Source organism: Aythya fuligula, chromosome 9 (assembly GCF_009819795.1).
Source record: "Aythya fuligula isolate bAytFul2 chromosome 9, bAytFul2.pri, whole genome shotgun sequence".
NCBI classification, from domain to species: domain Eukaryota; kingdom Metazoa; phylum Chordata; class Aves; order Anseriformes; family Anatidae; genus Aythya; species Aythya fuligula.
The window spans coordinates 6,653,207-6,797,385 of NC_045567.1; the positions used below are offsets into that span (position 1 = coordinate 6,653,207).

A 144,179-nucleotide genomic window follows, 5' to 3' on the forward strand; every position below is an offset into this window, starting at 1 on the left:
GGCTTTGATCAGAATAAGTTATTTGCAGCTTTATTGTCTGGCTGCCAGGGTGGGGCTTGCATTGAACCCCCTTGCGCAGAAGGGAAGGGGAGGAAGGGGGCTTGCTGATCCCAGATAAGTTCGTGGGAGAGTTTTCCCATTCTTAGTTTATTTTTGCAGATGAAAATAAAGACTTGCAAAGAAGCAGTAAGGTACACGGTATTGGGCTACTCTAACGTGTAAGTTGGTTTTGTAGGAATATGTTGGCATGTTTCTTTTAATTACGGTATGGGAAGAGGGGGCACGGCGAATGCTGAGCACAGCTGGCTGCGTATTTTTCCAAGGTTGGTTCTGCCTAAAGTATATGAGGAAAAACTTGCACTAATATACACTTTTATTGGCACCTCTCATACTGTTTGTGACAGACAAAAGCTTAGCAGCGTTTCAGGACTGAGGTACTTTCTGCATATCCAGTGTTGTAAACTGGCCAACTTACAAAACCATCAGGACAGCAGGATCGGCGCAAGTGAGAGAGCAGGCAGGAGAAGGGACAGCAACGTGTAGAAAATAGCATTAGGTAGCATTCCTAGGATGACCTTTGATTAAGGCCATTTAGACCTTAAGAATTTAACAGCGTTTATTGATGCAAAAACTAATTTCCAACATAGAGTGGAGAAGGTAGGTAACAGTATCTGGTTCTGTGCGGATCTGAGGTGAAAAATCTGTATAGATGGGATATACCAAAGAATAGAAGTAGAAACAGCTACTATAAAACAGCACTAGCCTGAAATAACTTCTTTTCTGTTTTTTAATTATGTGGTCTCAGACTTTTATTCCAATGAAAGTGAACCTCAAAAAGTGAGAATCAATAATTGTTTCTGTGATCTTGTTGGTCAAAAAAGGCTAGCTATGAACATGGTCTTATTTTGACCTGTACCCTAACTGTCTACATTTGGGCATTGAAGCTTTCTCAGGCATAGGAGGTCTTTCACATGCAAAGATGGGAAGGAGAGAGGGGAAACAAAAGTCAACCCCAAATCTGGTAGCACTGTACTTCTTCAGGGTTGCACTACAAATACTGTGGCAGAACAGTTTTAATTCCAGACAAATAAAATTGGGAATATTTGGAGGCTACTTCAGAATTGTTTTTTCTTTCTCTTCCCCTCCCAGATGACAGTCCTGTTTGTGGGCATGTTAGTACATGCTGGTGCTCCAGCAGTTGAAGTGGATTGGAAATGTGTCTTTAGACTTACTGAGACTGAATTTTATTTTCACTTACTAAATACAGATAAATAAATCACCCCACCCACACACTCCCAACTAATCTTCCCGATATATTTTGCATTTTGGTTTCATTTTCTTAAAGCACTTTCTCATTCCTCTATGATATCTCTTCTTGTCATCTCTCTGGGAAAAAAATAAAATAAAATCTCCCTGGTGCTTTATACATCAGAGGGTTTCAAAAGAAAGCCAGCAATCTAGTCTTTGTATCAGACTATCTTAACAAAAGCATGGTAAAGTTTAAATGCAAAGGCTAGTTCTTAGCACTTGGAAGTTTTAATGATGTTTTGTAAGTCAAACTTTGCTTTAGAAGCACTGCAACGCAGGTGTCTTTGTTCTAAGTAAATTGAGTGCTCCTCCTAAAATAAATGAATGAAAACAGTTTTTGTAATAAAAAGAAACGCAGATTTGAATTGCTGAGTTCAGCTGAGCTGGTTTCAGGTGCAAATTTCTAAACTCAGTCCAGAAGACTTACTTCCCTTGTCTCCCAGATGAAACCATAACTGAGAATGTGTATCAATATCTTATGCAGTAGCCTTATCATTAGCAATCTGCTTTTCTAAGCACAGTGAATGTGGAGTTAAAGGAAATTCGAAGAATGTCCCACTGTCATAAGTAGTAGGGCAGTATGTGAATGAGACACCCAACAAACCTCCAGCTCTTCTGCAGAGGTGACATACAACAAATATGCACGTATCAGTAAGGCATTCAAATATGCGGTCCAAGATTGTATTCTTCAGATTTCCTGAAAGATCTTAGAGGATTTTGGAACCTCTCAAATTATGAGAGGAAAATGTATGGAAAGTCTGTGAAACAGTAGGACAGTTTTTTTGTTTGTTTGTTTTTGTTTTGTTTTGTTTTTCCTCTGCAAGAGTGGTAGAGCGGCTGAGGGAGCTGGGCTTGTTCAGCCTGGAGAAAAGGAGGCTCAGGGGCGACCTTATTGCTCTCTACAGATACCTTAAAGGAGGCTGTAGCGAGGTGGGGGTTGGCCTGTTCTCCCACGTGCCTGGTGACAGGACAAGGGGGAATGGGCTTAAGTTGCGCCAGGGGAGTTTTAGGTTAGATGTTAGGAAGAACTTCTTTACCGAAAGGGTTGTGAGGCATTGGGACGGGCTGCCCAGGGAAGTGGTGGAGTCACCATCCCTGGAGGTCTTTAAAAGACGTTTAGATGTAGAGCTCAGTGATATGGTTTAGCGGAGGACTGGTTAGTGTTAGGTCAGAGGTTGGACTAGGTGATCTTGGAAGTCTCTTCCAACCTCAGTGATTCTGTGATTCTGTGGATAAGCAAAAACATTTTGTCATATTTTTTTGGCAGTAATGTAACTTTTTTAAACGAGAGAAAAATCCTTTAAAAATCTACTTAGAAGGCATCAGTGGTGATGGAGAGAGAAAGCATTGGTAGCAGGCAAAGAGCAGAGATTTTGAGGGGGTTTAGATTTCACTCACCTGTACCGTTTGGTCTGACAAGAAGTTATGGGTTAAAGGCTTGTGTTTTGATCGTACACAACTCAAATTCAGCGTCCTGCCAGCATAACGAAAGAGCTTTGTCATGCTGCACTTGAGACACATATGGTGCAGTATGTGGATCAGCAGGCTCTGCTGAGCACTGCGGCTCAGGGGCAGATAGATGTGCTTGAGTTGTTCCAGGAGAGGAGCCTGCTGCTTCCCACTCTGTTACTGCCTCATGCCAGTGAAGTAATGCATGTGGATTGGGGTATATGCACAAGATCTCACCTGTTGGCTCTTGTGGATTTCGTCACAACATCAGAGAGCGTTTCTTTGCTCAGTGAAAACTTTTCATCAGTAAAATACCCTAGATGCTGTCCTGGTTCCACTGATCCTGTGCATGAACCTAAGGATGGACATTGCACTTTATTAGCTTGACAACACCATGAAAGTTGCACCCATTACACGTTTGCAGTTTTAGGACTTAACAGGTGAAGCGATTAAGGAGGTGATAAAGATCATAATCTGCATAGGGTAAAAAGGACCAGGACAGAGTTACCACATTTCATTGGATCCAAAAAAGGCATTTGTTTGGCATGGTTCTCATACTTCAAATGAGCTGAAACAAATGCAGAACGTCTGGGAAAAGCATGTTAATAAACAGAGAGTGTTTACCATAGATGTGCACTTACCACCAAGCTATGTTATCGATATATGTGCTATAGACAAAGGTATATCTTTTTGCTACCTTGTATCTTTTTCTGTTTGGATATTTTTACAAGAATAAAGTAAAAAAAGGATTAGCTAAAAAGCACCATACTTATATATAGCTTGTTTTCCTTTTGTTTTCTTTTTTGAAAGTTCAAGGTATTTTGTGAACCACTGTTGCAATGGCCTTTTGATTCACAAGTTTCTGTTCTTATTAGCGGATAATTTAGAAATATAAGGTGACAGCTGTGTGGTTGCTATAGTGATGGTTTGAAAATAAGAAGCGTGGAGTTTTTTTAACCAGCAAGTAGTAAAAAGCAAACCAAATTCCTGATCATGTGTAAATAATCTAAAACTGGCAGCAGTTCGGACAAGAACTTCCCAAATTGTTAGGCGTGGATTACAGCCATTTGGCATGTTCTGTTCAGTTGTGCAGTGTCATGTAGTACAGTAGCTGGATGACTTTCCCATATTGGGAGGCTATGTAAATACTTGAAAGCTTTCATGTAGTCACTTCAGTCTTTTCAGCTTCTCAGGAAATAGTTCTATTTTTGAGTATTCCAGTGTAACCTGTCTGTGAAAACCATTACGGAGCAGTGAGCTCTCTGGGTTATGGATTTCTGTTCCTCAGTATCTGCAAAGGAGTTGGTGCATTTTGGGATGGTTTCTGAGGACTGATTTATTTGGGGAAATGAATGTTCCATAGGTTGAGGGAGAAATTACGCTGTATTCATGCTGTTGTGCACAGTTTCTATCTTTAGCCTTCTACTTTGGGCTCTAAGGTTTCCTGTGTAACTAAAAGACAGACACAGCTAACCCCAGCAGGTGGTTTTTAGCTGTAATTATAAAAGAACTCGGTTCTCTGGGGTAGTGTGCCTGTGTCCGTATCGGAGGCACCCTACATATGTCTTGGGGTGGGGCAGTAAGGAGAGGAGACTCCTAACTTAGGTACGTAAAGTTAAATGTCTGGAATAAATACTGCAAATATTGTGCTTTGTGCAGGGCATGTTAAATGACATCATATCATATTTAAAGAACAGTCTCTGTCAGTAAAAATGTTCCTCATTGCAAACTTGTCACTCGTTTCAAAGTGAGCCTGCTTATAAAACAAGTACAGGTGTCATTAAGGAAACGGTTTTAAAAATGCCTTGCCTGACAGATAGCATTAATTGTATCAAGTTTTATTAAAATTTGAGAAAACTTTACAGGGGAAACTTCATTGGGCATCAATGTAGGGTTGTGTGACAGATTCATGAAAATTCATGGGAGTCTAATCTTCTAATTTTAGAAACAAAACTTAAACCTCCTTGGATTAGGATCTGTTATTTTTCCTTTGTATTACTAAAAATAACTTGTTTCAAAGTGTGTTTCCAGGTGGGTTCACTAGAGAACCAAATAGTTGTAACTGGTCCTTTTTGCTCTGCTCTAAGGAAGTGTACGTGGTTAAAGAATTGCAGTTAACTGATACATTAAGAATTGCTTTATTACAGAGAGAACCTAATTGTGCGCTTGAACAATTTCCTTATTTAGAGCAGAACTTCACTTTTGCAGAAGTTATAGAAGAGGCTGGAGGGACAGGCTATAAAAGAAAGTGGGAGAGCTTCCTCTTAGTTGTTTGGTAAGATGGTTTTTCCCTTATAAGACTTATTCATCTCTGTTGGCTTGAGGTCAGCCAGTGACTTTCCTGGCTCACTTGAAGCACAGCAGAAACGAGAACACATTTCTTGAAATGTCTTTGTTGTCTGTTGCCCTTGGAACTGGTCCTTAAAAAGGTTTTTGTCCTTGAAAGTGTGGAGGAGCAGCATTCCACCTCAGCTCAATTTTCACTAGATTCATAGTTTCTAGACCGGGGGACTGCACAAGTTCCCTATGCTCCCCAAAGATTTCTGCCTCATCTCTCCACTCCTTTGCTGACCTTGCAGAGGTATTTTGGCTGGAGCTAGAGCTGCAGTAGTGATGGCTGACACACGTTAATGGAAGGGAGAGAGATAGAAGCCTGAACTGCACATCTATTAAAGCTGTCCTTCAGTATTTGCCAACCTTATCTCTACTGGAGTTTTGCATTAAATAAGACTTCAGTACATTGTCTTGAAGATTAGATAATCCCGACATTGTATTATTGCTGTTTACTAATGCAATTTGCAGGTATTAATTGCTTTTTTTATATATATTTTTAAAAAGTACATTGTCTTGAAGATTAGATAATCCTATCATTGCATTATTGCTGTTTACTAATGCAATTTGCAGGTATTAATCACTTTAAAAAAAAAAAAAAAAAAAAAAAAACCAGTAATAGAATTTCCATACTAGCTCACTTTCAAAAGTGTCTGTCCTGAGCTATACCTTTATAGCAAGGTCATGCTGAATGTAGCTGTCTGTATAGTTCTGCTAGGTTTGAAAAGTCCACCATTGAACTGAAAAGGCTTAAAGGGACCTAAAAATTGATATGAAAATCATCTTTGTAACATCTTCTAGGTATCTGGAGTGAATCTTGCTTTTAAATTTTTGTGTTCTCAAAGTAACACTACTTCAAATTTTTAGTTCATTTGTTGGCAACATGAATTAATGTTATCAATCAATCTTCCTCTAGATAGTAATTTTCTAGAGACTGCATTTTGCTGTGATGTAATGAAAATAAAGTTGATGACTTACTTGGTTAAATGATGGTGAAGATTTTATATATGTAGTTTAGCTTTTTTTCTATTTTTCATGTCTGAAATTGGTTATGAGTTATACATAATTACGTTACTTAATTATTTTCCATCAGCATTGCAAGCTACATGTCTCATGGTCTCAATGTTATATAATTCAGATCTTATTAATAAATAGGCTCTTAAAATTGTTTAATTTAAATTTGGATAGCTATGTTTAACATCTTCGTTTTAGTAACTTCATAAGGAGATTGTCTTTTACTGAGGAACCAAAAAGTATCTGTTACTTTTTTGGCAAACAGTCTGTTTGAATTTGGCATCATTCTTTAGCTAGAATTTTACAGGGTGTTATTTTTTGTTCTGAGGACATATATATATATTTTTGTATGAGGACAAATGTCAGCAATTTTCTTTGTTTATTTTTCTTCCTGTAGTGAAAATCTGTAAATACATGTATTTTTTCTTAACATTTAGAAACATTGGTTGAACTGTATTTAACTTCTTCGATCATTTGGATCCTCTATCAGAAAAGAACTGAGAACATTCTCAAAGTTCTTTATTCAAAGTTGAGTGAAACTACCTAGCAGTTCAGAGAGAAAAGCATTCACACAGAACTGTGTCTCAATAGCAAGATTTCAATGTTTCAAAAGCAAAGAAAAAAAAAAGCCATCAACCCACAATTATATAAATAATAAAGCAGACACCTGCTCCTTAAAAATCCAAAGCAAAGAAAATCCAAGAAAACCCTGCAAAAAAAAAAAAAATAAATAAATAAAAAAAAAAAATCCAGAAACCTGCTGTTTGGAATTAAATTAATTACTGCTTTATAAGTTTGCTTCAGTAAAAGCTCACCAGTTGAAAAAACAGAGTTATGTTTATAGTGTTTGCTTTAAATAGAAGTCCTTTGGTGAGTACCTTTTTTACTGAACATGTTTTTTGCTGTTTCTAGTTTTTTCTGTAGCATCCTTTCATCTTCTAGATTTTGAATACATTTTGACAATATGATATAGGTTTTGACCAAAAAAAAACCAACACACCACCACCAACAAAACACCTCTATGCATCTTGTATGTGAGACTCTTTTTTAACCTATGAAAATTGTAAAGGATCTTGTCAAAGTTGACTTCTTTGTGTTGATCTAAAGGGCTTGAGTTAAAAGCTTTCTGAAGCGTGTTAGTAATTTATATGGATGGCAGATCAGAGCTATATAATAAATAGCCAGCTGAATGTATATAGCTTCTAAAAGCCTGTTATCTTGTCCATTAAGTAACTAAAAAAAAAAAAAAAAAAAAAATCTTCTTATAAACCTTATAGTAATACTGTGGTATGATTAAGGGAAGTTCAAATTAAACTTCATTTATTTGCCAATGCGAGTGTTATTTTGGCAACATACTCTGAATCGAGCTTTCTGCATTGTAGTAATATTATTAGTTTAATGATATAGCTGCTGACTTGCAAGTTAACTAACATGCAATTACAAAGCTTCCTGAGCAGCCTGCTCCTCATCCCACCTCCCTGGTGAGAGGCTTCCATGGCCGATCGCCCCGCTCTGTGCTCGTGGTTCACCTCAGCATCCCGAGGGAGAAGGAAGCCTGTGTACCTCACCTATTTCTGGAGGGAAGGATTGAATATTCTGCTCCTTCTCTATTATATTGGGTTGTAACAGGGAATACTGACGTGCTAAAACTAACAGCAACAGAGGAGTCTTCCTCCATCCCCACCTGCCCTGTGCCACTGCCTCCTTTGCATGCTGAAGACCCAGCTTACCCTTTCTCTGTGTTATGCAGGTGGAAAGCAATCACGTTAATCACTCCTTGTCTGTAGGAGAAGGTGCTGGTGAGTGCAGCCCCATGCTCCTCTCACCTGCCTGACTCGCAGCGCTCTGACAGGGCTGGCTCTCCTTCCTGCCCTGCTGTGGCTGGGCCAGTGGAGCTGAGGGGCTGCGCTGAGCTGCTGAAGCCCTGCAGGGGTTAGTGTCTCGCTGGGTGTCTGCATCCAGCTGTGCCAGCTCCTGCTGGAGGTATCTCGAGGTTCTGGTGAGCTCGTGCCCAGCCAGTACTGAGGGTTTCCAGGGTGTGCTACTGGGACAATCCCCCAAGCTGTCTCAATGCTACGCTGCTGAGCATGGCTATTTCAAGCCATACTGAAACATGAGCTTTTTTTTTTTTTTTTTTTTGATAAAGTAGCTATGGAGTAGATCACTGAATATCACCTGAACTTTAGAATTTACAGAGAATCTCTAATTTTGTGTTTTGGGATTGGACTGATTGCTACAGGATATGAGAGGGAACAAAATTGGTTTGAACCCTCCTTTCAGAGGTTGCATTCAGAATGGGCTTCCTCCCTCAGAAGAGGATTTCTCTTAATTTAAGGGGTTCTGGCTCCCTCAGTATGTCAGTCTCAAAGCTACACGTTGCCATTAACAGAATATAAATGCTTAACACAAAGATTTGGAAGAAGTTTTACATAGGATAGATTCCTGACCCTTGCCTTTAAATGAAAGAAAGCTCTTGCAGTAGAAGATGTCAGAAGTTAAGTGCTAATTTAAGGCTAAGATTTAGTTTCCTAACCCACTAATGAAATAGTTGTCTTTAATGCTCTCTGCTCGGAGAAAAATCTGACAAAAGTAGTTAAGCATATGATCTCCAGTAACATACTGGATGTGTAATTTTGATTTGGCTGATGCTGACGGTGTTCTATCTACTGAGAAGACAAGGAGAGGTGACAAGGTGACAATCTTTCTTTCCATTTACCTGGATGAAGAGGATATTTTTAACATGTGTTTCATAAAAGCCTTTTAGGTCCCTTGTCTTTTCTCATCAAATGTTCAGTCGTGCTTTTTTATGTCTGAAATAGTTTGCATCTTTAGTTTGCAAGGAAAGCAACTGCCTGTACAGAGGAGATATGAATACATCCTTCTGGCAAAAATGTTCTAGAAATTGGGCTTAACACAGGAAAGTGCATTTTTGTGAGTGTGTGCTGGGATATATTTAAATACACACACACACATATATATATATTTAAAGACCATCAATGATGTACATATGTGCTTTGAAAGGTCTGCTGGTTTGTTTTACAGCCATACAGCTGTTTTACAGCTTGATGTGTAGCTACTGTGAGAGACGAGCGTAGCCTTGGTGGCTGAGAGGGGCCTGTCGGACCTGGGCAGCACTGGACAGAACCAGGTAGCACTGAACTGTAACTTGCTCTGCTTAGATGGAATGAAATGAACCTTTGGGAGTATAGTAGCACTTTTGTGCTGAGTTTTTTTTTGTATATGGTACCATACAGGTTTCTAATAAAACAGAAAGGGAGCCTGTAAGTAGTGTCAATTATCTCAATTATCCACAAATATGTTGCTAAGTGAGCTTGTTTGCTTTTTTGTTTGTTTGTTTTTAGAGGGAGATTCTGATGAGTTTTAGTGTTCTGCATGTCTTCAAGAAAGGTTTTATTGTTCTGGCAAGCTACAGTCATGGGTGATGGCTTGAATAAGCTATTATTATCGGTTAGCTTTCTGAACTCAGACAATGAAAACCACAAGTTTTCTCTTACATCTTCTTTTTTCTTTCTTGGCTGAAGCCCAATTCTGTCATGTGATAGAATTGGGAAGAAGTTTCTGTTCAAACATAACCATTTTTCTTAACAGAACAGCCTGCAAATGAAGATATTAAATGTTGCGTCTCATAATATATGGAATGCATAAGGTTAAAAAGTAAAAAACAAACAAACAAACAAAAAAAAAAACATTTCATAATGTATTTTGGAATATATGCTTGGGGTATAGTTCACTTACAAAGTTCAACAGTGATTGATTTGTTTCCATTAAAGTATTTTCATAAGTGAAGAAGATGTGGCTTCCTCCAAAAACAAACAAACAAAACAGCTGGAAGGTACCAACTACCAGAATGCCATTCAGTTATAATTTTATACATGAGATAGATAATCTTCCGAAGGAAAGGAGGTCATGGTGTTTCCAACTGCATGTCCTGGCTATGCTTCCCGGTGTCACTGACCTTGGTGTGTGACAGCACTTTTTCCAAACAAGCAGTTCTTGTGTTAAAATGTTTGGATCGTTGCATCCAGGAAGAAATCAATTACAGGTGAAATCACATGGAGGTAGGAATGCTGTGTTACCATGTGTTGATCCAATTAACTGGCAAAAATTAAGAAAACGAGAGCTTATGAAGTCGTCATTAAATGTCCAGCACAGAAAAATGTTATTTTTTCCTCTCTCCTTAGTCTCCATTAAATGTCCTTAGCTCTATTGAATTCAAGGAAACTCAGGCTACTGATCAGCTTCTAGAATGGTGCTTGAAGCACGATGGTGTTTCTCTCAAGCTAAATATCTGCTAAAATTTGGGAAGTGAGCTCACCTGAGAGACAACGTATACACTAGCAATAACTCCTAAGAAAAATAGATTGAGAGGAGATCCTGCCTGGCTCTCATCTACATCCGTATGAACAGTAATGTGTAGCTTATGACTTCATGTTATCCAAAATTGGAGAAAGGAAACGGGAGGAGAAAAAATAAAAAGAGCACACCTCCAGCTGTGTGCACACTTTCGTTTTCAATTTTGAGGACTGGAGTACTGTGTTAGATATATAAAAGAAATGCTGGGTCTCAAGGTATAGGTTTTTTACGTCAAAATGGCTTTGTTTGTTTTAACAAAGGAGGCTGTATACTAGTCCTGAACAGCTTGTCCCTCTTTTCCTAAATAAAATTACATAGGTTAGATTGATTACATTTTTACATCTCTAAGTATGCATTGTGTCTTCTCTGCACTGATACAGCAGTGGGACGTTTCTAGGTTTGCTCATCTCAATCTAACTGCGAATAATTCACATGCTTTCTCGATATTAGCTCTCCTGGCTTTATCCTTCCTCCTTATTTTTCTGTGACCTGCTGTACTTGTCTGAGCAGCTGTTACTACTGCACTACCTTTTCCCCCATCTGGAAGGCAGATGGACTAATCCTCAAAGAGCCAGTATTTGTTCATGGATCAATTTTCAGAGAGTCTGAAGTGAACAACTGACAGCCTTCCCAAAGATGCTGAACATGTCCATGCCTGGGCAATGTTCTGCAAAACCAGAGAAGTCGTTCAAGAATGTAAATATATTTAAGTGTGTGCATGCACATTTGTGTGCCTGTATACACATAGGAACAGGACGACAGACCATGGAATTTTTTTTTTTAAATTAGAAGACTATTTTGTACACACCTTTATGCAAGTCTCTGCATTTTAAAATTTCATTCTATTTTAAAGAGAAAATATTAGAAACAGAAAAATGAAGGACTGTTTTCTTAGACAACAGCAACTTCAATAGTGAAAGTATTTTACAAATTCAGCAAGGATGTGTCCATATCAGAAGACTGAAGCTTGTGTGTATTAACCTGTAATTTGCCATTTTCCAGTTTTCCTACTGACATCCTGCTTTTTATTTAAATATTTGGGCTTTGTTGCCAGGAGAGTCACTACATCCTTGCTGTTTAAATACAATATAAAACTATCTTATCTCCTCTTTTCAGAAACTTTAGAAAAGTGCAAGATGAGCTAAAAGTACATTTAATCTTTCAGAGTTTTGTTAGCAGCGGGATGTATGCTGCAGTATAGCTGATATCATGTAAACTGTGTATACATTGCCATACGGAAAACCTCTGTCCAAGAGTAACTTGTTTCTTTATGCATCCTATTTTTAAAGCAATTGTAACTTATTAGATGGACAAATGAGTGAATAATGGTTTTCAGGTAGATCTTGTGTGAGTGAAATGATGAGGTCGTTTTCTTTGTCTGCTCAGCCCTTGAGTTTCTGTTCTGAAAGGCAGTCAGTGGGATGTGCTCCCCCCACCGACGATTGCTCCGTGCTGGTATCTCCATGGCAGTAGGTGTTGATTGCCTACGCAGGGACCCGTGCGTGGTCCCAGTTAGTGCAGGTAATGCTTCAGGGGGGAGATCAGTGGTGAGTCTGTGTGTACCGTGGGTTACTGGACGGTGGCCTGTAGTTGTGAGAGTGCCCTAAAGAAAAGGACACGCTCTCACTTCATGCTATGCGCTGCCACAGGAGCTGTACCACGTTGTCGCTGCGGCGTGGAACTGCTCGCTTGTATGAAGCGGCCCGTGCACATTGTGTGCTTCTCACCTTTGTTCGCCATCTGTCCTTGCTGGAGTTGACGTCCGCCATCTGAGGGCTGCCTCCCTGATGCTTAATTCTCTGATTAGATGCTTATGGCACCCTCAAAAAAGCACGAAACCAAAGACAACTGGGTGTCTTTGTGTGGTACACACTTCCATATCCCCATGGCGCTTTTGTGCGTGCACCCTTACGAACAGCCTTTTGTGTGTCCAGACCCCAGATGGTTGCCTGCAGTCACAGCCTTTAGTAGAAGAATCATATTCAAATTGTCTAATGGATAATAAACTGTACTGACTTTGCTTTTGATGTGAATGGATGTTTTCAAGTTGAAGAAACAAAAGATCTCCTGGGGAAAACTGCCAAAGATATGTATCATTGTAAATCTCGAAGGGGGTGGGGGACAAGCTGAATAAATTGCAACTGCTTAGTGGGTTTGCTGAGAAAACAAGCAGTGCAAAGTTAAAAACCAAAACCCAGAAAGTAAGGTATAATTAGCAGAATCTCTCTTAAATCCTGTTGTCTAAATTATTGCACCTAAGCAATTAACACAGACTTTTTGCCTGTGTGTTTTGAATTCACACAGGCCATATGTGATGCCTGGAATACTTAGCGGTGTAATTTTACTGAAACGAAATGCTTTCAAGACAAAGACTTCACAGTTGCAAGAGCATTCCCAGAAATTTGCAATAGCTGAAAACCTTTGAGGCTCTCTCCCCTCCCCTCTGCCCTTCAAGTCAGGGAACTGAAATATGTGACATATTCTAAGAGTTTCAGATGGAGCTTCCTGGAGTTTCAGATGTTGGTAATCAGTCTGAGCAGAAAGAGTCCAAATGGATATTAATCAAGCTTAAGTGATATCTTTGAATAAGTATTCCAGGCCTGGGAAGACAAAGGGCTCAGTGGCCTATTTAAAAAAAAAAAAATAATAATAATAATAATAAAAATATATATTTATACAGAAATGTTAATATTTTCTAGCTCTGAGGCACATTGCTAAAACATGATACTTTCCTAACAAGAAAACTGTTGTTTTTATGGAAGTAGCAATTGACACAGTTTTGTTTTTTTCAACTTAGAAACAGTTAAACTTGTAGATATATCTAATATTTCACGAATATTAGCAATATATAACAAAGTTGAATGTCTAGAATATACTGGGTAACACTAGTAATGCATTTATATAGGGAGGATGTGAATAAATCTGTCTTTGATATGGTATAGTTTCCAAAAGTTTTAGAAAATGTGGTTACTAAATGTGGAAAATTTTGAGAAAAAGTGGTTGCTGTGTGAGATATAGATTTTCTGACATGCATCATGTGGAAATGAGGGTGACACATCTACCCATGTCAGCTCCTCATGACAGATAAGTGAATATTTGAGATAGTATCTAATATGCTATGGATTTGCACTCTACAGTTCTCTGTGATCCAAAGTATGCATCTTTTGGTTTTCCATAAGTAAGTATTTTGGGATGTTGTATTAACATTAAAAGATGGGAGAGAAAGATCACTGCAGCTACTTCTTGCTAACTGTAAGGTCAAAGCTTTTCCCAAAGGGTACCATAAAGACCTATTTTTTCACTTGACTGGTTCAACGGACAAGTACAGCTATTATCAAAAGCATCAATAACATCTGAGCTGAGTTTCCTTTGCATATGTCGTTGCTGATGCAGCAGAATGTATACACAGTGACCCACTAACTCAGGGAGTTTGGATCAGTCATGATTCAGCTTAAATCAAGCTAAAATGATACTGATGCAGTGAGGAGACTCGACTGAGGAGCCCGTTGGACCTCAGTTCACCCATCTGTAAAAACAAAACCAAACAACACATTATGTACTGCAACATCAGCAGTCTTGTATACTAACTTGGTTTTAGATATTCCTGTGACAGCCGCTGTCCCAGACTCCATATCCATCTCTTCTACTGAAATTTTTGTGCTTCATTTCTCTTTCAAATAGACTTTTTAATAGCTGCATATGTTTGCTGTAATGTACTCTTCAAAGTGCCATACAGTAATGCAATGTGAAAATTAAAACTAGTGCAAAATATGATTGCATGCATTAGTAGATTTCAAAGCCAAGACTACAATGCCAGAGTTCAGTGGTGTGAATGAGCCTCTAGTCAGTTTCAGTTGGGGTTTGTGACATTGCAATGACTTTAAAGGGTTTCATGTAGTTTCAAAGCAAGTTCAAAGAATCCACCTCTTGGTACTGGCCTGTGGCAGCTGGTGGAGGTGGGCTCTCCGTGTCCCAAACAGGAACTGCGTCCTCAGAGATCCTTCTCGGAGGCTTCTTCTGCTTTGGAATTTAACCACTACAGTTTGCCCTTTTGGTCTTGCACAACCTGGAATAAGCAAGTAGAATGAATTTTGGATTGTTCTCGTTATTGTAACGACTGCCATTGTTTATCACTTGATTCTTTTGTGTCTTCTGAGATGTCTCTGTCTTGTTCACAGCTGGCACAGGACAAGTAGTCAGCACTGTTTAAGAAAAAAAAGCCTTCCTTTTGACTGTCTTGCTTCTGTTTTGATGGAAACTTATGGCTGCCTATGTCCAACTAAATTTTGCATGATGTTAAGACTTGAATACCAACTCCACAGAGAAATCAGTTACTTCAGACAGTCCTTGAGACTTGGGGGTGGGGGGGAGGGGAGCTGCTTTCGTATTACATGCAAGTATTATGCTTCTGTAGTCTAAGAGTAGTGCTTTTGTTTTGTTTTGTTTTGTTTTCATTTGATGAGTTTGAGAAAAAGACTTGACTATGTTATAGGCTATGAGGTATACAGTAAGCTATGAAAATACGTTTGAGAGCACGAGTGGCTCTGCTTTTAGATAGACTGACTTTTGACATTTTAAAATAAGCCGCTTTTGCAATGTTAAGTGTTTCTGAATGTCAGCCTTATTTCTCAGATGGGGCATGCAGGATCTTTATCCTCTGTTTAGAATCTTCATCCTCTATTTAGAATCTTTGAACTGAAGATGCATTTTTGTAAGTGTTCGTTTCCTAACCTCTGTGGGCTTTCATTGTTGTGGTTGTATCAGGTTGTACTCTGAGAAGTAAATTCTAACTTCTGCCCAATGACCTAGGACAGCAGATCTCAGTCTAATGTCTTTTTACGTGGATATCTAAAATCTGTGAAAATAGTTATTCATCATCATTCTCAACTTTTGCTCCACTGTAAGAATGATGATTCTAGTATTGCCATACCTAAGGAGCTGTTAGAAATATCACGGGTTGTTTAAGCACCTTAAATGGCAAATGTGATGCACTGTTCTTGGAATTCATAAATCTCAGGTCTGTGCTTTTTGCCATCTTGTGCACTCAGAGAGGGCCTTTGCCCATGCTGTTCCTTCTGCTGATAATGCTGTGTGTGTGGCCTTGCTCATTTCTCCCTTCTTCCCTTCTCTGGAGGTTGCCTAAAATCCTGACCTGCATTTAGGCCTGCATCCAAACAGGAACAACTACTGGGATATTGAAACGTGTGCTACGGAGCAGTGCCTTTGTTGTAGCTCACTCTGCCTATGCTGCGAGGCCACCCTGACCTGCGAGCTGGGCTGTCGGCAGAGCCAGCGCCCAGAGCAGCCACTGCCATCCCGAGTGTAGCAGTGCCCAGAAAATCACAGTAAGTCAGCTTGTTATCTCGGGAGATCGTAGGTTCAGGACTCAGTGGTTATTATATGTGTGTAGGAAATGTTTCCTAATTATTTTCGGGTGAAGTTGAGGGTGGACGAAGGTTCGCCATGCTGTAAGCGTGGAACTCAACGTGAAGGTTAAGTGTGTATGGGAAGAGTGAAGTTGGGGCAGTTCCCTCTTCGTGGCCTGTATGCCAAGCTCCAGTGATACACCTGGTATAAGAAAAGGTGTATAAGGGGTATTTGAAGATACACCTTCAAATTGTGATTCTTGTGTATGATGTAAATAGAAAGCAAAACGTTGCTTTCTCTCATCTAAATGGACTTTATTTACTTTTTTTATTAACTGCACCTACTCCTTCCTGGGCAGCAGCGGGCAGTTTTTGTTCTGAAATGCCTGCCCAGCAATTCCGAGCAGACAGGAGAGGCAAAAGGTTCCTCACCTGCACCTCACCACCTCACAGCACTGTTCCCTGACATTCTGGGAAATCATGTATATTATTCTTAAGCTTTATTCAGCCTTGTATATTATTTTTAAGCTTTTCTTTCTGACTGGTTTTTATTTTGTGAGGTAAATCAAACAAGTGGAAGGTGTGGGTAGTGTCAGTAAGGCACGATGTTTATGGCACAGTCTGGGTCCTGTCCTTTGTGCCGTGCGGCTCCAGGAACTGCACCAAAGGGTTGATTTTGTTGATTTTATGCTTCACAGAGTTTATCTTGAAAGGTTCATAATGCTGTTATACAAACCCGTGCCTCCTCTTCTCCTCCCCATTACTGTATGAGATCAGCTCAAAAGAACCTGCCATGCCTATAGTGTGTTCTAACTCTTTTAAAATCGTGTTAGTATTTTTAAAATGTGATTATTTCCTATTGTTTTAATGAACCTTGTGGAGAGGTGTATATATACATTCTTGTCTACATACGAGTAGCACATTTGAGCCTTCATTAATCAAAATGACACTTTCTCCACCCTCAATTGTTTTCACATTTGCACATGAAGTGTGTTCCCAAACTCGGTTCTGCCCGATTGATCTTTTCATTGTTCAATTTTCAGCCCTAGGTGTCTAAAGCTAGCTGGAAAGATACAAAAGTCGACTTCTAATGTGATTTCTTTAATCTCCTGTTGTAGAATTAGTATTCCAAACTATGTAGAAAGACTTTCCAAGTTTGCTTTCTGCATTGAGCTTGGCACAGACACGAAGGACTGCATCCCATCTTACGCTGAAAAACTTACTGCTAACTGCCAAAAAAAGTGTTAGGAGACACTACTGCACTGAGAAAGTGTTTGAGAAGTAAGTCTGTAAAAAATCTGAGGAGAAGAAACCAAAACATTCGTCAAGGCACAGGCTTGCCCCCCTTACAAACATAGCCCGTTCTCGGGCTTCTCTCCCACGTGATAGCCACGGAGTAGCTGTTAGCTGCTGCTCAAATCCAGGAGAAGCGTGGGATTTAAATTCAGTAACTTGACCACTAGGAAAGAAGAGCGAAGACGACATGTTCCAAGATTTCCAGTCATGTGCATGTAAACCAGAGCAAGACTGCCTGAGGGTATGTGCAGCCGCAGAAAGCCCTTCTTAGGCTTAAGGAACTTCAGAACACGCGGAAAAGTCCCGTTCATCCTCTCTTTTCTGTTTAACGTACCGGATGTGTCCCTGGAGGTCTTTAAAAGACGTTTAGAGGTAGAGCTCAGTGATATGGTTTAGTGGAGGACTGGTTAGTGTTAGGTCAGAGGTTGGACTCGATGATCTTGAGGTCTCTTCCAACCTAGATGATTCTGTCTTATCCCACAGGCTCAGGGACAGGTGTGAATGCCAGGCCAGGAGGGGGAACTTGAGTTTGGTCCTGTTCCCTCAGTCGGGTCGGCAGCTGTGTGTGTGAGCCCCAGAGGCATCTCCGTGTCCCCCAGGAGGGGCACTGCCATTTTCTGACGCTTCTCCTGCCCGCGTGGCTTGTGTGAAGCACCTGCTCGTTTTACCCACAGCCTGCACCGAGGGTATCTTGACTGAAGGCTCACAGAATCTGCAGCTCTAAGGACTGAGAGCATCTCCTCAGCATTTTTTATGGGGTAGACATGGGCGTTTCTCCTGCCCAGTTTCTTGAACTTGTTAAAGTCTGAAGACTTCAGTAAATGAAAAATAGTGTAGAAGTAAGTATCACCGTGAAAGGTGAGGTAAAATATTCTTGTCCTCTCCATCCCTAGAAGTATAGTGCGTAGACAGAGCACTAGAACTCGAGGGAAAAATACTACGGGGAAAAAAAGTAAGTTTTTCACCTCTGTAAGCTTTTACTGCCTCATCCCACGCGAGGCAGCTGTTTTATGCCACCTTTACGGAGCGCTGTAAGGTCTCTGTGAGGTCCATCTGCGCTGCTTCCCTCCCCGGGATTGATCTCAGTTTGGGGCAGGAGGAGAGGCAGCGGCTGCGAGGAGAGCGCCGGGAACGGGCAGCGTCCGTGTGAGGTGAGGGAAGGGAAGGGAAAGGAAGGGAAGAGGCGTCGCCTCCCCCGGCGGCTCCCCCGGCCCTTTGGAGTCGCGGCCCGGCGCCGCCATGAGCCCGGTGGCGTCGCCTGTGGCGGGGGGGGGGGAGCCCGGCGCGCCCCGGCTGCGCCGCCTCAGGCAGCCGCCGGCCGGGCGGGCGGCGCTCGGGGGCCGGTAGCGGGCGGCCGCCGCCTCCCCGGGCACCGCGCACCGGGCGGGGCTCCCGGGCGGCCCGGCCCGGCCCCGCCGAGCAGCGCCGAGCCCCGGCTCCCAGCCCCGGGGCGCCTCCGTGCCGGGGCCGCGGCTCCGGCAGCGCCCGGCCCGGCTGTCCCCGCTCCCCCTCCCCGCCTCCCGGCGGCGCTTCCCCTTTCAGCGCTGCGCCCCGGCGGAGCGGTGCCGGGCTCGCCCTGCCCTGCCCTGCCCTGCCCGGCCGTGCCCCCGCGGTGCCTGGCGGTAAGTTCGGGGCCTCCCGGGGCGGGGATCCGCGGGGATCGGGGCTGCTCCCGGCCGGGCTGCCGGGCGGGGAGGCGCCCTTCAGAAGTGTTCGCCCAGCGCAGCGTTTAGAGAAGGAGATCGCTTCCCCGAGCCGTGGCGGGGATTGCTGCTGGGTGTCGGCAGGGCTCGCTCGGGGCTGTGTGGGCAGCGCAGCGCTCGGACCGATCCCAGACCCGGAGCAGAGCCAGGAGCCAGCCCCGGGTCCGGGCGTGAGGCTGGAGCTGCAACAAAGCCCGGCGCTGCCCGGCGCGCCCCCGCCTCACTCCTGCGAAGTCCCCTCGGTGCCCCGGGGAGGCTGCGGGGCCGCTCCGTGCTGCCGCCGGGTCCCTGCCCCGCTCTGTGCCCGGGGCTCGCGGCTCGCAGCGCTGCGGGACAAAGCGCCCTGCGGCCAGCGGCACCATCCCCTCCGTGCCGGAGCCGGGGCTGGGGTTGTCACGGCGCTCCGCTCGCCTGCGGTGACAGAAGCGCTCCCTGAAAGCCGTCTCCTCCTCGGAGAGCCCTTGTCCCCCAGGGAGAAACCAGCCCCGCAGAGGGGCTCTTGGCGCTTGCGGCTGAGCCCTGCCTGGCTGGCGGAGCTGCTCCGAGGGATGCTGCGTTGTTAGTGTTGGCTCTGTAAGTAAAACAGCCCGTCAGGGCCGCGGGTATCTCACTGCTATTACATTGTTCGGGGCTGCTGACAGAATAACGCCAGATGCCGTGCGTTCTCGTTACAACAAGTGGGAAGTTTTATAACTGGCATTGGGAAGAGAAGCGTGGGTTTCTTGCTAGCTAACGTGCCTCGGTGTCCCGCTGCCGGCTGGGGATGACCTTGAGCGACCATCCTGTGCCTCGGTGTCTGCCGGGGCTCTGCCACATCACGAGAGGACACAACTTCACCGCTCTGGGTCCTGCCGGGGCCCTGCTGTGGCTCTGTGAGCATGGAGTGGCACCACGGGGCTGGAGAGCCCTGGGCTCACAGCGATCCCACCTCTGGCCCCAGCGTGCTCACTGCGCTTCTGTTTGACTTTGCAAGTGCCACCTAAGCCAGCTTAGAAACGCCGGGCTTTATATTCAACAGGCTTTGAATATGTAAAGCCTTGGGGCTTTGGTATAATCAAGCGATGCTGCCTTTTTGCAAGTAGCCCTTCAGAGTTGTGAGGGTTTTGCCCGTTTGGTTGTGGTGTTTTTTTTGTTGTTGCACAGAGGCATCAAAAGGCAACCAAACAAGAAAACTGCAAAGTACTGTTGAAATATCTTGCTTCTTAAAAGAAACGGAGCTGGTGATTTTTGGTTTGGCCAAATTACAGTCACCTTTACGACTTGTGCTTTGTGCAGCACAGGAATTTCTGAGCGATGGGCCGTCTCTCCTGTGACTCCCCATGCAGCAGCTCATTAACTTGTCAGGCTTCGTTGTTGCTGTGTAAACTTCTGTAATGGATTTTCCATGTACCAAGAAAAATCGAGCAAGCTATTTTTGTCTCGTTTTCCTTTACAATCACCATTTGCCCCTTGTTTGTGGATAGGTCACTGTCCTCTTTCTGGGGGGAGGGAAAATACTTTTCCCAGTGGAACTCAGTGCTGTGCTCCAGAGCCATGTGCGATGGTTACTTTGTGTGTGGGGGGTGGTTGCTGTTTTCATTCAGATGTTCAGAGACTTTTCCTCTGGGGAGCCTTTTTGCTTATGCGTTTGAGGCATAATGGCAGCAATTGAAGAGGAAAGCAGAATGTGGTTTTCTAAGACGTTGTTTATTAAAACTACTTGATTAAAGTGATGAGCAGCAGTGTGTTACATACCCAGCTGTCCTACCCTTGTAATTCTTCCTGGCCAAGAACAGAGTGGAAAGAAGCTGGAGGGATGCCTCTACTGGGCTAAAGGTCTGTAAGTCAGGTTGCGTTGTGGCTGCTCACTACAGCTCACTGGCATCCTTTACTCGCAGCTTTTTGCACTGTGGCAACATGTCTTCAGTGCAAATTTGAGGCTTTCAGAGTGCTTCTGGGCGCTGTACATCCCAGCTTGAATGATGGTAATGTATAGCAGCGTTGCTAGTCACTTCCATTTCTTCCCTCAGCCAGCGAGGATAAACGCGCTCTTAATAGAATATACATGTAAAGGAAATCTAGATGGGTTTTCTTTTTAGCGTGTTCACCAGGATGGAGGTTTGATGTAAATGTTGCTGGACTTCGTAAGGCTTGGCTGAAGGCCAGAGGTGGTGGGGAGGAGCGCTGGCTGGCATCGCAGCGGTGGGCAGGGCTGGCCTCGTGGCTCGAGCTGCGAAGGGCTCCGTGCTGGAGGAGCTCTGTTCAGATTGCTGTGGCTAATTTTGTTTATTCTCACTGGGCTGTGGTGTAATGCAGTGCACAACTCGGGGCTAATGGAAATGTAGGCCACGCGTGTTGTCCTGGGGTCTTAGAGTATTTGTTAAGCTGGTATAGATCCGTTTTCTGTGATGAAAGCAATGCTTAAGGCTGCCCATTGAATAGCTAACCACATTTTTTTTTTAAGTCAAAACTCAATGTAAAGTTGCTCTGCGTAGCTAAATATTTGCTGATAATTCTGTAAATTACTGTTGTTGGACTTGCTGTTTGAAAATAAACATGTGCTGTGGACTGAAACTTGCCAGACCAGATAGCTACCTCACCCACGTGTATTTTTCATGGGATTGTGTACATGCTGGTGAACCTGCATTGCTCCCTGCAACACGCACATCCTTCAGGGATGGCTTTTCCAAATTGCAGTTTAGGTTACTGACAACTCCGGCTAATGTACAGTATGCTATAGGATAAGGTGTTAATGTATCATGCACTTTGTGGAAGAGTTGTTCATGCCTTTAAGCTTTTTTACTTCACTCAGCTTATGTTTTTGTGGGAGTTGTTTGTTTGGAATGTTTTGCTTATCTGCTTTGCAAAGTTGCCTGTGGTTCACTGCTGTAGTTGGTAGACCAGGTCCTGCAGACACACTAGGGTGCATTCGCCTACGTTCTGCATGAATCCAGAGTTTCGTAATAACTAGCAATCGACTGGTGTCATTTACTGTGAGAAAGCTTTTCCTATTACACTGTTCAAGGTACTGCTGAAAGCAGACAGCTGTGTGCATGCCCTGCACGCTCTCCACCGTACCTGGAGTTGAAATGGTAGGTGCTCTTTGAAGTCTGTTTTGAGCTGATGTCCAGCATGATGCCAGGAAATGCCTTTGTTTTGCTTTAGCTATTTGTACTGCTTCATAGCCCACAGTCCTTTAGATTGCATGGTGATAAAATTGCTTTTCTTTTTTTTTTTTTTTTTTAAATTGAAAGCTGACAGATAATCAGTAGTTTCTACTAGCTACCAAGGAAATATCCTTGCCCTTAGGAGTCTTTATTTTAAAGCAAAGTTTAAAGAAAACAGGGATGTCCCAGCAGCTGGAAAACTCCATTAGACAGGGCAAGAAGAAATGCATTTGATGTGGCAGTGCTGTGTAACACAGCACGTGACTTCGGGCTAAGAGCTGCTGTTGGAATTTGATTGGCAATATTTGCTTTAAAGCTAATGGCTATACTTTAGCTACCTCTGCCCTACTAAAGACTGGGCCTGCCCATCGACAGGGTTGGGAAGAGGTCAGTTCTTTCCTTCCTTTGGCTGCTTTTGGACCAAAGATGGAGAATTGACAGATTTGTGTTTGTATATATTTGTATATGCGCATAGATATCTATTTATATATATGTGTAATATATATGGGTGTATGTGCCTTTTTTTATTATTATTTTTTAAGGGATGTCATCTTTCGCTCAGAGGTGAGCGCAGGGCACCCTGCCTGTTCTCTTCCTTAGTAAGAGGTTGGGTGCCCAGCCTCAGCATGGGTGCTCAGCTTTGACCCAAATCTGCTCACAATGAAGTCACTTGAATTTGAACTAGTGCTGAGCAACATCTTGTGCAGCTGTATTTCCTTCTCTCTGCTTATTTTGCATATCTTTGGGTCGGACACCGCAGGCAAATCCTGCTCGCTATTGGCAGCAGCTGACGGGTATGACTGTCGCACTACAAAGCGAGGGTGACTTCGCAGCTTTATCTTCGAGGATTTGTCAGCGGCTGAAGTGACAAGTTAGCTCTGGTGTACAGCACAGAACGTGGCAGTGTATGAAATCCATCTCGGAGCTGCCTGCAAGTAATTCTTTCAGAGCCATGCAGCAGGTTCTGAAGGTGTTTGCTTTCTTGCACGTTCCCAAAAGCTAGTTCCAGCTAGCTAACGCCAACTTTCCTGTCTATAACCAAAGTCTCGAATGCACTTGTGTGCTCTCAGGCTGGGTGATCCCTTTCCATGTTAACAATTCCCAGCGAAGATCTCCCCAAAGGGATTTTGGGAGATTCCCCACCTTTATGGTAGGTCCATGTCCTGGGATGTAACCAGGGTCCGGACTGCTCTCGCTCTGTCTTCTGAAACTTCTTTGCAGGGTACCTGCTGAGCTTTCTCAGCAGGTAGGTGCACCAGAAAGCCTGAAACTTTTCTGTCTTATGTCTGTGAAAAAGGGTTGTCATGAGGACATTTGACTTGGACTTTGCTATTGCCATTTCCTTGGCTTTCAGTATGACTGGTTTCTGGCGCTGCTGACATCTGGGTAATATTAATTGCAGTAGTCTCGCTTCTAATTCAGAGTGTGCTGATCAGTCACTAAATATTTATATAGTCCTTGTTTTTGAAGTTGCAAGATGAAAAGGGTGTGTTTTCTATCATCTTTCCTATTCAAAAGCAAATAACGCATTGAAGCTGCTGATTATTTAAAATGATCAAAATATCAAAAAAAAAAGAATTTCCTTTGTACTTGGGTCCGTGCTGACATAACTGTTTCCAGTAGTCTAAAAAATCTCGCGTGTAGCTCATTGATGACTTGTGTAGACTGAGATTCAAGGTTGTAAGCGCCGTGATCATCTGCCGAAGATGTGAGAATGTGCTCAGGAAGGATTTGTTACAACATGTGTCCTATCTTATCCGTTGAGGTTTAGATATAACAAGATATATTAAACAAGCACCAGCATGAGACCTGAAATACATACTGGTTATTCCTAAGTTTCTTAACATTCATATTAACAGTATTTGAAGCAAAGCGTGTGGGTGGGGAGAAGGAAGGGGAGAGGAGCTGCCTGTGCAACCAGTCTCTGAGCAGCTTTGTGGTGAAGTGTGGCAGGAGGGCAGGGAGAGGAACCATCGACAGCACACGTGCTTGGATGGGCGCCTGGAGAAAAGGCGAGGAGCTCACCTTCAGTAGGTACTGAGCCCAACTATTCATCAGTATGTAAAGATGAAACGGGGAATGAGAAAAGGTCTCAGGGGCAAGGCACACGTGAAATTATCAGTTGCTGTGGGATATTTGTGCGATGCCTGAGCACCTTCCCGTGAGGCTCAGCAGTGGCGTAGCAGCGTGCCTTCCTTGCCTGCTGGAGCGCTGGGAAGAGAGGAGGTGTCTGAGATTGCTGCCTGGAGTTCATGTCTAGGAGTAGAGTGGTCTTTGATTTTACAGTATTTTTTTTTTTTTTCTAGCAGGCCATCTACACCATTGATAATTGGCTTTTGTGCCCTTAGACTCTGTAACAAGAATTAACAGTTACTTGCTCGTACTCACCTCCTTCTAGCAAAGTTGAATGAAAGTGCAAGAGAAGAAGAAATCCATACATGCCAGGACATCACAGTTTGACCGCTGGAAGAAAACACCAAAGGGAAATTCAAGCTGAAATGTATTGACACTCCAGGGATGTGAGACTGACTGATCTGGCTCTTACTTCTGTACTCCATTCGCGTTCTGCTAATTGAGGAGGCTGGAGCAGGAAGTCCTAATGAAGGCAACCCATTCCCTTTGCTCCATTTATTTTTAATTTTATTTTTTCTCATGGTGAAATAGCTTGGAACTCAGTGGACCTATGCCCAAGGTGGGTAAGAAATGTTACTTAGTAGTGAGTGCAGACTGATGTGTAATTATTCGGGAGAAGAAGAGAGACTATTTCTCTTTCCCTGCAGCTAGAAATTGTTGAGATTGATTGACTGTTGGTGTAGCATCCTACAGTGCGCTCTTCCAGTGCGTGGAGGTCTGTCTACTCCTGCTTCTGCAAATGAAGATAGTGAATTAATGCAGAAGTGTGTGTGTGTGTGTATATATATATATATATATATGCACATATATATTAATGTTGGGTGTTAGAAAGGGTGGGTGGGAAGTCTGCTGCCTAAGTCTGGCATGTAAATGTAGACGTCTGAATTAGTAATGCAGGAGCCATAGTAGTGAGCGTAGCAAGTAGCTCAGTTTGCCAGGAGCACTGATGGCAGTATAGACAACCTGGGTACTTCCTGTGCAGGCATACAAACCGTGCAGAGCAGGCTTCTGTTTACACCCATTATGAAAAATGTGGGAGGGATGCTTCCTCTGGATATCCTTACACCAAGCCATGACTGACATCTAATACTACTTTCTTCACAGAGTTCCCACGTAAGTGGCCCTCACAGGGGATGTTCTGCTTGTTCTTTTTTTAAGCTGAATATTTGTATGTGGTGGTTTTTGCTTCCACAGCTGTTTTCTATTTTGTTTCAAAATGCTGCATTAAGAGATAAAGCAGTTTGGCAGGACCTAAACCCCCTTGCGTTCCCGCTTGTCCTCAGATACCAGAGCGTTTGGGGGTGCCTGGGTTTAGATTCTGAGTGATGCCCAGTTCAGCTGTAAAGTCCAATTGCATTCAATATATTAATTTACCACGCTCATGGCTGCACAGTAGAGCAATGCACCTTTAGTCCAGTAGCTTAACGACTGGTGTAGTTTGTCAAATCAACAGAGTACAGGTTCTTTTGGGTTGTTGATGATAAATACACGTTCTGCAAAGCACGTGCAAATACCATGAATATGACTAACGCAACCAGCTTCGTGTAAGTTAACTCATGAAACAGCTCTATAGAGACAGGTTTCCTGGGGAAGCACTCAGTATAACTGAGGGTTTGGATCTCACCCAAGAGGCATCCCTGTGGGGAAAGCGAGGTTCAGCCCTTCGGCTGATCCCAGAAGTCAGCCGTGTCCTTCTGACTTGTCTGCAGTGCTATCTTCCCTATCATTTTTTCTCTCTTGAGCTGTTTTTATGCTGTTTTCTTACTGCTAGCTGAAGCTTGAGTGACTGTAGTCATATGTATCTTCGTTATTCTTGGTGTAAAATCTTGGTTTTGCTTTAAAGGTATAGGCTCAGAGAAATGCAGAGCGAATGCTCAGCAAGGGTTGGTCGCATACTGGAGGTGGGTAGCCTTTGGGACGGAGGTTTGTTTGGCATCGTAATGAGATTATCATGAGCAAAGTTCACCCAGAGGTCATCTTTTGTTTATCAGTTTGGCTCAGGGCTGGCCAAGCTGCCTATCAGTCCCATAGTACCATCAGGTTCCCCATCCCTGTGGAGATCTCACAGCCTCGCCGTGGGGTCTTTGCTCCACTCCACCCTCCGTGCTATTTCTCTGAGCACACCAAGCTCCCCTGGTGCTGCCAGCACCTAAGGTTGCAGGTTATGTTGCCAAGGGGACTATCATGGAGCACATTCCTTACATATCTGCTGCATCTCACCCTGGAAGTTTCCTCAGCCTTGAACCTTCTCTTCAGATGTGGACATATCGTTAGTCTCAGTAAGTCACCTCCAGCAATTATTCCCCACCAAAGTGGTAAGAAACGTGGTGTGCCAGAATCAAAGCTGAGCCTGATGGTCTATTGCAGAAATATAATTGTAAGGGAAAATTCAAGCAGTCGCTGTATGACAGAAAAGATGTGTGGGTTGATGAGCTTAGTAGAATGCAGTTCTTGCACTTAGGTCTCTTATAGTGCAAGAAGATATTTTTTATTGTATGTAATAATTAGCTTTTGAAATGAAGGGGATTATCTTTCAGTTTAATCACTCTGCCTTAATAGCAGGGGAGAAAAATTACTGTTTTGTAAGACTTTCAGCTCTGTTCTCAGTGTTTTCTAAAATGACATTTTAATTGAATTTGATATTTATGGTACTGATAATTGTTGTTCTTGTGGCTTCCTACCTGTTCTTCACCATATACTAAGCAGCTGTATTTTTAAAGATTGTGTTCTGCTCATCCTCCCAAACAAATATTATTTCTTTTTGTGCGTGTGAGGAAATTATTACTTTCATTTTTAATGTCTAGCTCTAACATTCAGCTACACTTCTCTCGTTAACACAAAGCATTATATAGTTGCTTCATATCCAGTACATGAATAGCTTGTACATAAATAACAAAAGTAGGTTTAAATTTCATGTCTGTACTTAGAAAAACTAATGGATGGTAATCAGCCTAATGGCTGATGATAGATTGTGCTGTGCCAGCAGGGGAGCTTGCGCCCAGGAAGAGTAACACAAGATCAGGAATGGCTAGAGAATAGTTGGTGAATTTGGTGCTTTTTTAATTCCTTCAATTAACCTGATTAAGCAGCTTAGCTTAAATGAGCAGAACGTGGGGGTTGGAAGTTCTCCCATGTAGTATTTTCCCCCTGCTTTAGGAATTAATTCCTTTAATATTTTGTCTGTAGAAAGCAGGCAGCCCTGGTTGCTTTTGTGGCTTGCACAGGCATGAGACACCCTATGCTTAGTATGAGAGGCACACACAGGCTTATTTTCCTCTGCAATTGGATCTAGGCAGAAGTCATAAATCATAGTGATTTCTGCACAGTGCAGTTGAATGGAGACTGACTACCCTATTTTATTAATATTGAAAGTTCACTCTGCTTACATCACTATTAATTCTTCCTCAGAAGGAATATGCTGTTTTTTTCCTTTGCCTTTTGCTCAGCTTCAGAGATGTGTTTTGCAAATGCCATCCTCTGGTACCTGAGGCTGGTTTGTTAGGGTATCTGTGGCAGAGCCTCTCCAGAGCGTTGACTGAGCAGATTTTGGACATGGGCTTCTTTGTTCAAGAACGTTTTGTGCTGTGCTCCAGCTATAGCATTGAAGCTGTGTGTTCTCATTGCTCTTGGATGTCTGTGTTGGCTGCAGCTGTGGCAGACTTCAGCAGATATTTTTCCTCCTACACTTGCCAGCCCCTTGCCTGCCTGCTCTTTTGTTCTTCCGACCCCTGTTTCAGGGCAGCGGTTCCCAAATGAGGGAATTCCAGCAACCATTTTGGGACAATACCTAAGATTTCCAGTTGTGCCACCAGTGTACTTTCCAGGTAACCTGGTGCGTCCTCTTTCCTCCCCAGTCTTTATTTTCTTAGTGTCAGGTAGGGAATTGGGTTGGGGCTGTTAGATGGTAGCACAGGGTTCCACCTCCCTCTGCTTTTCCTGAGGATGTCTTTTCCCTTTCTAGTAAGAGTGGTGGCTATGTCAGAATATGTTGTAGTATCTTCTCAGAGCACAGAGAAGCAGCCTCAGATGGAACCAATTTGTGTATCCTACAGATCCTGAAGATACCAGGGAACCTACCTGTTAGAAACTACTGCAGCATCACTTGGACTAGGACTGACCTGTGGCATCGTGGCAGTTTGGAGCTCAGTGTGGCTAATCTCTCCTCTTTTCAGCTGCTGGCCTAATAAATTGTTGATTTCCTAATTATAGGTCTTTCCATCTACTGCTGGCTCGTCCTCTCAGCAGGAATATGCCCTCAGTTACACTAATATGTGGCCACAGATTATTTTGAACAGTTTTCTAAACGAATTCAAGTATTTTTGCAGTATTAAATGTTGTGATTTCTTACACAGGGTATCATTAAACCCAAGTAGTAGCTTTGGAAATTGGGATCTGTGTTTATATCATGTTTTTCTGAAAAGAATTTCAGAGAAGATATTGACACTATTGTAGCCTTTCTACTCCTCTGTATTATATTGTGCTAACCGAAAGCCTTGACATCGAGTATTGCTAATTACTAGTGAGTCTATATATTTACATCGAACCAGGTCAGGTATCCGATGCCTAAGGAAAGGTTGAGGAGTAAGTGTGGTTCTGTGATCTCTCTTTTCAGTCATGCCAGGTGGGCTGCACTACCTGTAAAAGCCTGTGATTTGGAGTTGGAGGTAAACATCTTAAAATAACACTAAAAAATAGGAAAGATGTCTGGTGGTCTTCATATGCATCAGTGTCTTCCCCTTTCTCTTTGTTGATTATGAGGAGAACATTAAATGAGTCAGTGTGTTGGTTCTGGAGCTGTATGAGATGAATTCCTCTTCTTTCCCTTCTAATTGTGGAGAAGATTGACTTTTTTGTTCATTCAAAAATGGACCTTTACATGCCTTTATTTTATCCCAGTGATGACCTCACCCACATCAGAGAATCCACATTTTGTCAGGGGAATCCCACCTATGGGTCAGGTTAGTACTTACAGCTGGCTTTATCATTTGGAAACAAGTGCTCTTTTAGGAGCTGAAGTGGGCCAGTGCCAGTGGAGAAAAATAGAAGCAGCTTCGTCTGGTCATTGACTGAGATGATGAAGTGTGTGAAGGGAGCTCAAGAAGGCTGCTACAGAGATGTGGGCACAGGGGGCAAAGCTGTAGTTACTAAGAAGGAAAATTCCCGACAGTAAAAACAGTAACACACAGAGCAGGTCTTTCCCTCTGTTACACCACTGGGATGAGTTTGGTGTAGAATCTTGTCTGAGTGGCTAGTGAAAGCTGGTTGTTTTTTATAAACCCTCTTGTGTAGTTGTAATTATTTTGGGGATAATTCAACTTTTTGTGACTAGTTGAGTACTAATACAAGAGCAGATTAAAGTCCATCAGGAAGGCTGTGTGAGTAAGCAAGCCATTTGGGACTTCCCAGAGCCCTCAGGAGAAGGATGAAAAGGAGAGGGGGACTGTGGAAAGACAAGGATTGTCATGGCAGGGCCCTCTGCCATAAATCTGTGACGGAGATGATATGCAGTGGAATCGAAAATACCCGGTTTTTATTCCCTCTGTTGGCATAGGGAAAGATACCTGTTCATGAGAGAAATTCCTTAGGTAATGAGAAGTATTTGTAAACTCCTGGATTTTAACACTGCATTTAACTTTCATACTGGATAAATCATCTTTGTTGTGAACTGTAACAGTTTGAGAGGTAATGATAAATACAAAAATTCCCAACCACTTTTGATCCCGTGATTCTAGCAGCAGTTTCAGTGCCTGCTCGATGTTTTGGGGCAAGGTATATAACAATTTGTCCTTTGAAAGAGTGCTTGAAACCTAAACTCCTCAGATTTCTAGTACCTAAAAAGATAACCCTTTTTTCTTAGCATGTTGGCCAAGGGCTAGCTTTCCTTTACTGTGAAGTAATCTGTACTGTTTGTACGGTATCCGACACAGCTTTACATTCAGCAGCAGGGTGGTTTTAAAGTGACTTCCAAGTCTGTAGGAGTAGTAAACCACAGCTTGCTTGATAAAAGCAAATTTCAGTTCCGCTGGCATGAATACCTGGGCTGCATGTCAAATGATGCTGGAATAAGGTTCATGGTAACAAACTCGGTTCCCTCCTATCTGTGCTGTTCTTGAACGTGATGAAATAAACTGAGTCCAGCTCTGATAAAGTTGAAAGACTAAATTTCTCGGTATTTGTTTGGGAATGTAGGCTGCATTGAGTGTGTTATGGTTCTATAGTTTATTTATTTATTGATTTATTTTTCTGAAGGTAGCCTCATATTTTTAAAGATATTTCTAAATGTCGCTATTATTCTTTGCTATGCTTGAAATCAAGGTGTCTGCATATCGTATTGCAGTCTAGGGTTTCACTGATTTTTCCAAAATTTAAAACTAAAAGTGTGGTGTGGGGTGTTCTATTTAATTAATTAATTAATTAATATATTGCACCTGTTGCTAGAGTTCAGCTTGTATTTACTGTGCTTTCTCCTTGTATATAGTGCTGCTGAACCAAATTTAGACTGAATGTATTCTCTCCAGGGCAAAACAGAGCCCTGCCTGAATTATTGGAGGACTGGTGTCCAGCAAGTTTCGATGATTGCTTGAAGATTCTCTACAATCATATCAAATGTGTGTTTTCATGCAAAGTTACTGGGGCATCCTCATTTTTGTATAACTTTGGCAAGACTTTTGGAATACGATGCTAATTCTTTTACTTCACTGACAGTACACCTAGACACTGAGTACTGATACCTTTTTATTCCTATCAGAAATTGGATCATTGTAGAGCTTTCTTCCAAATAATTTGCATTTTTTTTCTTTCTCTCCTTCCTTTTCCCCCAGTACATTCAAGTATGAAATATAATCAGCAGTAAAATGGTGCTCAAAAGAAAATTCTCTGCAGAAGGCTACTGTGCAGCAGGAACTTAGGTATGAAGGTATTTTGAGAAACGCAGACCTTGCATTTGAGCTTATGGACCAGAGTCTGGTTGGGACTCCTGTAGGTATGCACAAAGCTTATCAAAGCTGATTTATTTCCATCCGTACCTTTATTAGGAAGTCTCGTTTTTAAGTACTTCCCTGTGGTTAGAAATACCTGGAATTGTTGGCACTTGTAGCATGACATTCTTTTAGGATGTGTACTGTTAGGTCAGTAATAAAGCAGTGTAAATGCTACTCAAAGGGACAACTTCTTTCACCATGTCTGTTCCTAGCTGGAGGCCCTCTCTGCTTTTAACACTGGAAACAGTCTGAGTAATGTGGATGTTTTCTCCTCTGAAAAGCATTACTTGTTTGCAAAGGCAGTGTTTCTTCTTCATCTGGCTCTAGTGAAATGAAAGATCCATAAAGAAAATAACACCCTACTAGCCTCTACAACTGTAAGAGGAGTCTGGCTCCACACACAGGTATTCCCATGTGTCTTCAGGAGTAGCCGGATTCTTGTCTTGGGTGCATCACTGGCACTGCATCTTTAACTCTTTAAATCCTCGTGGCCTTTCCCAGTTTCCCCTGCATTACTAAATTCTCCATTTCCTTAATTAATAGCAAACACAAACAAAGTATTAACCTGTAAAATAGGGAAGCTTTTATATATATAAATATATATATATATATATATATATATATTTATATATTTATATGTATAAGGCAAATCAATTTTGTTGCTCAGAGCTCAGGCAGTTTGTTTCTATGTTATTACTTTCTTCTTCATTTCCATTTGTCTGTGCAATTGTTCTTTACTGACAGATGGGCTTTAGCAGAGGCGTGTTTAAAACAAATGAAGTTCACTGCTGTAGCTCAAAGAAATGTGTTGGGATTTTTTGTTTGTTTCTTTGAGAAAATATTTGTTTACGGACTAGGAAGTTGTTTTGTCTCTTTGTTAGAGCTCAAAAGCTCTGTGTAACTGCATTTGTAACCTAACTGGGGAAATACCAAATCAGCATAAATCAGTTCATGTTCTGAACTTCTGATGGTGCTTCCTTAAGATGTGTGAAGTCTGTTTACTTCACTTCTGTTCTTTAAAAGAAGCCACTCTAGAGACTGCAGGACTAATGAAGTGTTGCTTCCTGCTCCCTTCAGGTCTTGTGGCAGACTAGGCTTCAGGTCTGTAGGATGCTTTGCCTGCAATTACAGCTTTTTAGTAAACTAATTTTCTTCTGTATTCCTTATAAGATGTGGGCTTGCAGTCCAACCAGATCTTCCACGTGGTTGCTTCCAAGATGAATGTCCTCTCCCCAGCTGGCACACAGTCATCTCAGAGCCCGCTACTGTTCGTCAGGTCTGGCTGAGGGGAACTGCTGGCTGAAAGAGTTAAGGGGGAAGGGTTAGGAGGGATGCAGATGGTGCAATTGTGTAAGCCTATTTTCCTATTAAACAAAAGAATACGCTTTTGTTTGGGACCAAACTCGTTCTGTGCGCTCATCCCCTCCGTGTCTGTGCGCGCACAATGACTGCTGCCCTGCGGCCACAGCCCGGGCCTGACCGTGTTGTGGCTTCCCGAGGCCTCGCTCCCCACAGCCCGTCCGGCACCGCTGCGGGGGGCAATATCCATGGCTCTCGCCTGTTGTGCTTGGCCAGAGGCACAATATGTTTTTGTCACCAGAGTTTGGCAGCTCTGTTGGAAGCATTAAAGCCATCCAGGTCAGGCCAGGAGCAGCCGCTGACGGGCCGCTTCAGCTGGAGCCTCGGCCACGTTTGCCTCTGGGCCACCAGCATCTGACAGGTGTTGTTCATGTGCTGCTGCTGCAGCTCCTACCAGGATTAAGCAGCAAAAGGCTGCAAAACAAAACAAGCAGACAAAAGTAGTCTGGTCGTTCCAGGAGAATTGCAACTTTTAAGCCATCAGTGAATTTCTTTTAATGAGAGGCACAGAGACTAAGAACTTGGCTTGTCCAGTAACTACAAAACATATGTATAGGCATTGTGAGGCTGGAGAAATCTCTTTTACAGTGCTAAGTCTACAGCAGCATTGGGATTAAAAGAGAAGAGCTGCTGTTAGTGGGTGTTCTTCCTTAGTCCCATCTTTATCGTGGTGCTGCCCCTCAAAAACCAGCTGTAGGCCTCGGCTTCATCCCAATTTACAGAGACTCACCAGGCTTGGGAAACATTGACACACACACTGACTGACTGGCCCTTGAGCTGAGGGGCTGGGTTTTCACTGGAGCACGTTGTTGTGCTTCCTGCAATTGCAATAAAGTTCTGGTGAAAAGTTGTATTGAGCTAGGGGAGCTCTCGTTTGGCTGACTGTCACATTCTGCCATCCTTGGACCTCCCCTCAGTCTGCGTGGGGAGCAGTTTTGGCTCACCCCCTGTGATCTGTAGCCAGCTACACAACTGGGATGATGCTTTCCAGTGGCCTTCTTCTCATCTCTGACTTCCTAACTTTTCTTCCATTTTGAAGGCCAACTGATTGTACTGCACCTTACAGCGGCAGAAATGCAGGGAGTTGGAATGTATTCAGCCACATCCATGGTCATATTTTTTTCTGTTTTGAAACCAGAGCTCATAGGGGCATTGATCCTGTAAAAAGCTGTAGAGGTAACATGTAAAATAAATTGCCAAAAATGTGTTAGGATGGTTAAAAGTAGCAATGACTGGAAAGAAATTGAGATATTAAAACTTAATTATTCTTTGGGCTTTAAATCTCTTGTGTTCTGACACTTAATGGTATTACTTATTTACTTGGTGAAGCACAGCTGAGTAGATATGTAAAGTGGCAAATGATCCTGTATAATGCAAAATGGAGCAGAAAACATAATTCTCAATTTGGTGTTAAGCCTTATTCATGTGTTAATTTGCTTTTTTAATATAAGCCTGACACTTGAACGTTCAGAATGACTACTTCAGCCATTCAGGAGGGAGAGGAAGGTATTTACCATAATGGAAGGGTGGCTGCTGGATGAAAGATGCATGATTTCTTGTCAGGAGGGTGAGGGAGCTGAAAGCTTATGACTTGAATTTAGACGTAAAGTTCAGCTGTGCCCCTTGGGGCAGCTTGAAGTTACTGTGGAAATTCACTCTACTGTTTTGGGCTGCTGCTTAAATAAATGGTTCTGAATTTCAGATTTTTTTTTCCTCCCCCTTTTGCTATGCCAGAGCAAGTGTTTACGTGACTGTCTGATATGCCAGATCAGAGGGCTCATACACCTGAAAATAACCCAGCAATATGAAATAGTAGATTTTACCCACTTAAGCTTTCTGAGGCTGATCTATCTCAAGGGGCATTAGAATGCAGGTGGCTGCAAGACAAAAGGGAAGGAACAAATGGGTAGAAGTGGTGGAAAAGTGGCAGTTTGAACACAAGTGAGTTTATGGTAATCACGGAATCACATGTATTCCTGTTAAATACCCTGAAACAAAAGTACGTTTTCTTTGAGTAATTTTCCAGTGGAATGTTGCAGCTCTAAGTAGGACTTGCATAGCAAAAATAATAATAAAAAATTGCATTGTGTTACTGTATTTGTTTTACAAATTACATTGCTATATTCTGAGAAGTCATTATGCAAAAAACATTTACAGAATAGAACTGTTTTTGTCATCTTTAATGTTTCTTTGGAAAATTAATCTTTGTGTCTAAGACCAGCTTTCAGTACCAGAGAGGCGTGTTCCAGAAACCTGCAGAGATATGGAAGGCTTACAAACAAACCATAACTTCAAAACAGCTCGGCTCCAAAGTACAGTAGATGGAAGTATTTAAAAATATACATTCCACTGTATTCAGAGCTACTCAAGATTCCTTCTGAATTCTTCATGATCTTACTAAACTGCTTCTAACTCTGGCGGTACAGATGGTGTGGTATTTCAGATTATTCTAATTCCAAGCAGCTAAATGCACAGTCTATTTTAACAACAAGCTTATCTTGAGTTTTGAAACAATTACATTTTTGTAACATTACAAAACAAGTCACGCTTTATGGATGAATGTCCTTGGGATTTCCATGATCTGCATTCCTTTTAGGAATTGAAGTTATGACTTACTGCTGCAGTGTTCATCCCACATGTGAAATGTTTGGTAAGTGCGCATGCAGCGCAAAGTTTTATCCGTAGCACACGATTGTATAGGGTATCCAAGCATTTCTGGCTGGCTGCATTCTTGCTGTGTATTCCATTTGACAGAGAAAGCCAACATTGTTCAAGATACACAATAAATCAACAATGTTGGATACCGGGACCTATAGTTGAAACCAAGCTGGCCAATCTTTTTAGGGTGCCAGGAATGTGTTTAGTTCATTGTCGCCCTCAGAACAGTGTTGTCGTGATTTCGTGGCTGTTTGTGCGCTGCAAACATAGGCCCTAGACATTGGGCCTTGTGCCTTTACATTTTCTGTGTGGAGTTGAAAGTCCTTGTTCATAAACGTGTGAAATGCTTTTCACTGACTTGTCCAGCACAACATGGCCTGCATTTCTCTTCTTCCTATCCCTCCAGAAGAGAGGGCAGGACTAGGGTTCGATTCAGAGTGCTCGAACATTTCGGGTGTCTGTTCTGTTCAGGCATCTGGAGAATGAACAATTTTCCTGCCCATTGAGAAGAGGCTTCTGTGGCAACTCCTCCTTGCTGTTCAGGAGTCCTGGCTGGTAGCAAAGCCCATGCCAGCTGGGAAGGTGGCAGCAAGGCCTGGGTGCGTGAGAGGATAAAAAAAACATGACCAGAGTCGATAGCATAAAGCATCAGAACTGTCTGTTTAGATTGCTCATAGACAGAGGGGTCACCTTCTTGGCTTTTTTTGATGGATGGGAATCACCTAGCTTCTTTTCACTTTTTGGTGGTGTCACTTTAGTAGTATTAGCACAAGCCTTAGCATGTTGTTCCTGTAGGTTTGAATTGTTTCTCTGGTATCATTTCTCATCTGTGTTTTTCAAGTTTTCTGCGTGTCTGGTTCCTAGTAATCCACAGGGAGACATAACCATGGATGCTGAAAGCTGACTTTGCAGAAAGCATGTTTCTTTTATCAGCAGTTATGTTCTACTGATGCCAACATACTGAATTGCTAAAAATGCACTGTATTTAATTACAATGAAGTGATATCCCAGCAAGCCTTTCTCTGGTAAGTATAATTTGTGTTTTTATTGTGAATAATTTCCCTAAATATTTTGGCAGTCTGCATGAGAACACAGCTAAGCGACGTTGACGCACTTTTCCTGTTTGGAGTTGGCTTGTTCTTGTACAGTACGCTTAATGTAATCATCATACCCTGACAGAGCATGGCATGAATGTGAAACTGTGAGACAGAAATCATTTAGGTCACACAAATTAGCAGTCTTCTCAGCCAGGGCTTCCCAGTTGCTAAAGGACTGCACTAGTGCTGTTTGTTTTCTCTTTCCATGAAAATAATACTTTTTTTCCACAATATCTTTTGTCACATGGCTGACTGATGAAATTTAGTGAAATTTAGTCTCTAAACAGATATGCTGAGAGGTTGTGTATATTATGCCAAACTGAAATATTTTCCTTTTTCCTAAGTGCTGTGGTGGTTTGAAAATGCTAGAGGAGTGAAGCTCTGGGAAAGCAGTGTTTTCAAAATCAAAATTGACATTTAATTTGCATTCAAAGCAAAACTATGCAATGAAAATGCATCTTCCTCTACTTTGAGAATACTTATGTCTGTGTATGTTGTTCCTGATACTGATTTTTAACTGCAAGAAGATGCAGGCAAGGACCTAAGTTTCTCTCAGTAAGGTAGTATGAGTGCCAGGAGTTGAATGATGGTGCTGTGCTTCAGCAAGATTTTGTCAGTTTGTGGGATGGTGAGAAGGCTTTATTTATTTATTTATTTTGACCAAGCATTTCTGTACATGTGTTGAGTACACCTTAATCTGAAAGGAATAATCTTCCATCCTACTGGTTCACCCACAATTTATACTAATCCTGTGTTGTCTAGCCATTCAGTCCTGCAGAGAAAAAGCCAATTTTGTGCTACCTCTGCCAGAAAAATTGTTAGTAAATCCTCTTCCCCTTTTGAGCTTTGTGCTTGGTTTCCCTAACAAGCTCTGGTGAGCAATAATTGTGTATCTCTGTGGGGAGATGCTGACGGCAGCAGTGAGTAGGGCATTTCCAGGGCTTCTGCACTGGAGGTGTGGAAGGGAAGTAGGGAGGGGATGTTTGTTGCTGGAGGGAGCAGCCAGGCATCCTCCCCGCGCTGGAGCACAGAAGGCTTCACTCCTCTGACAGCAGCTTCTGACAGGGATGAAGGACAAGGGGATGCTTCTGCTGCCGTTCTTGCTTCAGAGCTGGTCTCTGCCATCTGTTTGGTGTTAAACAGGCAGGATGCAGACAAGGAAAGGGATTAGACGGTCTTGGCTTTGAGACAGGATGGTCCTGCAAGCAACCAAAGGGCCCGTTGTGAGCTGCCAGGAGGACTGTCTGCACGAGTCGCTCCCTGCGGGGCTCAGGTTAATGGTGCATGGGTTGTGAGCAGAAGGCATGCACTGCAAGCCCTCGCTGCCACCTCATAGAAAGAAATTTTCCCATCAGCTCCCACTAAACACCAGTGATCAGAGCTGTCAGGGAACAGCTAGAATGGGGTTACACCTGTGCTGCTGTAGTAGTACAAAAGATTAAGTGTTGGCTTTGTTTTTGCGTGTTCTTGCTCAAGTCCTGTGATAGCTGAAGGACACAGCTGTGGTGGTAGTTGGCCTTCTGGCAGAAGCTGCGAGCAGCTACGCAGCATGCACAACTAGAGTGGGACAGAGTGTCATATGTTACAGTGGGCGGGAGAAGGTTTTTGATGAAAGGCAGCTTTTGAGCGCTAAGAAGCTGTCTTAGCTTTAATGCATCAGAAATGGTAAGATTTTACATTATTGTTCAATCCTGTGTCCGTACAAAGCTATTGGGCAAAATGTTGCAGGATGTAATTAAATTGTTTGGTAGTGTCTGTATACAAACAGGCATTCATCTCTCTGGACTAACATTGTAAGATACGGTTTCAAACCAAAATAATTACTGAGCACATCCCAGAGCAAAGACACAATTGTGCTTGTATCAAGGTGCTTATAATGATGCATTTTACTCTTCTGAATTACTGATCTAGTTATTAGCAACCTATTTCTGTTACAGCTTGGGGCATATTAGCAGCAGTGTTTGTCTGTGGCTTGCCAAGTCACTTCCTTTGGTGTTTATTAATCTCTTGGTAGTTTGCCAGGTAAATCTCAGTGCCAAGATCAGTTTCTTATGTGATCAGGAAGTGAAACATGAGGATGCTCTCAGGACTTCCCTGGCCATCTCCCCTCAGCACGCTAACAGGAATGTGGCGATTGTCTTGTACTTTAGAGATGAAATTTTCAGAGGCACATAGAGCTCAATCTTGTACAGGAATCACTGGGGTTCCCTTTGAACATCTGACATTTTTCCTCTTCATATTCTTCCTTCAAGCTCAAACAATCAAACATCTTTTTTACAAGGAACTACCCAGTTACTGATCATTGTCCTCCTAGGAAAATCTGATTATCTGATGGTATTTACTCCCTGTCACTTCCCTGTGTGTTTATTAGTGTCAGTATTTCGTTGCCCCCTGAATAGTTAGCATGGAATAAAGTATTGACCTTGCTTCAGTGGGCCACATTTGCCATCATACCCTGTGAAATGACCTATGAGCGCTTCTACAGTAGCACAGTGTGAATGTCAGGTTAGATGTAGTTATTGTTTGGACTTTCAGATTCTTTTTACTTGGTTTGGAAAGAAGGGAAGGGTCTTCCAAGCTAATTTCAGGTGGGGTAATTTTCAAGTTGTGGCCCTGTTTCAGTGAGAAGAAGCTCCTGGGAGACATCTGGAATCCTCCTGCAAGCAAGATATGAGGGGTTTGGGTGCTTATGTTCCATTTTGATTTCAAATTGTTGAAATAGTTTTTTTGATTACTATGTTAATTTGCTAAGTTCCTGTGTCTTTCAGGTGAGCGAATGAGTATGGCTGTAACACCAGCTTCATGTGTTCTGTGTCCAGTTTTAGTGGGCGGGGGGGAAGAGGCTGTATTTCAGCATGCTTTTCTCAGCGCCACAGCTTAGTTCTTAAGTAAACTTGATGTATGCCTACAAGTTAACACAATGTTACAGAAATGTTTACAGTTTTTGCAAGTTACATTGAAAGACTGTTATTTGTATGCCAGCCATGTATGAGAAGGTGCTTGTAGATATTTGTCAACCTTGAAGACTGTACCTTGGAATTTTTCAGTAAGATAATTTAGGTTTTTAATACATGAAGGAAACACTTTCTTTAGTATTAGCCATAGTAAATAATTAAGAGGCTTTGTTCAATTCTAAAACATGGCAGCATGGATGGTAAATTTTACAGGTGTTCTTTTCATAGGCATGTATTTTGTTTTCCTTCCACTGTGAGTACATGTTTCTTGCTTGTATTCTTTCAGCAATGATCTTCGCAGTGAGACAGTAAATCTGGGGTAGAATTTCTTAAAAGAAAACAAACAAAGCTCTGGACCTGTGGCTTACCAAGTACAGTCTTGCAGAACATTTTTTTGCAAGACACTCATACCCCTGCCTGGTTTTGGTGCTTCATGAAAAGCAGCTGTCACTGAGATTGTTCATGCTTTTGCGAATTTGGTGGGTTTTGCTGCTTCTTAAAACACTTCATCGCTCTGGCAGTGAAAAGCAACAGGGGGGCTGCTCAGCCATAGGTGGGCATCCCAGGGCTAGGCACTTCGAAGGCCTGGCTGCAAAGGGTTGTACACAGCTTCAGAAACATCTTTCCTAGGTGCTTTTGACAACTTCCAGCAGAATTACCATGTTGTCTGTGGAAGCACAGAAATTACACATTGCAAAATTATCTGTTCCCGCTAACGTGTCTTATTGTCTTCCAGTCCTTCTGATCAGCCTAATGCTGCAATATAGAAAATGTGGGTTAGCTTGCTCTCCAGTACTATGAGCAATCTGTGCTCTGGCAGCAGCTGCCCATTAGAAATGTCTGCCAGAGAACTGATATTGCCCTTCTTCATTTGTCCTTCCATGTCTCCTATTCTCTCATTTCCCCTCTTTTTTATCTCTATTATTAAAAAGAAATATATATATTTTAAATTACTTAAGGGCAGCGTACACTAAAATAAACGTTTTAGATGTTGCTGTTTTTGCCATTTGCTGTTGGCTGTGTTTCTTCTGCTGGCAGTGTGGACGCTGAAGCCCCGTGTTGCAAGGGTCTGGGGGAGAGAGCTGCTGGGAACGGAGGGAGACGGCTCCTGAGAGAGTGAAACAAAAGGTGGCAGTGAAAGTGAAGCTACAGCTGAACGTACAGTTTATTGCTGTTGCTGGGGAATACTGTACGCCTGTTTCAAGACTGCTGCAAACCTGGCCAGACAAAATGGGTGGAAGGGCAGAAGGTGGGGAATGTCTGTATCCGATTATGAATTGGAGGAAATGACTGTCTGTGCTCTGCGCGCTGGTGGGCTCGGAGCACGCCGCCGGCAGGCTGCTTAGCGTTGCAGGGTACCGAACAAAAAGCGGTGAATCGTCAGCTTTTGTGTTTAAAATAACTACCAGGCTTACAAGAAGTTGTTCCTTAAAAATATGTTGTGGGTTTTCTGTTGGCTTTCTTAAACTAACTGGAAACTTTCTGCTTTTTTTCAGGAACGTTTTTTCTCTGAAAACATTGCTGCTAAAAAGCTCCAAACAGGAGAAGTAAATCCAGTCAGCTTGTCAGGTCACTGGCTCAGTGTAAAAGCGCTTTCATGAGGTAACGTTGGGCCAAAGTCAACTTTTCTTTCTCCTTTGTAAATCTGCAGCCAAGCAATGGGCCAGAAAATCTCAGGGAGCATAAAGTCTGTGGATGTGAGGGAGCCCCCTTATAGACCTGTTAAACGAGAGCTGAGAGGCCCGGATTTTTGCAAGCCCGCCCGGCTGGACATGTTGTTGGATATGCCCCCTGCCAAGCTGGAGGTCCAGTACAAACACGCTTGGAACAATGAAGATCGCTCTTTAAATATATTTGTAAAGGAGGACGATAAACTGACTTTTCACAGACACCCAGTGGCCCAAAGCACAGATTGCATCCGGGGCAAAGTCGGCTACACGAGAGGCCTCCACGTCTGGCAGATCCACTGGCCCACGAGGCAGCGGGGCACTCACGCTGTGGTGGGCGTCTCCACGGCCGAAGCTCCGCTGCACTCGGTGGGGTACACGTCGTTGGTCGGTAGCAATAGTGAATCGTGGGGCTGGGATTTGGGACGCAACAAACTCTATCACAACTGTAAAAACCAGCCTGGGGTCACGTATCCAGTCTTTTTGGAACCAGACGAGTCTTTTGTACTCCCAGACTCCTTACTGGTGGTGTTGGATATGGACGAAGGGACGCTCAGCTTCATGGTAGATGGACAGTATCTTGGAGTGGCCTTCAGAGGACTAAAAGGGAAAAAACTTTACCCCATAGTCAGTGCAGTTTGGGGGCACTGTGAAATTACAATGAGATACATCAACGGACTTGACCGTAAGTGTTAACGCGTTTCTTCATTGCGTTGTCTCTCAACTCTTCTCATGTAGGATTTATTTTCTTTATCTTTTCATTGTGAACCGAGTGTACTGGAGGAGGACTCTCCACCGTGAGTAAATTGCAACCTGTAGTTACTGCACACAGCTAACAACGGTATGGATTGTATCAAAATATTTTCTGTTGTGAGAATTTTCTGTTTCAGCCAGCAGAGTGGCAGGAAATCTGTGTGCAAAGAAAGTGAACAGACTGAGGGGAAAAAAAAAATCTTGAGAAATTTCCAGGGTATATTTAACAGTAAAACTCTCGTTTACTTGAGGATGTGTTTTAAATCTATGGTTTTCAAATAGGATTTGTGAATCCTATAAAACTTTATGGTGGTATTGGGAACTCTTGCATGGTGTGTGCAAACAGGCTTGAATTCAGACCAGTGGGCTTGCTTGTCTGCAGGACCCTCAGAAGCAGTGGTGGATCCTCAAGAATCTGGGAACTCAGGTCAGATACTGTTTTCAGCAGTTTTTCTGAAATTGAGCCCTTCTCCTTGGTTCATTTCAGAAGGTGCTGTTCTTCAGGAACACGGTTCATTGGATAAGCTTTAGCTATTTTTGTTATAAGGGGACAAATCAAATGCCTTTGGTAGTAAGGAGCAGCATGTTGCTGCTGTGTCCCTAAAGTAGCCCACCAGAAGATGCTCTGTGGAACTGGGTTTTGTGCAGCTCTTCTCAGTGTTTGGGAAGGAGCGTGCTCTGCCAGAGCCACTTCTGCAGCACAGCGCATGTTGGGCTGTGCCCAGCTGCCCACACGCAGCTTCTCTGCTGCTGGGCACTGCGGGCTGCACGGCTGAACGAGGTAGCAGGGAGTGGGACCTTGTTAATGCTGGGTTATCTGATCCACAGGATGAACTGGGAATGGAAATACAGAGATTTAGCAAAAGCACATGGCTGGACTGAACTTTCTTTGGTTTTTGGACTTTATGAATGGAACTTGTTTGTATAAAAAGGGACTAATAGCAAGCGTGCAACACCTCTGCCTTTCAGTTAGTGATATTTAAAGGAATTTACAATTCCTTTCAATTAGGTTGGGATGGTCTATTTTTTTCCCCATCAAATTAATTCTCTGCTCATTAGCCTCGCGTCTGACATACAAAGTAGAAACATAATTAAAGAACTTGACCCTGTTAAAGATTGCTTTTTCATAAGCATCTGTAATAGGCACTGGGGGGAAGAATCTTTATCCACAGAAGCCCCGCAGGTTATTACAGTCAAATGCTAAATAGCTTCTTGAGTGCTTTCATACAAGGGAATATCAGAGGATCGTAAGTATTTTGCAATCACTCAGACGTTGCAGAGTTGTGTGCTGACTGCTTGCCTCAGACTTTTTTTGGAGGCTGGTGGGGGAGGGATGCTTTTGCAAACTGAGTATTTGTGTGCGAAAGCAGTTTTCATAATGCTGGGAATATCTGCCAAGCTAAGCAAAGTACTGCTCGGCTTGCTCCACCACGTCCTCAAAGGGAGGCGTTCTGCCTTCCTGCTGTACCCTCTGCAGGGCTGCTCGAGGGAGCCCCAGAAAGATGAAAAGAAGGGACGAGGATGTGAATGAGTTTGGTAGGAATTATAAAATAAAAGGGGCTGAGTGGGGAAGCATAGCTGTGGTCTGTGAGACGGCTGAGAGAAAAATTCCCATCCGGTCTCTTGTGGGATAGTTTTGCTGGAAAAGGCAGGATGGCTTCCTTAGATGATCCCAGAGGAAGGCAGAACAGTCGTGCTCAGGCATGAACCCATGGCTAGGAGTAAACGTGTAAACTAAGCTTTTATGTCGGCCTGAATGCTGACCTGATCATGTGAAGAGGAAGTGTAAAGGCACTTTGCCGTGAGGCACTTTGACATCCTGGAGTCACGTCATTTGTTATCACATGGTCACTGATCCCTTGCTGTCCTGCAACAAAAACAGCATTCAGGAAAGCAGAGTAGCTTGTCTCGCTGGTGCCCTGAAACAAACACCTTCTCTTCTCCGCCAAAAGCCTTTCTATCCAGCCCAGCATATGTGTGCTTGGAGGTTGTTGGTGGTGCTGCTTGCCCGCTTTTTAACCTTATGGATCCTCAATTTGTCCTGCAAGTATTTTGTGCTGCTGATTGCTGCTTTTGGTAGATCTGGCAGTCGCAAGTGAGCTGTTCCTGAAATTGTGCTGTCCAACAGTGACCGTAGCTGGCTGTTTAATGACTGACTGACACTGCTCAGGGCGCACATGGCAGCGTGCGGTGGCTCTGTGTGGTGTCTCACAGAGCACATGGACACCGCGGCTGCAGGGATTTCGAGCGTTTTCTGTGCTTACTAATTAAACAGAAGACCTCTCAATACTTAAAGGCCTCAAGGTTAATTCTTAAAGGCTTTACAGGGTTGTAAACTTTGCATTTCACCTTGTTTTCAGAAAGCAATTCAGTGAAAATGTAAGAGATGCTCTGTTTATATGTATTTTAGACTACAGAAGTCCAGAATACAGAATTTTGTCTCATACCTATTGTGTAATTTTGAAGATCTTGATGCAGCATATTCTGATGGCTGACTGGTAAATAGAAAACGTACCTGAGATGCTGCTGCTTCTTAATCAGAGTTTTTCAAAATATTTTATCTAAAGTAAAATATTTCTAATGACTCTAAATCACTTTTTTTTTTCCTTTTTAAAAAAAAAATATTATTTATTTATTTTAGAAGCATAGCTGTAAGAAGTCCTTCATAGCATACCGTAGTGGTTATCGTAGGGTCTCTAGAGAGCTGGTGAGGAATTCTGCTTTTCTTTCTGAACAGTTTGCATGTGTCGGGCATAAGAAATTGTTCAGGAGGTGAGCGATATTACTTCTCCTTCAATAAACATGAAGTGAAAAGAGGTGTACCCAAATCTTATTCAGGATCTTCAGTTTTCAATTTGACCTTTATCCTGCTTTTCTGACAAATTTTGGAGGCAGCCTCCCTTTTTTTGTTGGCTGGCAAGAAGCGTTGGTACCTTCTGAGTGGTGTATGTCACAGGTGGAACAATATTTTTGTATCTGTATGCAACCACTTCTGTGGTAACTTAAATGGGTATCAGATAATATTTTTGTTTATTTTGACTGTCAGTACTGCTCCTGTGTGGTAAAACTGCTACTTTCATAAAGAGCATGCCTAACTAAAGAACTGAACATCATTTTTTTTTGTTTATTTGTTTGTTCTAATGAGTGGACAAGTAGAAGTCTTTTATAGCCTGAATGTCTGTAATGTATCTGTTTCTGTGCAGAAACACACTTCCTAAGGAGTCTTACGGGTCTGTGGGGAATCGTCCGAGCCTAAAATAGATTCAGGAGTGGCTTAGTGTTGCAATGAACTCCTTTCTTCAGGCAGTTTTGGGGTGTAGAAGGGAGTGTTGGTTTTGTTTTTAAGATGTTGTGAGCCTGGAGCTGCAGTAAGGAGGCTGCCCCAGAGTAGTCGTCGATGTTGGCAGCGGCCTTGAGGTGGCCCTGGGACAGAGATGGCTGTGATGCACGGGTAGGGAACAGTGAACAGCAGATTGAGAATGGGTTAGGGGGTGGTGGAAAACTAACAGAGCTGCTGTTTGAGCGGCAGGGGTGGTTGGGCGGCTGTAAAACGCAGAAGGGAAAGCAGAGAAGAGGAGAGGGTTAAGTGCTACGGAGCTAAGTGGTAATTTTTGTGTGCTTGGGGATTGTCTCCTTGATAGTTCCAGCAGTGAAGAATGAGGTCCTGCTGTTTTTTTTTTTTTTTAAATCTTCTCAAGGCTGAGGTTCAAGCCAAGAGTTGCACTTGATATGAAACAATAGTATTTGAAAGTCCATCTATATTACTGATGGGTTTGAACAATATGTGTCATTTAAAAAAGCAGCTTTAAAAGTTCTTATTTAAAGCCTCCCACAAGCTTCAGAAGCTACTTTGAGCATCACAAGGAGGCAAGCAGTGACCTTCACGAGACAGTCTTTCACTCCTGTTTGGGAGACCCGGCACTGCAAATGTGTGTCAGGGTTTGGGAGGAAAGGGAGCAGGGCAGGATGGAGAGCTCTCGGTATAACCATGTTCAGTTCTTCCCTGATCTTTTATCCTCTTTTAGCAAATGCTATCAGTATTTATCGTGCTGGTGTTTTCTCAGTATCAATTTTATATCAGATTTCTGACTCATTGCTTATTGCTATAATAAAAAAAGAAGCACAAATGCACAGCAAAGGCAGTCTATGTTGTTTTTCAGATGCTTTTTTCATCAGGGTATGTGTGTGGTTAAAAACCAGCTAGGCTATTTATGTCTGTTGTCTGATGAGGAATCCTGAAGACTATTTATAGCCTGGAACCCAGAAATAGAGAAACGCTTTGTGCACTGCAGATCATGGCCGATACGCTGATACTTGTGTGTTTAATCAGTGGTGGGAGGACAACTGAACAGTGCTGTGCTGGGAAACCTGCTCATTGAGGAAATGAATTGAGCACAGTGGTTTGTTCTGATCCTTAAAACTACCCAACAGAGCAGTGTTTGAGTTCCAGCAGCACATGTTACGGGGCTGGCCCTGCCCTGTTCTGTGCTGGTGCGGAGGAACATGCAGAACGCAGCCCGTCTGCGCTGACAATGCAGGAGCCACACACACGGAATTGAATTATGCGACTAATAGGTACAAAATTGAGAACTGAATGTCTTCCTAGGCAGAGCGGATGCAGAGAGGCTGCAGGAAGGTTTTCCAGCCATAGCTGCACAATGCAGAACTGGTGGGAACAAAACTGTGTGATCCCTGGGGCTGAGAGCTGGCAGGGTGGGTGGGGGAGCAGCTCTGTGTGCCCACGGCAGCACAGCGTGCCCGTGGATGCCGTGGAGAAACAGCTGTGGATGTGCATCAGTGCTGGCCTTCTGGCCACATCTCAAAAGACTTCCTGGTGTCACTTCCAGATTTCTTCCTCCTGCAGAGCGCGCTTCCCCTGGCTGCATGGTGCAGGCTGCTGCGGCTGCTGCTTTGGAGGGTGCTCGCTGCTTGGGATATGCCGTGGGATGTGTCCGAATTAGAGGCAGTTTCTCCACGTGATCCAGACAATTTTAAAGAAAGCTTCAGCATGTTTAAATGAGCTTCAAAAGTCTTGAAATTGCACATGGAAGGAAAGAATCCTGACATGTTTATTACAACATATTGAGTAAACTATAAGAGCTGAAGATCTGAATCCCCCCCCCCTCCCCCCCCCAGTTTGTATATTTCTAATTATAAATCTTTAAACTATTTCTTGTGATTTGGCAAGATTTGGGGCTAATATGCCCAGCCAGCTGTCTGGTCGTAGTGTCTGATGTTCAGCAGAGCCAGGCTTTTGCTCCTAGAATTCTTCTGCCTTTTGAAGTTCCAGAAAGAATAACTCATGTTTAGATTGAAAAGAGACTGTAAGACTTTATAATAGAAACAACAGTATCCTAATAACTTATTTCTTCTCTTCTGTTCAGAATTTAGCCGTCTTGTCTTAAACTGATGTTTTCATAGATCCAAGAATTACATTTATGAGACATTTGGGATACTGGCTGCTTTTTATGCCTAAATCTCTTGCTTCTAAAATTAGGAGTTTTTATTTCAAAACAGTAACTTTGGCTTTCCCTTATATAATAGTATAACTGTTTTGAAATATGTTACAGCAGACAGCTAATTTTCCTTTGTGTGGTATTTACGGTTCGTTGTGCTGTTTCGGCATGGAAGAATGCTTCTGAAGCTTGATGGCCCACTGCAGCTCTTGTGCTAGACCTCATGTAGCCCTTACACAATCCTGAAAACAAGCCTGATTATCTGGAGTTCAGAGAGATGGAAACATTTACAGCTCAGAAGAGAAGACAACTTGCCTATGAGTGTAATGCCAAGTTAAAGAAAACATCAGCGTGTACAAGTGCAGGCGTTGTTAACCTACACGTCCTTGTAGTGATCGGTGCCTGACAAAATGCCAAGGCTTTCTCTAAGCTGTTACTCTCCATTAGCCTGCAGCCTACTGCGTTGCTTTTTAAAAAATATCTCTACCTATTTACATCCCCAGATGAAGCAGAAGTATTATTAAAAGTACGTGCTTCAAACACCTGCATCAAAGAGGTGACTTTCTGGCTGCATTTAGTGTCGGTGCAGCCCCCCCTTGAATATCGTGGGCAGTTCTGGGCTCCACGACATAAAAAGGATGTTGCTGTTGCTGGTGAAGTTGCAGAGGTTTTGGGGCATGGGATTTGTTCAAACCTTGTGCTCCTAGCCTCACAGAAGACCATGACTTAACCCTTGAGTTATTTCCAGACCTTGGCTTGTGTGTTTCCATTGTGCTTTGTGAAACAGGGGACTATGCATCTCAGCTGAAATAACAATTTTGGAGCTCTGGGCTCTTCTTTCCTATTATTTTAACTCACACTGTTTTGTCTGTAACGGATGACAAATGGCAATTATAAATATGGACTCTTTGCCACAGAGGCCCTTTTATTACAAAGAAATCTAAGTCAGAACTGCAGAATTAACTATCAGGAGAAATATATAGTTTCTCATCAGATGTGCTGGGTTTTCCCCCAGATGGTTTTCAATTAAAAATTCTAAATGAATATGTTCTTTTGTTTAGATAAACCTGTTTGTTTTATATGTTATTTAAATAATTTATTACTCTGGAGGTTGCGGTGGAAATAATGCACTCTGAAGATGCAGTATTGCTAGATCTTAGGGAGAATTTTCCCTGCAGATATGCAATCAGAGGATGAAGTGGTAGTAATTAAGCAGCTAATGCTGTGAAGAAGGAATCTTTAGTTTTCAAGATAATTTAACAGGAAAAAGCATTTTCAGTTCCTGCTTTAGGAATCAGGAGCCTCATTGTTGGGGCTTTTTGTTTTCCTTGGCATACCTACCCCTTTCCCGGGGTTAAGCACGTTTCTTGTCCTCTAATCCTAATTTGTTGATGTTTTCTAATTGACTCTTAGCCTTTTCTCAGCAGCTTGAAACCACTGCATTGTCACTCGAATATGCCACTCTGTTAATTGGCTTTCTGCCCTGGTCGCCTCCTGCCCCGTCCATCTCTCTCTGAGCTCTTCTGGTGTTTTTTGGTCTTCCAGCTTCTTTTGTCCTTTCCCCAGATAAATTTGTTTCTTCTGTTGTTATTGTGCTCCTATTAAGAATTAATTCTTACCTAACTTTGCTGTTGTTCATAACTTCAGGCAGGCTGCTTTATTAATAACTGTGGGCAATCAGGTGCAGCATCACTCTTCCAAAGGATGGAAATGCCAGATCTAAGTGCCTGACTTCAGTTGTGATGGTGAATGGTCTGTGAAATGGTCTGTTGGGGTGAATGTTGAATATTTATATATATTTTTTTACTTGTATAAATTAATTGTAATTATGCAGAAAATCCCCAGATTACCTAAAGTTGGTAGTAAATAATTGATCAATGCATGTAGGTGCAAAGACTGTCTCACGCTCCTATTCTTGGAAGATTAGCTACGTCGTGTTTTATGCAGCTTTGGCCTAGTAAGACCTACAGTGATAGAGACTCCCCAGGCAATCTAAGGCACTTATTAGCTTTACAAGTAACAGGGTTTTCTGCTTTGAGGTCTAGTCCAGTCTATTTATTTAGCAGGGAATGCAGTTGTCATTGACCTGAAACATGTGAAGGTGTTGGCATAATTTTAAGTTCAGTAGCTCCCTGACTGCCTGTGCTGTTTCTTCCCATTGTCGCTCATAAATGTAGCATGGCAACTGTCAAATCTTCAAGTTTCAAGGAAAAAAGGAAAATTGTGCTGTATTCACATTTCTGCTGATTTCCCTGTGTATCTGGTTTTTAAGGAATAAGAACCTTGAAGAACAGCAACTGCATCTCTGTTCTCAAAACTGAAGTGAATGTTGTAATCTAAAGATACACTTTGAATATTGTATTTATTACTCTAAAATAGCAATTAAAATTTCAAAGCCTTGCTTAATCCTTTTCTGAATTTGCTGGAGCTGCGATGCTGGAATTGCTCAGCAATGTGAACTGATTCTCACAGGTTTGTACGAGAAGTCGAAAGGATGTTTATTTTCAGATTTGCTCTATCTGTATTGCTGTCAGGCACAGTACAGCATAAATCCAAGCTTCAGTACAAATAATTATGCTGGGCAGCAGATTATCCTTTGATATATTTATTTTGTTGCCAAAAATGTGTGTGCTTTATCAATGGTGACTATGATTTCATATGAATTTCCTCATGAACTATATTTCTCCTTAAAATATTACTTTGTGTATGTCTACAGCCTTGGGAGTTTCTTCCCCTCTCTCCTCACAAGCTCCATGTGCAGATGGCTTTATTTTTCTTCTCCTAAAGGCAGTGTAGATGAGGAGAGGCAGACAGCAACCTGGTTTCCATCCGGGGTGGTGTTTCACTCTGTGAATGGTGGTAAGGTCTGCTGCAAGTCATCGTTTTGTGTTCCATTTCTCCCAGTACTTTGGCCTTGGGTCTGTTCTCCCCAGTGCTCCGGGGCTGCAAGCAGAGGTGCATCTTGTGGTTTCCAGGGGACAGGCACCTGGCAAAGCCCTGGCAGAGCACGGGCCCTGTGTTCGGGTTCAGTTCGCTGTTGTCTTTTGAAGAAAGATGAAAAGCCCTGCTAGTGGTGACAGGACTGGATCAAAGCTCCCCCTTGCCTTGTTTGATTCGTGTATATGCAGAGAATGTAAATAACCTTAGCCTTTCACTTTCAACTGTTTTGGGCCGGGACTGGTTAATCAGATCTGTCTTCAGGCCTGTTACCAAAACAGTGTTCAATTTATTTGAAAAACCTCCAATACAGAAAGTTTGAAATGAGACATTTCAGTCATCAGCACTGAAATTCTGGGTTAAAGCAGGGGAGATGCGACTTCAGAAATTACTGACACAACTGCACTTCATCTACAGAACTGTGAGGGTTCTTTCAGCTTAAACATTATTTTTATATGTTAGTTGGTGGTGAAATAGAGAAGATAAAATGCTGATGCTCGTTCCAGGATTTTATATGATATTCTGAGTATTGGCCAGTATTCTGTAGGGCTGGTTTTGAGTTACAAATCTTCAGCGTTGGTACTGCAGGTTCTCTGTTGCAATGGGAGCATTATTCACTAGGAGCATTGGATAAAATGTTTTTGGTAATTCTCGTTCAGAGTGGATTTAATAACGAAGCAATTAAGTGAGGCGGGTGTGCAGTGTTACTTTATATCAGCTAGTCAAAGCTATACCTATATTTTCATGCAGACATGCCTAAAAAAACCCCACAAATTCCATAAATTTGTCAAACTCCTGTGATGAATAACATAAGAATATTTCCATGCCTTATGTGAATATTACTTTCTAGAAGTAATGAATTTCCAGACCTGGCGTATCTTCAGGGTGTCTCTTTTCTTAAAGAGGAGATTATTTATTAGCTCTGTGTCTGCCAATTTCTTTGCCTCACTGGATGATTTTCTTCATAGTTTTATGTTTGTTTTCTGAACAACACAAGTTGGTTTGATGTCCAAGGCTACAGATGCATTTCCAGTGTCAGCTTCCTGGAAACAGTTGTGCACGTCCTACCAGTGAATGAAAATATAACTGTGTCTCTAAGCAGCAACCTAGGAATGCTGTATGTATGACAACCTTATCTGTTGAGGGAAGTTAGTTTGCACACAGATTTTAATTTGACATTTTTTGTCCGTATCCCAACAGGCACAGCTCCCATTAAGCACATAATACAGCAGATTTTACCGAAGACTCTAATAAGACACTAATCCTATTCAGAAGGACTTGACTTGAGTAGTCCTGCAGCCTGGGCATTGATATTTTCAGGATCTAAATGCTCTGTAAGCAGTGTTACAGAGCAATTTCTCACTTGTTTGGCTGTATCATTGACTGGCAAACCAAATGATCTTGTTCTACAGAAACAATTTGTATGAAACCAAAATGTATTTCGAGCACAGAAATAGGTAACATTAAAAAAAGGATAATTTTTCTTTGAGATTAACAGTTATCTTTTCTCAGAACAGGCAATTTTAGAGAAGAGCACAGTGCATCTCCTATCCGTATGGATGTTTGTCTGCATGTGTAGTGTGGGCATGAAATTTAAAGAGGATAGTTTCTCGTTTGCAATAAAAAACAACTGTAAATACTTAAAAATCATTACTGGGTATGTCACTGATTTTTCTTTAAAGCCTTCATACAGCATCTTGAAGATAAATTTTTTCCCCTCCTCTGGTTTCAGCAAACTTGACAGCTAAAGTGTATTTAACTAAGACAAGTTGATTAGTTTCTTTCAGATCCCGGTGCTTTTCCTTCTTTCTTGTAGTTATTACATTTTACTTCTTTTGGCTTTCCCTTAAGCAGAGAGCACGTAACTGCTCTCAAAAAATACATCCCTCTGTCCACTAAAACAAAACAAAGCATAGAGTTATATTAATACCCAGTTCACGCTTCTAAAATCGAAGGGCTTCATGTCCCTGAATTCCAAACCATGCCTATTATGTGAAATATGCTACTTGAAGAGGCTTTTTAAAAGACCTTTCCCTATAGAGGTTTAAATAATTTGAAAGGCTTGGAAATGAAGGATTATTTAAAACAATTATTTTTTTAATAAATACATTTTAGATTTAAAGCTAGTGCAAATTACCGAGGAAATAATGCATTTTCATCGACCAAAGAACTTCTTTCTCAGTCTGCTGCCTCTGGTGAGATGCCTCATCCAGTCGTGGGCACCACAGCCCTGCCTGGTATTCAAACAAACACAGCCCACGGCGTGCCTGGAGAGCAGAGCGCCTCCCTTCAGCTGCTCCTTCAGCCTCGTTTTGTAAACTTGTATATTCCTTGCAGTATTAACTGTCATAGTGCTGAAGCTGCACTTAAAAATGTATAAAAACTTGACACTGATGATACCAAAGACTCCCAGTTTTTCTGAAAGAGCACCACTATTGTTGGCAAGTGCCTTGGGTTAGGCTGGTTGGAACATGTGTTTTGGCTTCTGAAGAAATGACAATTAATTCCTTGCTTCATCCTGATTTTCTCTGCACTGCAAGGTCTCCTGATCACATATGGACTCGCTGTATGTTTGTTATTTTAACTAAAGTAATTGCTTTAATGTGCTTTGTATGGTTGTAGCCTTGACTGCATTTCTGCTTGATGTGTGCTTGCCATATGTGTAAACAATTTGCTGATTTTAGTGGTATGACCTCTTGGCCTCTGCCTGTATAAACAAATGAAGGCCAAAGTTCAGAGAGATCAGAGGGGGAACTTTAAACATCCTGCAAAACCTGCAGTCCATTAAGTGTACATTAGTATTTGGTTACAGCCGTTCTTTTGTGCTTCCAAGTAATTTGTTCATAGCGCATTTGGGAAAGCAAGATAGCTTCGTCTGATGCATGGGTACTTCTGGGAACGTCTCCCCCTGCTTTGCTTAAAGGAGCTTCGTTGCCCGAGTGCTGTTCAGCAATAGTATTTCTGTTATATTCGGAAATGCTGTTTTGAGTGCAGGGAGCAGTATTTCTGTGGCTCCAGGAGCTGCGAAGTCTGTCCTCAGGCTGAGGATAAGAGGGCCGAAGCCCAAGCCTGGGACTCGCACGTGATTAGAGGCCTCACATAAATTTGCATTTCCATGTACATTTGGTTCTGGCCCTTTGTTTAATTCTGTCTTATTCTAATGATTTCTATACCTCTGAAGCCATGGACAGGCAACAATTAATAAAGCAGAAAAACCAGGGAGGTTAGCTTAGGTGGAGCGCTTGGCACTGCTGGTCTGCTGAGCTTTGTGTTGGTCTTCATCAAGTTGTTTCAGGTGGCAGCCCATCTTCAGGGCTGGTGAAGGCATTTCTAACTTGGTCTGCTCTCTTCAGACACCCAGCATGTAGCTCTGATGGCCTGGCATTTGTTGAACATGGTTGTGAGTATTAGAAGTAGTTGTGCAAAGGGCAAAAATAATCCAAAGCATTAACTATTTGTGAAATTTAGCTGTTCTGACACTCACGTTTTTGCCTGATGATGTTGTAATACACTTTGATTGCCTTTACTAGGAGGTTGCTTTGGATTATCCTTTTAAGGGACAGTAAAGAAGACTGCATTGCTGTGTCAGCATCAAAAGTCTTAAACTTCCCAGCTTGGGAAACTCTCAGATCCTGCTAGCAAATTGAAAATATTTTGCTAATGAGTCACAAAGTTCTTTCAGTTTCTTAATTTCCATTCGGTTTCTCTATCCTGGAGTTCCAAAGGTGGTTTTGGTTGATTTTCTTTCCTGTGCCTAACTTTACACTGTAGGTTTGTAGAATAAATAATGCTGTATGAATAAGTAGAACGGAAAGAGGGCTTTCAAAATCTAGTTTTTTTTTTTTGTTGTTGTTTTTTTTCTGAAGGTACTTTTGGGTACTTCTGTAGCCTCTGGACAGCAGTGCTACCAGCTTAGTTAGAGATGTAAGTACAGATACTCCCTTTGATGTGGGACTTTACCATCTTTAGATTCCTTGAAAGATGTCAACTTTGTCAAGTGATGCAACTTCATTGGTGTTACATTAAGAAACCAGCTTTCAGTGGCTTTTCCTGAGTCAGAAGTAATGCTAACATGCTTTGCTTTTCATTTAGAGGTTTGGATGTTAAAGCTGGGGAGACAGGCAGTTGGAAGAGGGCCTGTAGTGTGCAAAGAGTGAACAATAACACAAGACACAGATGAGCCACGTGCTTCAAAGAAGTGTGTGTCAAGGTAGAGAAAGTGACAAGTGCCAGCAAGATCTAGGAAGAGATACTTGAACGAGGAAACATGAAGCAGGCACTGGTGCTTGAAAGAAAGAGAGAAGATGGAAAAGTACGGTGTGGATAAAAAGAGAAAAAAGGCAAGATTTTGATGGAAGAAGTCAAAATGCAGCCTTGATGCAGCCAAACAGCACCCAGAAAAGAAAGTCAGACTAGGGCTATGCAGGTTCTGAACAGCCCTGCTTTACTTCACTTTCTTCGTCAGTTTTTCTGTCAGGAGCTCATATTGCAACCCCAGCTTTATGGGAGGGAGTGGAAATTCACCTGGGTTCTCCTGGTGTTAGCACAGGCTTGCTGGGCTTTCCTGACCACCGAGAGCTGCTTGGTTTTGTGAGTGGAACTAAGCCTGTAAAAGTCAAAGGACTGGACAAATGTTTGCCGTGGTTTTCAGTACACACTTCTCAGGAATCTCTGTGATGCTGTTGGCATGTAGCTGGGTCTTTTGTCATTCATGTCTTTACAACTCCATTTTTCAGTTAGAGTAGGAATGAATGAACTATTAATATCTCTGGATCTGAGAGGATGAATTAACCCTGCAGATTTTTCTGACTTGAAATATTCTTATTTTATGACAAGCTTTTATTTCTAAAGTTCTTTTTTATTAATTTTCTGAAGACTTACTAAAATTTAAGACCTGTTTTTTTCTGTGTAACACATTTTCTGTCCTCAAAAAGAATTTTATGAGTTTCCGTGTTCACCACGTTCACCAGTAAGGAGTTTAAGAGTTCTTATAATTTCATTGACAGGGAAGAATGCAGAAGCTAAACTGTCCATGACACAAACATTTTCAAAATCCAGCATGTAACTTGATGTACTTCAAACACAGGAGATAAGATGCCTCTTATCATCATCCAGGGCAGCACTTCTGAAATGAAACCCTTCTGAATTGTGATACGAACAATGCCTGCACATATGTGCAAACAGTTCCCTCAGAACACAATTTTTTTCTAAGTCACTTTTGCAAAGGAACGTTCAGGTTTCCTCTGGCCCATTTTTTCCCCAACAGCTTTACATGCTTAATATGGGTAAATATATGTGCTGTAATCGTAAAATGTTAACCAAAACAAGTTTGCTTTTAAAGCAGACTGGCGATGAAACACATGCAAACATTTGGCTTTGTACCAAGTAGGGCTGTGCCCTGTCGGAGTTTCTCTGGTTGGGAAGCAGCAGCAGTTGAGCCTTTCCTTGTCATCCATTTACTGCTTCTCTGGTGTTCGGACACACAGTGCGGTATGGAGATGTGAGATCTGAGAACTCACCTGGTTGTGAGGGTATGTTGGAGATGGTGCTCACATGAGCAGTTAGTGCCTGAATGAAAGCTCACAGCTAAAAGGAGTTGTAGGAGAAATGTCTAGAGACTGCCTGTTTCCAAAACAGCCTAAAAAAGCATGTCTGTTTTTGTTGGGGGGGAGGTTTTCTGCCTAGAGAGACCTCCCCTGCAACGTTTTGCTGCTGTCGCTAGAGCTTTGTTACTGGTGAGTACACAGGTGCATCTGTGGGCCATCATTCTGCGTACAGGGCTGGTTTCTGAGCAGGAGAACCCCGACACTCGTGGAGGAGGAGTTTCTCAGCATCCCGCCTGAACGTGCTGACCATCGAATCCCAGAGCTGCCGGCAGCTTCTCATCGGAGGGGTGGCTGCAACCACTGCTGGTTTCTGTTCCCCAGACTGCCCTGTTCACAGAAACCTACTTCAAACGTCAACATCAGAAAGGAGTGCTTGAGTTATGAAACATGAAGGGACATAAAATCTAAATGTCACTTTTAACGTAGTTTACTAAATGACTTGTTCCCCATAACTCTGAATTACTGCAGTTTTTGTTTAACAGAAATTCATACTAAATGTACCAGTTCTAATTTATAAGTTGTCTTAATAAACTACTATATTAAGCATGTTACATTACGTAGGGAAAAGTTTTGCTTTTCCAGGTAGTAAGTAACAAAATACAGTCTCTGGTAAAGGGGGCAGTTTTCTTTCATACAATCTGAAGAGAACAGGTATTTGCTGGTCTGCCCTGTTGTATGTTTAGTCACCCTTATAAACAGAATAAGCTATAGATTCAATCCCCACTATTTTTTAATGTCTGGATACATTCTCTCTTCAGTACCCAACTGCCTTTTCGGTATTGAATTTTTGCAAAAGAGATCAGGCTTTTAAATTGGAGCTTTTGGGTAACTCTACATGGTTAATATTTGAAGAAATATAAGGACGTGGGTATTTGAGGCGAGCTGACCTGCTCATACAGCAGGTGAAAATGGCAATCAAAGGTTCTCTTTGGGAAGAGACAATACAGCCGATGATGAAGAAAACCATATACATTTCTATAACCAATACGAGAACACACATTAAGTGGATAAAAACTTTTTTTGCAAGCTTTTAGGATTAGGATTTCAAGCCAAAGAAGCAGATGGTACGTGCATTTCCCAATGCTAATCTGACAGTAATGTCCTGATCCTCTGTGGAGCTAGCTCAGTAGTGCTGCATGCTTGTCTGACGTCCACAGGCTGCTGGTAAAGGCTATCTCCCTGTGCAAAAGGGCTATCTCCCTGTGCAAAGGCTTCTCTGTTGTCCTGGCTTGTGCTGCACTAGCAGCCCCGCTAGCAAGCAGGTATGGCTAGTGCTGTCTCCCAGGTTTGTCTGTAGTGAGCATTATAGAGTACAGGGCTTGCTGGAGGAAGGGAGAGAGAGGGCTGTGTTGTCTGTTACTGAGTGGGGGGTTATGAGTCGATATCTGTGCTTTCATTTTTATTTTTATTTTTCTCCTTCGTCTGTGGATGGTACTATCTCTGTTCCTACCGATTTGAAAAATGGTCTCTGTTCAGCTGATTCAGCCAATTGTTTTGCAGAAGCACTGCTGAAAAATAGGCTTTGTGTGTATGTGAAAGAGAGACAGACTTTGAAGAATTTGGGGTAAGCCAAATGAGTCACAAAAATGCAGATATTTTTTGAATGCATTTAATTTTGAATTCATTCTGGGGATGGATAAGCTTTGTAATTTCTGTTTCTTACGAAAAGAGTTTTTTCTTTTTCTGTCAAGAAGTCATTACTTGTGTTTAGTGTTGAAAATCACAATAAAACCAATTTGGTTGTTAAGCACTCACTTAACTGTGCAGATGAAGAAGAAGCCAAAGAGGGAAGGATTTTCAGCCCAAAGGTGGGGGAGGCGCTGACTGAATGCCCTGCTGGACCTTCCTCCTGCCAGCACTGAGAGGTGGCTGTTTGGCTTCCCTCTCGCTGTCAAAGTTGGTCTCAGTCACAGGATTTCTTAAGGGCTCTTTGACTTTGTTTGGCAGAGCCTGCATAGCTTTCTTTTCTTCTGCTTTGCTCAGAGTGCAATAAATCAGCAAGGAAATGGAGCATTTTTATATAAGGCCTGATGTTTGCTGTTACACAATATTTTCAAAGAATGAGATGTTCTGGGTTAAGCAGGATCAGGTTTGTAATTTTTCTAGATCTTTACCTGTTATTTTTTTTTTTTTTTTTGGTTAGGTATTGACTTCCATATTTGGCTACATTATAATTTTACAAATAAACCTCTGCAAACAAAACCAAAGTGTCCATACCCCGTATGGGCCATCCATGACGAATGACTATATATGTATAAAATGAATTTTTACCCATTTTAGGGCTTATCATGAAATTTTCATAAAACACGTTCAACTCTTTGAGAAAGTAAGCAACTGCTTCACGAAGCACACAGCTGTGTGGTGCAGGCAGCAGGCTCTAAAGAGGTTACTATCCTTTTTGCTAGGTAATTGTAGTAGGGAATTCAGGGCCCTCTAGGGCACTTCTGCTATCCGTCTCCTGTTGTTTCCTGCCTCACAGGAAGAGAGACAAACAGTAAATGATTTCTAGTTTTAATTAGCTTGACAAAGATGCGTGCCCTGAAGTGCACTGGAAGGTGCACTCGTTAAGTGTGGTGTCCCTGCAGGCATTTCCTGGGTGTCCCTTACAGCTGCTTGTACCCAGAGATTTGCTGCTCAGCGGGCTGTGAGGGCATGCATGCCTCTTTTTTGACTCAGCCTTGCACTAAAATGACATCTCAGGGGTGGTCGGTGCTGCCTGCTGGAGGCTGTTGCTCTGTTTTTGAGCCGGGGCAGCCCTGCCAAAGCCCCTGGTGTGCTGCTGCAGGGGCTGGGGTCCCCTCGCTGCGCCCCTCGCTGCTCCGAGGCCACCAGCCCGAGCCCCCGACCTTGGTGCAGCTACAGGAAAGCAGCGAGAGTGCGGCCCAGAGCTCTAATCCGCTTTGCAGGGAGACAGCAGCTGGTTGGCCCTGAAAGCGGAGTTACATCGACCTTCTTCTGGCTCTTTGGAGACCCGGGGGTTATTTTTATGGTGTATTTACTGCTAAAATTTGTATTCAAATGATAGTTTTGAGCAAGAATAACTGACGGCCAGTTATTTAGGCTGGTCACACAGAGGGCCTTCTCAGCCACTGCGCATTTGGGAGCCCATAAAACTGGAACTTCATCGTGGAGTGGTGACTGCAGCACTTCTGCTGGGAGCTCTGTGCTTGGAGCACAGACATTTCCATGTTACTAACATTACGTTGAGGCCTCAGACCTACTTCTGCAATGCTTTTCAATTTATCTAGATGTTCCAGTTGAGAAAATAAGTATATTTTCAATTATCTAGTTAGCATTGTGAACAACAGATTCCATTACAGAGGACAGTTTACGTAGTTTTTGTCTCTCATTGAATCAGGCAGGAGATTTAGTGTTCAGATTAAGGTTAAATTAAAAATTTAAGGATTTGTGTTTCTGTTATTAGAAACTGTAATAAAGACTAGAATTATTAGGCAAGAGAATATATATGATGATAATTGCAGTCGTTTCATGGAGGAGAGTTAATGTGATGCTTTTCAGAGCTCTCTGAAGGTGGCGATGTGTGTGGGAATGGTGGCAGCCCTCTAAGGTTTGAACATCCAGATAATTCAGAGAACCTTATGAAAGGTTGCCTTCCAAACGACTTGTACACCATTAAAGTTGGGGAACTTTATTCTTTAGAAAATTGTTAAAAAGACAGGAAACAAAAGATAGAAGCAAATGGTTGGACTTTAAGATGGAAGATTATTAATAGGGTCTCTGCTGTGATCGTTCTGCTCACTACATTAATAATGAACTATAAAAGAATGTGAAGTAATAATTTATATAAAATTTTTCAAGGTAGACTAATCTAAATTTGACTCCAAGAAGACTTGTAAGAGTCCTGCAGCACCTAGCAACTGGATAATAAAGTTATAGGTGAAATTAAGTCAGCGATGTTATGTGCCCAGCAATGCGTAGTGAAGGAAATCAACGTGTTTGTACATCGTATGTACAAGAGCTCAGGAGCATAATGAACCACTGCCACCTGGGAAGAGATCTTGGGGGCACTGCACGTAATATTATGGAAATACCAGTAATGGGGAGTGATCCAAAGAGTGAACATGTTATCGTGAACTGGAACAAACCAGGAAGCTTGGTTATATTATTCTGGCCAGCTTATATCTTGAGTATTACCTGCTCTTGTGGCTCTTCCCTGTCCTTCTCTTCCCCTTCAATGCAACTGTAAAAATATTTAAATAAATTGTAAGCTAAATAAATACTAAAAACTTAATAGGCTGGATAAGAAGGAAAGAATGGCTTCTGCACAGGGAAAGAATAAATAAAAACCTGTAAAAGCATCTGTGTTGGGTCTGATCAAAGGTCTATGCATGCTCAATGTAAAGTAATTGCAATTAACAGTTGGCTAAGGGACAGTGTGAGAACTGGTGAGCATATGGGATATTGCAGCCCATAACCTCTAACCACGCTGATTTCAGTGACTTACTTAGCCACATATATATTTGTTTAGTAACTCTCGATAGTAAATTTCCTAAACTCCCCAGTCTCTTTTAGTGGAGCTGTGTAAGCTTTTTGCATCCAGAGCATGTTGTGGCAGTTCACAAACGTGTTATGTGACAAACCACCTCCTTTGGTTTGTCTTGGCTACACTCTTTAGTCTCTAAAAGAAATTCTTGCAGGGAATATCAAAAAAATAATAATAAAAAAAATCTATGCATTCATAAATGGTATAGGAAGAAAAGACTGTGGAAGATCTTTTGTCGAAATCTGAAAACCGAGGTGTTCAAATGCAATATCAGGTGCCTTATTTAAAAAGTAAATTTAATACATTGAAAAAGTCTGTCATATAAACCACTGCAATAAGATTACGTGAAAACAAAAGGTATAAATGGGTTTAAAAGGGGATTACTGGGGAGCCATTGGTGTTGGATGAGCATGTCTGTCCAGTTGCATCTTTAACAACAGGAAACCTTTACATTGCTGATGGTCAGAAAATGGAAAACAACATAATTTTAAGTGAACTGTAATAAAATTATCTGCTAATAAAAAGTTGAAATTTCATATGGTGCTTTCTTACACCACTTTAAAATAAATATGTGATTTAGCTACATTTACTAAAATTAAAATGCTGGAACGTAACGGAGGGAAGTTGTGGCTCAACACGTAATGATCTCTGATAGCAGCAAGCTCATATTTAGTACTGTACTTGTATTTACTAAAATGTCAAGTAATTTTAAAGAGCACTGAAGCTCTTCTGTGAGTTACAGAGGGGATTACAGGATTGGTTTGTCTGGTCATATAAGGTGAATTCCATTCCTATTTTGCCTCTATGAATAAGATTAAAGCAAAGTATGGGAATACTAATGTTAGAATTATTTGATATTTTGTTACTCACATGTGTTTCCCATTACCAACTAAATGCTTAAAATAGTTCCAGGAGACTAAAAACACATTTTTGTCAGTTTATAAAATACTTTCAGCAACTTGAAATGGAAATAGCTTAAAAATGGATTATTGTAGTTAAGCCTAAAAACTGCCCTCGTTAAAGATTAGACCATGACAAAGTTCCTGCTGTTGCTCGATAGTGGAGTTAATTCCACCTTTTTCTTGAGCTGAATATGGGTATCTATTCAAATGCAGATAACCTTTAAACCTAAAAGTAAGCTGCATGTGTTGTTTGCAGGTATCCTTAGAGCCAGTTAATGCTTCATTCAGAACTGTTCATCACAAATACAAATGTACTGTAAATACAAAACCTCCCTGTTGAGGAAAAACAGCAACTATTTTGCATTCTGTATCTCTACAGAAAGCAGATAGAGCCCAAGCTGAGAAGGAAATGTACCGTTTAGAATGAAGTACCGTACTAGAGCTGACCTAAAATCCAGCTGTTACTCAAACCGACCGCCAGTGCATCAGAAAATACTTCCTCCTGACAGATTTTCTATCTGATTAAAGACAACTTTACAAAAGGTATGTTATCAGGTTAGCACTGATCAAGTAACTATTTGGTGCACTATCAAAAATAGAAGTTACATTCTCAAAATGGGTAAAAAAGTGAGTTTGCTGATATGTGCTCTTGAAATGGTTTCCTTTGTAAGTGGGTTTGTCCAAGCTCCCAGCAAACTTGCCCTTGTATTTATGTTGCCGTGTATTTATATCCTATACATTTGGTAAATGATAGTAGCCCGCTCTGTCATATTTCTTCATATATTTGGAGAACAGTGCTCTGTAATACGTCCTTTTAACACTACGCAGTATGTGACAAAAGCTGCCTCTGACCTTGTGTTGTGCACTATGAGTGTGAGCACCAGTGCAAGTTTGGTGTTGGTGGGCTGGCTGTGGAATACAATTGCTGCAAGCAGGCAGGAAGGGATCAGGATACCTTTCTGGCAGTCAGTGAGGTTGATGCAAATCTGTTGCAAATATTCACTTCCCCCAGAACATCGATAAAAAATACATCACCAAGATAGTGGCCCAGATAAGCTGCCAATGAACAATACTGCTGCTTTATAAAGAGGTGGATTATAAGAAGAAAAAGGCATGCATTTTCTACTTTGTTTTCTTTCTAACCCCAAGGAGTTTATTGGAAAAGATAGTTATTAGAAAAAAAAAAAATTAGTTACAGATACATTGAATCATTGAACAACCTTGGAGTAGTTCAATTGCAGATTGACTCATCTGCCAGCAAACTTAATCTATTTGACATGCATTGATCCAGTCCGTGGAAGAAGGTCACGTTCTCATTATTCCCTGACTTGGAGCGCAACATCACAGACTGCCCGGCTTTGGCAAGGTCTTACGTCAGGTAACCCAAGTTGTCTGCTAGCCCAGAATGCCACCACCACCACCTCCTGCCTTGTTTCTTCCATGGTGTATCCTTCAGTAGTGCCAGGTGGCCAACAAGCTGATGTTTTCTGCAAACCTCATGGGGCTATTTAGTGTAGGGCAATTGCACAGGAGTGGAGGGAAGGTCAGCAGTTGACCTATTTATAGAAAAAAAAGAAAAAAAAAAAAAAAAGGCATTAAGGCATTTAATTTTCCTCTAAAATCGATTTCTTTTAGTGACACATGAAAGTTGTGTGCATTTTTAATGTTTAATTTTCTGTGAGAGAATAAGTGAACCAGGGCTGTTTTGTCGTTGGCAGGTAGCGGTAAGTTCTGAAACAAATCAAATTGGCTCTTAAATTCATTGCGTGGAAAAAACTGCTGTAGCTTCTGTGCAATGCTTTAAAACCATACTGGAAGGTTGCTATTTTTATTTTATTTTATTTTATTTTATTTTATTTTATTTTATTTTATTTTATTTTATTTTATTTTATTTTATTTTATTTTTTAAATACAGTATTCTGTTCACTTTCAGCTCTAGCACTTTTTCTGCTTCCAAGATGCAGATGCAGTGGGCAGCCCTCTTGATTGCTGTAAATCAGTGTGAGGCCTCTGGATCGAGTGTACTAAGCCAGCCTTTATGCTAGGTGAGAATTTGGCCAGCTGTCTGTCTGACTGGTTTTTCTGTTAGCTCACGTTCGTGTAGTGTTGCACAGGCTAGGGCATAAAGATAAATTCTGCTTGGTATCTGGTTCACCCTTGTGGCTTTTCCACTCCTTTAGTTAAGCTCATAAATCTTAGCTTTCACTATTAAGATCTATTTTGGAGCTAACTGTGTTCTTCTAAAGGGAATTACCTGAACTCAGTAGTTCTGTATTTTATTATCTTTGTCTCATAAATGCTCTTTTCTTTCAAGTGTTATTTAAAATACAGGACAGAACTTGACAATGCTGTTTGCACAGTCCTCCCGCTACGCTCCCAGCCCCTGCTTTATTAAGAGAAATCAACGTCTTCAAACTTTGCAGCTTAACAGCACCGTGGTGATGTTCCAGCTTTGAAATGTTTAATGTTCTTTTCTGACATCAAGGTCCCAGTAAGGTGCTAAAAAAACTGAGGAAGGGAATTTGTAACCTGTTGTGCATAGCAAAGGACTTGGATACAGAAAATGTTTTCCTTTTGGATGTTAATGTTTTGCATTTATTGTCTGTCTTTTTAGAAATCATGTCATTAGTAGTCTGGGTTGATTAGCCAAGGATTGATGAGGGTTGAATCTGACCAAGACAGTCACCTGCAGCCAGCCCAGGGCACCTTAGCACAGCAGAGGTGCGGTATGATGATATTGCTCTTTTTTCCTATTTGCCCCCCTTCAGCCCTCATTTGTGCGATGTGTACTTTGGGGTCACTTTTGGTATTCCAGCCATTCTAGTTTATGGTTTTTAGACTTCACGAGAGCATGTGAAACCTCACAGAATAGTTCTTATCTAGAAAGCTCTTGTCCTAAAGTCTGTAGGTCGTGTAATGTGGAATATTTTACTGAACTTGTTGTGAATCCTGGGCTGAAAAGAGAAGAGGGTAGCTTGATAGGATAAGCAGTATTGTGTATAGGATGGTTTGGAGGATAGGCTTATTAAATTTGATTTTATTAAGGAGAGATTATTTGATCTTTAGGTTGGGATTGACTTGTATTCAAATAAACATCAGCACATTTTTAAATGTTTTGTAAGAAAGATGGAAAAGGGCCGTGAGAGTTTGTTGTGTAGGAATTCATTTTATCAGATGTGTACATTCATGTACTTTTAATTTCTGAAACGTTTGTTTGTTGCATAAGCTCTTAGTGCAAAGTTTTATTTGCTGTTAAGTTTTATTACAAAAATCTTTTTACTAGAGTACAACTGTATTAGGAACATACCCTCTATTATTTCACTTCCTCCTTGACATTGCTTTATTACAAAGGAACGTTTTGTGGGGAAAATGGTTCCGTCTGTCTTGCTTCAGGGAGCTGCGATTACTGCGGAGTTAAATGGCCATGTGCTGCTCTAAGGCTTCTAAGGCAAGGGGAAAAAGGTTGGCGCTTTTTTAAGCTGGAGAGCTTGTGTTGGGATGAGGCCAAACCAAACACCAGTACCTCTTTGGTTTATGATTTGCATCTTTTCAGCTGCTGGGTTCCTTGGTTGCAGTGATAGTTGGGCGTCTTGCTGCTCAGGGTCCGCCTGCAAGCAGAACTGCTCCCGTTATTGTGTACAGCAACGACGTGGGGCACATCTGGGGAGAGAAAAAATTTCTGGTCTTTGACTTTTTAAAGAGAAATTTTACTGTGTATTCCTGGAGATGAGTGATTATCGTTTTCCATAAGAGGAAATTTTGTAAATACGTGGGTGTGCTGTCACATTTTCCCAGTACAGTTTAAATGTATGCTTTCAATATAAGATTTTACAACTGTGCTTGAATTCAGTATACCAATGCAATTGGTATACCAAAAGCCTCCTTTGAAACTTACTGAAACTTAGAGAAATGAGTATTTTTCTTAAAACCACTTTTTTATATTTGTTTGCTTGATTTTGTTTAGAAATGTTTAGAAACATTTTTAATCAGAAAATTCCACATCAACTCCTGAATCAGGCTTTCCTGTGTGTGTGTACATCTACCTGTCTGCATTGATTTAAATGAATAAACCAGGAAATTCTGAAGCTTGGAAGAGCGACCTTCTGTCTTGCCTGTCGGAGAGGAGGCTGCATGGTTCACTGCTCCTCGCTCCCTCAGCTAGGAACTGCACCACGGCTGGGAGCTGGTATTCAGGAGAAAGCTGACGATAAAGAGCTCTTTCAGTTAGCATGCACGGGCCCCAGAAGGATCCCCTGGTTAGAAGGAAAATATGAACTGGAGGTAAGTTGCAAGTTTTAATAGTGAGGGTAATTTATAATCCTTTGGAAGGCTTCACCAGGAGACATAAATTCCCTTAGCTGCAGGGCTTTTTTTCATTTGGGTTCAGCTGCTGTAATACAGATGTATTCCATTTATTGGATCTGATGGTGGGATTGCAGGGTGACATGGTATGGCTGTCACTCAGCAGGGTTACTGCTGGCTGGTTTTGATCCTGCTGGCTGAACGTGAGAAGCTGAGATTCATTCAGTCTTAACCAAAATGCTGGTTTAGTTTTGTGCCCCTACAATCAGGGGCTGCTCTGCTCCTGGTTTTCCAAAAGCACCACTGAGTGCCTTTGGAAATGCCACCCGTAGTCCCGTGTCTGGTTCTGTAGCTGGGGCAGCAGAGGGCATCACCGGTTGCCACTGGGAGCAGGCTTGTGGCTTTGACAGGCACCGTGCTCCCTCTCAGGGAAGGAAGAGGCTGGCTTTCCCTCTGCCCTCGGGAGCAGCGAGGCATCCTCTAGTCTTTCCCTTCACGTAAGATCTGGAAGCTGAATGTTTTCAGGAACCTGGATGACACAGTAACCTTTAGTACTTGGAGCTTTACATGGCCAACTGGATAACGCACAGATGTGACAGTTTCTTGGTCTGCATAGCCTCCGAGGCCCTTGAATAATGCATGGCTGGCTGGCTGGCAGCAGCTTAACAGACTCCTTGTCAAGACGAGGGGCTGACTGCTCTGAGCGGGCTCCTCTCCGAGAGAGGCACCGCAGGGTTCTTTTCTTTTGGCCATTACATATCCTGTACTTATCAACATTTCTTTTAGACGGCAGCTAATGGGATTATGGATATTTTATGTCATCTCCACATCAATAATGCAGTATGGGCCACATGAGCAATTGATTCTTTTTGTTTGGGGAGGGAAGTGGAAAGGTATCTTAACTCTAGGCAGTAAGAGATTTCTTTTAGGAACTCCAGCTTTGATGTGAGTTCGAGTCGTGACCTTAAGTTGCACCTGGAAGCAAGGAGGCTAATAGCAAAATTTTGTAACTACTTTGGGTTACTCCTAAATGATAGCCATGCAATGAAATCAGTATTCCCTGGAGCAAAAGCAAGTTGTGCTATGGCGGCAGGTTACTGCATAGGAGCATAGTGGTTGTATTGCTGAGCTCAGTATCAGAATTTTATTGTGTTCAAAAACACAATTTTTGTGTTTGCTTTTTCCTTTGTTGTTGTTTTTTCTCCATGGGGTAGCTTGTGATAAATGTTGATTCTTGCTTGTGCTATTTCTGTGCGTGTTCCCCTTCAGTCAGAGAAAATCAGCACTTTTGTTTGCTGGTGCCAAGTTTGCTGTGTCCTCAGAGAGGATCAGTGGAGTTGTCCCAGCTGCCTTCTGGAGGGAGGAGTCGTGTTCTGCCTGCCTGTGCACTGCAGGTGGCAAGGTAATACCCTGAGTTAGCAGGAGTGATCCAGGTCAGGAGCATCTTAAAGAGCGGCTGGTGGTTCCCCAGCGCTGCAGAAAGCTCTGGGAATATTTGCATGTTGCAGATAAGCAAGAAGAACCTGCTTGGTTTTGTTTACCCTGGGTGTTAAATGTTGAAATAACATTATTGACACGTTTATTTCTGTAATTGGATTTTAAAAAAAAAACACTATAAATGTATATTCAAGTATTTGTAGCAAACTTGTGTTTGGGGAGATGATGTATCAAGAACTATTTTTTTTTTTTTTAAATGTAATTACAATTTTATTTATTTTTTTTAATGAGAAAAGGATCTTTAAATGAAGCTTTTGCTCATCTGTGCGGTACTGGAGGCTTTACGTTTGACATGCAGTATTCCTCTGTAGCAAAATCTTCAAAAGTGTTATTACAGTTTTTGCTAATCCATAGTTTTAACAGAGAGTGCTTTGCGTGTTGATATTCCTAACATAAATTGCATAGTCATCTTTATATAAAGGATAATGATTTATAGGCATGGTCTTCCCCTAAAATTGCTAAAGGGAAGCCTTTGGGCACTTGGTCTCTTCAATTTACGCAATATTAAAAGAAACACACCTTCATTTTCTTAAATCTCTTTTCTTAAGACTCGAGATTAAACCTTTTTTTTTTTTTTCCTTGACACTTCAGTTCCTTACACTCTGAAGGAAAATAATGTTTGTGAAAGCTTCTTTTATTTTATGCTTCCAGGCTGACCCTGGCAATTTTTATTGTTCAGATCTGTACCAATCAGGCTGTAAGGTTCCCACAGCTGATGAGAGTTGAGTGTGGCTGTGCCCAGCAGAACACAAGGCCAAGGGATAATTAGTTGGAAAAAAAAATCAAGCATGTTGTTCCTACCCAGCAGGTCATTGTGGAGCATATAAAAAAGGAAAAGACAGCTAAATTTGTGTAAACTCCTGTTTTGTTGATGCAAGAGATGTTCCAGGTAGCGTTTCCTGATTAAATACTTTGCTTCTCTCTTTGTTGTATAAGGCACGGTGATGAAGTTAGGAGAGAATTCTTTTACATGTTGTTTTCTAGTGGTTTCTGAGTAATTCCTTGAACTGTCAATTGAGGAACTAAGAAATGAGGAAAACCATTCTGGTGCTGAAAAAAACACACGTATATTATTCATTTCAAGAGAGGTTTTTTTGGTAGGCTAAATCTTTTGTCTTGATGGAATAGCTTAGCAGCTCTATTTTGACTTCAGACAAAGGCTTAAACCATAAGCAAGCGAACTTTATGACTGAAGAACAATGTGATCAATACTCATGCAGCGGATGCCTTTTATAGAGCACACAATACTGTATTTTCTTTTATTCCATCCGATAGATTCTAGTTCCATATTGTGCTTCAAACCACTCTGGTGCTTCCTCGTATTGCTCAAGAAGAATCATACAGAAACAGCTTCGGTGTTTACCCAGAAACTATTCATCCAGTTGTTACAGGCACTGGTACAGTACAGAAAACAAACTTCAGTGTCCTTGTGTTCAGTTCGGCTAAGGCAAGTCTGGGTAAGTGAGAAAAGCTGAGAGTGGCGATGCCATGGTTGTGTGTTGAGCACCAGTCCTAGTTTAGTAAATCATTTCTATTTAGCAAATTTCCAAATGTGTGCCTAAGTTCCTTTGAAGTCAATGGCATGTAGGCAAATGCATAAATGCACTTGAGGGCCAGGCACCAGAAAGTCTCAATCTATACAAAAGAGAGCAATTTCCCAGTGGCAGAAATTGGTTATGTGCACATCTTACCAAGGCAGCTGATTCATTAGTACCGACTAAGCTTATGAAAGATTTACTCTTCTGTTAGTACATAGTACATTAAAATAATCAGCTGTGATTATAGAACAGCTCATTTGGTTTAAAAAACAAATAAACAAACAAAAGAAATCCCCCACAGACTCTTTTCAGTCTTTCATCAAATAGTATTTTGCTCATGTTGACAGAAATGAAAGGCAGGCGTGCTATGAATACACTTACTCTTTTAAATTTGTCATTGATAATAAAAGCTCACATCCTTCCCCACTGACACGAAGAGCACTGCAGACTAGCTGAGTTAGCAGTTTGGCTCTGTCACTCTGTCTGTGCTACCAGCCCATCAGTTTTTCACTTCATTCAGCTGGCAAATCTGCAGCATCCAGATAGCTGACGTAAAAAGTCTGGTTTTGATAGTACTTTTGTTCCTACTGACACTTCATCCTGCTATGATATGTATATGTTTCTGATCATTGATTTTCAATTTCTTGTACTCTGTTTAACTTGGCTGACAAGGAGAAGTGTGCTTGTTACATTGGGTTATTTACCTTTTCAAGCACACTGTGGTATTATTACATTTACTTAAATACGTGTTTATTGATGGGCTTGCGTACACTAAAATCTTAAATGATCTGGGATTTTTTTTTTATCATCACATACACTGGTGTAGGGACTTATGTCCCGATGTATTTTAAACGCTGAGCACAGTCCTTGTAGGCTCACCTCTCCTTGTGAGTGGTTTTCTGCTGCAGAAGGGAGCAGGCGCAGGCTGGATGGCTACCCTGCTCCCTCGGACTGTCACCATGGCTCTGTGCTGCTTTTAGTGATTTCAGCTGAAGGGGAAAAAAGGATGAGTCATCCATCAGCTTATTCTAAGACAGTGTAGACAGTTGTAAATATATCCTGTCTGGAGATTTGGTTCCAGTAATCAGCACAAAATAACCATTGACATCACAAAGCGTAACTTGCAGCCCTTCTTGCTGAAAAAAAAACCTTGGGGGGAGAGAAAGGGATTAATGTTGCTGAAAGAGCAAAGCAAAACATTTGTTGTTTACAATGTGCATTTTTTTGTGGTGGTGTTCATTGCCTTCTGCATCAGTGGAAACAATTAACTCGCAGACTATTGCTCTGGGGCTAATATCTTCCAGTTTAATACAGCTTACTTAAAAATAATAATTTAAAAATCCTAAAACAGCACAAAATCTGAACAGAGTACAGACTCTCAGAGTACAGGCGCTTCTGTGCCTGGGGATAAACTTGTGGCATGGGAAACGAGTTTCTCACAACACATTTCATTGCTGTAGACAACTTGAGGTGAAATCTTGCATTTAGCTTGCAGACAAATTCGAGAAGAATGTGGCTGCAATGGATGCGTATTTAATTTTCCTGAGTATGGCCTTTGTATTTCTGTTGATAAATGCTTACAAATTACATGTCTCCATTTAAACTTTGAAATAAATGGAAGTGTGTGAAGTGAAACAGTTTGCCCTGCATATCTTGCGTTTGTTTATTTGTGCTGAAATCTTCAAAGGCGTTAAAGCAGTAAAGTTGCCTCCAAAAGCAGACCAGGAAACGTTACCAAAAGTAAGGAATAGCCTGAAGGTTTGATGTTGTTTTCTGCATGGTTGCACAACAGCCAACAAATGCATGTGGAAGGGTGAATGAGGAAGAGATGATAACACTGTCAGTATACCCATGGCCAGCTGTAGTTTTCCTTCAGAATAGGATTTTAGCACTTTGGGTGTTGACTAAAGCTCTTTTTTCTTTCTAAACCTGTTAGTATGGTTGGCCTCACTCCATAATAACCCTGTCCAAAACAGCAGTTAACAATGATATATTTTCTTTTATCCAATATTTTGAATTTCGTAATCTGTTTAATATGTTCACAGTGTAAATTAGAGATGTTGAATTTGAAAAAGGCTAATTTGTAATGCCTCATGCAAATCAACTCTTTAGCAAAAAGCCCCGGGGAGCACATGTATACTTTGTTTGCACGTCTTTATCAAATGAACCCGTAGGTTGGAAGCTTTCATGGTGCAGAACAGAAGAGGCAGGTTGCCTCTCTGCCTGGCATATGGAAATGAGATTTAAGAAATAATTCAAACAGTGATGTCTAGATTTGCTGCTTTGAAATGGAAATTGGTTGCAAAACAAAGATGTTGCTTTTACATGGGTCTGTGATAGTCTTGCTAGTGCTGCTGCAGGAGGCAGGGATGAAATGTGAGGCATTAAAATAACAAATCCGCCAGCCCCTTGTTTTTTCCTTTCAGCCTACTTGTACCTAGTCCATGCTCAAAGCGTAGTTAAGTCTGTCAAAAACTTCTCAAATAAACATGAAGTCTGCGACTCTGCTAAACAAATGTTTAAAACGTTCACAACAAACGCAGGCACAGCAGGACCCACGCATGCAGGTCCAGAGGTGGGTAGCTTAAAACCCCGCCTGATGTGTGGCTCACAAGGCTGCCATGCCTTTAAAAGCCCCTGAATGTGGTGAAAAGAGACAAATGGTTGGGGACTCTGGCTCAGGCCCCGCGTGCTGAACACGAGTCAAGGCAGGCAGGAAACTGAGGATCCTGGAGTGGGGTTTGGAGATGATGAATGCCACGGGAATAGTGGGTGTCTGTGTGGGAGCACATGTGAGTTAACTGGTGCTGCTGCACATACGGGTATGTGTTCCCATGTTCACTTCTAAATTTTTTGAACCTAGTGTTGTAAAAGGTAATTTTAGGTATTGTAGTGGTGTGGTGGGATGTGTGACACAGCCCTGCGTGAAGCGGGAGCAGCTCTGGAGTGTCCCTGAGGGAAGTGCTGGTGCTGGGGATGCACGAGGGGTGACTGCAGCCAGCAGGACGAGTTACACAAGTAGTGCCATTAATAAAGAGCAGCAGGACTCGAACCTGCCAGAACATCAGTCCTCTGGCATACAGAAAGTGCAGATAATGAAAAGTTTCCTGCTTGGACTCGTAACAGTATTTTTCAGGCATTAAAATAGCAAGAGGAGGGTGCTGGCTGTGTGTGGTCTCAGGAAATAGAGTTGCAAGTTTAATCTTGAAAGATGTGGGTTAATTGCTGAATCATCCTCTCAAGGATCCCTTGCACTTGAATGTAGCTGAAAAGAAGTGAATGTACTCTTTGGTGCAGTATGCCATAAGCACGGTATCTTTCTCTAATAGCTGAGAATTTAACATGAATTTTGCTATTTGCCCCTTACAATTTATTTAGAAGTTTATAAAGAAGCAGCACTGACCAGTTGGTTGTTGGAATTAGCGTGTGAGAAATGAATGCCGTTTCCCAGAGGGGATTCTCGCCTGGCACGTTGAAGTTTATTCTCTCTGCAGCTACCTATTTTTTTTTCTGTCAACCTGAAAGGCTGCCAGCGTCTCTGCTGATTCAGAACAAGCTGACAGTGTTCTCACTCGCTGCTGCAGAGATAGCTGTGTCTTTGGTAACTGTCCTGAATGAATTAATGCAATGTTTATGGGTTGGAGTCAGTGAAGCCAGTGTAGAATAATTTTGGGAGAGCCATAGTCGCTTTTCATGTAAAAGGAGACAAATGAAATGCCCGACCCCTGCCCGAAACAGCCAAGCAAGACTTCAGTGAATCTGTAGGCAACAGAAAGTGTATTTCATGTGCTTGTAATTAGGAAATTTCAGTGGGGCACGTGGCAAATGTTACTGCTGGGAAAGGTCATAACTGGATGGCGATCAAGAGCTCAGTGGTGTGTGTGTTTCCAGTAACCCGTGCATCAGCTGGAGCTGCGGGCACCGTGTTACCGTGGCCTGTGCATTTCGCTTGGCTGCTGACAGCCAGTAGTCCTGTATCAATGCCCACTTCTATTCTGGAAACAGCTTTAATGTGCATGAGAATATGCAACAAGTTATTTCAAACAATTATATGAAATTTGAGATATTCCATTCTTCTTTTTCTGGACTGAGATGAGTGATTTACACTGCTGTGGTCTACTTGTTTTAAAAACCCATGTATGAGTTACAGTCAGAAGCACAGCAAAACATGTGTGGTTTTGTTTCCCGGTGGTTTCATTCGGGAGATAATCCTGCTCTCCTGGATGTCAGCAGGATGCAGAGCAATTGCCATAGATATGTTTCAAAGTTGCTTTCGTTAATTACTCCACCAGCTCTGGGCCTGGCATTTCTTCTTCCTTGGGAACACATTGCCCTTTTGCTTAACATTTGCAACCCCTGGATCTGTTAGGTTCAGCTAATGTGTTGTAGGTCGCCTTGTAGGAGTACCAGGGGCCAGGGATATCCTCTAGCTCCCCGGGGTGTTGCTGTAGCTGTGGATAGCCATCATCCTTCCGAAATCCCAGGAAATGCATTGAGAAACTTGGAATCGTATCACCTGCAAATGTGCAAATTTATCTTTTTTCAATTTATATCAATCCCTTAGAGTTAATGTAAATCTCATATATGGATTTACAAGATATTTCTTGAAACATGTTTCTTTCTGCTTTTTTTTTTTTTTTTCTTCTTTATTAAAAACCAGGCTAGCACTGCAACACTTTTATTGATACCTGTTTGCATTTAATTGTTGTGGGCTTTGAAATTTATGACTAGACAGTCTGTTTTAAACTGGTTGGTATTTAATTTGTGCTATCAGTGTGCAGTCATGTATACAACACAGCTGGTATGTATTTATGTTGGATTTGGATCTTCCAGTGTTGCGAAATGATGTTTGCTTCAGCAGCAGAGCTGTGCCCTACAAAGTGAGTTTGCACAGTCACATGCTATGGAGTGATAGACTTCCTGTAAAATTTGCATCTTGCTTTTTTCTATTCAAATGTATCACACCAGATTTATCAATGTAGTCTGATAGCAATTCAGGATGCCTTTGTGGCAAGTTTGGAGAAACAAGCAAAGGCAGCAACATGCAACAGGTGAAGACGCGGGTGCAGTCTGTGCAGACAAGACTGGTTTGTGGGCAGCGATGTGCTTTGTAACTAGCTCCATCCAGAGTAGTTGCAATCTCAGGTGGTGGACGCCCACTGCTGCATGACTGCTTTTTTTGTCTTAAAGTCCTGGGAATAAGAGAGTGAGCAGCAGGAATCCAATCCAGGTCGCACTTGTATCTGTGGATGAACAGTCCTCAGCGAGATGGGCTCAGAGAATAAATCTGTGGCGTTTTTTTCCGAGTTAGCACCTGTTGCTGTTCCTGGAAGCGATAAGCCTGGGGCAGCTGCTGCTTAGGACCAGTGGTGTCAGCTCTCTGGGCCCTGCTGCTAGTGCCGCGTGTTTCAGACCCGGTGCGTGGACTCGCTGATCTTCTTCCCATGATAAACACAAGTGGCACTTGTGCTGCGTGGACTGACAAATGGCAGGGTACAGAAGGCTCCTTGGGGCAGCTCAGCAGAAGTTCCTGGGCCCCCTTCAAGAGGCAACATCGGCTGTCAGCAAGTGGCACCTACCCTTGGCCCAGGCGGCGTTTTCCTGGTCTGGGCTCTGCCTGCTTCTGCCTTTCCCTTCCGACTTCTCCAGAGGACCACAGATATGTGTTTTGGAGTGAATAAATGTATAGATTTCTTTCTTGAATTTGATTATTAAAACATCACAGAATAGAAAATGGCCAGCATGCAAAAGGCTGCCAGTTTGGCTGGGTTTCTCAGGAGCCAGAACTTTGCCACCTGCAGGAAGCTATACTTAGAGGATGCTACCTTTAAAGCCACAGATGACGTAAGGGGGGGGTCTGTGTTTTGCTTTGTTTTGTTTTGTTGTAAATGATACTTTCTCTGTGTTTTCTTTTTTTTGGGGGGGGGGGGGGAGGGTATTTTTTAAAAAATCTGGATATCCCTATAATATATGAGAAATCACATACTTTATCTACATTTATCAGAGTGTTTCTTGGAAGTTGGGAGGGAGAAAAGAGGAGAACAAACATGGACTGTTACATGATGATGAGCTGCAGCACACAACCGTCTCTTCAGATGAACAAGCATCTACCCATGCCTCTTTTTTTTTTTTTTTTTTTTTTTTTTTTTTTTTCCTGTTTAAAATACAAAAGGCAATTCTTTAAATTCTTTTTGTTTCTGGCTTTTGGGGGGAGGGGAGGATGGATGACACTAAGATATTGTTTGTGAAGCTCAAGCGAGCGTGGAAAATCCCCTGGCAGGTGCTTGTATTGGACTGCAGGGCAGCGCCTGCAGAGCGCTTAGCTGCGGGGCCAGGCACTGAGCATTGCCAGCCCCAATGAGCTGATAAATCCTGGTAGCCCAGTGGAAGGTGGGTCAGCTTTCCGAGTTTGTGAAGACAATGAATATGTTTATGGCATAAAATGTAATTACAGTATTTTCAGGGATTTAATACCAGTTGTATGAGTTTTCTTATTACGCCTCATTTATTTGTTGGGTTTTATTTGGAAGCTGTCAAAAGAAATCTTGCTAGGTTGTGCAGCATGGCAAATTGTTTTTTCGGAGCACAATTTAAAATTGATGCATGTCTAAATTCCCTGCATTGCTTTGAAAATGGGATTATCTGCAATCTGTTCAGTGGTTTGGTTACCAAGTGTCAGGCACCTTAAATAAAAATGCATAAATGCTGTTTAGGTAGATAAGGAATACGCAGCTGCAACAGAAGTAAACACACTTCACCCATGATGTCAACTGTCCTTTTCTCCTGGTTATGTTTCTTGCGACGAGCTTGACGTGCAGATGTTGAAGGGCTCGGAGGAGGATCGTGTGTTTGCCAAGTTGGCCATCGAGGCGCTTTGCGTGCAGCAGAGCTGCCAGCTCGCTGGTGCTGAATCACCAGTTCCTGTACCTGGAGGGGAGCTGGGACATTTTTTGGAATTTTTACCCTGCGCTGAAAAAAACAGCGCAGGGTGAAGTGCCAGAAGCTCTCGGGTACTGTTGTTGCTGAAGCAACCGAGTGCGGGTCTCTTTCTTTCTCGGCTTCCCTTGGTGTGTCTGCGGGGCAGTCGGCGCTCGGGGCACTAGCTGGGGCTCTGTAGGGTCGGGCTCTCCGGATGCTTTGCGCACCAAGTGCTGGGGTTGTTGGTCATTACAGAAGCCAAAGGGGGAAAAATTCTTATTCTTCCCTTGTTGCCTTGACTGTCACAATGTGTGTCTTGTTAAGATGGAGCATGGCATGTGTGTTGATAATGGTATATACAATACTTCTCTTTTTAGCAGTACAAGTGGTTTTCTGCCATTATTTAGCAAAAGCTAATATTTATAACCAGACTTTGGGAATGAATGTTGTGATTATTCCACGCTGAACTATTTTCTTCCACACTGTAACTTCACTGAAGCCAGCTCAGATGACTCCTGTTTTTGTAAAACATGAGCCAAAATGTATCCCCGAAGATGTGTTGTGTCCTAACAGAGCAAAGTGCTCTACAATTTGTAATCATCTCTACCATTAATAATACTTCTTGAAGACTGTTTTCTGTGGGGGTTCTTTCATCCAACATCAGTGATTACTCTGAAGCATAAGCAGGATGTATACTGTTGAAATAAATACATATTTCTTCAGTCTAAATTGGATGGAAATCCTTGCGTGGAAGTTGGGTGAACCTCAGTGTTTCTGTAATTAGGGATGTAACATATTTGTCAGTTTTTCAGGATGAAGCATACATCACAGTGGCATCAGTCCTAAACAGTGATTGAAACAATAAACTTTGGAATGTGCATAGATGAGTAATTATAGGCAATGCTCAGATTACATCAGGAAAAAATAAGATTCATAGTTCAGAAAGTGGAGTACTTCTGGTCAGAACCAATAGGAAAGACTCTGTTGTTTCAGTGTGTGGAAAAAGATCTAGAATCACCTTCATCTTGAGACTTCCAAAAGAAATGGTTGTCTGTGAAAACCCTTTTGATGAGTTGACAATGCTGTGGGAGGAAGGAGAAACCTAATGTCCATTCTTATGTTATCAACATGTATATATATTTTTTAAAAGGAATAAGGGGACATTTCCAGTGTCTGTGTTGCTGTTGAAATTTTATTCAAGATTTCTAAATGCTCATGGAGGTGATACATAGACAAATGTACGAGACTTTCAAAAAACATCTTTGAACAGAAATTCAGTCTCTTGGGAGTGATCTGTGCATCTCACCCTGTGAGACGTGCCCAGCACACCCTGCCTTCAGCGTGGCCTTGACAGAGAGGACTTTTCTTGTTGGAAAGGTTAAGGGGGTGGGTGTACCTCCCCAGCCTGAGAAGCAATGGAAAGATGAGGCCACTTTTCATACAGCTGTTTTGTGGGTATCCTGGGTCTATGTTTGCAGAGGATAAGCCTTTTTCAGTGTCTGCTGTCAGGAAATTCAGGGGAGTTCTGCTGACTTCAGTAGCAGCAGATCGAGCCCCGCTGTGTTCCTAACAGCTGTGGCACCCATTGCTGCCTCGCTTCTCAGTCTGGCAGCATCTGGTGAGCATCTGCGTGCGTTGGGTTGGAGCCACAACAATGAGGCTTTTGTTGCAGTGAGTATTTTGGAAGAGGAGGATGCTGTGTGAAAGTTAGTTTTGGGTAATAGGTCATTACTGTTAGCATGCTTCCCATCATCCTTTGGTTGGTGCTGTTGATGCAGCGGTACGTTGCCTGGTGAGGAAAATGTGAGCAATTTTTTCAAAATGGAAATTTAAAGGTTTCCCGGAGCTGTTTGTGTTATTGAGTTCTCCTCTCTGAATTGGAGAAATACAGGTGATGCAGTGAAACTCTTTCTGCCTTTGATCTCTGGTAGCTTATGATTCAAATAATGGTTTTTGCATTCAGTTAGCTAACTTCGTCTGCTCCTGCAGCCAGGTTTGGAGATATTTGCTGATTAAATTATTTAGTAGTAATAGGTCTGAAGCACTCACATGAATTTACAAGAATAATAAGTCAAATGCTATTCCAGCTGGGAAATAATATGTGGAACTGATGATTTATAGTAACATGAGCTATTACAGCTTTCACAGAACTGGAGGAGGGGAGGTAGTCTGGAAATACAAAGTCTCTGTGCCAGGGTTATTGCTTGTTGTTGTTAATGTTTATATACTGGCGGTATTACCAGGTCCCGTAACTGTGCTGTGCAGTCAGATTCATTCCTTCTGCTTAGCCAGAAGAGTGGAGCATCTGTAGGTATCAGAAGGCAAGACACAAAAGAAATCCATTAGAAGCCTGCATGTGTTTGCTGCCAGCCGGTTGTTGATTGCAGACAGGACCCAAAACTGTGACCTGTGATGGTACCTGCTTTTTTGTTCTGTTAGGTGGGCAATTTATTTATTTATTTATTTCACCCAGATCTTACAGTGGAAGGCACATACACTGTAAGGCATGCAAATAAACCATGAGGGTGATCAGGGAACATCTGCACCAGCAGGTCATGCTGCTGTCCCCTGTCCTCCGTCAGTGGTTCTGTGCCCACCTGATCCCCTAGTCCAGTGCTCAGTTACAGATGTTTTTGCATGCCTGTCAAAACTTACTCGACATGAATTCAGCTGCTAAGCAGTCAGTACAATTTCTCCATCTAAATGTGATTAACAAAGTTGGAAAAGACAAAGAAATAGTGTTTTTATGATGAAGGTTGAGCAAATTCTACCAGAAGTTGAGAAGGTATGATGAGTGATAACACTGCATAATGCATTTATTCACAATTTCCTGAATGTTAACAGATGTTTTTGTTTTGTTTTGCTTTTAAAAAAGGGAGTGACTGGGCAGGCACTGTGAGGACTATTTTGCTTGATCTTGGGGTTGCACCCTGCCATCACATGAGACCCTGGGGAGGAAAGGATTGATGATTCCTTCCTAGAAAGCAGCTCTGTGTGCTTGGCCAAGGGGGATTTTTTGGAAGGATTTTTCTAGGGAGAGACAAGGCCAGAAGCGAGCCTGAGCGCAGCAGGACTTGAACGGCTGTTGGGAGGAGCAGGAAGCTGACACACGGCCAAGGGTCTGCATCCCTGAAGGGGTGGAAGAAAGTTTCTCCATGGATGTGCCGGGCTTAATTCGTCCTGACCCAGAGAATGGCTGAGTTGATGAGCTCAAAGCAAGCCAGAAGGAAAGGACCTGTGCTGCCAGGCCTTGGCAGGAGGGAAAGAAGCTTCTTTACAGGCCTTTTAACTTCAGTTCTGGGGAGTGCCTCACCCTCATAGTAAAGAATTTCTTCCTTTTACCTACTCTAAATCTACCCTCTTTTTAGTTTAAAGCCATTACCCCTCGTCTTATTACTACTCTCCCTGACACAGAGTCCCTCCCCAGCTCTCCTGCAGCCCCCTTTAGGCACTGGCAGGCCTTGGTGTCATTTTACCTATGAGCTGAATTCCTTTATTTATTATCATTTTGTTCCAGTTTGTTGTGATGAAACGAGGCGTTGAGATTTTCTGTGGTATTTTGGGGGTGCTTGCTTTAGGGAAAAGGTTCAGGAAGATTTTTCCCAGCATACTTGCTGAGTTGCACAGCCTCTTCTGGGGATGACAGCCCCTATTTGAATAACTGACCAAGGGTTTTGCCCACTTAGTTTTGCAATTAATGTTTCTAACAAAGCAAGTATTTCTGGGTTCTGTCTGAAAAATGCCTGGATGAAATTCTAATACTGTTAAGCTCCATGGGAGTTAACTTGGGACCACGAATTGTCCCCTTGTTTGGTCATTCATTTGTTTTTATAAAACTTTTTTCTTTTTCACACGCTGACTATTTTATTGTGTTCTCATGCTACCCAGGATTTTGGGTAGTGCAAATGCTTCTTTTTTTTTTTTTTTCTTTTTCCCTGTGATAAATTGAAGAACATTCCAGTATTTCTTTTTTTTCTAAATAGTAGTGTAAGATAAACTTTCTACATGAGCTAGTCCTTTATATTGCCACTCTGTTTAAAATCCACTCCTTTAATACTGCAGTGGTTTGGAGTAGAACAGGTGTCCAAGAGAAGAAAATAAAATCAGATTTCAGCAGGAAAATATGAGAGCCACTAAGTTTTACCCCGAGGTAAAGATGACAGCAGCGGTTGATTTTACCTTCTTCTTTGTCTCCATTATCTACTCTCAAGGACCGTGCTAACACATTATTTATCATGTGATAGCAGTGTCACTTGTTGCAGCAAGGTTGATGGAGCATGCTTACCAGCTGGAGGGTTGCTGGGAGGAATCCCACGCTGCCCCTTTCCAAGCAATTGACACTGTACTTCCAGAAAAAAAAAATATATATATATATAATAAAAAAGGTTTTAAAAGTATTTCGCAATAAGCAACAAACAAAATTTAGGAATGACTAGTGTTCACACTTCTGTTTTTATGACAATAGTGATTTTTTTGGGGAAAGCTGCTAATGAGGAACCAGTTACTGTTTTCAGTCCTCCAAAACTAGATAATTTTTCAAAGTTTCAAAATATTTGGGTATTAGGTATTACTCAGATAATATTCTTTCCTAACTGATCCTTAGTCTCCAAGTATTAAGGAATTTTTTAAAAGCTAGAATCCAATAGGGAAAATAATGGTTTTGTAAGTACCACCCACATCAGCAGCCTTTTGTTTCTTATTTAAACTCAGTTGGTTTCATACATTGAGTAATACATGAGAGATAAAGGATTTACTCCAGATTATGTGAGATCTGCAGAACAGGCGTTGTGTATGTAACAAATTGGTTGGCTTAGCTGGGCTATGGTTGACTATTGCAGAAGAAATTGCAAGTGTGGTGTTTGACTGAGGTCACACTCACTAATGAATTTGAAAGCTCAAAGTAGAGGTTTGTCATCGGATTTAGCATTTGTGTCCTCCAGAGAGGAGGGCAGGGATTTGTGAAGGCAAAGTAGGCTGCACAGGGAAATGGGAAGGAGATCTGAAAGGTCTGTGGCGGTGCCGTAGTGAGGCAGTAATTCATCCGTCTGGCCGTCAGCAACGAGAGGATTTGGGGGGAAAACTCTTGGCTGAAATGATGTATAGCAGCTGTTAAGTGCAGCTTTTCTGAACGTGTACAGAATAATAGAAACATTTTACTTGAGAACTAACTCTTTGCTTTTATATCTTGGTTAAACTTCTGCTCCAGCAGCTCTGTGTGGATCCACTAAGGGCATCAGTGGCGTCCTCTGGCCAGCCGCCGTGCTGTGCAGGCCCTTCACTACCTGCAGCACTGTCAGTTCAGTAAGGGAAAGGCCAGATAGATTGCTTGTGAACGGTGAAACTGCAAATCTCACTGGTTTTGCCATGAGGTTCTGGAGGCTAAAACCATGACCCAGCCTGGGATGCAGCACACTGGGGTGGCTGTGGGCTGCCTTATGCCTTGTTGGCTTGTAAGCGCAGTGTGGGGTGGCTGGTGGGACTGGAGCTGCTGGTACAGGCAGTGCCCTGGCAGCCTTCACAGGAAGGAGGACGGAGATGTTGCATGTAGAAAAACAAACAGGCAGAGGCTTGGGCAGTCTCAGGGAGGCTTAGGTATTTTCCTCATCCGGCTGAAAGGAATTGTGCTCATGGTTTGGAGATTTTAAGGAACGAGAGAAATCAGTCAGAATGTAGTTGCAGAGTACAATAAATACTACTGTTGACTAACAAACCAAGCAAGGGCTGAGAGCAGTTTTTCCCCTGCAACTATGTTGTGTAAATCTCAGAAAGCAGGGAGGTTCCTTTTGTGGTGGACTGTTGTAGGGGCAAGAAATACCCCGGGCTGTAGGATCACACCTATTAGAGGGCAGGAGGGGACAGCAGTGCCAGCATGCAGGAGGTGCTGGGAGGGAGAATCGCATCCTTGGCAATGCTCTTTCCATTGCAGAATACAGATCAGTGCTGTATCCTGTTTTTCTGTCAGGTACCCACCATGGGGACAGACCAGCAGCTGTTTGGGTACAGAAGGGCATGGCTGAACTGGGGAGGAAGGGTGAGCTTGTGCCCTGCCTAAGGCTGTATAGACAGGGGTATTCAGAAAGTGGAGGAGGGGCATGCATAACCAAAGCAGAAAATGGGCACAGAAGGAAAGAATCAATAGTTCATTAGATTGGTAGAGTGGAAGAAGGAGAAAAAGGATCAATAGTTCATCAGATCTGGAGACTCAGCTTGTGAGATGTGGTGGTTTAACACACAAGCATTTTACTGGAGTCATTGTTCATGTTCCGTATTTCAACTAGTGCACATCATGTAACAGCTGATATCAGTATAAGGAATATAGGAATAAAAGTATAGTATAAAAGAATAAAGGAAAAGTAGAAATTGAGGGTAGAAAGCTTGCAAATCCTATTTTAGGGGAAGGCTACCTAGCCCTTAAAGAGATCCTGTGGACAAACATGAAATAATTCAGAGAGGTTCTCCTTCCCTCCCTCACCACTGGTGTCTTCCCCATGAATAGCATTGCTCAAAATTGTGAAGTTTTCAATTAGGATTTTAGTGAATGTGAGTTTTGTCTGCAAGATTTGGCTTTGTGGTTTTAATAGTTTACAACCCAGGTGAAAAGTAAATACTGTATTATAACAGACAGATTTCAGACCTGGGTGTGAAAGTTTCTGCAAAATGAGCTCACTTATTTAACACGTGTGGGCTAGAAGTAGTGCAGTCATGCAGTTTCCGTGATTACGCTGTAGAGAAATAATAGCTATTAGAAATAAATACACCATAAAGGTGTATTTTTAGAAAGAAGGTTGCAAACATGCAATATTAGTTTGGCCTAGCACTTCTTGGTAGACGTAAATAGTTTAATTGAAAGGGTCTACTTTTAATACAAAGTAGCTATTTTCTATGTTCTTATTAATTCAAAAGATCGTGTATTAGCCAACATTAAATGGTAAAGGTTTCATTAGGGTCCATGAAAGCATGCAGTACAGTATCTATAGCCATCTGATAGGAACACAAGAATTCTTTCTTCCATTCAGGAATATCAGTTGGCTTAAGTATTTCTCAGTGTTCCCCTGGGCGTGGGGGAGAGCAGCCCAGTGCTGTGTGTTAGCAGCAGCAGGAGCTCCCACGGTGTCCGCAAGAACTGTAAGCCACCCCTTTGCCTACGTGGGGCTCTGTGAGAAATGCAGCAGTTAACCTGCCAGTTGCTTTCAGATAAAATAGTGCAGCCTTCTTAATGGCTACAGATGGGGAGAGCTTCAGATGGGGAGTTCCCTGTAGCACTGAAAGCTGATGAGCGTGCTCCTGTCCTCCGTGCATGAATAATGCATGACCTTGCCAGCTTCAGCAAGATACCAGTTAATTCTTCTGACCTGCAAGGGTTTTTTTTGTTTTTTTTTTTTTCCTTCTAATTATTACTTATCTGCCATCCTGTTTGAAGGGAAAGAGTTAACTGCAAGTCTACAAATGCCTGTGAATATAGGAGACAATTACATTGTATAGGTAAAGCTGGTGAGTGTAGTAGACAATTACATTATATAGGTAAAGCAGATCCACTTTTGAAATTCTTCTGCAGATTTGTCTTCCTAGACTTAATAGTCTCTCTTGTGCCATGGGCATTGTTGGTGTACTAATATTCCTAATATTTGGATAATTTTATCTTTAGAGCTACTGTGTGCCTCTCACACCCCCTGTATTCCCTGTCTTAGGAAGAGAGTTGCTATTTAGAGTGCTTTTTCTTTTTGTGTCTTTCCATGCCCCTTCTGAGGCTAAAGAAAAAAATAATAATTGCATGTTGTATATATGATATAATTTCTGAGTGGGTCCAAAGCTAGTGTTGAAACACCGATGTACCCTTCCTTGGATGGCAAAGGAACAAAGGCTTGCATTTCTGTCTTTGTTTTTCCTGATTGAATATCCTTTTGAATGTTTTAATTAAAGCTTAAATCTGTTCTTCTCCAGTTTATCCTGCACAGCTGTGGAGAGATTTTTGGCATGCTGTTAATTTTAGCAAGATATTCGCTTGACTTTGAGTAGGTAAGGCAAAATTTGAGAATGGCTGCGATTGACAGTGCACCTGCTTAAACAGACTGCTCTTTATAATCTGTAATTCAAATGTTTGTTTTAAAAGAAAATACTTTGCTTGGCAGGCTATATGAAGTGTGTGATGATAGCTGAGTAAGCCTAAGCCTATCTAGAAAGCAGGAGGTAGAACCGGGTCGTGACACCTTGTGCTTTTTCTCAAGGTGCTATATTCAACAATTTTTCAGCTAGTTAACTTGATTTGCTGACCCCCATAAAGAATAACTGAACCCTAACACAATGATTTTTGATTCATCATGACAAGCTGTCGCTGGACTGGAGAATCGGGAACATTAAAATTCTTTTGTAGTATCTAGTGACATTTACGTACAGTCTTAAAATAGTTGAGAATAGGTGAGATATATTGCTATGATAACATGCTAACAGCTCAGTGCTGGATCTTAGTTTTTATTCATTATATACTATATTGCAGCCATTTATCATTATTACTATTATTGGCAGGCACGAGATGAAGGGCTGGCTTCTCGTCTGGTGTGGAACAGTGTAACTTTGGCTTGATCATGCTGTTGCAACAAAAGCTTAGGCAATAAAACTAAGAATTTCACGCCAAGTAGTCAGACTCTCTCTCTTGCATCTAGTCTGTCTGAATAGTTCTCAGGCTAATAAATTGTTCTACTTGCATTGCTGCTGCCATCCCTTCTGCTGCCACGTTTGCACGTTTGTTACATCCAGGATCAAATCACTCTCTTCCACTGTTTGCTCTCAAGTCGAGAGGTATTTATAGACATTGCTCATGCAGAAAGACCACGTAACATCAGGAGCACACACTGGTTTTTAGTAAGAGCACCGGATGGGATGAATAGACATTAGGGATGCTGTACTAACAAACTGTCCCATGTATTAGATTCTAAATGTGATATTGCAGGTTGGCCATAATTCAGTCACTTTATAATATTCATCACTATTATGCTAAAAGCATGTAAATAGGAATAAATTACGGCATCAACTAATTTAATAGTTCATAGGTGGTCATTTCTTGGAAATTCCACTTTAGTAAGGCAATGTCGTAGGTGAAATCAGAAAGGGGTGCCATTTACGTTATTTTGTACTGCAGGAAGAACATCGGAGACAGACGTTTGGTGGTGGCAGAAGCAATAATTTAGGCTGACAAAATTATGTGTTGTTTGTTGTGCCTATGGTAATCAACATTTTTTCAAGGAAAGTAGTGTTGTTAGAAAAGATTAGAAATCCACAGGTGCTGCGTGCTATATGCTGTATATCTGGTTTAAATTTTTTATAGTTCTACCAATTGTTTAAAATTATTGTGCATAAATTACTTACATTTCTTGTTCTTCTCCCTGACAATGTTCCAATGAATTTTGTAAAGACTAATTACTGTGGTCCCGGCTAGAGATGCTTTTTTACATCAGTGTTCATTCACAACTTGCTAGATGCCTGCAGCTACAAATCAGTCATTTGAGCAACCCTGGGAAGTGTTTTGTCATTTATTTTTCACATTATACATCCCATCTGGTAATAGAAGAAGCTAATAGTTACAAGCACATTATCAACTTGAAATCAAGCCATTTCTGAACCACGGTAATTACCAGTTCCTTCAGCCACTACAGTTGACTCTGAGCATGCACACATGTGTTGCTGTGTGCCTATACAAGACAGGGGCTTTTTCGTCTTCGTTCTTTGCTGCATAAAAGACTTCCAGACGGAGAAAAAGTCTAATAGTGGCCTTCCTACATCTGGGTAGCGCAGTGCCATTTTCTCATCCTGCCAGCTGCAGTCTGTAGATGCAGTCTCGTGTGCACTGCTGATGGTGCTGCTTGGTGGGATGGCAGCGTCACTTTGCAGTCCCAGAGAGCAGGCAAAAATGGTTTAAGCGTCCAGTTATTTAAATGGCCTTTGAGCAGAAGCCAACAAACAGCATACTGCAGAAATGCAGAGCAACTCTTTTCTGTAGGTGGGATAAAGCTTAGGCGGCTCATTCAGTTAATAATATGGCTCAAGCAGTCAAATTTCTATACGCTGATTTGGGAGGTTATTCCACAGCTCGTTTCTGATACTCATCCTAAACTACTTTTATTTCTGAAGTTGTGCGGCTTTCTAAGCAGTTGCTCTTTACACGGTTACTGCCTTTGATTATTGCCTGGCCCATCCTCTCCCCACTACTGCTTTCATTCTAACAAGTCCTGTAGTGTGAGTTCTTCTAATCTGTTCTTCCAAGCTAAATTCAGTCAATCTTAAATCAGGCTTAAATGTTGAATTAGTGCATCAGAGTGTTAGAAACATTAGAATTGCACTAATGCAGTCTGCTCGGTTACTATATAGTCTAATTGAATGATTCTGTAATAGGAAAATTGATTAAGTATTTAAATCGCATCAGATCTGAGAAATTGGGTGCTTTTCGTTAACTTTTGCTACAAACTGGAAGGAGCTGAAGGTGTGATTGAGCATTTGCCTTTGACACGTGCCCCTTAATTCGCTGCTGAAAGACACTTGCTGGGTCCATCCCCTTGTCGCGTTCTGCTGCCCATTTTCAGAATAAGCCATCTGTTGTGTTCTGAGTGTATTTCACAGTCAGTTTTGTTCAAGTGTGCTGAAAGCTGCTGAAGGAAGAGCTTTTTTTCAGGCTCGTAAGTATGACTAAATGGAATGACTGACGTCCAGGTCTCCTTGAGACTGAGGAGTTCAGTCATGGAACCAGGCTGGGCGCATCCTAGCTGGAGCTCCGATACCATTCCTGCCAAGAAGAGCCACTGTGATTCTTTCCAACTTGTCATGATAAACTAAACTGAGAAGAGAGTATTCATCATGAATAATTAATATGACAGGCATTTTTGCTACTAACTTAACACTACAAATTTTGCCAGCAATACTCAGGCTAACTCTTGGTGTTGGCAAGTGAGTAACCTCATCCCTGGGCTTATTTGCAGCAACTGCAGACACTGAGGTGAGCCTTCGTTATTTTAATCTAATCTACTTCAGAAAAATGTTCCCAAGTCCCCTTACTTTTTTCATATTTTTTTTTTTCCCACTTTTGATTCAAAGACAGGGATGCTGACAGAGCGATGAAGAATTGTTGGTATATAATTTAGGACAAGGTTCCACTGGCTCTTTAAAAGGCAAAATGTGAATAGGGTGAGCAGTGACTGGTAAGCAGGGCGAGTTGCCAAATAGTGCCCATACTCCGTCGGTGCATAGCGAGGCCATTCGGCAGCACGGTCACTGCGGTCATTGCACCTGTGGGCAGCAGCGTGTGTCGTATGCCATCCATCTGAGCAGCCTCACAGGGTGAACATCCTAAACTCTGCAGCTCTTCCAGAGGCAATCAGAGGTTCCAGTTCATTTGTCCAGCTTAGATATCCTAGCACATTCCTGTGTATTCTTGAAAAATAAAGAAGCATTTGGGTCTCAATCACTCATTTTTGTCTGTAAAAGAAATAAACAAGCGTGTGGTCTTAATGCATCAAGTGCCTCCCTCCCCTTTCCTCCCGAGTGGCACAGCTGGCTCCTTTTCAGAACTTCTTTCCCTGATGCTGTTTTTTAACTGCACAAACTTTGTTTCATGTTGAAGGCTCTGCAAATGCTCACTCTGTTAATACCTTCAGAGATTTTCTCACTGTGTGAAAGCTGCTGGAATGGAAGCCAGTCTGGCAGAAAGGTCACCTCCTCTTAATGAGTTGCTTTTTGCTTTCCTTTCTCAGTAATAGCAATAGGAAAACCTAAAATTCTTCGGATATTGGACTTTAATGTATGTGCTTTGGAAAGGAAATGATTTTTTTTCTTTTTCCAGTGAGGAAGGCAGATAATGATGATGCATTTTCAAATGTTCCTAGCAGAGGTCTGCTCAGAGCTATACATTCTGCTGTCAGTATCTGTTAGACTATATTGCTGTACCGCAGTATGCATTTTCTGCAAAAATCCCCCTAAAATTGAAAGAACAAGATCTTTTTTTTTTCTTTTTAAATGTGTCTTTGTGAAGCAAAAATTGTATTAAAGCAAAAACATAGTGTGTGCGTGAGGGGGTTGGGGGGTATAAAGACCAGTGAAGCTTTCTTGTTGCCATTTCTCTGTCCTTCACTGTTGCAGTTTGGCACTAGAGGAGCCCTGCAGAGCCCCTGTGAGGCGGAGCAGCCTTGCTTCCTTTGCAAGCTGTGGTGACTTGCCTGTACCACACAGGTTGCCAGTGCCAGAGGGAAACGACGGCTCTGTCTGGACTGGAGTAGCCTCAGGAGCATGTGATGGGCAGATCAGCCAAGGTCCTTGCAGAGCTCTGTGAGGGTGCTGTGTTCAGGACACAACTCTGGACATACTTCCTATCTGTTGAGTTTATTATGGTAATACATAAACGTGGCCTTTCATCCGCATGGGGATTTCCCAGCTAATCAAACCCGTGTCGCAATACTTGGCTGGGGTCTACCAGGTTCTGTTGTGTCATGTCCAGCACTGTCCCTTTGTTCTCAGTGTGGGCCGTAGCAGGACGAACACTGCAGTCGTATCAGCCTTGTGAGATGGATCTCTGCTGCTTTAGCAGTGACGCCTGCATCTAAATAGGTAAAATAAAATCATTTCAATTCCTGGGCCCTCCAAGATTCTCTTACATGAGACATGGCAAAGACATAGCGCAGCTGATGTAGGGCTCCTCCAAAATCCCGAACAGAGTGCCCTGAGGGACTTGTCAAATCTAAGTGCAAAACAAGTGTGCAGTTGAGACGTGGCTGCTTGTTGCCCTGCAGCGGGACGGACACGGGCTGGCTTGGTGTGTGCGTGGTGCTTGCACGGTTACGCTGACCTGAGCGATTTGATCAACATCGTGTAGGAAACACGTCAGAAGCAGCAGCGTGACCTTTGTGATTGGCATGTTTTCACATCTGCTGTGCTTCAGTATTCACAAAGCCTCCAGACTCCCAAAAAACACTGTGGTTCTTTTAATAGTGTTGAATTTTTTTTTTTATTATTTTTTTTAGTGTTTTGTAGGCACTGGCTAACCAATCCTGCTAAGTGTTTACACCAGTTTGTTGACTTTTTACCCCAGTGTTGAATTTATTAGTTAGATGCGTAGTTTTAAGTTGATGACACTTTATTTTGTTCTCCTTACAGATGTGAGCAATAACTTCTCAGTGCTCTTTCATTATCCATGTCATTTCCAAAGATAGGTATCTAAAAGTTTGCTGAAGTGTCAACAAAGCAGTCTCTGGATCAGAGTGAGCATGGCTCTGCCCTGTGCCTTTCATGTTATTTCCCTGATTTCTGTCACCACTTAGAGGAAACTGAAATGCCCCTGGATGTGTAAGTCACCCCTGGGTGGTACTGGAACCAGTCCATTCGTGGCTGTTGGCCGGAGCTGCTCTGTTTGAGTCTCGGCTGTAGTGGTTATGAACTTGGCATTATGAACGGGGCCTGTGTCCTGAGCTCAACCTCTGCAGAAACTTCCGCTAGCGATGCAGCCTTGCCATCGTGCTTAAACTGCTCCTTCGTTTCTATAACGTCTTTCTATAAATACTTCAAAGGCATTTTAATGCATTATTCTTAGCCTACAGTGACCTTCCTGGAACAAAAGGTTTGATTAAGAGTTGTTTATGCGGAAATATTCACAAACCAAAATTGGAGGATGCGTGCATAGGAGAAGCTCTTGAAGGACAATGAGCACACTTGCTGTCTTGTACTGGCGCTCCAGCATTTTTAAAGGCACTGCCTGTTGTATGGCCATAGGTCAGCTCTTCTTATATTCAAATAAAAAAAAATAATTTTGATGTTATTTGACAAGCCATTTTGCAGCCAAGTGAAATAATCCTTGTATAGCATTTTGATGTATCCCACAAAGCTTGGTTCAGTCCTCGTGATATTTATTCTGTTTCAGATACAGCAGTTTTCCAAAATAAGGGCTAATTTAACTTCCTGTTACCATGGCCTTCAACCCCTCTAACAAATAATTAATATAGAAAAAGCAACATGTAATTTGCTTCTGCAGATAACCCACACCATTTAATTTTTAAAAGGCCAGTAATACTTGATGGTTCACCACTTAGGAACATATCTTAAATGTTCAGAGTCCATGGTATTTCCCCAGAGTGATTTATAATGCAGCAAGAAATGGAAAGCTTGAGAAAGGGGAGGAGGGTTTGGATGGGAACACTTAAAATTTCTTGGCAGAAGCTTACTGCTAGGGAAGCTTTGGTGTCTTGTTTTTTTGTTTGATTGTTTTGGTTTGTTTTGGTTTTGATTTGGTTTGTGTTTTTCCCCTTTCCTTTTGGGAATGAGAGATTTCAAGGAGGAAATGGCTGATCCGAGTTCCTGAGAGTGCTTTCTGAAGGCAAGTTGAGAGACCAACCGCATTTACATCACAGACCACATCCCTGTGAAAAATGTAGCGTGCACTCTTAACCTGCTGGACTCAGCTGATGATCCTGGGTGCAGAGCCACAGCTGCTGAACAAAGGCAGCTGGCACCACAGCCCGGCCGCCGCTCCCTCATCCGCACTGCAGAAAGCTCCTAGCTGAGCCGTAATAAATTGCCTTTTTCCGCTGGAGAGAATGGAGTCACATAGGTGCAACCATAAACCTACCTTCTTCGTACTGAAAGCGAAGATTAAAGGCCTACATAAACTATAAAAGTATTCTGGCATGGCATGAACAAAGTGCTGTTTTGTTCTTATTGGATGAAAATTTTAGCAAATGGTAGATGCTAAGGTGGCATCATAGTTGTTACACTTCCCAAAAATGCCAAATTTCCAGCATAATGGGTGTTAGTTTCTTTTGAGGAGAGTTCCCAAAACCTTGTTTAATGCTGTGGCACATAGAGCTTTGCTGAGACTCCGCAGGATTAAGACCACACACTGCACTGTGCCTGCGGGGCGACCTGCACAAAGCAAGGGGTGGCTTTTGGGGATCCCCAAAAGAGTCAGAGGCATCGGAGAGTTTAGGTTTGCTTACTTTTTTGTATTCTGTGTCATTCCTTCAACTTCCCTTCTTTATGGGCTCTAGATTACTTCTTGTGTACACATGTAATTAGATTGGACCTCAATGGTAACATTTTCAGTGATGGCCTGTAAATTTATTACAGATGCTTAATATGTATGGCAATGGATTTAGCTGTAGAGTAGCAGTGTGTTTGTAGCCCTTGTTGTAACTGTTGTGTGCCTTATGTGCCACTTTGCACAAGATGCACGCATAGAAAAATGGGAAAATCAATAGCGTGTCAGACACGGCTGACTTTGAACCCCAAATAAATTTGGTGTTGTTCTTTTGGGACTTTTTACGTGACAATCTTTGGCACTCAGCTTTTTCTAGGAGAGGCAGTGGAAAACAAATGCAGAAAGTGAGAACTTTGGCTTGAAGTGGGGTTTCAGGAATGAGGCAACCAGCAGCTACTGGGAAGGACAGCGCTGGGAGGCAGGGGTCTGTGGGGAGCTGGCTGCACCCACAGGCATTGGGAACTGACTGAGGACAGAAATGTGTGCGGGCTCATTCTCAAGTCCTTTTCTCTGATGGCTTGTTAAATGCCTTACTGCCCCTTTCCTTCCCCCTCCTGTGCATTTGTTTCAGGAGGAACCTTGAGTCCCTGGCTTGGTCGGAACTTCTGTGGGCAGCGGCGGGGTTTGGCTCGGGTAGCCCGGGGAGGAGCTGCGTCACTGCTGGCCGGGGGTACACCCAAACCTGAAACGAGGAAAACGCCCACACAGAGCTGTGTCTTCAGTGTGAACAATTGGGAGCATCCTGCTATTACAGAGCAGAGAACTTTAAAGGAAGATGAAGTGTTAGTCAAATAACTTTTAGAAATGGTACGTGCTGAAACAAATTTTCAGAGCAAGCTTTTAAAGAAGATGTGATAGACACCAGAAGATGGCAACTGTATGTGAAGACAACTTTGGTCTGTTCTATGTTTGTTGTTTCATGACTAACAGACAGCTGAACCTTTTCAATTTCCTGGATTTGTGTGGTGTTTTTTTTTTTTTTTTATTATTATTATTTTTATTATTTGGGAATGTGTTCTCATTTCAGGACTTCTTGGAAGCGGTTTTATAACTAATAAAATTCTGTAACCAGGGTATCTCCATAAAGCACTTCCCAAAAGGAAGCTATTTCATTGAAGAGAGATTTCCTTCAGGAATCCTAAATAGTGTTAATGCAAGGCAATTTTTGTGAGACATCCATCTTTGAATGGACCGAGCTGAATCTTTCATCGGAACTGGACAAAATCCCTGAGGAAAAATGCACATGAAATGAATTGAGCCCTACATATTTGAAAGCAAGGATTCGGTTCTGCTGTGACTGCTGAGCACAGAAGTGGAACAGACGGTTTTGGAACAGGCCAAATTGTGTGACCTTTTCTGTCAATAGTAATTGCTAAATCCATATGGATCATCCCAAGCATGAATGTGATGAAATAAGAAATACTATGCACAACTAGCTTTTTAAAGATGTGATGAATCTAAGAAACAAGTAGATGAAGCCTTTTTTTTTTTGTCTTCACATTGTGCTCTGTTACGAAGGTCTTCAAGCAATTATGCAAATTTCTTTCTGTGAAGTTTGCTTTTGCACAAGTGTACAGCTTCTTCTTCAAGGCTGTACGGCGGAGAGAGTTGTCCAAATGCTTTAAACAGTTGTCACTTGGCTTTGATGTTTTAAAGGGAGGAGTGTCCTGGAAGCCCAGTCTTAATTGGTGTTACCAAACAAGTAAAAGGCAGTGATGAATAATGGATAGTCCTGCTTTTGTCTTTAGAAGCAACATCAATAAGGCAAATCATACGGAAACATTGCCTGTTTTGATTCAGCTGGGAAGTTACCTCAGAGACTGTGACATGCATATTTCAATCCGTACCAGGATCCCAAACAGACAAACCCCAGAATTCTGATCGGGCAACAACACGTATCAGCACTTAGGGAGATGGTTATAAGTGGGTCAGGTTACCCTGTGCTCCTAAGTTGTCTTGCCTCTAGGTTTCTGTGGGCTTAGGGGTTTTGATTGTGGTTGAAAAGGACTGCAAACAAGCACAAAGTCTTGATCTCTCCTCCCGGAGAAGGGAATAGAAGCATAACCAACGTATGGTCACTCACCAGCACGGTGGGTTTAGAGAACAGGTTAAATTGAACACTTCCCAGGAAGTGTGGTCTGGGAGGCTGCACCTACTCCTGAAGAGAATGATTTTGGAAAGCTGTATGTAACTTTTTACTCAGTTTATGTGATTCACTTAATTAGTTTAGAAATATCTGTGACATCACAACGGCAAGGGCATATTCTTATGCCTGAGGGGGTCAGTGTTTATCTCAAAACTGTGAGGACCTAGGGGGAAAAAAGTATATGCATTTCATCTTACGGGAAGACTGACAGCAGAAAGGACTTGGCAACAGGGGAGAAGGCCAAATATCTGTGGATAGGGGACCCCATTTAGCAGTATTTACCCTGGCAAAATTCCCTCTGGCTTTGCTGACAATGCTGATGGAGTGAAAAAGGCTGAGTCGACACAAAGCAGCAGGAATTCAGTGGGAAGCATTCTTTTGGGCTGTGTGTAATTCTGAATGTGTTTTTAATATTTTGGGGTTTTGTACTCTGGATTAAGTACTGAGTTAAAGAATTTGTTTTGAGAATTTAGCATTTCATCTGTTGCACCATCATTGTACAGATTTTAGAACAAAAAAAAAAAGCAAAATATACCACTATGCCTGATGTACCCGGAGGCATAAGGGTATTTCACTATTAAACCCCTGTTTCCTGAATGACACTGTTTGCTATGAGAACAGGAGCACAGAAGAAAGGGAAGGAGACGGCTGATAAGAGGAAAAAATAAGACAGAGTTAAATGGCTTCTTAGGTGAGGAAATTTGGTTGTAAAAACAGTTACGGTGGAATGAACATATACATTAATGAATGTATACCTAACCATATGTATATATGGTTAAACATGCAACAGGTGTAAATGAGACTGACATTTTTCTCACTTTTTTTTTTTAAATCACATGAAGAAAAAGGTGAAAATTAGTGTTCAGAATTTGAGGCTGGTAGTAAAGGGACCTATGTCCAGAACATAATGGGAAGTAAGCATAATAAAACATACCGGAAATTAAGCAGCAAAGTGATATTTCACTAATCAAACACACCCACCCACTCTTCCCATTTAGTTGCATGTGTGAAATTTTAGATCAAGTTGTGATTTTGAAATTTTTCTATCCCAAACTGTAAATAAATATTGAAGAAAAAGATGACCAGAAAACAGCAACAATAAAAGGCCATCCCTTCGTTTGGGCTGGAAATAGCTTTTTTGTCTTCACTAAGGTCTGCTCCTTGCCTGACAGTGTGATGAATGAAATCCTGCACTCAGGTATCCAAGCGTTGGCTTACACAAACAGACTTACTCTTGAAAACCTTAACCTTCACATTTGCCAATTCCCAGATAAGAAAATGTATGCTCTTGTAGCTAAAACCATGGTGAAATTAGTTGATATTTTTGTACTGAGAAATTACAATACCGAATATTAGATTTTTTTTTTCCCCATGCTGTTAATCAAAGCACTTTCCTTAGCATATGTAGCTTAATTCCAGCACATAAAAAATAAATAAACAATATATGTAGGAAGGAGAGGGTTTTTCAGATGTTTCTCTGGTGTTCATCTCTGCTTATGTTCTTGGAAATGTATGTGTATACATGTATATGTCATACATATAAATATATATTGTATATATGCACATGCACACAGAGTGGTAAGCTGAGTGCCTCAAACTACTTCTTAAACCTCTTTTGGAAGCTGTGAAAACACCAACATAGAAATTATTTTAAGAATTCTAGTAGATGCGCTATTTCTTTCCTTCTATTTTTGTATTTGTTAGAGGGATGATGGCATGCTCCTTCCCACAGAAATGAGAGGTGTGCAAGTACATAAAGAGGTGTGTGAATTGCTCACTTGGCTTTGTTGTTCCCAGATGCGAAGCTTTTCTTAATTGCCAGCCTTACAAATTGACTTTGGGATCTGAAAATCTAGATAAATCTTTGTTCATTATAGCTTCTCTGCAGGCCAAATGATGCTCTCACCTGTGCAACTGCATCAGCCAGATGGCAGCGAGAGGTGGAGGGAGCTGGAAAAGGCCATTTGCAGATGAAGCGTATTTGGTGATGAATCAGTAAGAAGCAATAAAGCCAGGCCCTTTGTGCTGGTTTATAGTTGCTTCCAGAGTGCAGCCACGCCGCTCGGTCGGTCAGCAGTACTTGTTTTTCTCCTCATTTTGTCTGACATCAATTATGTCCTGTGCAGATGGTGATCATAAAACCATGGGTGGATAACAAAGCACGGGGACAGAAGGACAGGACCAAATGTGAAGCTGGGAGGTGTGTGTGGAGGAGATGACCCAAACAGAAGTCAGTGTTCACATTTTTGCTGTCCTTCTGTTTGCGTCTTAATTCTCTTGAACAGCAAGTCAACACTACCAGGGGAAGAGGCCTTATGTGGAGTTTGAGAGGTCCAAAGAAACTGTGTGAGCTGGACCTGGTGACCTGGAGGAGGATGGGGAAGGGAAAGGGGCTGTGGCTGGTATGCTGCTCACCCATCCCTTTACCCTCAGCACATTTTGTGCTGGTTCTTAAAAGGCTCCAGGTGTGATAACAACCTAGAGCAGTTGTAGGAATGCATAATATGGAAATCAGCTCTTCACACTCTTATTTCTTACAAAGTGACCATTTTTAATACTAGCGCTGTAGGCAGTGGCACAGCAGTGTGAAATTTCAGGCAGAGCTTTCCCAGGGTTGGAGCATGGTAACAGGACCTTGTCAGGAGGAGAGCTGAGCAACGGTGAGTAAAGGCAGCCCTGTGTGCTCCACCTGGTCTGTGAGAGCATGTTTGTCTTCAGGATGAATGCTTTAGAAATGTCTTCAGAGATCATCAGCTGTGTTTGCATACAAAGAACAATGTCAAATCCTAAATTTGGTATGAAAATCATTCAGATTGTCTCTAGTACCCATTTCGTGCCGAAGAAGATTATCGTACTTAAGGAAAAAAAATCAATTTCAAGAAATGGAAATATAAATGGTATTGAAATAACAGGATCAAATTGATATATTGAGCCTAATTTGCAACTTAATTAATCCAGATTTATTTTAATATAATTCTATTAATATCAAAACTAGTGTAACAAAGTGGCAAATCAGGTCTGTTGTTTGTGGATCTCTCCTAGAGATCATTAGCATGTATACAGCTGCATTAAAATTTAAACGATACACTGCTGATACAAATCCTTTTCACTTGGTTTGAGGAAACCTGCATATGTTCGAGCCTCTGGGTAACTGAAATTGAAGCAGTTGAGAAGATGTCATGTAACAATGGTACAAGGAGTGTAGTCAAATTTCATTGTCTCTGAACAGCTCAGCAGTGTGTGTAAATTTAAGCAGGATAGTCATCCATTCTGTCACCCTGTTAATTATGGCAGAACTGTGAAGAAAGTGGCAATGTAAAACTTAACAGTGTTGAATATTAGAATATTCTAATCAGTGTGATCAGGTTTCTCATCGAGAAATCTTGTCTTCTTCTGTAATACTGTTAGGGCAGGAATGTGCCAGTGAATTGAGGGATAGGCAAAGATTTGCTCAAAAACTGTCATATTTTTCCAAAAGCATTAAAACTTGTTCACAACCATAAAAGTTGCTATAGGAGGGTACTTGTGCAGGGGTATTTTATATGCTCATTTATGAATAACTTTTCATGAAGAGCTAAAAATGCAAGACGTTTTCAGAATGTTTCAGTCATTGCATTGTGTATTATTTGCACTGTGTGAATTCCTGTTGCAGGAGTTGTCTGCAGTGGTTCATCCTTGAAACCTGAACTTTCCTTCAACTTTCTCAGTTATTACTTTGCCTATAAATCTGTCCATAACCCCCTGAACAACATTGTCTTTGAACTCCAGTGCATCTACTCGGTGAAATTCTCATCCAAGCTTTAATCTTCTCGCACCTCGATATGTTTTAAGTTCCATCTTTATGGCCTGGCATACACAAGCTGAATTTAATGGTGATAAATGCGCTTCTTGAGAGTAAAAGCTATAAAGTGTGCATTAGAGATTAATCTAAGCCAAATCCTCATTCCCAATGTGCTAAACTCGTGTGAGCTTGAACTGGGAGGCGCTGAGGAGCCCATGCTTGTAGCTTAGGCTCATCTCTAGTATCAAGTGCTTCTATTTGCTGTTGTTGGTTTTAAAACAGAGCGTATTTATGTTAGATGTCTTCTCTACTAGAAAATATTTAGATCATCACTGGAGTTAACTGTCTCAATTTACTTTCATATTGTGTTTGGGAGCAAAGTGAAGGGTTGTTTTATGGAAGTATTTGAGAGCAGGAGAAGAACAAACAAATCAAGATCAGAAAGCAAATCTTTTCCATCCTTACTATTTATGTTTTCCTGATACCCACAGGGAATGAAATCATAGATGCGCTTCCTCTTTCAGAAGAGAAGTGGCTGTGGTGTTCTCTCTCTTTCTCTTTTTCTCAGAGCATGCAAATCTATCGAGCTGTAACAAAAACAGCTTATTATAGGGCTTTGCTCCATTCATTTGCTAGTAAAATTCATTATTATCTGGATCTATTTTGCAGCTTCTGAATAACAGTGCAGTGCTAATAATCCATAAGTTGGATGAATAGTGTGTTAAAATGTTTTCAAATACAAATCAGAGCTGTGATTTTTATTACTGTAAATGGAATTATTATAATGCACATGGGCATTTAAATTAGCTTCCCTAATTCAGAAAATTGAGCTTTTCAGGAGAGTTTCCACTTTGTTGTGACAGTGCATCTGTTTGTAGATTTGGTCCAGGTTTGGCCCCAGGGCCAGACTTGGTATTGCCCCATGCTGTCAGCGTGCTTCATCTAGAGCTTTTTTAAGGTGGATGGTAGGCCCACCTGGAGGTGAAGAACTGTGCTGAACTGCTGTTCAGACAGACGCTGAAGTCATGACGATGAGCTAAAAAGGCCCTCAAGGCATGGCTGAACACTTGTTTTTGAAGCAGTGTAATAATACTGAAAATTCGGATGAAGATCCAGCAGCTCCATGGATGTGTCTGCTCCAGAAGAGCTCACAGAGCCCAGTGCTGCCAGTCTGGCGTCTCACCAGGTCGCGAGGGAGATGGCAGCAGCCCAGTTCTGCTGGAGCTGCTGTGGCCTGCCCTGGCAGCTAGTGCTGGTAACCCACAGGCTGTCTCGCACCTCTCTCCTTACATCTGCAAGGTGTTTGTGTTGGTGTAGAGTATTTTGGGTTGTCGCAGACCTGCCAGCATTGTTGTGTTGGAGCCGTCATTTTTACATCCACCAAGTGGGCAGCAAGCCTCTTGGGAGCAGTCCCACAGCAAATTGGTTTACCTCAGCTTGCTGTCCTGTCTTTAGCTCCCACTGCTCCCAGTTCAGGCTGAGAAGGAGATCAGTCCCTGGGACAAGGCATTTGTTCTTCTTTGTTGTAGGGGGAGGGAAAGGGAGCACCAGCTCTGATTAGGGAATTCCCTGTGGTGACGGACGGGTACGTGCCTGGGCCCTCTTGGCCTCGCAGGGCTCGCCTCAGGAGCTGCAGTGTAAAGTCCTGCTGCAAACTTCCTGTGGAATCTCTGGACAAGGCATTTACCCACTGTTCATCGCTGTCCTTTCATTAGTAAAATAAATATTGTGTTAACAGACTGCTTTCTACTTGCAGGGACCAACCCTAGGTTAGTTCTTGTAGAGTTCATTGAGCTCCCTAAAAGAGGGGTGCTGCAGAGCGTAGCTGTGCCTCTCAGCACACAGCCCTCCTACAACTGCTGACAGGCAAATTTCTTTCCTAGGGAAAGCACTCCTGTAAACTACATGCTTCAGGCATCTGTTTAAGACTACTGAATTGAAATTGTTACGAATAATTTTTGAGCTTGGATTTAGGCATGTGCTGTGGTGCTTTCTGAGGCGGGACCCATCGTCTCATCTTCCTCAAAGCAGATTACAAATAGCGAAACCTGAAAAAGAAATTGCAAGGAGGTTCACACTTGTGCTCAAATGACACATTCTTCATCAAACCTCGAAAAGCGGCCACTAGTTTGGGGGAATTTTGTTTGGTTCATTTTCATTATGTTCTGCTTTTCAACTCTTTTCCTCTCAAGAAAGCACAGCTGGAGAGGATTAACTGAAAACAAATGATACTGCAGAATATCTGCTTGTTCACTGCTGCTCTTTCAGCTTACTTCTGCTAATTGATGCCTGATTGAAACTCTAAGCAGTGTGCAACTGTGTCTTACGCTTCCATGCCAAAGGTATCTGTAAACCAATTCCCCCACCCCACATAAGACAAGGGGGGCAGAAGTGTAACCGCAAGTCATTTCTCTCTTCATACTTCTATACCTTCCTTGCCCCCTTCAATATACTGAATTTCAAGTGCCAGGTTTTTGGAGGTTAGCTGAGATACAGGGGTTGTTGATGTTATTTTTGTATATTTACTTCTTTTTGCCCAGTCTGCTAAAAGCAAGGTGCTGATATGGTGCTACATAAGGCTTTATTTGTCCTAGAAGACAACTGCTGGAGATGCTGCTTATCAGCCTTGACTGATAACAAAATCTCACCATCTGCTGCCCGTTAGGCTGTCAAAGAAGGAGCGCGATAGCTTGCAGCTGTACGTGGGAGCACTGCGGGGGGCGAGGTGTGGGCGGCGGGGCTCAGGAGGCTGTCACTGTCCCCAGCCGTCTGCTGGACCCCCTGCTCTCGGGCAGGCCCTTGGGGGAACATGAGAAAGGTGACAATGCTCCCTGGTGCTCCCTCTGCACCAGCAGAGCCCCGGGGAGGGGTTGTTGTCCCGGCCCACCTGCGCTGTAAGGAAAAGGCGATGTTCCACGTGCACGGCTCGCAGGGGTAGGCTGCAGAGCTTATAGGCATCTGTGGGAAAAACTGATAAGTGATTTCTTCAATCCTGTTATGCTTTGACTGAATTTTCATTGCTGTTAGGAGATTTATTAGTATTTTTTATGACCGGTCACAGCCTGTGTTCTTTAAAATATTATTTGCAATTTCCTTTCTCTAGAATGTGCCATTTAAGGAACATAAGTCAAATTTTCCATCGGTTGCATCAGGGAAGTTATAAATATGTCAAAGGGGGTGTATTTATGTATCGTATTATGTGGGAGAAAGAATTTGGCCTGTACTGTGTAAAATTAAAACAATAATTAAGCTCTGGCAGGAAGGTTGGAAGGCAAAGTGCTGGCTTATATATATTTGTATGTTTATTGTACGTGATAATTAAAGAGTAGTTATAAATTCTCATATACTCTAATTCCCCCTAATGGAAATACTTAGGTCACGTTACCCCTTGGCAGGTGTTTTCGTATCTGGAGGAAGAGGGAAAAATCAAGAAAAAGATTAAAAAAGAGTGCTTTGTTCTAAAGTATGGTGGGCACGCCAGTGCCCTGATGGGGCAGAGGGTTGTCCCTCAGAACGGGCAGGCAGCAGGAAAGAACTTCAGGGCTGGGACCGGAGCGGTGCTCAATTCCTGGTGGAAAGAAGAGGGCAGGAGTGGGATGCCAGCAGCATCCACCAAGTACGTAAAACAGAATTTACAGAAAACATGATGCCTAAATTAAGGTATGAACGGAGGCATCCTGTATTTCCTCGGTTTCCAAGGTTCTTCTGTGCATCAGGCTTTCGCACAGAGGCTGTTTTCTTTCTCTGTCCGTGAGGTGGTGTGTCTGCACCCGGTTCCTCTTGCAAAGTGACGTGTATTTGGGAACTAGCACGATGATGCAGCGGTTGCCTCATTACTGAGAGTTGTTCACTCATGGCACTACCACTAACACTGCGAAGTTAGGTCTAGGGAGATGCCATCTGCTCATTTCGTGATGTGTGATTGCGTCTGTCTTGTCACACTGCGCTTTTTCTTTCTTCTTAGCCTTTTAAAGCTGCCTATCAGAGTTGGAAACTAACGTGAATTGCTGAGTATAAATGCTTTTTATTAGTATTTTAAAACCAAAAGTATCAAAATATAAGTAATTTAGTGTCATTGGTAGACATCAAAATAAGCTTTAAATAAATTCTTTGTAATTCTTTCTAATTTGTTGTGGCAATGATTCTCAGCAAACCTTACTTCATTTTTCAACCAGCTTTATTTTTGCTTTTCTTAAGGCTATTTTTATTTTATAAAATAAAAGTGTTCTTCACAGATCAATGAAAGCCACGAACGTTACGGGTTGGCTTAGCTTTAAAAATTTGTTTCAAAAATGATTATTGTCATTTGGCAAATAACTGTCCTGTGCTAAAAGCTCCTCTCTTGTACAAGCATTATGTAATGTCACAGTTAATAGCATTTAACATTATTGGATGCGAAATGACTTCAGTATCTCGGCTATAAAAGCCTGTTTACAGAGACGAGGCATTCTTGTTGGAGTGCCAGATTGTTAAGTAGCTACAAGTTGCCAAAACTCAATGAACTTCCAGCCGGTAATGATGTGCGAATTGCTATCAGGGCTGCGGATTTATTGGCAAAATGCTCGGGAGCGCTGCTGGTTCATAGCCCCAGCCGGGGCTTTACCCTTGTCCTTAAACCATCAGCGAGGCCACTGGGACGGTACGGCCAGGAGCAGCTGCACCTCGCGCACGGCTCCTCGCAGCAGAGGGCTCAGGGGGATCGTGGCCCTGCCCGAGCAAATGTCCAGTTATTTATTGATTTATTTGTTTATTTTAGATGGGCCTTCTTTGTAAGCTGGCGGTACAAAACGGGGAGGTACAGGAGCTAACCTCTGCCACGCGAACTGAGTGGTGTTACTTTCTCACCATTCTGTTTACCTGTTAAAAAAACAGTTTTCTGTGATGTCGCAGCCGTGAGAAGCTACCTTTGGGTAAAGAGGTTTCATAATAAACCTTAAAGGAGAAGATTCCTGCAAACCCGTTCAGAGACGTGACGGGAGCCTGGAAGGAGGCCGCGGCCCGGCCGTCCACAGCTGAGCTCTGCTGGAGCCCGAGAGGAAACGTCGGGCTTCCTGTGCACGGCTCACGGCTGCGCTGCAATATCTCACTCCAAATTTCTTAGCCTGGTTGGGCATTCAGTACAAAGAGCCATTCTTGTGAATCCTGTTTTTTTTTTTGTGTTTTATTTTTTTTTTTCTTTGATTTTGTATTTCAGCTTAGTGATTGATTCCTTTTTTTCCTAATGGACAGAGTGTTACTGGAGTCCACATAACTTCAGTGAAATGAATGGGTGTGTGCTTTTCGGGGGATTGAGTCCCTCCGATTCCCTTCTGTTGTGGGCTATTTCAAAAATACAACATTTCTTTAGACAAAGGATGAAATATAATGAAAACTGGGTGTAGTAAATACTGTGATATTCTGATTTATTGTTTTCTGCTCTTGCTATGGACATCAACCAGTTAATATCCCTGTATTAATATATATATATATATCCTAGGTAAAAAGTTAGTGTTGTAGAAGAAATATGTCTTTTCAGTAGCCAAATTTACAGGTGGCAAGGTGGGTGTTCTGAAGCCACATGGCTATCTTTTTCGTGTTACAATATCCTCTTCTCACTTTCTCTGCTGAGTGTTTGGGAGGCACAAGGTTCTCGGGTGTGCCTTAGGCGTGGTGTGCAGCAGGGCATGCTCAAGATGGTTGAATTTTTCCTTTCTAGAAGGATGGAGTTTCTCATGATGGTTTTTGTTCCTGACTGAATTTCCATGAAAACAAAAAGCATTTCTGGTATTTGCATGTGAGTGAAAGAGGCAGTTGCACGCTGGTGTGCCTTTGCCCTGCCAATTTCCAAGGTGGGGGACCTGGTGGCACCCTTCTAGCCCAGGGTGCTGGAGCAGGGTCCCCAGCTGTGAGCGGGCCCTCCCAGTGCCAGGCAGGGCTTCAGACGGAGCTGGAAGGGGTCAAAGACAGCTGTGCACAGTCCTTACACACAGCTTCTCCTGCCCTCTCCCCGTATTAATACAAATGGCACCACCTGGAACTTGCCCAGTTTTCAGAACCTAACTCGTGCTTCTTCAAACCCAAGCTTTCTTCCAAATGATCCTCATTTGTAAAATATGTAATAAAAATGTGAGATGGGAGAGTGCTTGCACTGAGGCACATAGCAAATGTTTAATGATCTTCTGTTGAGATAGGCTGCCTGAAAATTTTCAGTCTTTAATCTTAAAAAGCTTTATGGTTATATAAACTTTTTTAAAACCTAAGATTTCTTTTTCTGAATTTAATTTTTGATCATTTAAGACTATTCACAGCTGCAAGAAGTTTTTTATTTACAGTATGATCGTTACAATTTTTTCTTGAGTTCTTACAGCCAGCACCCCAGAAAATTGAACATCTATTTAATATTGTAGGACAAGCCTGTAATAGTTTTTGTGTGTATGTGTGTGGGTATGTTTTTTATTTTTTTTTCCCAGTTTGGAGTGCTCTTGAATAGAAAGGAGAATAAAAGGAATAGAGTTAAATTTTCAGGCTGCAAAACCACATTCAGTGTTCGCAATTGAGCAGCTGTTGCAAACACTTCGGGACATTTTCTTTAGCATTTGAACATTCCCTGTAGAAGTGAGAAAAGAGACGTTCACTTAGCATTTCAAACATGAAAAATATTTTAACCTTTCCTTAAATTGTGCTTTAAAGTTTAGAATTAACTCTGTCTGGCTGCACAGATGGCTAAGTTTTGCATTTTCCTTTGTCTAGGAGAAAAGGAGACCATGTGATCAGTTAATGGCTTAAAACAGTTAGTCTTTATTTTATACATTCTTTATGAGACCTCAGGGATTCGGGGAAGATACTTGGAAAGTTGTTGTTTATGGTGTAAAACCTGTGATATGTGTTGTACTCTGTGTCCTGGAAATCATGAGCTATTTTTGCTCCTACTTATTAATCCCGGTTAATGAATTTTACAGCTTCATCCCTTAAGAATTAACATTCATCATTCTGGTATGTAAAAATTAAAACTCAGATCACCAGTGTATAGAAGTTTCTACTTTGTTACTGGAACGTGTGGACTCTTCATTTTTTATTTTTTTTTTAACTTCTAGTAACCAAATTCTACATAAACTAGAAGTGGATTTTAAGGAGTGTTTTTAAAGATAAATACGCTTTTTAGTCTTTCAGCATACCACAGAATGCTTTGTAAGCTTTTTCCGTGGACAATTTTGGGAAACAGCTTAATGAACTGTGGACTCTACAAATCAAATGTGGTGCTGGCATAAGTGACAGAAAATCCATGAAGTTAGTGGTGTGTCAATTTTAGTATATAAAACCAAATCTGGTATTTTGTGCCTTGTAATGATTTTTTTTTTTTTCAAGTAGATTTTAAAATTATAACAGCTGAAGGATTGGTAGATTAACATATAGATGTGCAGATCTACATATGTGGCACATACAAGAACTCCTGACAAATCCCATGGGAGCTGAAGAATTTTGAGGGCTTGTTAAAAACAAGTTTATAGAATGCTCTTGCTGTAAATATAGGCACGTGATAGATTTTTTTTTTCCTCCCATTTGGAAGTATTAATATGGTTTTAAAGGCTGCTACTGTTTTTATCCTATAAAGATAAAAAGTTTCCTGTAGTCTTTTCTTTTTAGCTCTTACCCTTGTAAAGCAACACGTGCAACCAGACGCATCTGGTTGAAGTTGCTTTGGAAGAGGGGCATAACTGGGTAGAAACGTTACAGCTTTACTCCCGTTCCTGCTGCAAAATGACTTCCATTGCAACCCCCACAATCAGAGAGGTCATTCACGTTACTGTCAGACGGAAATGCTGCCATGTCCCTGCAGTTCCACGAGATGTGCAGATCAGGAGAGGAGATCGGGGCTAGATGGATCGAGGTGCTGTGATCACTGTTCGGGCCTCCAAGCTGAAGTGCTATCTACCAGGCATTTCTGGCAGATACTTAACTCATTTCTATTAAATAAGAGCAGATACAGATGTTGGGTTTTGTGTTTTGGGAGTGTTTGTTTCTGTCTGAGAACACACACAAAGTGGCTTCCAGTCAGCTGAATCCTCCTCATTTATTCATGGGGTAAAGGTTGCATTTCCTCGAGTTTTTTTGATGGTGTTTCATTTATTTTTTTGCTTCCAATGACCTTCCTAGAAAGGAAGGCTAAGCGAGTGTCACAGGAAACCTAGTGTTTGCTGAGAAGTTTGGTTACCCTTGAGTACCATTGCCAGTTCCTAAGGCACAGAAGGAGCTGGTATGCAAGGTCGGGAGTTGCCAGCTTAGTTCATGTTAACACAACGTGAAGAATGGGCTGTTACTGTGTAGAAGCTCTTTGTCTTGTTACAAATCTGGAAATATAATAACTTGTTAAGCTGCAACCTTAGAAGTCTGAAGCGTGGTTCTGAGTTATTATTTTAAGCCTTACAGATAAGGAAGTTCTGATGGGTGAAACGGGTGAAATCCAAGCACAGAACTCAGTCTTTGCTTCTCCTGAGCATCTTAGTTGCCTCATGATTGTCAGGTTTTCCCAATGCTATTATCTTTTTGACTGCTTAATACAACACAGAATCTATGTTAATAAAACACTGAGTCTAATTGAAGATGCTGAAAAAATATTTTATTTTTTTTTCCTGCAGCGGAACCCCTGCCTTTAATGGACTTGTGCCGAAGATCAATTCGTTTTGCTCTTGGCAGAGACCGCCTGCATGACATAGAAATTCTACCTTTGCCTCTGTCTCTGAAAAATTATTTACAGTATCAATAAGATGTCTAGAACCCTCTGGCCTCACATTGGACTACATCAATGCAAATGGCAGAAAATTGTTTACAGCAAAATATAAATCTTCGTGATGGACACTCAAGTGTTATTTAATTTTTAATATATATATTTTTTCTGAATCAGTGGAAGCAGATCACTGCGGGGGACTACTAAAGAATGTGAAAACATTGATTTGATCAAGATTCATGTATTATCTGTTGCCTGTTATGTTTACAGTCATGAAAGCCATTATCTTCAGCTGTCATGTATTGGTTTTTCATTGATGTCTCTGATAAATGCCAAGAGAAAATCTGACCTGCAAGATCTCCTGTCATGCAGAACAGAGCATTCTTCAATAATATATATTTTTCTTTGTCTCTCCTAAACCCCAGCTATAATAAGGTAGCAAAGAAAAAAACAGTAACTTTTGGAAAATGCTTAAATCATACCTTAAATCCCCAGAGCTGTGAAGAGCTTTGAGTGCTCTGCACTCAATATAATCAGGCCTACAATATCTGAAAGTTCTGACATTCAACAACAAAAAAAAAATCTAGGCAGATTGTCTAGAAGAGTCTGTGATTTAAAAACATGAGAGGAAAAACTGGTATACGTGTCTGAAAGATCAGCTTTTAGACGTGGTAAGTGAAATGAAGTCTGTTGTTTTCAAAACCAAATCTAGTCCCTCCAAAGTTTTGCAGTTTCTAGCAAAGTGCTAACTAGCCCAAGAATTTAGGATATTTGTATTTTAGAAAGCTTGTCACTTTTTTATTTGAATAAATTTATAATTTTTATGTGGTATGAACTCTAAATACTTGGTTCTCTTTTTAATGTATGTGTGGCTATAATGTTTATTTATCTGTTTAGAGTCTGTGGAGTTCTCATTTAACTGTTACCCATCTTGGGGTTACTGATTTTTTTTTTTTTTTTTTCCCCCATCTCCACCTGAAATGTATTAATTTTTCAGGCTCATCCTGTTTTTAAGATGCTGCTTTCTATTTGCATTTCTTACATGTTTCAAGTTATCTGCCCGATCAGTTATCTAGTTTTTAAACTGGAAGTTGTTGTTATGGCAGGATGTCAAATGTTTAGACTGAGCTGCCTTCAGCATATTTTAATGTGAATTTACTGATGAACGAGGAGAAAATTTCTAATAAAGTCTACTGTCCAAAATAAAACTTGTCTCCTTTGATGAAGTGTTAAATAACATAAACTTCAACTCTGTATGCAGTGCTGGTTCCTCCTGCAGCTTTGTAAATGTTTCTGTCCAGCACAATTTTGGAATTGCTGTTTTGGGTTCACATGTGAGTGAAGACCATCACATCGCAGGCAGTGTCGTGTCCCACTCCGAGTACACTTGTACTGAAGACTTGTGCTTTTAACGCTTTTCTGGCCGGATTCCTCTAAGCAGCACCTCCGCTTAGTGCTAAATTGCACTTTGAGACTCCATGATCGAGGTAAGTTGACATTCGACCCGCACGCATGGGTGATGCAGGCACATACGCTGCCAGATGCCGATGGTTGCCCTTCTCTCAGTCACCTCAATGAGCAGAATTAACAGATTCCATCAGAAAAGAGAAACGAGGTTAAAAAGCTAGAGCAACATAAGCAAGAGTGGGAGCAGCAAGGGCAAGGTAATGTAGGGATGTCAAGAAAGAAATAACAAGGATTTGCCTCTCTGGGCTTAATGATGCAAGTCGATGCATGTTTCAGCACCAACTTATTTTTGGAAATGTTTCATGTAGGGTGAGGGGTGCATGCTGTATTCCATACTTTAGTCTTACAAAGGGAAAGAAGTTACAGCTGTGGTCTAGATTTCTTACTTTTGCCATTTGCTTTGTTTAATTTGAACCTTTTGTCTTGCTAGGTACAGAGGAGGAAGGAGGTATAACAACGTACCCAAAATGAAAGGTAGAGCTGTATCAGGTGATCTTTCATAAACCAGGCAAGCAGCTGTTCAGGAATGGCTTCGTAGTCCTGGTATACCTTAATTTTTCTCCTCTGAAATCTATTTTAGGTAAGCATTTCCCAAAATTAGTGTCACGGTGTCTCTACCTAGACTTCATGTTCCTTTGAATAATAGCAGTGACACACACTGCTGTTGAAGTGTTGTCTTCCCCTTTGTTCTTTAATTGACCCAGGCTAACAGCTTTTTAATGTGACAGTGAGGTGGGAACTGATACCACGAGACACCGAATGGTGCCTCTCTATGTTAATTAACCCAGTTATTTTACAGTAGGATTGAAATTGCAGTTGGTGCCTGTGATGGTGACTCCTCTATACCACATGTTCTTATTTCAACTTCCAAATGTTTTTTTCCTAACATAACTGTCACGCAGGAGTACTAGCTTCATTCTTTTCCTGTCCCCTGGACGTGCTGTTATGATTCTGTTGATGGTAGGTACACCCTTTCACATAGGCGTAGGGCCCTGTTTTGAGGGGCCAAAGTCTTTTTGGTTTAGTCTTCTTGGTCAACAGAAAACTTCTGAAGGAGGATATACTATGGAAAATAATAACGATACTTCAGTGTTCGTGCTAAACACCCCTTTGCAAATACATTCTTTTCCAAGAAGGCTGTAGGGAAGCCAGAGTGCCTGTCTGCATTGCTAAGACTGAGCCAAGCAGAGAGGCTAAGCAAGCAGTTGGCATACCTGCCCACAGAAAGCACCAGGGAAGCACGTGCTCTCTGCCTCGCGGAATTAAAGCCTGGGTGGTGTGTTTCCAGGCTCCATTCTTAAGGCTCACATTACTGGAATGCAAACAGTGTTTACTGTCTGCTTCAGGTGTGACCTGAGCAATAATTTATAAGGTGATGATGCATTGGCTTTCACCCTGAACAGAGGTCATACACTAAATTACAATGCAGTTGGAACTTCTGTCTCTCTGTCCTGGAAGGCTGAGTGTGCCTACCGGGAAGTCCACCCTCCGGCATACCGAACAGAGAGGATGATTGCTTATTGTAATGCTGTGCTACTTCCAGATTTGCTGTAAGAGCTCTCTTGTAGCTGTGTATTTGGATTTCCAACTGCTTTTGGCTTCCATTACACAAAGAAACATAGGCAGTAGGTGCATGGTTTTTTAGCTTTTACGTCCTGTCTGTGCAAGAGGAATATAGCTTTCTGAGACATGATCTGGAAGTGTTCCCATGGCTGATATGCCAAGACTAACAGAAACTATTTAGAGCAAAGCACATGAATCTTTATTGTGGAATTTAAAGAAAAAGGGCATGTGTATGGGAGGTGTAACCAAATCGTGTCCTTTGTGATGGGTACGTGATAATTAGTGTGTTGTAATAGGAAGAATTTCACCTGCTGTTGGGCTTTGGGTCTTTTGTAGAGCCCCTTCATAGTTCTGAAGTATCGATAGTGAAGAATTCTTTACCTTAAAGCTGTGGTTGAGATTGTGGATACCTTCGTCAGCTTCTCTTCGTTATTTTCCAAGCATTGCCTTTCTTTATCAGTTTACAACCGTTGTGGGGAAGGGGAATGAAATTATCCACCTTGAGATGTTGCTTTTGTGATCGCAGTTCACAAGGGCTGTAATCTCAGTGATGTTTTGTAGCACTTGACTTTTAGATTTACGAAAGTTGTAACTTCATAATACCTGAATTTGGGGTGCAATTTGAGAAGCTGTTGTCCTTTCGTATAGCAACTGAATGTTGCTACCACTAGCCCGACAACGTCAGGACTGTGAAGGATTTATTTGTACTTCAGATTGGACCAAGCAGAATATACTGAAATGTCTGTGTTCTCATCCAGAGGTAATCTAATACCATCTGTAGAAAAATCATAAAGCTTAATTTAAGACTTTACATGTGGTGTTTCTAGTGTTCCACATTTTTATCTCAACGGATTGACTCAAACTGTTCCCGTTGAGGTAGGATCTGACTTTGCAATAGATTCTCAGTGTTCACTTGAAGCTGGGAAAAACTGTTACAGAAGCAGATTTCTATGAATCATTTGGGTGTTTCTGTTAGTTATAAAAGAGCAGCGCGCCAGAAATGCTATAAAATTCCCTTCTCATCCCCTTTACAGTTGGTATTATTAAACTCTAACCATATGTTCTCACGTCACTCAGCGGCAATCACTGTGCAGCAAGCTCTGTATCAGATCCAGCAGCACTCAGTCAGGTACAGTTCCCACTGACATCGGCGGGGAGATCTGCCTGAGTCAGCACTGCTGATTTCGGTTCCCATGTAAAGATCTCCAAACATTTCCAATACATTGTATTGAGTGATACTTTATTATATGTAAGCAATGTCAAGCCAGATGGTTTCTGCAGAAGTTTTTCTAATTTGGCAAAACATGCTGGCAAGTGCAGTTAGGTGAATGTTGTGAGAAAGTTGAACAAAAAAATGTGTCTTATTGAGGCTGAGAGCGATACTCAAAGGGGAAGCTAGACTGTTTGGCTCCTTGATGGTGACTTTCAAAAGCATGTTAGTTTATAAACCTCACAGTGGTTTTAATTCTGCATGTTTAAAGGAATTTAGGGTCTTTATTCATTCTTGTTTATCTCATGTGGGAATGTCTGGTGATCATGAAGTGGAAATCCTACAAAAAACACAAACAAAACCTTCTTCCTTAGGAAATGTTCTTTATAGATATAGAGTCATGAGAAATATACAACACACATTGGCCAAAATGAACCCCCTCACATTTCCCTTTTTTCTTCAGGTTGCAATTTTCCTTCAGAGAAGTTCTTCAGAGAAGAACTGCAGCATTTTTTTGCAGGAATGTTTAAAATAAGCTGTTTTGAAGCTTCTACAAAGCAGAATGCCATCCAACTGAAGGTACATTAGAGCAAAGTTGAATGTACTATGGTATGCTAACTGCATATCATTCATGGGAATTAATAGGATATGGATCCTGCTGAGCTAAATATTCTATTAGGACTTGCTTAGAAATGGAACAAAGCAAAACCACGCTCCTCCATGTAATCAAGCTACCTGGGTAAAGCACAGCCTGGCATCAGATGCTGTGGCTATTAAAATGTTTGCCAAGTTCTGCTGCCTACTTGCACAAATAAACCCCCATTGGAAAAAGCCCTTTAAAAAAGGAAAGGATGTTTTGAGTATTAAATTGCCTTCCAGAACACCTAAGTTGAAATCCCAGTTCTGCCAGAAACTGTTATGTTGGTGACTTGCTGATTTTTTTTTTCATTGTTTCCTCATGTACATCCAAAACAGTTGTCATTTTTCTTCCAATTTTATAGCTCATGTCTCTGTAGTTACACATAAATACTCAAGGGAACACTACCAGTACAAAATCTGCAATTTACACACCTTTTTACATGCCTGTTCAAGGCCAGGTTGGATGGGGCTTTGGGCAACCTGGTCCGGTGGGAGGTGTCCCTGCTCATGGCAGGCGGGTTGGAACTAGGTGATCTTTAAGGTTCCTTTAAGCCCAAACGATTCTATGATTCTATTAATTTCCTGCATTTTGTTTACCTGTTACATGCAACTTTTATTGGGTCTTTAACTTGGGTCTTCTACTTCACTCTGGGAGAACCATTATGGGTGCTTTCAATTCCAGTGAGCCTAGTTTAATTTGTCTTCTCAGAAGGATCAGCAGTGCTTCAAAAAGAATTTGTTTTAGCTTGAAATTCTTTGCACTGTCACAAGAGTATTTCAGAATAAATATGAATTTTAATAATAATTGCTTATTGTTGTGTTTAAAATGATACTCTTTAGTACCTCTCACATCTTTAACTCTCCCCCATTAATGAATATTATTCAGAGCTTCATTGTCAGTGACCACTCTGACATTTAAAAAAAAAAAAAAAAAAAAAAAAAAAAGGAAAGAAAAGAAAAACCTCCATAGTTGCAATTCAGAAATTTCCTCTTGTGTGAGATCCATGACCTCCAACTTCCTGCTGGAAAACAGAGGTCTGGAGAGCCTGATGTCTTACATTACTTGGTATTCCCATCACCCACAGAAGTGGAAACAAGAGTTGTTAGTTGTCAAATAAGGAGTGATAGTCACCAGTGAGAGAAACCTTTCCTAGGATGTTGTGTCTTTTGTATTGGAAGCTGAAATGAGTGATGTTTTATTTTTTTTTTCCCCCAATAAAGCTTCTTCTCTTTGGAAGATCTCCTAAGTATGTATTTTGCAACCACGTGTGGCTCTTTGAGCATAAGAAGATGCTCCTAACCATTTCAAAATACTAGTCTTCTGGATCAAGGAACTTTTCAACTTGCAAAAAGGAAGGACACATAAGAGGCCTTGCCCTCTTCTTATTTCTTATTCCTTAATTGTTTTTTAATTAAGGATTTAAAAGTTTCTGTTTCCTTTCTACTTCTGGAATTTTCTTATTGAACCTATATGTTGTTGAATCCAGGGGAAGAAGTAATGTCTGTTATGAGATCTTGAATTGCAAAAGAACAGACAAACTTTCAGGTACTTTTTTCATGCTTCTTATTATCTACTGAAGTATAAACACCAGTTTTCAAAGTTAAATTCAGATAAAGAACTGTTTAAACTTGATTATACTCTTCATTACAGTGCAGGAAACAAGAAATGATTCTGCTACACAGCAATTTTAGGATCAATAAATATATTGTTTCTGTGCCATTTTATAATTTTTTGATATTTCTAAACCTTCAGCAGTTCCTCAGCTTTTGTGAGAAAACACACCATTCCCCTCTCTAATAGGAACTAATGACTTTGCAAGTTTCTACTTCTTCGCATTATTTGCCTCCCTCAGTTGCAGGCACAATCTTCTTTGATGGTGTATTTTGTTAACTTGCAAAAGTTAAGCTTGAATCACTAGTTTCAAGTTATGTTTTACTGTGAGGATCGAAGCTTCAGCCTGCATGTCCTGAAAGCTGGTCTGTTTTTTTTTTTTTTTTTTTTTTTTTTTTTTTTTTTTTAAGACTATAGCATTAGCCCCATTAAAGATACTATCTCTGCCTGTAAATCCACTCCTACTTATATCTTGCAGTGATCACGCCTACATTTACTAGGCAGATGTCATATATTTAATCAAGATCTTACCCTTTCATAATTTTCCTGTTGAAAGGAAACAAAGATAAATGAGTTCTGAGAATTTCACTTTTCTGTCATTTGCACAGGGCTCCTTTCTGAGTGTTGCCATAGAACTTCATATACTTTGCTCTCAGAGAAAAACATGGTAGGTGATTGCTATAAATTTCTATTCTAGAGTAAAAAAAGAAGAAAAAAGATGTCCAACACTTTTTTTTTTTTTTTTTTTTATAGGAAAATAAGTAGTCAAAGCATAATTGCTCTCATTCTGTTCTTACCAACGAGGAAGCTGATAGTGAAGTTACAGTTTGAGTGCAGTAGTTCTATTTTCCATTCTACCAGTCTTCCAAGGTGAATGCTTCTACATTACTTGTCACACAGCTCCCTGTCTTACCCACTGTTCGTGCTAAAGCACCATCTAAAGTCTTGGGCCTCACTTGACCTGCAATAGGCCAACACCATCCATGTTAGACTATGCTTCTTGGCTGAAATTAGTCTGCAATGGAACTGGGAGCCTTCTGCTTACAGGTCCTCATGGCTAAAGCTAATTTCTAACTCCCTGAACTCTCCGGAAACTGTTGCAGGATTTCACCTGAGAAGTACTTCTAGATTTATGGTTATTTCAGTAGAATATGCAGTACTGAAAGCAGCCTTTGCATGAGTTTTCTAAAAAAGTTGTTCCTTATTTTGGATAACACAAAAGAAGTAGAGAGATAGATAAAACAAACTAAAACCTAAGGGTATTTCTAGACCTTACTTTCCTTCCCAGCATAAGTCATGAACAGTTGTTTTTTTTATTTGTTGTTTTGTTTTATTTGTTTTCATTTGCTTGTTTTCAGTTTAAGCTGGAGTGTTTGAGTTGTCCTGATATCTGCATATCAAAGCTTTTATTTCAAACTGCAAAGCTTTTCTTTTAGTCAGCATCCAGCTTTTAGTCAGAAACTGTATCTCCTGGTTCAAAAACATGCCCTTATTGTTCCTCTCTCTTACACTGTCAGTTCCTGGAATTTAAACATTAATTCACATTTATTATTATTATTATTATTTTATTATTATTAATTCTTGAGAAACTCCCTTTGCTCTAATCCTCTTCTGCAAGAAATCAGGATAAAATTGTTGCCTCCAGGCTTACATGGAGGTGCTACTCCCTCTATTAGCTGAAGAGTTGTGGGATGGCAGGAAGAAAGCCAGGAGAATGCAAATAAGCCAGAATTTACAATTTATGGAGATGGGTTCTTCAAGTCAAAACCTTTGTATATCTTGGCAGGCTAAGTTGGATCAAAAGTCCAATTTCACCCTTAATAGGAATTGCTAAGCAATACTGAGAAACACAGCTCCAGCACACGTCTCTGAGTTCTGTCAAACTCGAAGCAGATTTTCAGATGTCATTGGTTCCTAATTCAAGAAATTCTAGGCAAATGAAGCAGCTCTTGGCCACCTGTGGCTCTCCCAAGGTCTCTGTGCCAGATGTTTGCTCTGTCTCTGGAGCACAAGCAGAGCAAGGAGGTCTCAGAGCATTGTTATCTGCAATACACATTAAGCAATGCAAAGAAAAAATGTGGGTTTTTGGCAAGCTGTTAAAAGCTGTGCTGCCTGCCCTTGCTGATGAAGGGAGGGATGTTGATGGAAGATTTTCTTGAGAACACTTTTTTTTTCCATAGTGCTCATATGGAAACAGGAAAAAAATAATCAGACGTTAAGTCTAGAAAACACTGTTAGCTCATTTAGTATAATAGTTTTTATAACAAAGGTCATAACATTGCACTTTAGCAACTCAAAACCCTTCCATTTGACTATGATGCTTAGTTGGAAGACAATAAATGTTTTCTCATTCATCGTTTCTTATTATATGTTGTTCCAATTGCACATAACAACAACAATTACTGCTGAGAAATTAAGACTTCTTTTCCTCAACCTAAAATGATCTACCTTGAGCTGATAGCCACTGGTGGTTCTTGTAACTTCTTTGTTTGGAATTAAAGAACAAGGTAGCACTTGGTTTTGACTTTTCAAGTTTTGCAATGCACATGCATTGTAAGCAAGTCACAACTCGATCATCTGTTGCTGAGCTAATCTCATTCGAAGGAAGTAACTCCATCTTCTAAGAAGGCACAGGCTCATCTCCTGCCTACATGCCAGACACTGCTTCCTCTTAAAGCTGGTTTTGCAGTCAGTGGTCTACAGACAGGTTAAAAATAATTAAAAAAAAAAATAAATTATCTCACCCTGTTCCCCACTTCATTATTTATGTGAGGAACACAGTATCCTTGCTTTTTTTCCTTCGTTTCCTTTTCTATGGCATTGCTTTGCAAACTGATATTGTAGCTGTATGTCTGTTGTGACCCTTATGTTGTAGCTGCTACTTCCTGAAATAGGCTCTCCCGTCTTAATTAAAACCTGATGTGTTGTTCTTTGATATCTGACTTTGTTTGGCTTTTACATCAGCATTGAGTTTGCACGTGTCTAATTCTTCAAGTGATCTAATTTTTTTCTGTGCAACTGACTGTTTCTCCCTTGTTATCTATCACCCCATCAGTCCTTTTGTAACCTAAAAATTTGACAAACTGTGATTTGATAGTTGCAATCAAATCACCAAGGATGCTTCAAATAACACCAAAATTGACTGGAAATACTTTTCCGTAATGGCCACCTGTGGACAGCCTCTTCAGGGGGCTGTCAGCCAGCTGGTGCTTAGCCACTCAATATGCACACTGCTGAGGGTGCCGCCATTTTCTAAAATAAGGCATCATGTATGAGGTAAAATGTTCATCAAATTATAAATAATGCCTTTGCTTTAGCAGCTTAAAACAAAGTGCGAACTTATATATGAGAGAGATTGGTAAGACTGGCAAAAAAGTGCTTGTTCATGAAGAAAACCAAAGGAGAGAAGGTGATGGGGGAAAGAAGAGCTTTCTTACTAAGTAGAAGTATAGAAAAATCTCCTGTTGACCCTGACCCAACGATCTAATGCAGCCATTAGGATGATCTCTGGAAAATATTGAGCTGCAAATGGTTCTTTGAGGCTAAGTGGCAGTTTTAAAATTTTGTTTTCCTAGCAGTTTGTTTTTCACAAATTTTCATTTCAGTCATGATCTTGCTGTCAATGTGCACTTTTCAGTGTTGTCTAGTACATTGATTTATTTCTATTGGAGTATGCGTTTTCTGACCGAAACAGTAAGGCATTGTCAATTCACATCCATTTGATGATATTCCATGAGTATCTTTACGAGTACTACACCAGAAAGCTACCTTGGCCAGTACTGCATTTAGAGATGTTTATATGCAGTCACTAATTGCCAGGAATTATGTGAAAAATAGCCTGCTGGAACCATCTGGGGCCTACTGCCTCCCAAACCCTGCCCAGGCCTTGTCTCAGGAAAGCCATACTTGGATGCTTCCTAACAAGTAACTAACAATCTTAGGAGGTGTTAGTGGGAGGGAGGCCCTGTAGTTATGGCCATAGGGCCAGTAAGTTTAACATTGTGGCAAGGGGAAAGCAGGTTATATAGAATGAATGTGTTGATACTCAAATTTAGGGAAGGGAATTTGATGAATTATGGGTGTTGTATGTACCATTTTCACCAGTGACCTGCAGAAGAGAGTTAACTAATGTGATCACCTGTGCTCAGATGCTATCAAGCTTTTTCAAAATATCTAAATACCTCTGTCCCCCCACAACACTGGGATAAAAGGCAGAAGGGAAGATTTGGCATGGGTAATCATAAAGAAATTGATCTATGCTAAACTCAAAAGGTTGGGAGGGCACATGGAGTTTCTGGGCCACTGACTACCAGGATGAGGCAACCTGAGGTGGCCTCTGTCAGTGCTGGGGAGCGGCGGGCTCTCCAGAGGCAGGAAAGCTGTCACTGTTGAACCGCAGGGAGGAAGGAAGGGCAGGATTTGCTCCAGGTGTGTCTGCATGTGGGGATGGGGAAAGCAGCCCAAACGGGGCCTGAATCTTCCAGAACACACTGAGGGGAGCTCCCTGAAGTGCCAGATGGCCAGGGAGGGAAATTTTCGCAGCTTTTAAGGTAGAAAAAAAATACAGATACTCCTGCAGATCGGCTGGGCTTTTTGTCAGGTCCTGTGAGGGAAAGGCTGCCCTTCAAGCTTGAAAGGCTGCTGCGGGGGGTTACAGATACCCCTGTAACTCTGTTGGAGACATTTGGCCTCCCCAGGTAAGTGTGTGAGTCCTCCCTGAACCCCAGGGAGGGTTTGGCTGAGCAGTGGATCACGCAGTATAAACCACATTCAGGTTTGGGGTATAATTTGTTCCCTTGGTCTGGTCACACTCCTCAGACATAAGTCAACTTCTCAGGACAAATTCAAAGGGCGATCTGTATCCCTCAGCACAGACCAGGCATAGTTTTCATCTGTCCTTTTCCACAGCTGTTTTAAATTTCTCTAATCAGCTTCTTATTGTCTTAATTGCATTATGAAGAAGTGGGAAACTGGATGATTGCTTTGGAATACTTCGTTTAATTGCCGTGTTTTTGTGGAGTGTCCATAGGATCCAACCCATATTGTGTCCAGTGGTATCGTCTTCAAAGTTTTTTTCCTGAGTGAGACCATGAATTCCTGTTAAATAATCCTAAATTTACTCAGAATGATCCATTTTAGTGTATAATACCTGAAGAGATCATGGACCGAGGTAGTGTGGCAGGAGGCCACGAGCCTCTCAGAGGGAGGCCGGCGCTGTTGGCGCGCAGCGCCAGCTGTCGGCCATTTTGGTAATCTGCCGGCGCCCCCTCAGGCTGACAAATGCTGGGGTTTTTCTTCTTATGGCGTACTTTTCTAATTTCCCTGCAGAGGCTGAGCTAAGATAATTGTGTGGTATTAATTTTTGCCTAAGTGCATTGATATTGTGTATTTGGCTTCATTTTTTACAACACACTGTACATAAATTACTGCGTCATGGTTCATGTCCTGTTATGTCTGTTGTATTCAGAGTAAATAACTCCAAAGAGGGACAGGCAGCATATATTCAACACTTTTTGCACAGAAAGTTTGTGAATGCAGAGCCGCTTGTCTTGGAAGACTGCCTTCTGGTGCTCGGTAGCTTGTGGCCTACTTGATTGCAACTTCTCTACCTGGGTGTTTCAGGCTTCTCATAATTCAGAATAGTAGGAAAGATTAGAAAAAATGTGGTTATTCAACGATTTTACTTTCCCAAGTTTTCTATCATAAATTACTCAAAGAGCCTGTAGCTGCTGCTGAAAAGGGCAATCCCATCTTTTCCTCATACCCAGGAATGATTGCGCACCGCTTTCCTTGGTGACTAGCAGTTGTGTGGCCATGCAGGCATCAGAAGGAAGAAAAAAAATAACTTTCAGCTGTATCAGCAACTTTATCTGGCTTGCCACGTACCAACAATTTCTAGTGGTGACACAAAAAAGGGCAGGGACATACAGATGTGAGTGTGGGTTCAGATGCGTTTAAGTTGCACATAAGCCCACATCTTAAGCAGCAGCATAAAAGGAGGAAGGATTACTCTTTCATGTAGAAATACTGTATCTTGAAAGAGACTTCTGTTTTGCTTTTGTCTTTCTAGCCTGTGGATTTTTGCACCCAGCCATTTGTTACCACTTTTCTGTGTACAATGTGCTGCAACTTCTTCCCTGCTTTCAGATTTTACTTTTTTTTTTTTTTTTTTAATTAGCTATTTGCAAACAAGACATATTTTCTGTTTCCACATTCAATTTTTAAAAGTTCCTGTTGTGCTGTTTTAGCCGATAATCCTCAATACAGTGTAGTATTTAATGAGCAGAGGGAAGTGTGCAAACTGAAGAACTGGGAGCTCGTATTTGAATTCCTTTTTGGTAACACTAATATTTCATCCCAATGTGTTTTTGTGTTCTTCCTGATTTCGGTTGATCACAGAAGGTGGGTGGATAGGTGTTACTAGATTATGAATGGTAGCCCATTATGTCTATTTTGGGCTCTCATTAGTGCAATTTATATTAGTTATAAAATTATATTATACTATGTCATAATTATATTAAATTAACATTATATACATAATCACATATTAACATATTAACATGTAACATATCAAACAAATTCATATAAATATATTAACATATCCATATTTGTACTAATAATATAAAATTAATATTAATATATAAATATCAACACATTACATTGATATTATATTAATATTAAAATATTTTTATATATTATATTATATCACCTTAGTGCAACTACTTAATCTGTTAGCTTTGAAGTTTGAAGGTTGAAGTTTTCACTTACTTTTTTGACTTGTGTATCTGAAGTTTGGTCTGTGTTTCTGGTATTTAATAGAGGTAATTAATAGTTCTCTATGTCGGGTTTTTTTGTCTGGTTTTGCTGCATTATTGGAAAGCTCAAAAAACCCCCACACTTAAGGTTACTATTTGGGGCAATTATTTTACTATAGCTGTATATAACAAACACAATATGTGTTGCTGATATTCCTCAGTTCCAGAGCTTTCTTCAAGAAGGTTTTATTTAGTTAGTTATTTTTATATATTCACTTGGTGTATTGAAAGCTGGTGGTGGTGGTGTTTTTTTTTTTTTTTTTCCCCCCCACAATATCCATCTTACTGACACATTGATTTATGGTCCTTCAGTTTTTCAGGCAAAGTCCTATATAATCTAACAGACAGCCACAAACTTTCTATGAATTTTCTTAAAGAAGCTAAAGGTTTTCTAACCTTCTCTTAAACGTGGTATGTATTTAAGATACAGATGCAGATTCCTTACTAAATCCTTTGTATATGAAATACTGTAAACAGCTAACATGGCCTGGACACAGAACGGTACCTCAGCACGTGTTCTCTGATAAAACATGTCTTTTGAAATGGGGATATTTGGTTGGAACGCTCATGTAGTTTCTGTGACATTATGAATTCAGCAAAAGACTGCATGGATTTTCACTTTGTTTTTGCCATTGTTTTCCTTACACTGCCACTCAGTGGTCAGTAATATGTCATCTGGAGATTCCAGCTTCTGATAGCTGAAAAATTGCTATCCCAAATGTTCAGCTCTTTGTTTTGGGAGTTCTTATTTCATGATAGGATCATACTAAAACTAAGTCTCAGTGTTCAGAGTAAGCCTTGCTCCATTGCCAGATAAAAGCTTGTTTAACCACAAAGCCTTCAAGCAATGTGACTGAATCTGGTGCCAAGAACTTGCTGTTCGGCCATAGGGAAACAAGACTGTATTCCCATTTAGAGAAATGAGAACTGTGAAAGAGCAAATAGGTTTGCTTCGTTTTTTAGTTCTCCTCTTATTAATGTTATGTATGAATCTTGAAATCTCATCCAAATTAGATAATTAGATTCATCTGCTCAAAGACCAAGTTAAAAATGGGAACATGTAGAGGACAATTCATCCTAGCCTTAAGTCATTGCAGTGAAATGAAATATAAAGGTTTCTGGGAGGTGTAAAATGAAACATTTTTCATATCCAAAAATTTAGTCATGCAGTTTAGAATTGTGATGTTTTGAAATTTAAAAATTCTAATTACAGCTATATTACATCAATATTCTAATTAATCAAATACATTTGAATGCAAAATATTATTTTATAGATAATCTAAGTATTCCAATGTTAATATTTTCCTAATTATTTTAATTTTTGGATTAAATACATTGCAAAATGGTGAATGGTTTTGATCAGTAGCCATCCAGAATATTTTGGTCCGCTTTGTTTTCCAGAACTATTTCATCTTCCATATTCATTTGATATGTAGTGGAGACTTTACAGGATGTTGCAGAACAGAAGTAGCAATTGAGTTTTAAGGGAAAAATCACAGACGAGGCACTGTTCATCATATTTTTGGCATGAGTGATGAGACTAGTGGGACCTGTCTGTGGTCCATTTTTGAGCTGAAGATACCTGTGTGTTCTCTAGTACTTTTCTATGATCATTTTTTCAGGCTCTAAACTCTTTGAAGCAGATGCATTTTGTCATTAAAATTCCCGTTCTTTGGTTATCTGCATCTCATGAAATCATTTTCCAGTCTCTGATCGAATAATAGTGGTCATGTTTTACAACATGTAAATCATTAGCTAGATAACTTGGAAGTCAAATGCATGCTGTTAAAAGATGTTTCTGCAATTAAGGTTGCTTGTGGAAATAATCTGCAGGAGACTTATCAGGCTGGCATAACAGTAGGGCATATAGCATGCATAGTCACCAATGAGTTGTGCCTGGATTTTCTCTGTGTCTTTCAATTAGGAAAGGTTATAGTTGCTTATATAAAGTTTATATACATGGTGGTAATGCAGAAATGTCAAAACTGTTCTCTCTGGAGCTAAAGGAGCAGTTTGAATGCTTCCATCTCACTAGACGTCTTTCACTGGCTACATATTACTGATGGAGTTTGGAAGCTAGGGATGCAGAAGGCTCAGTAAGCAGATATCCAGGGGTGAAAACAGGAGGTAGCCTTCTGACCGAGTCTCAGCAGCTAGATGCATCCGAGGCAAGAAAAGTAGCACAAAATTAAAGTGTATGTAAGAGGAGAGAGATGTTTGAGAAAGTAAAAGTGATGGACATTAAGCGATGCCTCCTAGAAGCACAAGATAAGGCAATTCCAAAATATCGCAAGTCAGGCAGGCGGGGCAGGAGGCCGGCGTGGCTAACCAGGAATGTTCTAATGGAGATTAGGCGGAAACAGAGAGTGTTTCGCTACTGGAAGGAGGGCCAGGCGTCATGGAAAGAATACAGGGATGCTGTTCGTGTTTGTAGGGAGAAAGTTCGAGTGGCCAAAGCACAGCTAGAGTTGAAGCTGGCTGTGTCTGTGAGAGAAAATAAAAAGGGTTTTTTTAGATATGTAAATGGAAAAAGGAGAACTAAAGAATACATAGGGCCGCTCCTTGATAGGGAAGGTCTCCTCACAGACAATGACATAGGCAAAGCAGAGACGCTTAACGCCTTCTTTGCCTCTGTCTTCAATGCCGATGATGGGCTTCGGGACCCAGGGTGCCCTGAGCTGGAGGACCGGGACGGTGGGGATGACAAACTCCCAACTGACCCTGAACGTGTGCGGGATTTGCTACTCCACCTGGATCCCTACAAGTCCATGGGTCCGGATGGGATTCATCCCCGGGTGCTGAAAGAGCTGGCGGATGTCATCGCGGAACCTCTATCAATTATTTTTCAACGATCCTGGGAATTTGGAGAGGTCCCGGTAGACTGGAAGCTGGCAAATGTTGTGCCGATTTTCAAGAAGGGTCAGAAAGAAGACCCTAGCAATTACAGGCCTGTCAGTCTCACGTCAGTGCCTGGTAAAATCATGGAGAAGTTGGTTCTCGGACTCATTGAGGCGCACCTGGGGGACAAAGCAGTCATTGGTCCCAGCCAGCATGGGTTTGTGAAGGGTAGGTCCTGCCTAACTAACCTGATTTCCTTTTATGATAAGATCACCCGTATGGTGGACCAAGGGAAACCAGCTGATGTGATTTTTTTGGACTTCAGCAAGGCTTTTGACACGGTTTCCCATAGGATCCTACTGGACAAAATGTCCACCATACAGCTAAATAAAAACATCATACGATGGGTGAGCAATTGGCTAACGGGCAGGGCCCAAAGGGTTATGGTAAATGGGGCTGTGTCAGGCTGGCGGGCGGTCACCAGTGGGGTCCTTCAAGGCTCCATTTTAGGGCTGGTACTTTTCAATATTTTTATAAATGATCTGGATGTAGGAAGAGAGGGTATTTTGAGCAAGTTTGCTGATGACACCAAACTTGGAGGAGTTGTGGACGCAAATGAGGGTGGAAAGGCCTTGCAGAGGGATCTGGACAGGTTGGAGAGCTGGGCGATCACCAACCACATGAAGTTCAATAAGAGCAAGTGCCGGGTCCTGCACCTGGGACGAGGAAACCCTGGCTGCACGTACAGACTGGGCGATGAGACCCTGGAGAGCAGCCTAGAAGAGAGGGATCTGGGAGTCGTGATAGACAGCAAGTTGAATATGAGCCAGCAGTGTGCCCTGGCAGCCAGGAGGGCCAATCGTATCCTGGGGTGCATCAAGCACGGCATCGCTAGTAGGTCAAGGGAGGTGATTGTCCCGCTCTACTCTGCGCTGGTGCGGCCTCACCTCGAGTACTGTGTGCAGTTCTGGGCACCACAGTATAAAAAGGACATGAAACTGTTGGAAAGTGTCCAGAGGAGGGCTACGAAGATGGTGAAAGGCCTGGAGGGGAAGACGTACGAGGAACGGCTGAGGTCACTGGGCCTGTTCAGCCTGGAGAAGAGGAGGCTGAGGGGAGACCTCATCACAGTCTACAACTTCCTCGCAAGGGGTTGTCAAGAGGCAGGAGACCTTTTCTCCATTAACACCAGTGACAGGACCCGCGGGAACGGGGTTAATCTGAGGCAGGGGAAATTTAGGCTGGACGTCAGGAGGGGGTTCTTCACAGAGAGGGTGGTTGCACACTGGAACAGGCTCCCCAGGGAAGTGGTCACTGCACCGAGCCTGTCTGAATTTAAGAAGAGATTGGACTGTGAACTTAGGCACATGGTCTGAACTTTTGGGTAGACCTGTGCGGTGTCAAGAGTTGGACTTGATGATCCTTAAGGGTCCCTTCCAACTCAGGATATTCTAAGGTTGTCCTTCTAAGGTTGACATGAAGACATGAAGAACAGCAATCAGTCTCTGACCTGGAAGAGAATGCAATTTGTTGTAGAAAAAAAAAAAAAAAAGAACGAGCATATTTGATTTGTTCACAGAACTATCAGTAGCAAGAGAGATAAAGGGAAGATGAGAATACAGTTTATTGAATTATACTGGTCAGAGATGCAGAGAAAGGACAGAGAAGGCAGCACTTTGCGGTGGTTTGTGCTTCTCAGAACTGCTTTTGGCTGCTTCATGACAGGAAGGACGCAATCTGTGGGAGGCTGCGTTGTTCAGCAGTTAGGATGAAATCCAGTCCCAAGACATCAAGTTAAAGGAATGTTTAAAAGAAATGCTACTTTTTTTTTTTTTATCTCCTGCTAGACAATATCCTTCAGGGATACACTGGACGTTTATGATATAGAAGGAGAGGATGAAGCAGGTGGAAGCAGATGGCTTGTGGTGGTTACCAATAGAAATGTGAGAGAAGAAATGTGAGAGCCAGAAATAAATTGGAAGCTTGGACTACGCATTTCTATGCTGAAATAGATGAACATAATAAGGCTGCAATTCAGCAAAGCTTTTCAAAACCATCTTCAAATCCAGCCTTGTTCAGCAACAGTGTAATTTTTCAAAAATGCCAACCTGCAAGTGAACAACATTTGGTCTGCTAAATTAATTTGAGTGCCCTTGAAAATCTCACACCGTAACGTGGAAGTACTGACTGAGGAAGGCATCCTAGTGAGGGCCATCTTTCAACAAGGGGTTATGTCCATTTTTGAATTGGGGCTGTTAATGTTACCTCTGTGACAAATTGGTGTTCACAAAGCTTAACAACATGTTTAAATTTAAAAAACCAATTAAATGGTTGCTTGAATTAGGGCCTTGCTTAGCAAAAGGAAACAGCTGAAGCAAGTATGAATTCATTGAAAACATCTAGAGAGTGTTTTGGGAGCAATGACTGAAAATCAGGAAGATGAGCTTAAACTAAAAAGGATTGATTTAAAATCTTGAAAATGTGTGCTAATTCAGGCTTTTTCCTTTACCTTTTCTCTTGTGTCATGAGCAGCTATAAAAAAAAAAAAAAAAAAAAAGAAAAATCAGCTGAGTTTTGCACCTATGAGATAGAAAATACACAGGTCCTGAGGACGGTGAGCGTTGTGCAGCTGTCCTTGGAAAACAAGCTTCTTGAGGCCAGAATAACCAACAGGGTAACAGAGTGGTGGTGTCAGTGTCTTAGAATCCTGGTGGTGCTCTTCATTTAAAGCTTTCTTGCCTATTAATCATCCAAATCAGTACAAGCTATCTTCTCTCAAAGTTTAAGCTTTCACAGTTCATGAAAATATGAAGTTAGTCAAGCAAAATAATTCTGTCACCACTCTGTAACAAATCTTTAAGGTTTATTGAATGCATTTGAAAATATTCCAGGAGAACAGCTGCATAGGATTAATCATTTTCAGGGCAAAAGCTGAATTTTCCAGACGTTTGCATGCACTTCGCAGTCTCTCGGAAGAAAATCCTGTTCCCATGAAAAAGCTGAAACAAACAAATCGGCAATTAATTTTAACAAATTTGTTGTCTCAACTAAGCAATCAACTAACAAGAGTCTTTGGCAATGAGCAGATGAGTTAGGAGCCTTTTGAGTATGGGCTTTTACTGAATTCCAGCCCCCAAACCATACCTTCTGATGGACGTTTGGTCCTGCTGTGAAGCCTGGCTGGGCTCGGTCCCTGTTCTTTGCATGGCAGTCAGCACCCCAGAGCCTACCCAGCTGGTTGGCTTTGTTGTACATGGTGGTGAAGTGGGTTGAGGACTGAAGGGCTCCCTGCAAGGGCCTGGAGCGTAGTTCTGTGGGGTTGTGGAAGGAGCATACGTCGTTACTGCTTACCTTACATCGACTGCATGAATTTAACAAATGTCTGCTGTCTCCAGGGTTACCAACTGCGTATTTCTAAGTTCATACACATGCCAAAAATAACAGAAGTAGTAATTTGTTTTTATTTCATCTGCTTTTGTTTTCTTTAAGCAAAGGGAAGCAAATAAAGAGTTTGTGACAGGAGGAAATAATCTGTTTGCAAAAATTCCATGGCCCAAATTGCCTTCTGGTTTACTACGTTCAGTCCAGGATGAGAGCTTCCTACTAGCCCCTTCCCCAGCTCTAGCTGTATCACTCTGGGACAATAGGGATGCTGAAGTCTGTGGGGCAACAGCTGCCATGCTCTTGCATGAAACAGCAACCTTGCTTTATGGAATTGTTTTTCAGCAAGTCAGTGATTTCTCTTCACGTATTAACATCAGTTATATTTTCCATTTCAAATCTAGAAAATTAATTACTTTTTCTCATTGTAAGAATTTTGATCTTGTGTTTGCCATTGTGAGCAACTCCAGAACTAAACAGGGTGAGATCTGAATGAGAACCCGAACTCTTCTGGTACCATAGGTCTGGAACGTTTTCGTGTAGACTTTTTTAGATAGCTGATTTCTGGAGATGCACAGAGGTCACCACCTGGCAAGCTAATCTACGGAATTTTGCAACAATAAAAGTGAACAGCTTCTGATTACCTGAGAAATAGAGATCACAAACGTAAATCAAACTTTTCTGACATTTGAGCTTTCTACCTACATGAATTATAATGTTTATTTCACAGAAGCCTATGGAATAGGATATATTTATAAAGGCTGTCTGGTGATGCACACTGATTTTTTAACAGGCATAAGCCAGCAGCTCGGAGAATGCCAGAAGGAACAAGCATTCAGCGGAACATACTTTACTTGCACCTTCTCTTTAGAAAGCTGAATTCCAAGTATCTGATAAACCCAAAAGCATGATGGCTCCCATTAAGAACCTTTACGAATTTTTAAGAACTTTTGATAGACAACCCCTTTTTGGTATTCGCAGTAAATAAGTAGCTAAGGTGCCTAAGAGGTAACACAAACCACTTTTGCCAATACATTTAGCCAGACAGTACAGTGCAAGTAAACTAGCAAGGACAAGATGTGGTAGTTAGCAGCTGGTGACCTGGTCTGTTATTCTGTACTGCAGCTTGGAGGATATTCAGACTGGAAATGGCATTTCTTGTGATGCAGGTCAAAACCCTTGAATTACATTCTGTATTCTTAATTATTAATAATCAGGTGTGATGTACTCTTCCGGCTTATTTCAAACTTAAGGAAAAGGAAGGATCCTTGAGTAAGAAAGTAGCGTGTGAGCATTGCTCAAGCAAGCTGGCTAGACTTTTCCAACCGGAGTGAATCCAAGAACAGCAAGAGATCACATTAGAATAATTGAAGGTCCTGCGTGCCATTCGAGTGATTCTGGCATTCAGTAACCGCAGTGCACCTGGCGCCAGACAGTGTCTACATGTTCAGAGTATTTCTCTGGATAAGAATGATCCAGCTGTCAAATGATGAGTCTGGAGAACTAAAAGATGAGCATGATACAGATGTACAAAACTCTCCTGTCAGATTGTGTTTCTGAAAGAGCAAAGTTCAAAAGGAATTCATTAAAGGAAAAAAAAAAAAAAAAAAAAAAAAAAAGAGAGAGAGAAAAGAAAACCACTATTTTTTCATGACAAACATAAACAAAATCATGGCAGGGGATAAGTCAAATACTAAGCAGGAGACAAAGGCATATCTTTAGGAGTGAAGAACTGAGCTAAAACAGGGTTGCATGGAACTGCACACAAACACGTAAATTATTAAAATCTGTTGCTGCTATTACTCAGATGCTCAGTAGGAAGAATTAAAACTTGCCTGCAAGGAACTAGGCTGGAATTCTTAACCCTACTGCTGCTGTTTTTAGGCTGTGCTCAGTGCTTATGCCTTATATGTCTGGAAAAGGAATAGTATTTTTGCTGTTACATGGAATTTACTTCTAAGGGAAGTGCGTTAAATCAGTGACAGCAATTATAACAATATAATTATATTTTTTTAAATAGTCATTCAATCCAGTGAAGAGCAATGTTCTGCTGTCCAGCATCATAGCCCTTTGTAGCCTGAATCTTGCATAATAGTATCCCACTATTTTATCCTCTGCAGCCCACCATCAAAATGGTGCCAACAGAGAGTAAGACTCTTTCCTTACTCTCCAAGGAGTGACAAATGCTAATGTTCATTTTGATGTAGTGGTTTTTCTTTGGTACAACTGAAAGTACTTTTCATGGTAGTTACATACGCGTTATGTGGTTGGGGATATTGTGGCTGGTTGGCTTCCCCAAGGCCAACGCAAGAATGAACAATCTCTTGATAGCTAGCTATTTCCATGCTGTACTTCTCGCTGAGTAGGGTGCACATCTCTGAGTATGACAGGGGTGTTTCAGGAAGAACTGAGCACACTGAAGTTCTAAAACAGTTTTACAGCAATAGCAAGAAGACAAGAGAAGGCCGAGGACTATAACAGAATGTATGTGATAGGCAGGTTCAAATTAATTTTCATTCCCTGCTTATCATTTATTCAAATAAAATCTTTGGCAACTAAAATAAGTGAGAGCTGGAGGCACTGCATTTAGAAAATGAGGTGAATTTCATCTAAAAGAGCACAGAACAAAATATTCTTTAAAGACTAATTTATGTGGAAAGCAGATATGCAAACTTTGCATTGATTTTAAATTTTAATACATACTAATAAGTTTGAAATGTTCATGACTCACTGAGAGATTGCCTTAAATAATTTAGACTAGTGTTTGCTATGGCTGTGCCAACCAGAAAATAAATAGACACACAATTTGATGCAGATGTAGTAACCTTTGTCTGGCTATAAGTCTATTTACATTCACAATTTTGAGTTGTGTTGTTCATAGTATGCCTGTAGAATATTCAATACAAGGAGAGAAATAGTAGTGGCTGTATGAAATGCCAGATTTTTGTGTTAACCTTTCATAGGTGGAATATATATCTATATGAATTTTTATATAATGCATTATATATCAATATTTTCTTTATTTATCTCTTTATGTTATTCAGTTTCTTTACAAACCATACCTGGTTTTGCTTTGTTTGATTGTGGCGATGGTTCTTATTTATTTATTTATTTATTTATTTATTTATTTGTGTGAAAACCTGCAGAAGCCATTTGCCTTGTGAGTTTGGAGTGCTACCTATTTGTGATAAATTGAAACTATGAATATCCCCACTGGTATGATCAACAAGAGCCTTGCTTTAATTCTTCCTAAATGAAGGCATCTACTCATACCAGACCTCTAGACTTCCCTTTAACCAATGGAAAGAGAAAGTTAGACCAAATTACGATTTCTCTCACATACCCTAGATAACTGTTTTAACGTGTGAATAGTAGATTATTTTGCATTATCTTACCCGTGCTATTGGGCCATGTAGCAAAATGGTAACTGGCTCTTACAACAGCCTGTAGCTGCCAATAGAAGAGTGTCTGAGTAGGCCTGAGAGCCCACTTAGAACCACATTATTGGTTCTTTAACATGCTAAGAGGTATTTTCCCTGGTTTATTTCAGTTTGTCTGAAATCAATATACTTGGTTTACTCTTCTCTGATTATTGCAAATTAATTTAAAATGTCATTAAATAAATAAGTATGAGAGTTTCCATACAGAAAGTAACAGCTTCCATTTCTTTTTGCTATAGTATCCAAGTGATAGTACTGGGAGCTTTTGAATAACTGAGTTAAATGTCTGTCTTGTGTTAGGGGAGAATGTGTTGCCTATGCTTTTGTAATGTGTTTTCCTTTTTCTGTTCTCAAAAATACCTTTGTAGTTAAGTGAGTAATAAGATTAAAATACGCTGCAGGATAGTTCCACTGAGCAGTTCGTATATCTAGATCCTATGGTTAGCTGTGCACTTCTGACATCTGAATTATGCATTTAAATATTTGATTGCAGTCTAAGATTGAGCCTTTGCAATTTTAAGGATTTCTGCTCTGTCATTTAAGTTAACAGGAATTTCTTCCCATCTTGTGTGACACCTGGACGCGTGTTTAGAACACAGATGTTAGGAGCTAAATGTACTTACTTTGCTTGCTGCTGCAAATCTCTGGAATGACAAAGCAAGTTTCTAATACGGAATCCCTGTTTTCTGGAGGATTTTATTTTCAGAAAGATGACTGACTGTTGGAAGGTAAAGCTAGATTCATGATAGCCAGCTTCAATCTCTTGCTTTCCCAAAGGCCTTCAATGTGACCTTGAGTGAAGTGCGTCATCTCAGGTGTCCAAAGGTACATCTAAGCACGTGAACAAATTAGGATCGTGTCATGTTCTACTTTATTTCATTGCCTTTCCCATTTATTTCAAGGAAAAGTTACGAACATAAATCAAGTAAAGGTATTGTGGTGCTCAGATATTACTGGAAAGGGAGTTACGAAAGAAAGCAAAATTATAATTCCTTTCTTCACAGCCCTAGACACAATCCTCACCGATCTCCCTCACAGTGTCATTGTGTGTAGCTAGTCTCTAATGCAGAGCAGTCTGCTTTATTATTTAAAATTCAGGGACGCTTTTCAAATATAGCAGCATCACGAGCCATGCAAACTGTTATCAACATTAGCAAAATGCCACTTTCGTCAAACCCGCCCCCCCCCCCAAAAAAAAAAAAAGAAAAAAAAGAAAGGCCCCAAACCCAAGCGTTGGCTATTAGCAACAACCTGCCCACCTGCCAATGTATTTAGGGCATACTCTGCACAAATGGAGGTTTGTGCTCTATACGATGGAGACATCCTGGGAATACCTATAAAGGGCTCAGTACAAATGTCATCTCACTGCTTTTCAATGTGATGATAAACCACTGTAGAGATGACAATCCAAGAAAACGTTATCCTTTGCCAAAGCTGTCAAGTGGAAGCTAGGTATTTGTTATTGAATGAGAGGTGATGTGCTTATTTTTTTGTACCAAATTTCCAAGTAAATTCTATGAATGAATTTGAATGATGGCCCAGATGTTACCACAGGCAAGTGAGCTAACTTCTATGTCAAAGAAAGTCATAAATCAAACAAGTGTAAAAGTGCAAGAGCTCCTGAGAAATGCTATGCAACTGGTACTGCCAGTACACAATGGAGTAGCTGTACAGTAGGCATTGTTCAGTATGAATATATTCTGATACTAGAAAATGAAAGTTTACTTCGAAGTGAATATTTAAATTTATAAAGTAAAACTCTCCCTGTTGAAATTTACAGTCAACAATCTGGTTGTTGGGTTCCATTTTATCCCTTTACAACCACATATAAAAACAGTTACCAGCCCCATCCTTCATAAAGCTGAGCATGAAACACTAATGAAAAACAAGGTAAAGAACTGTTTTCTACAGACCTGCTAATGACAAGGAATAAAGTAGTACAAGAAAAAAAAGGGAAACCAACAAGAGTTGGAGGAGGCAGAAAATACTGTTTTGTTTTTTAAATTATTGTTTCTCTTTCTTTATCTCTTCCATTTCCCTGTCATTACTGGTTCCACGTAACGTGGTAACTGGTTATCTGAGGGTATCTGAGAGTCATACTCATGACGTTTTGATAAAGTGTTAATTTCCATAGTAATGTCCTCCATTTTTCTTTCCATATTCCAGAATTAGCTTTGGCATTCTCTGGAGGTACTTCAGAAGTGTGAAGGTTGGAAATGAATCAGTCATGCATTAGTCACATTTTATACTTTTAAGTAAAGCAGTGGTGGACTGGGCTCCAGGTTCCAGTGCTACAGGTAATTCTCTTAACACATATAACTAAATCACAGTAGGGTAGTATGGTTGCATGAGAACAGAAAGTGAAGTCCCTTAAGTGCCTGAGATCTCCAGTGTATTTGCAGGAAATAACAAAAAAATTAGCTGGGCTAAAATTTTATTTTTTTTAATAAATGGAAGTGAGAAGTTAGTTAAAACATGATTTTTGTGTCTTATATTACATGATATACATTATATTTTTTCATATTCATAAATACGGACAAGTGAAAAGACTATAAATGCTGTTCTTTGATTAGTGATATCTCATCATCTCTACCATCGGTATTGCTTCTTTGCTCATGCCAGTCTCTGCTGCTGTCGAAATAATAAGCTGCACATTTCAATCATTCTGGATCACACTGGTGTTCTGTAGGCTCAAGCTATTATGAAACAAAGTGGAGTTCTTGTCTGTAATGGGCTTCCGTACAGCTGAACTTTCTCTGTCGAGTTCATCTTTCATCTGCTGCTCATATTTACAACCATTGCCTGAGAGGACTGAATTGCTTGCTGTCTGATTTGTTTTTGCCCTTTTATGACACAGATGAGTTCACAGCTGTGTGACTTACCTTTGATTTTCCAAATGGCAAGCATAACACTTCAATTTGTAATAAGGTATAATGGGTGTGAAGTTTGGTGAAAATGAATGCAATAGCAGCTGCTATTTGGTACAAATATTTAGTTTCAAAGCAATACACAGGTTTTGAACCACTTCTCTCTAGCATTATGTTCCAAATATACAATAGAGACATCCTGGGAATACCTATAAAGGGCTCAGTACAAATGTCATCTCACCACCCAAACTGCAGTGCCAATGGGGAAAAGGTGTTGTTGTATTTGTACACTTCAAGGTTGTGGTCATGAAGTTTCTATATGAGAATATATTCCATGACAGTCCTGGGTGAATAGCTAAAAACATGACTAAGGCTAGTTGTAATAGTAAATATTAAGCTCCTTTCTATTCAATTGTAAGTTCTTGAGTCCTTTCTTCCTTTAAAACATTTATGCAACAAGTTGCTGTTGCCCTTACAAAACTTTTTTTTTTTTTTTTTTTAATTAATCTTTCATATTTTATTTAAAAAGCCAAGGAACAGCTTTAGTACAGATGCATGCATCTTGTTAGAAACAAAATCAATACATCAGAGTAAATGATTTTACTGAGAAATTTAATCTACAAAATAATAATTTTGTCCAATTGTATTGTCTGATAGCGTGATGTATTTCTGTGAAAAGGAGGAAATGCTAATGAACAGGTATATTTTCTCATGAGAGTGAAGGAACACAGTGTAACTGTTGCCTTTTCAGAGCAGTATAGATAAAAAGAATGACTACCACAAACTCTTGTTTTTATCCTTCTGGAATGGACATGGTGGACTATCCTACTCCATAGCATGGTTAACATCGAGTTATGCTTTGAGGTTTCAGAATCTGGGAAAGTGTGAATACTGGAGATATGTCTTAAAGCCAGAAGAAGCAAATTCCACGAATCTCTTCCATAACAGATCTCAGAATCCAGGAACCCTCTCAGACTTTCCATATTCCCAGTCTGCATTTGTTGTGTATTTTCAGATGTGATACCTTTAACAGCTACAAATTCTTAGCATTAAAAAAAAAAAATCCAAAAAAAAGTAAAAAAAAAATCAAAAAAAATCTAGTAAATAGTGAGAATATTGTTTCATAAGGATTGGTTTTCGTGCCTTGATTGTCTTAAGATAGGGCGGTTAAGTTGTGGAGATCCCTGCCCATCTCAGCTGGTATGGAAAGATGTGATTTACCCCGTGTTGTTCCCTTGGTCATTCCCCATCACTACCGTGTTTTGTGTCATCATATATGTATGATTTCTTGGACTTTGTTGTCCAAAGAAGGACTTTTCACAGCCAGCTGAGGTTGTACTTCATTGAAAGGAGATTCTTTTGTCAAGCTTTGCTGGGGATAGTACTTTCCTCTACTTACCTCAGGTGCAGACCATGGATTCAGCAGTTTCCAAAGAGATGTTCTTTTTATTTCAGTGCTTGAATGTAATTTCTTCTCATTTTTCTTTAATGTTGTAGCCTAAAAGAGCTCTCTAACAAGAGTTGGTGAAATTCTCCTTGATTCCTATTGCTTTAATAATCTAATGTGCCACTGTGATTTCCAGTGTTATTCCTTTGGGCTTGCTACCATATTAGCCAAATTCTCCGCCATGAAGCTTTCTTTAAACTATGCTTTTAACTATATGTTGTTTTGAGTTCATTTTAAAAATATTTAGTCATTACAGTGGCCACTGTGGCTCGTTGACTCCAGCTTGTTTCAGGATTAGAAAGCCCTCATTTGAAGATAAGAAATACCCTTTCAAGAAGATGAAAATTAAATCCAACTGCACAAAAGAGATTAGAAAAGCAGTAAAATGTGCATACTCATGCTACCTTGATTTAGCTAAATCTAAGAATAATAGGTTTCTGGCTGGTTTAACTTCCCCTTAACTAATAAAACAAAGACAATAAAAGATAACAGAATAACATCTGTCTTGAACTTGGCTGCTCTGTAGCAAAAGCTTGCAGTGAACTACAGAGAAGGAAGAGATATGTGTGAACTGCTGACCTAGATAATTGTTATTAAAAACTAATAATGTTTGGAGATAGAATAACTAAATAAGGGGAGAGGGAGAAATTGTGTAACTCCCTTGACATGATAATGTAAAGATTTCCTAATGGTTTCCACCACAACTCAAAATTCCAGACAGCTGGAATTTTGCCATATTCCATATTGCCATATTCCATTTTTCCCTGTCAAACTGCAAAGCCTCCATTTAGGATGCTTCCAAAGTAACTTTTCAGGTTTATAGAAGGGTAGAAGAGATTGTGCTGTAAAGCCACCAATTTCCCTTTCTTAACTCTCAGTGGTAATTCCACCTCTCCTAGGGGGATGCACTCAATCTTAGATAGTATTTCTTTAGTGTTTCTACTTCCACGCAGATTTTTAACAGATGTCTAGAAGTTCAACTACTCTGAAGGGTAAATAAGACTATGACTTTGTTAGCTGGTTGGACTTGTTATGCATTCCATACAGAAGTGGAAAAAACAAACAAACAAACAAACAAAAAAAAAACACCAACCAACCCAACCAAACAAAAATTTAAACAATTTTTTAATGCTGACAACCATGTCAAGAAGAGCTTAGCTAGCAACAAGAGAAGGCATGGTGTATATGAACTCCTTGGAGGCCTGTAAGGAAACAAACAGAAAAATTTTGAAGAAAAATAACTTTGCTATGTTGTTTGTCAGTTCTGTTGTGCAACGTCGAAGAATGTGAGGGAGTGGGGAGATGTTGGATTAAGATAGGCTTCTGAGGTAAGTAGCAGAGTTGACTATAGTCTTCCGTTAATCCCTCCATATGGGCCATTGTCACTGGGAAGGTCATATCCCTGACATCTTGTACCCCTCTTACCTCAAGCAGGCAGCAAGACATCCAATTTGGGAAAGAGTACTGGACAGCAGAAGCAATGGGATGAGTTTTCTGTACAACTCATAAGGTTGGAAAAAGAAGAAAAAAATCAGAGAACATGGCTAACAAAATTGTTTATTCCAACACTAAAGTTTTATTGCAGTCTTTACAAGTCAAGCAAACACCCAATTACAGTCATAGTTGAATTAGTATTTTAGAAGCTACTCTGATAGTTCATCTGAATCATTGAGAACCACTGTTAGTTCATGTGGGTGTTTGGTAAAAGTGAAATGATCTTTCAGACTCACTGATGCTTAAAGGAATCATTACTTATCAAGATTTATATTTATTTATATTTCTAGATCATAGTGTCCATAATGTTTCTCTGGCTGGTTTGATCTATTGACCTAGGATGGAAGGAGAAAGCATTATTCTGGGTTGTTTCTATGCAACATTATTTTCTCCTGTCTTTGAGTTGACTAGTTCTAGGACTGCACTGTTTTATTCTGAAGCTGTTGTAAATTACACATTTCACAGTTTGTTCTAAAGTCCCTGCATCATTTCCTAGATTTATCACCACTTCTGATTTATACCGGTATAAATGAAATGAGAGTCAAGCTTCTGACCACATCTTTTCCTTTTCATTTGAAGAAGGTGCTGCTGGGAAAACCGTACTCTTTCCAGAGTTCTCAAATGTTCTGAATCCAATCAGTTTACCTTCATGCATAAAAGTTCTCTCTACCCTTTACATGCACACTTTTAGTACTGTCAAATAAAGTATTAAAACATCAGAGGAAGGCAAAAACTGGTTTTTAGAGCAGTTCTGTATCTGTGGTCCTTGCTTGACTTTGTCTTCCTACGAAAGAGGTCAAAACAAATTAAATAGGATTGCATGTTCTGTGTTACTTTAGCACTTTCTTTATATAATATATATATATATATATATATATTATTTTTCTACTGGTTTAATTAAAAAAAAAAAAAAGAAAGAAAGAAAAGAAAAGATCTCAGAGTGCTCAGATTGTAATTCAATGTTTATCCTAAGTCAAGTTGTTAAAATAAATAATCAGCATTTTCCTAAAATTAACATGTATTATTAAATTCTTGTATGAATAATGTGGCCTACAGGGGATTATCAGCATTGCAAAAACATTTTGTAACAGCTGTGTTTGACATCATACTGTCTTGATACGGGCTACTGCAATGTTATTTTGAAGCTTTGTCTCCACATTTACTTTTGTGGGTAGGGTCACAGGGTGGCAGCAGGGATTCTGTCTGGAACTCATTTGGAAAATGAATTCTATGATCAATCCTGAGACATGTAATCTGGTCAGGAAGCTATGATGCAGGGGAGGGTGGAAAGGAAAAATATTCTGATGCCTTTGGTAAATACTGGCTATTGTTGAAAGGATCCAAAATGAACTTCAAATAGAATGCAACAAGTAAAGATTTTTCAGAACAGGTTCACGTGACCTGAAAACAATCACTGTATTTTCATCAGGGGAAAAATAAGAAATAAATAAAACTAAACTAATATGTGTATATATATATATATATATATATATATATATATATATATATATATATATAAAATTCACTATAAAAAAAAATGTCAGTTTTACAGAAATAGCAATGAAACTCAGAAGTACTGTATTCTGGAAAGGTTCTTCTTCTGCAGCCTTCTATTAGAGAAAACTCCCATAATTTACACAGCTTGAGTTCGGTGATTAAAAACTGATCCTCTTTTTCTGTCATTCTTTAGAAAGGTGAAGGAGCTTTTTCCATATGGCGAATGGGAAGCAGGTCTGACTGGGATATAACATGCCATCTTCTAAAGTAACAAGCATTTTATCCCCCTAGAGTCTCCCTGGAGGTACTTTGTTGCATCAACATTAGTCCATACAATTTCTCATCCAAGGTATAATGGGAGAATATAATATGTAATTAACTAATAAAATATAATTAATCAGCAAAATCACTTTTGTAGTCTTGAGAAGGAGATTTCCTTCCCACTACCTCATGGTTCAGTTTTCCAACCTCTATTTATTTAGCAAAATGCCCTACCACCTGGGAATTTCGGTGAAGGAACAGGTTGCATATGTCTAAGAGAGCGAGTTCACTCCAGTCACAACCAATTAATCCCTGTTAAATAAATTAGTGCCTTCAGAGGGAATTTAGTGCCTTCAGAGGGAATAAGAAATTCTGTGGGAGAAGAAGCTCTTTCAGCAGTGCCTCAGTTCTTGCAGGGAGCAGAATTTAATGTTTTCTGTGGGAAGGTCACCTGCTCTATTTCCCCAAGTGCATACATCAGCTGGTTTTGAAGATCACACATTACTAATTGCTAGTGATTGTCCTCCTTGCAGAAGTAGGTATTAGATAGAGCTTGTTCTTCAGTTTGATCTAATTACTCTATGTTCATTCTATGTCCTACTTACCAGTATGTTAACTTGCAGCACTGATTCATTAAAGGCATAATTGATCATTATATTTATTTAACTACTAAGTTATTTTCCATAGTGAATGAATATACTTAGCAGGTGTTGGCAAAAAAAATTGTTAATCTGATTAAAAACAACACACATTTGAGGCTTACAGGCTTATTAGGAATGCATAACGGTTTGAGAAATAAGCTTTTTTAAAGCATCATATTGTTAACATTGACCATGCAGTATTTTTCCTGCAGTGTAACTTCCTCTTTATCAAATGGAAATGTGAGAAATGAACATATCCACGGATCAGGGGCTACTGATCCAGGCAAGCTACAACTGACTTCTTTATAGCAAAGATAAGAAAAAAATGTTTTATTATTTTATTTAAGCATTTCATGTAGACTATTTACTCCTGTGTTTAAATTATAGGAATTGCATTTTCCCTTTTTGTTTCTCATGGAGTATCAGATTTTACATTCACTCGCCATGAAAAAAGGGTTGTTTAATAATATTTAGTACTTTATACAGACCTATAATATTTATACTTAGTTAAATTAGCCTTAAATACCTGTATCTGTAGGAATAGAATATGCATACCGTGTATGACTACAGTCACTATTTTGATGTTTAATATGAAAAAAATGTGGTAACTTCATAACACTGGAGCTTCATACAATAAAAAAAAAAAAAAGGAAGTAAGGAACTTAATTTTGTCCTGCAGCTTACACTTTAATGACCGTGTAGTGAGTTTCTTTTACTGAGGAAAAAAAAAGCAAGGACTGAGAATCGGGTGCCATTGTTCCTCAAGGCCTGCAACACTCATTTTATCTGGTTCCAGTGCTGCAGCGATAGTATGTTTTAAAGAAAAATTTGCCTAGGGTTTTCTCATCAGAAAGCACCATCTAGTGTTAGCTATTAAAAAAAAAAAAAAAAAAAAGCTGAAAATATAATATAAAGAATGAAAAAAAAAGCCAACAAACAAACACAAAACACTCTGGATTTCACTGTAAAATAAATGAAAATAATGACACTGGCTAAATGAGTTGCAGTGTTGCTTCATGGGACTAGATAACATCAAGATTTTATTGGCACTCAAGAGTAATAAGTTCACTCTAGGGTCATCCCAAAATGTTTTGAATCACATCTTACCCACATGTATTTTTGATGTCCTGCATTCCAACATTGATTGGGTTGTTGGGTAGAAATATTTACTTGTTACCTAGAAGCTTGTAGAATGGTTTATTCATTTAGTAAAATGGAGTAGTTCATATGGAGTATGAGTTAAATGACTTCATTCACCAGACAGGATTCTTTAGTAAAATCTGGATTTTGTTTTCTAAGTATGCTTGTTATTGTGATGGTCACAGCCGTTTTATTTATTTATTTATTTATTTTATTTCTAGTTTATGTGTTTTATTGTTTAGACTTGAATCTAAACCCACTCACCTGTCTGCGGCAGTCAGCAGTGACTGTGTTTGCACCAAGCCTCTAGGGTAGCTTGGCTTCTTTGGCAACAGCAAACCTCAGCTGATTAATCTCCCTAGCTTGTGTGATTCAGATGCAAGTTTAGGTTTAGACAAAAATGAACAGTAGGGACATAGAAAGGGGATGCTTCCTTCTCTTCAGCTCCTTGTCTTCAGCCTAGGACTCTGCAGAACAGGATGCCTGGTCTCTCTCCTGCCCCGGGGAGCATTTTGTATGTATCCCCATAAAGTATCTCATGCAGGATGTAAGAGTTTCAGCAAACACTGTTGAGAAAGAGTTGCCATCGTGTTCCATCTAGCCCTGGGGGTGAAAGCTTGTCAGCATGTTTTAGCTAGTAGGGAAACCAGACAACTTTCTGCTGAAAGGACCACAAATTGGGTGAATGTTTCTCAAAGGCACAAAGAACCCAGACTTATCTTACTAGAAGCTCTAAATTGCTAATATAAAAAACATGTATTGTGACTGCTGTAAGGAAAATGTCTTAGACATGCTATAGCAAACATGACATAAAGTTATCTGCTTTGGAAAAATTATAGAGTTAAATTTGAGGTTTAGCTGGAAGAAGAATGGAGGAGTATTTAACCTGCCAGACATGTTTTGAATGTGTAATGTTTAATATGAAGTGGAATTTTAATTTTTAGGCCCCGGAGACTAAACACATACATAGTAATAGTTATCAATAATCTAATCTAAAGCCCATTGGAGTCTAGGAAACTTTTTCAGTGACTCTGCTGAGAATTTTATATCTGTCCAAAATTAATCTGATTAATAAACCGTGTTCTGAAGAAATCAAAGGCTCATAAATAAAGCGCTGCCTAATAGCTAGGGCAGCCTTAGCAGAATTCCTCAGCAGATTTTTTATCTTTTAAAGTTAAAATTAAGTCTAAAATTTTAGAGAACCAAAGAGTTGTTTTTCATATGTGGAAAGATTTCGGCTCCAGAGAAAAAGGATGAAACAAACTGATTGATGCCCTATGGAATCTAAACAAAATAAAAGAATCCCAACAGAACAAACAAGGGCTAGAAAGAAATGAAATATAATGGTTTGACAACCAGAGGCAAGAGAGATGATGTAGAAAATATTTGAATCATGGGGAAAACTCTGTATAATGACATAAGTTTGGAATTTAATGAGTACAGAGAAATTCAAATTTACTGGAGACACTAGTGCTAGATTAATTGCTATTGTTAACTTTACTGTGATAGTTATTGCTTTTATAACATATTTTTTACTCTGGAGCTGAAAAACTTCAGATTCATTTAGCATGTAATAAACTGGTTGAAAAAATATGTGAAAGCAAGTTGTATTGGTTTAGACCAAAACAAAATTGAACTATAACATTGAAATGTAATGGTTTAGATTTTTTATTTTTATTTTTGAACATGAAATATTATCTTTTAGGGAAGAGGAGAAAATGGAACATCTTGTTATTTATCCAGATAAGGGCATCTATTACTAACACATGGTTTATTAAATTGAAAGATTCCTTAACTATCTAGTTTTTGGGGCAGTCCCTGAAACATTAAACTTGAGCAATACAACATGACCATGTTTTTAAACTTGGTGAGTTGACCCCATATCTCCCAATACAAAATAGCTTTCTTAACCCTACATGTTCATGAATCAAAAGGTTGTATCAGGATCATAGATGTGTTTTTAATTTTGTTTGTTTTCAAGGTAGCAGAAAGTCCTTCAAAAATATGAGCTTCATGTATTTAGAACTCAGAAGATACCTGAAATGCCTGCTCCCCAAACTGTTAATATATTTAAGACAACTTCGTGATCTTTGTAGCTGGATTTGTTATTGGAATATTGTGAGTAAGTAATGTGTGCAAGGGGAAAAAGAAAAAAGAGTCTATTACACCATGTTTTCTGCTTGCTTGCAAGCCCATTCTTATTTTTTATTGCAAGGCTGCAGTTGAATTTTATATATGTATACATGCACATACGTACACTGCTCTACTACATATGTATATATATATACACACACATACATACACATATATTTGTGTATATATATAGGTATATAATGATTATCAGTATTCTTTGATGTTTTGACCCATTAAATTTTCCAAGAGAAATTGAATACTGAGTTTAGGATCTAGGACTATTGAGAGTGACTATATTTTTTTCCTGACATTTCTCAGTCCTCCTAGAGATAGTTCATGGACCCACAGACACTTGGGATCCCGATTGTGACCTCCTGGTTTAAATACAAATGCAGGTGGTTCCGTGGTATGATCACCAGATGGCAATAGAATGACGCTGGAAACTTTTCCCTCCGTGTGCTCTTCTGCTTTTAATTCGGTATACTGAAAAAGTGAAAGTCAATAAGACTGCTTTGTCCATGTTGTCTGAAATGTTGGTTCGTAGGAATAGCTATTCCACACAACGAAGTATGATTTTTCTATTGAGGAAGGCCAGAGATTTCATAGATAATAGGTTTTGAGAGTTGAATTAGAAATTGTCTCAGGTGACTCTTTGTTTAAACCTGAAGATGCAAAAATAAAATTCGTAAAGCATTGGTAGCTGCATTAATATTAGTGGGAGACTGCAGACCTTTGCTGCTAGCCACAGTGTCAGGAAAACATGAAACCATGTCAGCAAGTCCACTCTGCTCATGGGAGCGCAGTGAAGATATGCCTGGTCTGGTACTGTCCCGGCCACGCGAGGTAAATAGCACAGCGTGCACAAGGACACCTGAGCAGCTGTGAAAGCAGCAGATGTTAGTCTAGGAGTGTCACTAATGTCACTAGAACATTTCTGGTTTCAGCATTAGCTAAGCAGATTGGGTTCATCTCACAGGTCCTGCTGCATAGTATGCATGGATTTTTTTTTTGTGTGTGTGTGTGCGCTTATGCTAGGGGAGCCTGGTGACTGTAGCAGCTTTCTGAAAGAATTAGATTCATCTTCAGTCAACAAGATGCTTTCTGCCAGTGAAAGTCTGAAAAAGCCAAAGTGACACTTGCTAAATTCTTCTCACCATCCAGTTGAAAAATAATTTTCTTTTTTAGTGCTGGTCTTCTAATTTTTGTCTTGCAAGAGATATTTCCTGGTTGTGTTACTTAAAGAAATGCAGGAGAGTTTGGCAACCTCATTTAATTTTTGCTACAGCTAAAATGATTTTTCCCCCACAAATCTCATGCTGAAAGTGAAGAAATATGTTTTTCAGTGTATCAAAATATATTGCAGCTGCAAGCTTTAATCAAAACTAGGGTAAAGATTAGCCTATTATTGTATTTAATATTGAAAAAGTAATCAGAGAGCTCCAAGGTGCATGAGCTAAAAGAGCAGAATGAAGGTTTCAACCATGCTGAACTTCAACCATGAATTAATACAATAGTTTTTGACACATGTAATCATACATTGATGTGTGTGTTTGTATACATAGAAATAGATGCACTGGTACACATCTCAATGTAGAGAGAAGTGATATATTAATAACTTATGTGAAAAAGCCTGCAAGGTGTTCATATAAAACTAGTAGCAACTGTTAATTGATAACATCTTTTCAAAGGAGACATCTGGGTGCAGTAGAAAGTTACCTTGAGTCTATAACAGCATTTAAGATCTCTGATTTGTTTAACAGATGGCAGACAGAAAGCTATGTGAATAAGTGAATCAAAATGCCTAGTATCCCATTTGTTTCCTCTAATAATCTGGAAGACCTTGGTAGAGGTCTGAAAGCTCATTTGATTGCAGTGAGGCTAGGTGATATATTCCCTAATGTACAATAGAGAAGACATTTTTCAGCCTGCCACAACAGTAACATTAAGAAGGAAATAACTAGGCAAACTCTGAATCTGGACACTGGTGTATATTTGATGTACAAAACTCTGCTTTCCTGAAAGATCTGGCCTAAACTCAAGCTGTAGGGACTTGAATCTCTCATGCTAGGTATACTGCTTCTTATCTGCATGGTGAGATAGGGAGAAAGTGAAATTCTTTTCCTTTCTTTCCATTTATACTAATTTTTTTATGCAGAGGATGGAAGCACCTGATTTACAGTGAAGCATTCCTTTTTGAAGTTTTAGTTTTCATGCTAAACAGTCACTTTTAGTGCAAAAGGAATGAGAAGAACTAAAGGAAGAGAATCCCTTACCTTTTTATAAATCAAGTGTTCCTTGCTAATTCTGCATGGAAACTAATTACATTCATTGTTTTTTATTTTATTTTTTTTCCATTTGGCCATAATGGATTTGACATCGAGGCACTTAGACTGAATAGGGAGAAGAAGGAGGGTCAGATTTGCTGCTCAGTTCTCTATTTCCATTTTGATTTCTCTCTGTTTTTACTCTTTCTAGTACAGGCAATTCTTGGTCTGTGGATTGATTATTGTCAAAGGCCTAATGTTTTCTGAACCCACTGTTACTAGACACATCTATTATCCTTGTGGCAGTCTGAGAAATGTATGTTCTGGATTGTTGGTAATCTTTATTAAATGTGATAAACTGACTTCAATTTGAGAGCAGAAAGGGAATCCCATTTTTATGGAGTCATTCCATGGCTAGTGCTACTGTGTGAACAATTAGAAAAGTTTTGCAGAGGTTTAGGAAACTCCTTTTAACTTTAAAAATGAGGAGGTAAATCTTCACTTTTGCCACAGAAGGGCTATTCTCTCCATGCTCTCCTCAACAGATTTCCAGATTCAGGGCTCTCATCAATGCCTCCTCTCATCTTCCTTCATCTTCATTGTATATAGTCTGAATGCAGAGAGTTATTTTTGACCTCATCTTTATTTTTATTCTCTGTTTCTTATTCTGACCATTATTCTTATTAATGCTTATTCTGCATTAACTTATCCACAGTTCCGGGCGATCTCATGGACTTGCTAGGTGACAATAAAGGACACTGGAACAGAAGAGTCATAGCAAATAAGACAATTCAATATAAAACCTAACATAAAGAAATAGAGGTGGACATCATTTCATGTAACAGCTTTACATACAGTGTTCCTTCAGATCTACCTTCTCTCTGGTCTACTTTTGAATTTGTTTGACCCGTGCTGTATCAATACAGTCTGATAGAGATGTATAAGCTAACATGCCTAGAAAAGCAAGCTACCCAAAGCATTCTAGATCAGACGACTCTAATTTTGACTTTGTCAAATGAAGTCCTTAAAATCTGAATTTGCAAGGTCCTCTTTTCATTTAGAAAGCTACAATGGCATTATTCTGTCAATATGAAGATCTGAAAAACTTCTGTAGGCATTTGCTGCTCAGGTTGTGGTCATCTTCAAAAAATAAGTATTACTTTCATTTTACAAATGGTAGTGTGAAACAGCTTTCCTACGGTTGCATTATTAACTGCAAAGCTGGGCCAGAATGTTACATACCTAATGCAAATAGCTTTTCATTTGCATAATAGCTGTTCATTTCTCACAGCATGTCTGCTATTTTAAGCATTTCCAATGATACCAGGAACTTGACATTAGAATTAAGAAGGTATTTAAGTACCCAAAAAATCAGTTTGCCATGTTTGCTTGTTTTTCTCTGCCATTCTGTGTAGCTCTATGTTTTGGCACAAAAAGTCTTTATTTTATAACAACTGAACCCCAGATCATGATGACTCAGTATTTCTAAACTACCACAACACAGGTCTCTGTGATCCGCTCAGCCTCGTTATTTCAAGTAAAATAGTTTTAAGTAAAAATTTCTTTGCATATCTGTTGTTTTTTTTTTTTTTTTTTAATAAAGTATCTAAAAGGAAATGTTTTAAATTATATAAAACATTCAGAATATTTTTTACTTAGCCTTCAATGAAAAAAAATCCAAAAAATAAACCATATTTCTTTTCTCAAAGTCCTTGAAGAGAGCATTATTACTGCTTATCCAGTTAACAAAAATAATATATACATATATATATATAAATATATATGTACATATATAAGTTTAAGGGAATTATATTACCTGAGCATATGTTTAGAGTAGGTAATGACAGATACATAAAAAATGTGAAAATTCTAATTACTTGTCTCTAAAGTAGCACAGTTTACCAGACAAATAAGTGAAAGGAGATTAACCTTTTTCTAGGTTTTCCTCAACATTTTTCTTGTTGATTCCTGTATTTGCACTTAGAATACGTTAGTTAACAGTCCAGGGTTGGACTGCTCAAAATAAATGTGTTTCCTTATACAACAGCAAAGTAATATCTTCACTGGGAAAAAAAATACAATTAACATTTCCTTCAAGGAGCCACCTTGATGAGTGGCTTTAAGAGCCTTAACTAAGTCAAGGCAGGAGCATTCACCTGTGCAGGAGTGTTACAGTAACACAGACACTGTGAGTGTTGGCCTCAGTTGAGACTGAAGAAGCAAGAAGCCTTTCTGTTGTTGATGAGGAAGGTGAATTGTGGTGAAAGTTATGAATTTAGGCTGCACTGCTTTCTTAGATGTAGAAAAAAAAGTAGAGCAAGGTGGGCAGGTGCCTTTCAGTGGGGCGTAAGGTGTTTGTTAGCCCCCTGCAAAGTTGGGTGTGATAAGACGTGCAACAGAGCTTTTATAGGGGATTTCCCCTTAAGGAGCATGGGCCAATGTCTCCCATGCAAGGAGGGATGGCTGAGGATGTACCCTTTGATCCTCAGCAGTGCCTGAAGTGTCACTGTGAAATGCAGCCTTATGTTAGCTCTGCACTTCAGAGACACACTTTGAATTTTCTGCTAGAGGCGAAAGTCACAGC

The 144,179-nt window shown here is 40.9% G+C and overlaps 1 protein-coding gene across 3 annotated transcripts; it reads left to right on the forward strand.

The window, feature by feature from the left end:
* The first annotated feature begins 18,732 nt into the window (after positions 1 to 18,732).
* SPSB4 (splA/ryanodine receptor domain and SOCS box containing 4) lies at positions 18,733 to 106,079 on the forward strand. 3 transcript variants are annotated; one of them, XM_032193609.1, is made up of 4 exons: positions 18,733 to 18,760; positions 40,665 to 41,520; positions 68,068 to 68,249; positions 104,798 to 104,887. In XM_032193609.1, the coding sequence occupies exons 2-4, from the start codon at positions 40,827 to 40,829 to the stop codon at positions 104,813 to 104,815; spliced, it is 894 nt and encodes a 297-aa protein (XP_032049500.1). In that variant the 5' UTR covers positions 18,733 to 18,760; positions 40,665 to 40,826; the 3' UTR covers positions 104,816 to 104,887. The 3 variants fall into 3 exon arrangements, with proteins under 3 accessions (XP_032049500.1, XP_032049502.1, XP_032049503.1); XM_032193611.1 differs by lacking the exon at positions 68,068 to 68,249 and having other exon boundaries at positions 104,798 to 106,079; XM_032193612.1 differs by lacking the exons at positions 68,068 to 68,249; positions 104,798 to 104,887 and adding an exon at positions 61,373 to 61,607.
* Positions 106,080 to 144,179: the final 38,100 nt, after the last annotated feature.

Bases quoted from the DNA above. Each gene is read 5' to 3' on its own strand.
- SPSB4 (XM_032193609.1), top strand. From the start codon at position 40,827: ATGGGCCAGAAAATCTCAGGGAGCATAAAGTCTGTGGATGTGAGGGAG. The intron at 41,521-68,067 runs GTAAGTGTTAAC...TCCATCCGATAG, and splicing joins ATACATCAACGGACTTGACC to ATTCTAGTTCCATATTGTGC.